Here is a 144,179-nt window from a genome sequence, read left to right on the forward strand (position 1 = left end):
TGAACCAAATCTGCTTTAAGTGCTTGGCAATGCCTGCTGTTGCTGTTATGAAGCTGATGATGATGTTGAACTTATATGCCACTTTCCTACAAAGCATATGAAGTGACTTACTGCTATAAATGCAATACAATCTCAGTGCAGAGGTACTGTACTGTACAGGGAGCTACTATATTGTTGCTAGGGAGAATTCTTTGGCTGAGCTAGGTTGCCTGGCTGAAAGAGAGTAGACTCAGTTTTCCAGGGGCCTTTGCCTCAGCTGTGCTGTAGTCCATCCATTGCCACCCGGGCCACCCTGGGACCTTTTGGTCCCTGAGGCCAGCTGTGCTACCAGTGCTCCTAACCAACAGATCCAGGCCCATGTCCTGGTCATGCCACCCAAAGCAGTTGCCTCAGGTTGCCTCATCGGTGTGTTAGACATGCTAAGGCAGCAAGCTAACTTAGGGTCTGCAGGGCAGAACACATGGCACTGCTTTCTAGCTGCTTTCCAGCCCTCAGAATTTGCTGCCTGAGGCAGCAGCCTCACGCTACCTCACAACAGGACCAGACCATGCTCTCTCCCTCCCTCCCTCCCTCCCTCCCTCTCCTACATACTCCATTAGCATCATTCCAGCTTCTACTGAATAAAGAAAGAATAACCCGGCAGCCCTCATTTGGAGCCTCTGAGCCAAGGGGATTCATCAGTCAGGCTGGTTTCTTCTGAACCCAAAATAGGCTTTATTAATAGTCCAGGCAGGGATTTTTTTTATCAGCTGGTGGCTGCCCTGAGCCAGGAGCAGAGTCAAGTTACTGCATCCGTCCGGGAATCTTGACTATTCCAAGAGTAGGAGTGAGCTGCTGACTCAGGAGGTTTTCTGGTATTTCATGGGAGGCCCACAGACCCTCCAGAGCAAAGCGAACTATGGAATTGACTCCCTTTCTTTCTGGCTCCATGCCTGACACTCAAAGTGGAGTGAGGCCATTTGAGCTGGTCTGATTCCTCGTCACCAAGCCACTTCCATATGTGCAGACAAAGAAAAAACTCTTTGAGAAGCACAACAGGGCAGACTTCCTTTTAAGGACTTCTCTGATCTATATCTTCCCTTAGTCTGTGACATGTCTCCTCATGGTTCCATTATTCAAGGAGCAGTTTTCAAACTGTGCAGGGCCAGCCTAAAACCATCTTCCTGCCTGAGATGGAAGACAAAATGGTGCCTTTCCTTCACCTAAGACCAGCCAAATGTTTATTGCAGCAATTTCCCTATCACTTGCTAGACCTGATGAATTTCAGCCTACTGCATCTGTAACAAGTCAGACTTCTCCCCCACGAGGGACATAAAAGGTAAAGGTAAAAGGACCCCTGACCATTAGGTCCAGTCGTGGCCAACTCTGGGGTTGCAGCGCTCATCTCGCTTTCTTGGCCGAGGGAGCCGGCGTACAGCTTCCAGATCATGTGGCCAGCATGACTAATCTGCTTCTGGTGAAGCAGAGCAGTGCACGGAAACGCCTTTTACCTTCCTGCCGGAGCGGTGCCTGTTTATCTACTTGCACTTTGATTAGCTTTCGAACTGCTAGGTTGGCAGGAGCAGGGACCAGGGACGTGGACTTATAAAAAATATTGGGGGGGCCTGGGAAAGCTCGTGAAATGTAAATAAGCTCATGAATATGCAAATAAGCTCATGAATATGCAAATAAAGTGGCGCCGCCCCCTCGTGAGCGAATAGGGGAGAGCGTGCTGCTGCCTATTTATCAGCTCCGGAACAGCTGATATGCGGGAAACCTGGGGCTAGAGGCAGGAGCCCCCGCCCCCGGGGATTCCCCTGTTCTCGCGGGGGACGGCCGGGGCTCTCCGATTAGGGCGCGCGGCTGGCTGGCTGGCGAGGGAGCAGGTGGGGAGGAGGCGGGGGACGGCGGCGGCGCCCGAGATTATTGGGGGGGCTGAGCCCCCCCAAAAATTTTTTTGAGGGGGCTCAAGCCCCCTCAAGCCCCATGGAGTCGGCGCCTATGGCAGGGACTGCGCAATGGGAGCTCACCCCGTTGCGGGGATTCGAACCGCCGACCTTCTGATCGGCAAGTCCTAGGCTCTGTGGTTTAACCCACAGCGCCACCCGTGTCCCTGAGAAGGCTGCAATTTCCATTCTGACCTGTCTTTATCACTGATTGTAAAGGTTTTTTTAAGTGGAAAATACTTTTAAAAATAAACAACCCTGCTCTAAACTTAAGCACGGCACACCATTCTTTAAAAGCGCATTAGACAAAATCATGGAGGAGAGGGCCACTGATGGCTACTAGCCATGCTGGCTATGCTCTGCCTCCATGTTGGGAGACAGCAATGTGCTGGAAACCACAGGAGGGGAGAGGGCTCTTGAGCTTGAATTCTTTAATGGTTTCCCACAGACATCTGGTTGGCCACCGTGATAGCAGGATGCTGGACTCAATGGACCACTGGCCTGATCCAGCAGGCTCCTCTTATGTTCTCTTGTGAGGATTTTCTTTCCAGCTCTCCTGTAGAGCTGCCTGGCTCTGGAGAGTGAGATTTCTGCCATGGATGTGCTCCTCCAGAAGAGAAGTAATGCAAAACACAAGTTCCTCAAACACGGGATTTAGTGGAGAAGAATGCAAATATTTTCTGTGCTGTCCATGTTTAGCAGGAGACATTTTCAGAAAGAAAATTCATAATATTTCCAGGAAATGACTTTTAAATAGAGCTGAGCTAAACCTAGCCAACAAATGCTCACATTCATTTTTTGCCATTGCTAAGAAGGGAACAATGGTTTTGAGATTTGTTCAGAGCTAGATTGGAAATGTTGCTCTGCATTTGGGATGATGTCGCTGACATTGTCATGTAATATACATAGGCAATTATTCTGCAGTATGCTCTCAGCATGGCTGATGCAGTTTGCCGTCCCAATTCATGAGATCTATGACCTAGTGTACTGATCCTTTGATGTGCTGATCCACCTACTCGATCATGTAATCTGACACCACACATTTCCCACATGCAAGGATGCTCCTTTCCAGTTACCAAAATGATCAGGGGGCCCTAGCATCTTTTACCACAACATTTGTGGTCATTTTATTTAGAAAGGAGAGAAAAGGGGGAAGGGGAGACATGAACAAGATCTATAAAAGGACACAGAGAAGTAAGCAGGAAGAGAGTGCCAGGGAGAGGGTCCAGTGATGAAGATGATTAAATTTATGACCCACCTTTCAGGTGACAATCTCAGCCTTGAAAAGCACATAGAGCTGAAGTGTGAAAGAGTAAAACTCTTCCTCTTTCAGCGTTATGTGTTTTTCAAGTGAAGGGAATTTTTGCCACGTGATAGCATAGTTGGCAGGGAGTGCAGAAGGGGCAGAAAGACTTTCTGGGCACCATGGGAAGTCCCGGAGGGCCTAATTGTGCCCACAGTCACCATTTTGGCAACCACAGCTCTGGAAGGATCAACACAGTGTCAGACCCTCCAAGTGTCCCTATCTTCCAGAGATGTCCCTGATTTAGAGAAGCTGTCCTGGTTTCTGATTTGATCCCGGAAAGTCCCACTTTTCCTTAGGATGTCCCTATTTTCATTGGAGAAATGTTGGAGGGGACGTCTCTAGTTTCATCAGAGAAATGTTGGAGGCTATGTGGCTGCATTCATAGAATATAGTAGACACTAGATTTTGCCACCTACAAGGTGTCAATGAAGTGGATCAGAAACACGGCCTTCGTTTAAGTGATCTAGAAAGTTAAAGTGTAGAGGGAAAGGGAATCACAACAAATGATATGTGTTGAAGGATGTCTTGCCGTGCTTGTTCCTATGTTCTTATCTCAGCACTGGAGCTACATGTTCAAAATAGTGTCTTGCCTCTGATAACAGAGGAAATATATGGCCATCATGACTGGCAGCTATTAATAGCCTAATCCCCTAATCCCCTTTTGTAATTGTCCAAGTTGGTGGCCCTCACTATGATACTAAGCTAGATGGGCACAATTTGACTTGGTCTAAGGGCCTCTCCACACCAGTGGCTGTATTCTGCAACATGCCATTGAAGCAATAACAGTGCATTGGTAGCGATCTCATATTGGGCCATCTACATGTCATTCTGCTTTATTCGTTCTGTGATGCTCCCCCACATCTTTGCTGTCTGATGGGGCACTCTTGAGCCATGGTGCAACGAAAGCACAACACTAGCCCCTTGCCAGAAACTTTGTGGTGGCAGGATTCCAGTAGGAAGTTATGGGACATGGACCAATTGGAAACAAAGCAGCATGTTTGCCTCAAATCCTTTGTATCATGAGCACAAATCATAATAAATACACCAAAAAAAGGATGCCTGCAGGAGCCCCTAGAGAGGCTCAGAAAACAGGAAGCATCCCTCCTTCCTGTTTTGAACTCTAAGACCCTCATGATCTCTTCCAACTCTACAGCTCTATGATGCTCATGAGGTGTCTGGTTTTGAATGACTTTCCTCCCCGTTGCTGGATATCTGGAGGTGCCCCAAAGCCACTCCCTAAACATCTTGCCCTTCTTTTAAGCACAAGACCCTCTAAGCTATATGCATGGTAAAATTATCAATAAAACAGCTAAAATCCACAAAACATTTTCTTTTAGAAATACATAAAATAATCCTCAATGGGATTCAGATAAATTCATGGTTTGGTTGGAAAACTGCATTGCAAAATTCGAGTAAGTGTGAATTTTGAACAATCATAGAATTGTATAGAGTTGGGAGGGACCACGAGGGTCATCTAGTCCAACCCCCTGCAGTGCAGGAATCTCTTGCCCAATGTGGGGCCTGAACCCACAATCCTGAGATTAAGAGACTCGTGTTCTACCAACTAACACATCCCTCTTCAGTTGCCAAACACAATGCCCCCCCCCCAGCACACTAGGAGACATTGCTTGCAAAAATGTGTACGTTTGTCGAAACTGCATTCAAAAATGTGTTTATTAGGAGACATTCACAATAAATCCACACTAAAATGTGGGTTAATTTTCATGTGTTTTAAAAATAAATGGCTGTGTTTTGGTGCTCATGTTGTTTCAGAAGATGTGGGTTTGAGAGAATCCCCTTTAACCGTGAACTGAATCAATTTCTTCCCTGTTCCTCCTCAGAGCCTGTGATAAGCAGCAGGCCTTCGGGGGAAGATGGGAAAAGTTCCCTACAGCTTAAAGGAGGGAATGAAAAGCCAGGCTGAAAGGGGCACAAGTATGCTCCTCTCAATGGAAAAAGGACACAGTAGGTTCAAGGATCTGAGCCATGGCTCCATTTCAACTTGTCTCCAGCCCTCCCAGTGAGAGGTTTGCTTCTCTACAGCACAGTGAAAACAATGCATCTTAATATTTAAGGACATGGCTCTCCATGATCCCTTTGGGGATTGTGGGCAGGTGAGAGTGGGTGGGTATCCCTGCTCGGTACCAGACAGTGATACATTAAGGTCAAAGACAGCTTTGCAGATTGCTGGCAGGATGGTGGTGGGGAGAGTCATGCTCCTTCTTTGGCTCACAAGCTGTTTGTCTGCCAGGACTTCCAGAGACTTAAGAAAACTTTCCAAGAGCAGAGTTCGTCTGAGGCGTGTGTATGCAGGGCTGGGAGAGAGAGGGATATACAGACAAACAGACACACTCCGAAATTTGGCCATTCAACTCTACTCCTGGCTCAAGGCTGCCAATGATATGTGTGAGAACAGAGCGCTCTCTGGTGGCTGCAAAGAGACACGCGAACCCAAACAAACATTGGCTACGGGATTGCAGAGTGTTGAATGGACATCCCATAGAAGGCATGGCCCTTCTAAGGCTATTGAATAAAAATGATTTTTGACCAATGCAGAGTTTACATTGGAAGTTTGGGTGCAACTCAGCTTGCAGAAAGCCATTCATATGGGGTTAAAAGAGACAGAATAAAGGACTTCCAGATTTGTATACTATGCCTGTACCTTGCACCTCTATGGTGACCTCTCTATCCTGTGAACCTTAGGTTGCATCCTGTGAATAGTGAGCTATCCAGGTGCTCAAGAATTGAAGGGGTGTTGGAAGATTGGGTGCAGCTCAATTTGCTTTTGTGTAACCTGTGTTGCATCCAAGTTTTCAACAGATTATGACCTCAATATTAAGCCTGTTCCCCCTCTCCCAGTGCTCACCTCCTGCCTCCCATATTGCTTCACATACAGCCAGATGAAAAGTTCTGGTGAGTTGGAAACTTTACTCACTATTCTGTGATGTTTTGGACACACTAAAAATGCTGAAAGTTGTCCAGATAAAAGTGGCACTCTAAACCTTTGCTATGTGTTTAAACCTGCCTCTTCCTCCACTTGGCTTATTTGGCATGCAGCGGATCAGAAAATAGCACACCGGCAGATGACATTATAGTCCTTCATCTGTTCTGAAAAAAGTGGTGGCGCTTTGTTCCTGCCTGTCCTGGCTTCTGCCCAACACACGCAGACAGAGGCTCTTACTTGTAAGTAAGGAAGAGATCCTTGTTCAGGAAAGTGAAGGTACAGGCTCAGCAGCTGACACAGGGCCGAGGAGTCACGGATCAAGAGTTCAGGGGCAGGGCAGACAGCTTAGAACTGGACAAAAGTTATGAGGCTGTCCCAACAAGTTTCACCACCCCTTCGACCAGCTTTGAAAGATGAGGTGTGGCCTTAAGGGAATGTCTAGATTGAAAGTGCATGCTCCATCTGCAAAGGCATTCCATTGTTCAGACTCCTGTTCAGGCTCCCCTGCTCATAGCTGATCAAAGCCCTCCTCAGCCTCCAATGAGGTTCTCTGTTCCAGAGGAAGGTCATGGGGGAGCCAGTATCCCTGCTTCCCCTTCCAAAGTGATAGAAGTCAGGTTGGAAAGCAGAGAGCCCCACTCCTCCAACCCAGGTTCCCACCACTTCCATTTCTTCCTCCTCTCGCATTGGAGCCTGCCAGCACAAGCTCAATCACATCAGGGCTCACAACACAGCCTGCCTCTGCTCCACTCCATCCCTGCTTCCCAGAGTTCTACAGGAAACTGTTCAGGATTAGGCTGGGGCAGGGGCAGGTGGAGACAGTAGAGCTGGGTGTCAGCGGCAGCTCCTTCAGGTCCTTTGAATTCTTTTGCAAGCCTTACTCATAAAGGGCTCAAGCTTCTGTGAGTGCTTAAGTCCATTCTCCATTTTACACATAAAGTTATTGCCCCAATGGAAACCACAGCCCAATAGTATGTCAGTCTCTTGGTAGCTGGGGGTTCTGGTTTCTGGGAGAGGGACAGCATTGCAGGGCAAATGGAATGACACTTGGCATGAAAATCTGCCAACAGGGAGGTCTCCTACCACCAGGAATAAGTGCACAGCAGCTGTTTTCTAGGTCATGCTCCCCGCAACTCAAAGAACAAATATGTAATGAAAAACTACCAGCAGAGATTTTTCCAAGGCACTAGTTCCAGGTACATGACTTTCAGAAAGCTTTTCCTTGTTCAGGATATTCCTTGACTTACAAAATCACGGAGAAGCTTTAGGACTGTAGCCAGAAGAGGAATGAGTCATCTGTAATAGAAGAACTCGTCTGATTTATACACTATCAGAGATATCCGTTATGGCTTTGACCTTTCCTGCTGTCTTGCGAAGAACATTAGCATCAATCGCATGGCCCAGATAATCTGCAGTGCTGGAAGCGGTCACATTTGTCCTTGCAAACTTTCCTTCTTTGGGCTCTTTGAGGCAGGAGTGGAGAAACTCTGGGCGGTGGGCCGAGTCAGGCCTCCCCATTCCTGCCTTGGACTCCTCTGAGCAAAGGGCAGGCTATAAATCAAAGAAATGAGGAAATATTTGGCTTGCTAGGACATCTGAGCAAAGCCACACAACTTGCCCTACACCTGGCGTCTGAATGGGGTGGGCACAGGTAAGTAAAGTTGGGACTGAACCAGGAAGGCATTTGCAGGATGCTTTGAATTCCTGTTGGTCGGCAGACTTGCAAGCACCAGCAATCAGCTGATTATCTGAAGAGAGTCTTGCCAAGCCTAAGGCTCAACTATTAGCTAGATCGACTGGAGGAAGTAGCTCTGGTTGTTCACCTATAATTCACCTAAACAAAATATGTGGCTTGTGACTTGGCTCCTGGTTAATAAGGAGTCTGCTCCTGCATAGATATCTGCAAAATTTGGGATGGGTGGGTTAAAACCTGCAATAATTCCCTGGAATACAAAAAGAGGGGCACATTTCATCTCCAGCAATTAGCAGAGACCACTGAAATGTGCTTTTATGCAATCAAAACAATGCATTGTGATACTAAAAACAGGCTGCTTTATTGATAGCTATCCTGTTCTTTTTTGATGTTCTTAGAAGATTCTTTCTGCAACATGATACCCAGGCCTCTTCCATATTTCTGTTATCCGAAGCTCTCCCCAATGTAGATGGCCTAATTTGAGATGCAATGCTCTCACTTCAGTAGGGACACTTTCCATATGATGGACACATACATGGAATTCTTTGCCATATTTCACAGGAACAAGAAGTCCAAGAACTGCTGTGACCAAACAGGCTTGTGGTGACCCCTGTAGCCTTGTACATCTGATGGTATGGGAAAGGATGGGGCAATAAACTATGCAATCAATGGAAGGTGGATAAACTGACTTTTGCTTTCCACATGCATACCCAATTGCAAACACATGTGCCAGCACGCGAGCAGAAAGCAGGCAAGACTTCTGGCGATTCCTACAAGCCAGGAATTGCCTTAAGCATGGGAAATGTTTGTTTCTTGTTCTTTCTGTGTAAATTTCCAATCTCGTCTTGGAATTTGCCTACTTTCTGGGCTTAAGTAGCAAACTCCATTGTCCTTCTCTGTGGATTTTCACAGCACAATTAGATGGAAGATACAGCACTCAATAGAACAAGCCAGGAAAGCTCTCTGGGTTCTGGGTGGGTGGGATGCGGGGCAACGAAGATGTAAAGGAAGGCAAAGTAAAACTTGTGGCTGCTGTTATAAAAACAGGAAGGTGTTGGCCTGTTTGTGAGCAGCCAGATATATGGAAGAAGGGAAAGGACGCAGGGTTGTTCTTGGCTCTGGGCTTCTCCAGACGCCTTCATAACTGTGCATTCCTGATGCTTTCCTGAGGGGGAACGTTCAAAGCAAATAGATTCTGAATTGTATCATTCTACAGTTGGAAGTCTGATGTATATTTCTCAATGGAGTAGGCCAGATATCAGTTATTCTGTTGGGATATTGAGTAGGCTTGCAAGTAATCTTACTGAAGTGGCTTGGAAAGGGTTAAAATATATTTTCGGATATCTACAAGGGACATGTGATTATTGTCTCAAGTTGTCCTCCTCAGGACCAGAAGAACTAAAGTGTTTTGTAGACAGCAATTGGGCAAATTTACCCGACAGAAAGTCAGGTGAATCAGGAGCTAAGTTGAACATATTTTGTGGGGCCAGGCGAAGACATTTTAATGCACCCAAGTATTTCAATATTGTTATCTATTTTTCACTCATTCCATGGATGGTTTTAAGCTGCTTGGTTTTTTAAAGGGATCCCTGGTGATAAATTTATGGGTGGAAATGTGTAGTTGCAGGAATTTTTGAGTGTGTTCAATTTTATTTATTGTTGTATATTTTTAATATTTATTTCTTTACTATGTAAGTTGTGTTTAGGCCTTTGGGTATAATACAACACATAAATAAAGTTATAATGACAACAACCAGCAAGGAAATTTAAGGATGGTAGAATAATGTGCTAAGGCCTACAAATAAAAACAGCTGGAAGCTTGTTTCCGTGGATTCACTCAGCAGGCAATTGTTGGTAACATCATGGGTGAGTTTCTCCTTAGAAAGGTAAGGTGACATGGAGAGACTAGACTTCCTTTAATTTTGGAACTTCGCTGACACCTAGTGGCCAAGTGGTTGGATAAGCAAAATCAAGGATGCTCATCTATAGCACCTATCTGTTGGTTTGAGAGGTTTTTCCTTTGCCCTGTCGCTTTACCCAGGAACAAACATCAACCAGGTTAACTGTGGAATGACATTTGCTCCAGTTCAGCAGTAAACCACGGGTTTTCCTGGGGAACGTGGCGGGACAAAAGAAAATCACGGCACAAACAGAATAAACTGTAGGGATGTATGGATGAGTCCTAGTCTGTTCATTTCTACCACCAGTGTTTTTTTTTTTCTTTCTAAAAATGTTTAGGGGGTACTCTCATTTCAACTCAGGAAAATCACCATTTTATAGTTCAAATTGGGGAAAATAAATACAGTAAATGGACAAAAGTACAAAGATTCACAAAATGTTTAGGGGTATGCAACAGTCTGAAGCTCAACATCAAAAAAACGAAGATCATGGACACTGGGCCCATCACCTCCCGGCAAATAGAAGGGGAAGAAATGGAGGCAGTGAGAGATTTTACTTTCTTGGGCTCCATGATCGCTGCAGATGGTGACAGCAGTCACGAAATTAAAAGACGCCTGCTCTTTGGGAGAAAGGTGATGGCAAACCTAGACAGCATCTTAAAAAGCAGAGACATCACCTTGCCAACAAAGGTCCGTATAGTTAAAGCCAAGGTTTTCCCAGTAGTGATGTATGGAAGTGAGAGCTGGACCATAAAGAAGGCTGATCACCAAAGAATTGATGCTTTTGAATTATGGTGCTGGAAGAGACTCTTGAGAGTCCCATGGACTACAAGAAGATCAAACGCATCCATTCTTAAGGAAATCAGCCCTGAGTGCTCACTGGAAGGGCAGATCCTGAGGCTGAGGCTCCAATACTTTGGCCACCTCATGAGAAGAGAAGACTCCCTGGAAAAGACCCTGATGTTGGGAAAGATGGAGGGCACAAGGAGAAGGGGACGACAGAGGACGAGATGGTTGGACAGTGTTCTCGAAGCTACCAGCATGAGTTTGACCAAACTGCAGGAGTCAGTGGAAGACAGAAGTGCCTGACATGCTCTGGTCCATGGGGTCACGAAGAGTCAGACACGACTAAACGACTAAACAACATACCTCTCCATACCCCCAGAAAAAAGCACTGTCTACATCTGTTGCATTTAGGGAGCTTCTTCTACTTCACATATTCGAAGCCCACATCAGTGGGACATGAGGGCATTAGCTTTCTCCCACTGTCATTCCCAGTTACTGCTTTTCAGAGGCCTGCTGCCTCTGATTCTGGCACACAGCCACCATGACCAGTAGCCATTGATAGCCCTGCCCTCCTTGAGTACATCTCGTCCCCTTCGAAAGCCATCTAAGTTAGGGTCAGGGGCATCACTGAGCCTTGAGGAGGCCGTCAATTTCATGCTCTGTGTGAAGACGTGCTTGCTTTATCTGCCCTAATCTCCCACTCTTCAGCTTCACTGGATGACCCCACGTTGAGGTATTATGAGGGGGGAAACTTTCTACCCACACCCTCCTTTCTCTCTAAACTAAATAGCTCCAATTGTTGCAAGCTTTCCTCATTGCTGTTTGTTTGGAAGAAATAAAGCACAAGTGCTAGTTTGCCCATCATGGCAAGTCAAGGCTCACAGTTTGTTGTTCCTGCCTCTATTATTATTATTATTATTATTATTATTATTATTATTATTTATTTATTATTATTATTTATTATAATTATTATAATTTATACCCTGCCCATCTGGCTGGGTTTCCCCAGCCACTCTGGGCGGCTTCCAGCAGAATATAAAAACATAGTCAAACGTCAAACATTAAAAACTTCCTGATACAGGGCTGCCTTCAGATGTCTTCTAAAAATTGTGTGGTTCTTCATCTCCTTGACATCTGATGGTATGGCATTCCACAGAGAGGGCGCTACCGAAAAAGAAGGCCCTGTAACTTCACTTCTCGTAGTGAGGGAACTGCCAGAAGATCTTCAGTAGACCTCAGTGTCCAGGCTGAATGATGGGGGTGGAGAAACTTCTTCAGGTATACAGGGCTGAGGCCATTTAGGGCTTTAAAAGTCAGTACCAACTCTTTGAATTGTGTTCAGAAACATACTGGGAACCAGTGAAGATTCTTAAGGACCAGTGTTATATGGTCCCGGCGGCCACTCCCAATCACCAGTCTAGCTGCTGCATTCTGGATTAATTGCAGTTTCCAGATCACCTTCAAAGGTAGCCCCACATAGAGCGCATTGCAGTAGCTCAAGCGGGAGATAACCAGAGCATGCACCACTCTGGCGAGACAGACTGCAGGCAGGTAGGGTCTCAGCCTGCGTACCAGATGGAGCTGGTAAACAGCAAGGGCAGAGCAAAATGGGAATCATTTGGCAGTACACTCTGTATTGCTGCTACTTCATGTTTGGTGAATGAAGCTGATGTGGAAACTTTATCAGTTTTACAAATTCTCTTTATTTTGAGGGCAAACCTTCATGGGAAAACAAAGCTCGTTTCAACATGACAGCTGCAGAATTTTTGGTTTCACTGCTTTGCTACAGGAAGTCTCTCCTTTTCAGCGGAATAGCACAGATGGGTCCCTGACACAAAGTACAATTTTATTAGTTTGGTTGTGTGGCGCTGATAGCTGTTTCCAGTACATGAGCTTATGTCTTGCACTTGTTTTACACAGAAATTTTATAGCCTCACTAAAGCAAGATCTCGCAACAAACTGAGGAATGAAGTTCTGTGGCATCAATATTCCATGATAAAGGACTAATCCACTCCAACTTTTAACATTTCCACGGACTTGCTTGGGATTTACTTCCAAGAAATTGTATGCAAGATTGCAGTGTGAAGAACTGAATCCTGACAATCAAGAGATCCAATCATTTCCATCCTGTTGTCAGAATCTTCTCTCATCTTCCCATTTGGGCCCATTGCTGATAATTCTTGACTGCTTGCAGCTGGCATTTTTTCTACTGCTACAAACTTTTAGATTCTGGATGCCACTAGTAAGGCAACTGTCATAAAATATTCCCAATTATTTTCCATTGCTTCATGAGACATGCCATATAAGCTCAAGAAGCTGCCATATACTGAGTTAAGGCACCGTCCATTTAGCCCCATAGCTGTCAACTTTTCCCTTTTCTTGCGAGGAATCCTATTTGGAATAAGGGAATTTCCCTTTAAAAATGGGAAACGTTGACAGCTATGTTTAGCCCCATACATTCTACAGCAGTCACTAGCAATCGATTGTCAAGGTCTCCAGTAGAGATCTTTCCCAGTCCTGCTCTCTGATAACCTTATTACGCCAGGGTTAAACTTGGGCCCATCTGCACACAACACCTGTGCTCTATCACTGAGCTGTGGTCTCCACTCTCTAGCTAAAGGACCCATTTTTTTCAAGCAACCTATCAGGCAGCTCTCCATTAAAAGGCATCCCCATTTCACAATAAGACATAACCTTAAACTGGGGACACACCTGGGTAGGGATGGGCAAATCTGTCAGTTTTTATTTCTCTCAGTTTCTAAGATTTCCAGTCTTAAGTTCGGTTATCCACATTTTCACATCAGTTTGTGACCTTTTTTTGAAGTTCTCATGAAAATTCAGTAACATTTTAGTGCAGATTTCTCCTAATATCTGCACTTTTGTATGCAATTCTGCCTAGCCCAATGCATTTTTATGTATAAAATTTTCACCAACATGTGAATTTTAATGCACATTTTACTTGAGTATATGCATTTTTGCATACATTATTTGGCGGGAGGACTGCATTGCAAAGTTTGAAGTTAGAATTTCGAAGGATGGCTGGGCTTCAATTTGCGTATTGTTTCAGAAACTGCAAATTAGGTAGGTTTGCCTTTACACACAAACTGAATCAAAATTCTCTCCCATCCCTAGACCAGGACATTACTGACAAGCTTAGCTACATCCTATATATATAGAGAAACATCTTTATAATTTATAAATAGATGTTAAAGCAAGGGGTTTTAACTTCCTCTGGCAGTCTTATTTTCTGTACAAATGGTCCTGACTTGACACATAGCAATGGCTGCCTCAACCAATCCCCCTCAGAGATGCATCCAGATACTTCCTTGGGCTGGATAATTTTCATAACGCTGATGGGGATACACATCTAGCTCTGCTTCTTCAGCAGCCATGTGTGTGGAAGGCTGCTTCCAAGCACAGATCTCTCTTGCCGAACTCATCAAAGTATCTGATCCCAATGCCTTCTAGTGAACCTGAGTGATAAGTTTGTGTCTCATTACTCCTCATGTGTTCATGGTGATTTCATCCCATCTTGCTGTGAGACCTGAGAATTTTGGAAGCTGGTTAACTTTGTTAATCATGGAGAAGAAACTGTTCTTTAGTATGTTTAGCGTTGTCGTACAGTGGTGCCTCGCAAGACAAAAAGAATCCGTTCTGTGATTCTCTTCGTCTAGTGGCTTTTTCGTCTTGCGAAGCAAGCCCATTGACGGATTAGCGGATTAGCGCTATTAGCGGCTTATCGGATCAGCTGATAAGCGGCTTAGCGGCTTAGAAAAAAGGGGGGAACCAGCAGGAACTCGCAAGACATTTTCGTCTTGCGAAGCAAGCCCATAGGAGATTCGTTTTGCGAAGCACCTCCAAAACGGAAAACTCTTTTGTCTAGCGAGTTTTCCGTCTTGCGAGGCATTCGTCTTGCGGGGCACCACTGTATTATGATTCCAATGTATTCTGAGGTAGTAAAATATCTCCCCCAAAAGCCATGTGCGCTTAAGGAAGTTTTTACACTGCACTGTGTTGTAGGGTTTGGAAATCAAACCAGACTGATTTGCCCTGTGCTAAATCTCCTTTGGAGATTTCCTGCTCAACGACTGTGGGGACTAGAGTAACTCCCTCAAGACTTAATTATCTGTTCTTCTTTGCAATTTTCAATCTGAGTCTTTGTTGCATCTTGGCAACAGTGTTATGCTCTTGGGCCCATTGGTAGTGCTGTCTGTGGGGAAGATGTTTGTTCCCCACAGGCATGACTCGGTAGGACTTAGCCATGTCGCTGGGTTGGATACTGGAATCCACTTCTAGTTCTGAGGTGGCCATGTTGTAATGGGAACGAACCGGGGCTTCCGAGCAACTTAGGTTGGGCTCAGAGTAGAATTTCACTTCCAGGCTGGAGGCTGGCATGCCCCTGGAGGCAGAATGTGGTTCGCTCTGGGAGAGAGGGTTGCTGGAAGAGGGCGCTTGGCCAGCAGAATGTTGGCTGCTGGTGGACACTCCTGTCGCCGCCGCCGGGTAATACCATGAGCTCAGAGGGGTGGCTGAGGAACGGGTGGGCGGAGGGCTATCAGGCTCCGGCTGCGCCACTGACTTCTGGCTCGGAGAGATCACCATCGAGCTGTGCGGCGTGGCCACTTCCACGGCACTCCTGAATGTCTGCAGCACATGTTCATTCTTGTGCTTCTCCTTCTTCTTCTGCGACTCCTCCAGCCTGAGCTGACGCCGCTGGTCACGCACCATCTGATTCCGCGTGTCCACCAGGCCTCTGTGAAGCAACAGGGAGGATAGGTAGGGGAGGATTAAAAAAAAAAGCAGGGATGAGGGAGCTGAAGAAGAAGAGTTTGGATTTGATAAACCGCTTTATCACTACCCAAAGGAGTCTCAAAGTGGCTGACATTCTCCTTTCCCTTCCTCCCCCACAACAAACACTCTGTGAGGTGAGTGGGGCTGAGAGACTTCAGAGAAGGGTGACTGGCCCAAGGTCACCCAGTGGCATTTTGGGATCAAAATCATTTACCTTTCTCTACCGGTACAGTGATTTCCATACACTGCAGGGATGGACAGAAGGTTGTACTGGCAGATAAGCCTCTGGGTCATATGCAGTGCATCGGCAAAGATTTCTGACTCCTCCCATTTTTTTTATCAATAGCAACAACAAAGTAACACACACACCAATTACACTGCTGAAAGGAAAAAAGCTGTAAAGCAGGGAAGAGGATTTTTTATTGACCCAAGGGCCAGCCTGAGTTGGATACACACCACAATCACAGCTCAAGGATCTATTCCACCCAGGCAAAAGTACCGGAGGGTGTGGGTCAGGGCCCCAGTAAGGGGTGTGGCAAGGGCCAGAGAGGGAAGCCCGGAGAGCTGCTTGAGGTTCCCCATTTCTGATGCAGAGGGTGGAATAACCGGAGGTATTTTGTGTGTGTGGAAAGAATGTACAATCAGTTCAGTTTTGGTAAAGGTAAAGAGTAAAGGGACCCCTGACCATTAGGTCCAGTCATGGCTGACTCTGGGGTTGCGGCGCTCATCTCGCTTTACTGGCTGAGGGAGCCAGTGTACAGCTTCCGGGTCATGTGGCCAGCATGATGAAGCTGCTTCTGGTGAACCAGAGCAGCACACGGAAACACCGCTTAACCTTCCTGCCAGAGTGGTACCTATTTATCTACTTGCACTTTGATGTGCTATTGAGCTGCTAGGTTGGCAGGAGCAAGGACCGAGCAACTGGAGCTCACCCCGTCGCGGGGATTCAAACAACTGACCTTCTGATCGGCAAGTCCTAGGCTCTGTGGTTTAACCCACAGCGCCACCCGCGTCCCTTCAGTTTTGGTACTTGGACCAAATTCCTGGGCTCAGAATTATTTTATTCTAATTGTCTGTCTTTCATAGTGGCTCCAGTTGGTGGACCTCAACCTTCCAGTAAAAAAGAAAGCAGGTCCTGCAAGTCTTCCCGTTTCTGTTATACAGAGGAGCCTTGTGTGAGTGAGCTGCAAGGCTGGGTGGATGCAGGGGCAAAGGGCGCTTCCAGGTGAGAAGTCCATCCACTGGTGCACTCAGCAAAGTAGCAGAACCACCACCTTGAAGGCCCTGCCTTAGTACGCAGCATGTAGCATTGCTTTGTCCTGTTGCATGGATTTCTTCTCTTTTATCCCTTCCTTGAGGGTGCTTTGATCATCACTGTGCTTCAAGTGCTTCTCTTCTGCAGTTACCAAACTTGTTTAGTATTTCTACTAGGATACTGTTTTGCAGTTGGAGGGTTAGCCTGGATGAGTTCACTCCCAGTCCTGTCTATAATTGCAAAGCTAAGGTTTGCTCAGGAGAGTGATGATAGAACCAGCAGGACTGCTGGAGATCATCCTGATGGCACTGGCAAAGTAGTCAACCATGCAACTGTTGTGAAGAAGATTTCTATCGATAGATGGGGCCTTCTGGAAGCAGAGAGTCATCTGGTAATCAGGTGTTCACATCCCACCTCCCTGGGAAAAGTGGTATCATTGGTGTGTAAGACTGCAATAGACTGGCAGTCCTGGAAATGAGTGTGAAACAGACACATCATTCGTCCAGGGGACATGTTTATTCAGCATTCTTCTTGATTTGCTCATGTAGCAGCTGGATGATGTGCACTCTTTACTGAACATTTGTTATGATTTGGTTATGGGGTGGTTACATAACAAGGAACATTCATTCTGATTTGCTTGTGGTGTGACTACACGCCCTCCCTAGAAATGGGAAGACCTGGGAAAAAACCCGAAAAAATGGGGGGGGTATTTCCCCCCATTTCCCCCCAAAGCTGTTTTTTCCCAGAAAAATTGAAAAAAAACACCAGTTTGATATAGTTTGAATATTCCACACACACACCCCATTTTCCTGGGGGGGAAATCAGCTTTGGAAAAACCTGGACTTTTCCAAATTTTCCCGGGTTTTTCCCAGGCCTTCCCATCTCTAGCCCTCCCATCAATCATTTGTTCATCTGACACTTTTCAATGCATTTCCCTGTCTCTTTCCAAACTGCAAAAAGTCTGTGTGTTGTTTTTAAAGTGGATTTGTTGCACTCAGGCAACAGGGTGTTTTGATGCACTTTAACTGTGCAAACCTAAAATACTAGTATGTACTGGTACTTGAATCTGGAGGGCACAAACAGAGACCTGACTTTCTGTCCTAGCTGGTGGACACCCCTGCTGCTGCTGCTGCGTAAGAACTCTAACTTGGTTGCCTAAGCTTGCATTCCCCTCTTCCCTCCCCATTTATTTTTCTTTAAGTGTGTCATCTCTTTCAGATTGTAAGCCTGAGGGCAGGGTAGGGACTGTCTCCCTACTGAGCTTCTAAGCAGCTCTGAGACCCCTTTTGGCCAAAGTGAAAGCTTTTAGAGAATGCTTTTACAAGTGCAAACAAACAGGATGCCAGGCACTGTACAGAACGGAGGAATAATCCAGTCTGCTGCACATAACATTTCGTATTAGGATTTTAAAAGAAGTTCGGTTTCCCAGGAGAGTTAGCCAATGCATCAATTTTATTCTGTTCCTGCCCTTCTTTCTCTCCATCTACAGAGACTGGATAAAGCCTTTAAAGAAAGAACAGCCCTTTGATTGGATCGTCATCCTTGAACCCGGGAAACCAAGAGCCAATTCAGATGTTTGAAATAAGTACAAAATACAGTCCTCCTGGGCTCGCTTTGTTCTCTGCGATTAAGAAGCCAACCTGCAAATGGAACAGCAACTTCTTTTATAACTGTGGAAACTTATCTAGTCCTGACAAAGCATTTATCCTCCTCTAGCTAAGTCAGAGTTTTAGCTATGTCAGCATGCTATTTTGGTGTGTATTTTCTTATATGCCCGAGCTTACGTTGCATTTGCTTCCCCCCAACCCGCTGAATAAAAATATTTTCAATGATTTAAGACTCTTCTTTTGCCTTAGCTTACTCAAAGACTGCGAACTATCAGTGTGCCACATTTCTTATTATAAAACTTGTATAATATAATATTATCATATTCCTGAAGAGGGGCAATGGTGAGATTCAAAGTACCCTGTATTAAGAAAGAAATGGTTGCACAAATTTCATAGAATCACAGAATCATATATCTGTTACAGATCTGCCTTTTTCTGGATTAACTACTGCTATGGAACTTGGTCATTCTGTCAAGAATTACCATATTTTCCCATGTATAACACGCCCCCGTGTACAAGACGACCCCCATTTTGGGGGGCTCCAAATTAAGAAAATGGGGGGATTGCCCAGAGTTGTTCAGTTTTGTGTGTGTGTGGGGGGTGTTTGCCAAAAACCGCTCACCCAATTGCCACAGCGGCAGCCAATCATCAACAGGCCTTGCCACAGCCACCAATCACCCACCCACTTGCCGCAGCAGCAGCCAATCATCAACAGGCCTTGCCACAGCCACCAATCACCCACTCACTTGCTGCAGCAGCAGCCAACCGACAGCAGCCCTTGCCTCAGCCACCAATCACCCACCAAATTGCCACTGACAATCTCCTGCTCGTGGCTGCAACCAATCGCCCGGCCCCTCTCTGCACTATGCGTGTATAAGACAACCCCCAATTTTTAACATTATTTTATAACAATAAAAATCATCTTATACACAGAAAATTATGGTAAATCTCATCTAAAGGCTAGATCTGCACAAGAAGCATCTTGGGCTCCTCTAAAACAGCCTCACTTGAACTCAGTTTACTCACCTTTAAACTTTTGACATGGTGACCCGGCCGCTCAACTGTTCTCTGTATCTCTAGCTAAGGGCTCATCCAGATGACCTGTTTATGCAGCATTTCATCCTGATTTGCTTACACAAAGGTGTAAGGTGGTTAGACTATGTTTGGTCTTTATTGCACATTTCCTCTGCTTTGTTTACAGGGTGGTTATATGACAATGAGCATTCATTCTGCATTCATCCTAATACTGTTGTGGAGTGTTTGCACATCTTGTAATGAGCCATTCATTCATTTCAGAGTTTTCCATGTATTTCTCTGTTTCTTTCAAAACTACAAGAAGTCGGTGGTGTGGTTTTTTTAAAAAAGAGGGGGATTTGTTGCACTTTAACAGAGCACTTTAATCCGCTTTATTTGTGCAAACATAATATTATGATAATTCCTCCTGCAAAATACTGAGAAGGGAGGCACTGCAGATCACACAGCCCAGTGTTGCTTCTTTGAAAAACAACAGTGCCTTGCAATTTGCAATACAGCTAATCTCCTTTGTCATGCAGTGAAGCAAGAAAAGGATCTCAGTTCTTGAATAAGAGCAAAATTCCTTAGGAAGCCTCAGCTGTTTTGAGAAATTTGTCCAGATCCTGCAGGCATGCCTCAAAGTGTGCTGACTGGAGTAATATGAAGCACAGAAAGAAAACCTCCAAATCCCTACTTCTGCCTGTCCTGTGTCTAGAAAGCATGGTTCTGAGTATGGGTTTTGCCTTTGCCTCACCACTTCCCACCAGAAACTCACTCTCTAGTGCTAAATCGGAACAAAGTATGGGTTTTTCCAGGGGAAAGTGGTGGGACAAACAGAAGTGTGGATGAGCCCTTAGTCATGTAGGAGAGGAAATTTATGCAGGTAAAGCAAGTATTGTACCTGCTAAAATTCACTCTTCTGAAAGAAACAGGAACTCAGTGTGCAAGGAAGGCAGACTGATTGGAACTTTTACGCTTACTCTTCATCCTTAAATCACAGCAATTTGAAGTATCTTAATGTTTTCACTTTTAGGATACAATTATGCATAGTATCTTAATGAATACAAATATTTAGGAGCATAAGTACATCAGTATCTGCCTTATGCCAAGTCAGACTATTTGTCTACCAAGCTCTGAGGCCTCAGCTATATTGTAAAGTGCAATGTACAAATGTGACACTAGATGGTGATGGTGAGCTATGGCAAATTCAATATATTTTTCAAAACTTTTTTTTTTTTTAAAAAAACCACCACAGCGGTTTTTTTATGTGTGTAGATTCCATTTGACTGTCAATATGGATATGCTTCCACATCAGAGCTGTATGGCAGAAAAGTGCATGGCTGCTGAAGGGTTGAAGCACAAACAAATCACACAATGGGAGAATTGTGGGTGTGTGTTAGTCATCACTTGCTGGACTAATTTTTAAAAGAGCTTGCTTCAGAAACAGCAAAAATGTGTCTCTGTTTCCAGCAGAGAGGGGGGAACCAGTGCACTCCCTATGGACTACAACTCCCACCATCTCTGACCATTGACAATGCTGGCTGGGGCTGATGGGAACTGGAGTCCGTCAACACCTGGAGGCTCTTCATCTCCTGATCTAGAAAGCACTAAAACTGCTTCTGCCACACTATAAGTATAAAGCATATTAGATGATGATGTATGAAACGAAAAGGATTTCGCAAAATTCTCCTAGGTGGGAGAATCATGTTGTTTGTCACTAGTAACATGACAGGAATGTCTGACTGGTGACCATGACACACACAGTTCCACATGGGAATGTAAAGATAATAATAATAATAATAATAATAATAATAATAATAATAATCATCATCATCATCATCCTATATACCTGAAGGAGCGTCTCCACCCCCATCGTTCAACCCGGGCACTGAGATCCAGCACCGAGGGCCTTCTGGCGGTTCCCTCACTGCGAGAAGTGAGGTTACAGGGAACCAGACAGAGGGCCTTCTCAGTAGTGGCACCCAACCTGTGGAACGCCCTCCCATCAGATGTCAAGGAAATAAACTATCTGACATTGAAGTCCTCCTCCGAGGGTCTTCTGCTGGTTCCCTCACTGCGAGAAGCCAAGTTACAGGGAACCAGACAGAGGGCCTTCTCAGTAGTGGCACCCACCCTGTGGAACACCCTCCCTTCAGATGTGAAGGAAATAAGCAGCTATCCTATCTTTAAAAGACATCTGAAGGCTGCCTTGTTTAGGGAAGTTTTTAATATTTAACGTTGTACTGTTTTTAACACTTGATTGGAAGCTGCCCAGAGTGGCTGGGGAAACTCAGCCAGATGGGTGGGGTATAAATAATAAATTATTATTATTATTATTATTATTATTATTATTATTATTATTATTATTATTATTATTGCACTGCTTGGGGGTTGTACTGTGTTTTCCCTAGAATATTTTAGATTCTGTATTTCTTTCTTTTGGAAATCAGTTGATATTTCAGTATATTTTACGATCTAAAGTCAAGACTTTTGATCATTTCCCCACTTCCAGTACGTCCCCCTCAGCCCACAGGACATGTTTCTTAGCTTCCTGACACAACTTATCCTTCCATCCTTCACTGGCTGACCTCACGCCTGGACCTGATTATCCTTCTTCCTCTTCCACCTCCTCGGGCTTCTTTTCTGGCTCCTCAACTTTATAATTACTAATTTGAAAGGCGAAGGAAAAAAACAGTGAGGATTTGTTTTTTTGAAAAAAGAAAGTTTGCTGAGAGTTCTATCCAGTGTTGCAGAAGCAGAAGTTTGCACAATGGATCTTTCCTTTCCCTTCCACTCTCTCCACCCCCACCCCATGCTGCTCTCTTTACCCGCTGAAAAGCATCTCAGGAGAGCTGGGGGCCTACCAAACATGGTGAGATATGTCATATAGGGCTGCAGTGGGAGGGAGAAATTGCCCCAAATTGGAGAACAGAGCCTTGTACAAGCTGCCCTTCACTCATGCAATATGGGATGCATACATAGGCGCCGACTCCATGGGGCCTGAGGGGGCCCGAGCCCCCTCAAAAATTCGTTTGGGGGGGCTCCGCCCCCCAATAATCTCGGGCGCCCCTCCAGCAGAGCGCCATCGCCGCCCCTCCCCCAGCCCAAAATGCACAGGGTCGGGCTGCATGCCTCCTGCATACAAGATTGCCCATCCCTTAAAGGTAAAGAGACCCCTGACCATAGGTCCAGTCATGACTGACTCTGGGGTTGTGGCACTCATCTCGCTTTATTGGCTGAGGGACCTGGCGTTTGTCCACAGACAGCTTCCGGGTCATGTGGCCAGCATGACTAAGCCGCTTCTGGCTAACCAGAGCAGCACACGGAAACACCATTTACCTTCTCACCTATTTATCTACTTGCACTTTGATGTGCTTTCGAACTGCTAGTTGGCAGGAGCAGGGACCGAGCAACAGGAGCTCACCCCATCGCGGGGATTCAAACCGCTGACCTTCTGATTGGCAAGTCCTAGGCTCTGTGGTTTAACCCACAGCGCCACCTGCATCCCACCCCTTAGAGACCATCAAAGTCCAAGCCTTAGCATCTTTAGGCCTCCCCAGTGGCTGCTCCCAGACTTTTGAATTCCCTCCCTAGAGAAGCTAGACTGGCTCCCTCCTTGTTGTCCTTCCTTGTTGTCCAGACAGAGCCTGCTGACTCCTTCTAACTCAAAAGAACGCCATGGAGGTCAGTGGTGTGCACCCTTTTCTGAGCAGATTTGTAAAAGGTGGACAATTTTGGAAGTCATGCCATAGGAAAATGAAGACCTGTGGCCTGTTTGAGAGATCTATTTGATCTCGTGAATGAAAACCGGAAATCGAGAACAGAATAGAGTAACAGGCCAAATCTGGCTACCGTTTACTCACCTGTAGTCCACGTACCCCGTCCTGCTTTGGTCTAGCTTGCGCACCAGTTCCACAACCTGTACCCGGTCCAAAGGGATCTTTTTTTGCTTGTGATACAAGAAGAATAACATTATTGAAATGGAGTACAGTTACATATTCCAGAGATGGGGAACCTGTGACCCTTCAGATGTGGATGGACTGCAACTGCCATCACACCTGGCCACTGGCTGTGCAGAGCTGGAGTCGAGTAACATCTGGAGGGACAGAAGTTCCGCCCTCCTGATATATTCCTTCCTCTGTTGGGTGGCTGTAAGGTAATAGTGCCCACCTCCCTCTCTCCCCTATCTTATCTGCTGAGAAAGGTACCATGCAACAGACAGAGCCTGCTGATTCCTCCTAACTCAACTTCTCTAAACACATCCTGTTTATAATAATACACCTCAATCTGCCGGAAACATAGGTGCCAACTCCCTGGGCCCCGGGTGCCTAAGCACCCACAAAATTCCCCATGAAGGGGCTGGGAACCGACAAATTTCGGTGCCATGGCCATGCACACTGCATGGCACCCACAGCCCCGGGGGCCAAGCTGGCACTCCTGGCCTGAAACACAAGGTGGAAAACCCTCATGACCCTCGCTCACCACTTCCAATATCTATGTCCAGGACCAATTCTGAATTTTAATTTCAGCACCCAGCCCTACCCATTGCCAATCTCACATCTAGACTTTGGCCAATAATGTTTCAGCGCATCTACACTGATTTGTTTGAGTTATGTGCTCAGATGGCTCAATCTCTGCAACTCGTCTCGTTCTCTAAACAGCCACGACCCCTGCCAACAAATGTCACTGCTTTTCCTGACTGTTTGATGAGCCAATTGTCTCTCTTCCCATCTGCTTCTCTGTACCAGCAATACTTACGGGGATGAAAATGAAATATTGTAACATAGGGTTTGTGGTAGGTGCTTGGAGTAGCTAGAGATGTACCAATGTGAGAAAATGAGTCTTGTTTTCATCTGTCTACACTAAACGTTTAAATTGCTTCCATACTTGCTTGACTGTTTCGGTTTCCAACCATGGAAAACACGGAAACTGGAGTTCTGGGAAAGGGCTGAAGTCCTCCCAGCCAATATTGCCGACACCCCAGTGAACTTGCAAGACCCAGGGGTCTTTGAGAGAATCCACAATAATTTAAACCAATCAAATCTCTTTGAAATTCTAGTATAGTCGGCCTCTGGGACATACCAGCATCATGGTTCTTCGAAACTCCGCCACGGGAATCTTCATGTTGCCATATTTGTCCATATTCCTAAAGAAGTCCCAGAGCCTCAACTTGTGTTCATCTAAATAGTTCTAGGAATAGAAAATAGAAGCTACTAGCATGAGTTTGATCAAACTGCGGGAGGCAGTGGAGGACAGAAGTGCCTGGCGTGCTCTGGTCCATGGGGTCACGAAGAGTCGGACACGACTAAACGACTAAACAACAACAACAACACGTGAGACCACAAGTCCGATCCCTCTCCCATGGATAGCATTTACTGTTTTTCTTATATAGTCAGATTATATCTACATCTTGGGCTTCTGGTGCAGAGGCTACGTTTTCTGTTGCTCAAAACCACTAGATAGAACCACTCTAGAAGCGATTCTGCTTATTCTTTTGCTTCCTTCCTGTTTATCTTTAAGCATTTACAATACAAATATGTTATTGGGTGCTCTTTATTAACTGAAAATATCATTCTTTTGCCAGGATACTTCTATTTCTCTTTCCAGATTGATATCCATTTATTTAAACCTGCCCATTGCAAGAATATTCAAGGCATTAAACATTATTTAGGATGGTACATATGGGCCCTAAGATTATTCTTAGTTGATTCTTAGCAGATGATTCTTAGTTGTGGCACTCACTTAAAGAAATACCCTCCCCAGAGACATTAATCAGGCCAGCTCTATTTTCTCTTTTAAGCAGTTAAGAACAGTGTTGATTTTTATAAATATGTCAGTGCTGAGGAAGAAAGTAAGATTATTTTTGTGCTGTTTTATTCTCTTGGATTATTTTATCACCATGGGATTTTTTATTGAAATGTTTGCTGTGGACTCAAAAGGCCTGGTAATAAATTGCAAAATCAAAAGATACTGGAAAAGGTCTCTTGCAATTTGATACACTGCAGCTTGCAATTTAGCCTGCAGTCCAATACACATTTACTTGGGAGCAAGCACTATCGAAGACAATGCAACTAAGTTGTGAGTAATCTAGTCAAATTTTAGGGTGCTTATATTTCAGAATTGTGGAAAGAAGATTTGGGCTAACTCCAGGGTCTTTGTGTTGCTAGGAGGGGATTCTTACATTGGCTCCTGTGAACCTCTGTCTCAGCACAGCAGTTTATGCCCTCAAAATGTAGGGCAGGGATAGCCAATGTGGTGCCCTCCCAAAGCTGCTGGACTCCCATCAGGCTCAGCCAGTGTGGTCAATGATCAGGGATGATGGGAGTTGTAGTCCCTAACACCTGGAGTATGCCACCCTTACGGATTAGGTCAGGTTGGAGAGTAATTGCTTTCTCTCCAGAAATATTGTAATGTTATTTTCCCATTCAATAGCACCATCTACCGAGACTTGTAGAGAATGCATGCTTTCGAAAACAGGAGTCGACTAGGAAGCTGGTTTATGTGTAGCATGGCCAGATTATTATTAAAGGACTCTTGTACCTTTAATAATAGTATTTTTATTATTTGCGCCCCACCCATCTGACTGGGTTGCTGCAGCCACTCTGGGCAGTGAAGGGTTATGTCGACAAAGGCATTTTGGTTTTAAACTCTTCAAGGCTAGTGTAAGTGTGCTGTTTTCTGACATTTTTCAATATTTTAGTGCTAATTCTCTCTCTCTCTTTTTTTTTAGACAATAAGCCGAATCCTTTTTTGATGCATCTCTGTTGTCTGTTCATTCTTGGGGTGCCCAGCTCTTGAGTACATCCAGGTTCCAACATCAAAAATTCCCTAAAACTGAGAGTCAGGTTGCATGTGAGAACTGCAGGCTTGCATGCAAACTACACACTTCATAACACTGCTCCAGAGGAGAGATGAGGGAAGCAAGCTCGGGGTGACAGCAGCTGCGGCTTGCACCCGTGCCAAAAACAAATGAAAAGCCCCATACGTTTCCTTTAAAATGTAAAAATTTCCCATGGATGGGCATGTCGGCCCTCCAAAAGAGAACATGTTCGGGATTTACCAGATGTATGCCAACCCTAAGTAACCTCATTTTGATGGGCAGCAAAAGCATGACTTTTAAGGGGTGTGCTCTCTCCGGTAATGCAGTGTTTCTGTAGCACAAGTGCAGCCTTGAGATAAGTCTGCGGTTTGTAAATAACTGTGGTGGGTGCACTGTTTGAAAAGCCTGACTGTGCAGAGGCCACTAAGAAAGGAATGGGAAACCTGTGGCCTGTCAGTTACTGAACTCCATCCGATGGGAGCCTAATCATTGCTGGAATGCCACGGGTTCTCCACTGCTACCCAAAGAGAAGCAAACTCTCTCTTTGACATGACAAAAATGCGAGAAGAGGACCTCACCTGAATCAGCTTCATTGCATCTGGCCGTGGTGGAATCTTATGGGCAACGTGGCCTCCAACCCCTCCATAGACGACATCTAGTTCAGGCCGTATGTCACAGACTACATCCAGCAACCTGATGAAGCCTTCATTCACCAGCACATTCTAAAGCAGAGCAGATTGGATTTAGAGCAGACAGGCTGGATCCCATTTCCATATACAGTGGAACCTCGGAAGCCAAATGTCTTGGAAGCCAAACGTTTTGGCTCCCAAACTCCAACAAACCAGATGTAAATGGTTCCATTTTTGAATGTGCCTCGGAAGCCGAATGGCTTCTCTTTTCTCTTTTTTCTCAATGGGGCTTGCCGACTGCCCCATTGAGCCTCAGTTTTCGAATGTTTCAGAAGCCAAACGGGCTTCTGGAACGCGTTACGTTTGACAACCGAGGTTCCACTGTAATCGGTTACAATTGGAAGACAACCCTGGAGCCTCTCTGGTTGGTTTCAATGTCCAGGGGTTGACTGAGTGTACCTTGTGCAATCCATCTCAATCAAAATTTGGGGCCCAGGCAAGCCAAAAATTGAATTATATGAATAGAACAAATGCTCTCATTTTGCATAATTGATTCTGCCCCCTTCTAACTTTTTGTTTACTTTGCTATTTACACACACACACACACACACACACACACACACACACACACACACTGCTATTTATCCAAAAAAGGCTTGCAGTGTGATTTGCCAATCACTAAAAACAGCCCCTGTCCTCAGGTTTATAATCTAAACAGATGCAGCACAAATCCTCACTGGCCTTGCAGACAACTTCAGTGTCCAGAAAGTGGGAGAAGCAACAAGAGGAACAGCCATTTTAGATCTGGTCCTAACCAATGTTGATGACCTGGTTAGTGGGGTAGAAGTGGAAGGATCATTAGGCGCGAGTGATCATGCTGTTCTGAAGTCTACTATACAGTGGAAAGGAGCAGCCAAGCATACTAGGACTCAATTTCTTGACTTTAAGAAAGCCGACTTCATAAAACTTAGGGAAGTGCTGGGTGAGATCCCATGGACAGTAATACTAAAAGGAAAGGGAGTTCATGATGGCTGGGAGTTTGTTAAGAGGGAGATAGTAAAAGCACAACTTCAGGCAATACCAATGAGACGGAAACATGGAAGGTGCCTAAAGAAGCCAGGGTGGCTATCTAAAGAACTTTTAACTGAGTTAAGATTAAAAAAGGATGTGTACAAAAAATGGAAAAGGGGGGAAACCACCAAAGAGGAATTCAAACAAATAGCCAGCACATGTAGACACAAAGTCAGAAAAGCTAAAGCACAGAATGAACTCGGGCTTGCTAGAGAGGTTAAAAGCGACAAAAAAGGCTTTTATGGGTATGTCCGTAGCAAAAGGAAGAACAAAGAAACAGTGGGGTCACTCAGAGGAGAAGATGGTGAAATGCAAACAGGGGACACAGAAAGGGCTGAACTCCTCAATGCCTTCTTTGCCTCAGTCTTCTCCGATAAAGAAAACAATGCCCAACCTGAAGAATTTGGAGCAAATGATTCAGCAGAGGAAACACAGCCCAGAATAACTAAGGAGATAGTACAATAATACTTGGCTAGTTTAGATGTATTCAAGTCTCCAGGGCCAGATGAACTGCATCCAAGAGTATGAAAAGAACTGGCAGATGTGATCTCAGAACCACTGGCAGTCATCTTTGAGAATTCCTGGAGAACAGGCGAAGTCCTGGCAGACTGGAGGAGGGCAAATGTTGTCCCTATTTTCAAAAAGGGGAAAAGAGAGGACCCAAATAATTACCGCCCAGTCAGTCTGACATCAATACCAGGGAAGATTCTGGAGCAGATCATTAAGCAAACAGTCTGTGAGCACCTAGAAAGGAATGCTGTGATCACCAATAGTCAGCATGGATTTCTGAAAAATAAGTCGTGTCAGACTAACCTGATCTCGTTTTTTGACAGAATTACAAGCCTGGTAGATGAAGGGAACGCAGTGGATGTATCCTACCTTGATTTCAGCAAGGCATTTGACAAGGTGCCCCATGATATTTTTGTAAAGAAGCTGGTAAAATGCGGTCTTGACTATGCTACCACTCAGTGGATTTGTAACTGGCTGACTGACCGAACCCAAAGGGTGCTCATCAATGGTTCCTCTTCATCCTGGAGAAGAGTGACTAGTGGGGTGCCACAGGGTTCTGTCTTGGGCCTGGTCTTATTCAACACCTTTATCAACGACTTGGATGATGGACTCAAGGGCATCCTGATCAAATTTGCAGATGACACCAAACTGGGAGGGGTGGCTAACACCCCAGAGGACAGGATCACACTTCAAAATGACCTTGACAGATTAGAGAACTGGGCCAAAACAAACAAGATGAACTTTAACAGGGAGAAATGTAAAGTATTGCACTTGGGCAAAAAAAATGAGAGGCACAAATACAAGATGGGTGACACCTGGCTTGAGAGCAGTACATGTGAAAAGGATCTAGGAGTCTTGGCTGACCACAAACTTGACATGAGCCAACAGTGTGACGCGGCAGCTAAAAAAGCCAATGCAATTCTGGGCTGTATCAATAGGAGTATAGCATCTAGATCAAGGGAAGTAATAGTGCCACTGTATTCTCAGATCTCACCTGGAGTACTGTGTCCAGGTGAGATCAGGGGTTGGACTCGATGGCCCTTGTGGTCTCTTCCAACTCTATGATTCTATGATTCTATGAAATGGAAAATGGATTGAACCCAGGACAACACCCTGTGGCGTCTCATTTGTCACTTTTTTCCAGGATGACAAGGAACCTTTGGGTTTGGTCAGCAAACCAGTTACAAATCCATCTAACAGTTATCTCATCCAACCAACATTTTACCAACTTTCCCACAAGAATATCATGGGGGACTTGGTTAAACGCCTTACTGAAATCAAGATACACTATGTCCACAGCATTCCCTTGATCCATCAAGTTGGTAATTCTATCAAAAAAGAAATGAGATTTGTCTATCATAACTTGTTTTTGAGAAAGCCATGCTGGGTGTTAGTAATCACTGCATCCTTTTTTTCTAAGTGCTCACAGACTGACTCACACCCCTCCCCACCTTCTCACTACCGTATTTTTCGCACCATTGGACGCACCGGACAATAGGACGCACTTTGTTTTAGAGGGGGGAGAACAAGGGGAAAAAAATCTCCCCCTCTCTGCCCAGCGCCCCTTCAGTGAAGCGGCAGGAGGCGCTGCACAGAGAGGGGGAGAACTTTCCCCCTCTTGTTTTCCCACTCTAAAACAAGGTGCCGTTAAAGGTGCGTTCAGGTGGCTACCTTGGAAGCCTGGAGAGCGAGAGGGGTCGGTGTGCACTGATCCCTCTCGCTCTCCAGGCTTCAGGTTCCTTTCGACCTGCTCTTTGGGGTTGGCGGGGGGAAGCCCACCACCAGCCCCAAAGAGCAGGTCAGGGAGCAGCGGAAAGGCGCAGCGGAGAGGCTCCTGCCATAGCCACGCGTCACCTCTCCAGCTGGGAGAGGGTCGCGGGAGGCTGCTTTAGCCCCGCGCGCGCTCTCCCGGCTGGGGAGGTGACACGCAGCTATGGCAGGAGCCTCTATAGCAGCGCGTCACCTCCCCAGCCGGGAGAGCGCGCGCGGGGCTAAAGCAGCCTCCCGCGACCCTCTCCCAGCTGGAGAGGTGACACGCAGCTATGGCAGGAGCCTCTATAGCAGCGCGCCACCTCCCCAGCCAGGAGAGGGTCACAGGTGCTTCTTTAGCCCCGCGTGCGCTCTCCCGGCTGGAGAGGTGACGTGGGGCTGTAGAGGCTCCTGCCATAGCCGCGCTTCACCTCTCCAGCCGAGAGAGGGTCGCGGGGCTACGGCGTCTTCGCTCCATAGGACGCACACACATTTCCCCTTCATTTTTGAAGGAGAAAAAGTGCGTCCTATAGAGCGAAAAATACGGTATATAGAAGGATCTGGCAACTTCTGTTTCTGTGTATCTGAAGAAGTATGCATGCACACGAAAGCTCATACCAAGAACTAACTTAGTTGGTCTTTAAGGTGCTACAGGAAGGAATTTTTTTATTTTGTTTAATTATCTGTTCCAGGACCTTTCCTGGTGTTGATGTCAAGCTCACTTGTTGGTAGTCACCTGGGTCTTCTTTCCCCTCCTTTTTGAAGATGGGGACAACATTTACCTGCCTCCAGTCTACAGTGACCTCACCTGTTCTCCAAGAATTCTCAAAGATTATAGACAGGGGCTCTGAGATTACATCCGCAAGCTCCTTTGGTACTTTTGGGTGAAGCTCACCAGGCCCTGGAGATCTGAATTCATTTAAAGTAGCTAGGTGTTCCCTTACTACCTCTTTTCCTATCTTGGGCTGCTGCTGCCTCCTTGCATTGTTTATTCTGTTATCACCAGACTGGGCACTTTCCTCTTGGGTGAAGATAGAGGCAAAGTACCGTAGGTGGTGAGTAGTTCCACCTACTCTCTGTCACCTCCTAGCATTTCTCCGTCTTCTCCATGCAGAGGACCTACTACTTGTTTACTCTTCCTCTTGCTTCAAACAGCTGAAGAAACATTTTAAAATTATTTTTAACCTCTCTTGCAAGCCTGAGTTCATTCTGAGCTTTGGCCCACCTGACCGTTTCCCTGCAACTGTTGGCTACTCGTGTATACTCCTCCTTCATGATTTCCCCTTTCTTCCATTTTTTAATAGATGCCCTTCTTAAACCCTAGCTCATCTGTAAGCTCCTTACGCAACCACACCAGTTTCTTCAGATGCCTCACGCTTTTCTCTCTTGCTGGAATTGTCTGCATTTGTGCCTAGGCAGGATTTCAGCATTATGAATTATGAGGGCTGCTGGACTCTCCCTTAGTATCCTCTTACCGAAATATTGATTTCTTCCATTTTGGTGCTTGTGTTCTTTCTGACACATGAGAGGAGAGCAATGGCGCCTTCTACTGTAATGGGATTGTGGGACATCTATAAGGAAAAGAAATCAGAGATGATCTGAAGATAGGAAAGATTTCACTTGCTAGAAAGGAATGCACCATTAGTAGTCCTAAGGTTAAAGAACTGAGTTGAAAGGTCTGGGATGGTTTCAGTTCTGACATGGATATTGTATGGCAATACATAAACGCTTTACCTCAGTTCTTGATCTGAGAAATGGGAATTATAGTGACAGGACTAAGGACAGTGGAACACACTGCTTATCTATTGCTATCTATGGTGTGCTGACTGGGATGTGGGAGCAGCAGGGACACACTGGGCTGCCTGAATATTTTAACAAATCAGTATGTACTGTATTCAAATTTATTGATTTTTTAAAAATGTTTTTATGGATGTTTTTGTTGATTTTATTCTTACATTTTGCACTTTGCTATATATTTTTATGAAAGTGCATTCATACATAAATAAATTGTCCCGATTATATCTACTACATCATAACAGTAAATATAAACAGAACTTTAAAGTGAACAATAATAATTTAGTCAGGGCAAATCCCAATCACTACCATTATAACGTGTGTGGCGGGGGGTGTACGGCTTGGTTCTTCAGCCACACTTTCTGTGGAGGAAGAGAGAATTCAAAAGCAACAGAAGACATTTGGAAGTTTATCAGATAAGTTGTGAACTCCCTTTGGCATCTTCATCATATGTTTGTCTCTACGTTTCTCACTTAATCAACAATCAGCCACTTAATGTAAGTTATAACATAAGTTTTATGTGGCATCTTGCCCTTCTTAATGGTGTGTGATTTATTAATCATGATATTTCTTCTTTACTTTTTCCACGGAGTTTCTTATTTTTTATTTCATGTCCGCCTGATCAGAGAACTGTAGATGTAGACATAGCCTTTCAGCTAACAAACAAAAAAAACCCTTTCGGTTTAACACGTTCCTCCACTTTGGAATGCCCTTCCTTCAGCTATACCTGAAACATCATCAATTATTTGCTCCCAACATCTTGTAAAGACGTATCTTTCTCTGCTGGCTTTCTCTGATCAATAGGCTGGACTTTGCACCATTTGACTTCTGCTTTTATGATATTGTTCTAGCTTCTTTAAGTTCACTTGTAGGGTTGTTGAACACTTAGACTTTTAAAAAAAAATTAAGTGGTTTAGAAATACTTTTGAATAAACAATTTACAAAAATGAAACATCCTTCATATACCATATGCTGCCAAGCTCCAAACCAGCTCAGAAAATAAAATCCTACCTTCAGGATTCTAAGGGTACCATTAACTTCTAACCCCTTGCACAACTTTAATGTCCCTTCGTTGTTGATATGGTTGTTGCTGATGTCCAGCTCATTTAGCACATTGTTGACCTTGAGGGCTTCCCCAAGGGCCAGAGCACCCTCATTCCCAAAACCGTTCCATGAAAGGTTCAGTACCTTCAATGCTCCATTGGCCTCCAGAAAGAGAAAGAGAGAGGAGAAATTAACATTTATTTGTGGTTTCATGTATATGTTCTTTTTAACCCTGTAAATCACCCTGGAACCAGTTCTGGAGACATAATAGAAATAATAAAAATAGAACTCTTCAAGAGGAGCACAGAGACAAGAAACGCCAAGGGAGCACAAAGAGACACATTCATCTGCCCAGCTGCAACAAACCATGTCTCTCCCATATCACTACCTACAGCCATAGCAGGCGCTGTAACTCCCAAAGGTTTGACTTTACACTCCCCCCCCCTTGCAAGGCACACTCCTCCATTGTCTCCCAAGACAGATGGGTACCAACTGAGGGGCTTACTTCCAAGAAGACATGCTGAGGATGGCACTGTAAAGCTCTCTGATGGTTAAAGTCCAGTTTATTACAATGTGAATGGCTCTTCCAAAATTCCTTCAGGATCAGCTGCAAGTCACAAAATCCTGTCTGCTCCTTCAGTGCCAGTTTTCACATAATGATATCTAACTTGTACCCTTAATAGCACCACCAAACAACAAACTCGATTTCCTCTTGGTGCCTGTCCAAACACCAGTGATTTTATTATTATTTTTAATTCTTTTAGCGGTGCCAGGCAATTGTGCCAGCTTATAACCCACCAGCCAAAATTTTCCTCACAGGGCTAGTTTATATTCCCAGCTCGTGGGTTGTGGTTTTAGTTATGCTTTTAAAAAAATCACTGCTGTAGATTGCTTTGAAATCTTCTTAAATATAAACTGGTGGGGTATAAAAGTGATTGAAAATAATAAATAATAGTGCCCAATTTGGACTTTGGAATGTGGGTTGACTTGGAGGGGCCTCACCTGGAGTGGGCAGCAAGGTAGGTATGGTATACCCATGGAGTGTCCCGGGGGGGGGAAGGGGGGGATCCTGTTTTTTCAAGTGAGACCACAGTGGCCCTTTTGGGTGCCACGATATCACACGCTACCTTGTCCCTCCCAAAAAAAGCTTTTTTGGGGCGAGATAGTGGCACAGGTCACGTAACTTGCCCAGGAGCGCGTCCTGAATGTCGCTCATCCCGGTTTTTTATCTGAAAAAGTTGGATGGTGTGGGTGTGGGTATGGTACGGCTTTACCAGGTGCTTCCCCCCCCCTTAAAAAAAATGTTTAAGGGTACTCTCATTTTGACTCAAGTGAATTGCTATTTTATAGTTCAAACCGGGGAAAATAAATACAGTAAATGGACAAAAGTACGAAGAACATGCATTGTCTCGTATTACACAGCTGACAGCTCACAGTAGTTTTCCGACTCGTATTGAAATACTGCCCCTCAATGAGGCCAAACTTTCATCAGTAAAACAACAGACATCCACATTCCACACTGCTTCACACATTAAACGCTCACTTCCGTCTGAGACTCAGGAAACACCGGGACAGGAAATGAGGCCGCCATCGGAGGTGGTAATAACAAAACAGACCAATCAACGTGCTATTCAACGGAACTGATGATTCACCGTGCTAGAGAATAAACTAAAAATTTTAAAATTTTGAGTTTCTTCTCCCATTAGATTCACAAAATGTTTAGGGGTATGCGCACCCCTGCGTCCCCCCAGGAAAAAAAGCACATGTGCCAACTCCCAATGCATGCCCATTTTGCTGCCACACTGCTATATGCTATAAGACAAGCCTGCTGGATGAAGACAATAGTGCATCTACTCCAGCACCCTATTTTCACAGCGGTTAAGCAGATGCCCATGCAAACCAGAAAGAGGGACCTGAGCACAACAGCACTCTCCCCGCCACCCCAGCCATCTATGAGATGGGGCAGTAAAAGGTACTTTGACCAGCAAGGGCACCCTCTTTGCTGCTCCCAATCACCACAGGCCTCTTTCCACCATTGCCTCTTCGTCCCCACACGCCGGTCCTGTTCAGGCATTATTCCTGAATTGGTCTCCAGCCTCGCCTTGCTCCCGGGATCCTCTCCCCAGGATCCACAAAGGCGAGACCCAACGAAGTCTTACCCTGAGGCCTGCACACAGGGCTACAGCCCCCTTCATGCGCAGGTGATTCCAACTCAGGTTCAGAACCTCCAGCGATTCATTGTTGGCTGAGGAGAAAGAAGAAAAGAAAAGAACTTGCTGAGGATGAAAAAGATTGGGGTGGGTGAAAATAAATGGCTCTTTGGAGGAGGGTCTGTGATGATCCCAGACTCGCATTGACATAATTAGGACGGCCCTGGGATTTTTGGACGTTTCAGGGGTGGGGGTTCATACTTGGGGGCAGGTCGGTTCTTGCCATTAAATATGAAGTGGCTGAGGCTTTTTCTTTGCTTTTTACAAGAAAGCCTTCCTGCCCCTTCAAACTTCTGCCTTCCCCACTCCCTGCAAATGCCTCAGCAGCAATGATACAGTCATGACATACAGTTATATATACTGTACACACACACACACACACACACACACACACACACGTACACTGAAACATCAGTCAAGAGTTTCTAAGGTGATTTCAATTCTGGGACCCAATTGTGCCTCCGCGGAGCTGTGGTGGAAAGAGATCTGAGAAAACAGTTGGATTCCTATACATTCCCAGAAGCTTTCCCTCTTGGTTCATGGAAGTCGCCAATTTGGTGTCTCTCAGATGTTGCTGGATTACAACTCCCACCGTAGTGGCTGGGGCTGCTGGGAATTCAGCAACATGTGGAGGGCACCACATCGCAGCTGCTGGGATGGCACATCCTTTTTTTAGAAGCAAGCCTTCGTTTCCAAGCCAGATTTTGACGGAGGCATAAGCATATCAAGCTATCTATCCACCACCCCCTTTGGCTATCATCATAATGATGGATTTATCTGCCTCTTGCAGGCATCCTCTGACCTTCATGCTGCATTAATAACATTAACAATGCTGAATTCGTTCTGTGAAAATGCTATTTCTGCTAAGGGGGTAAGCTCCAGACTAATTTCAAGGAAACTCTTATCTGGTTAGAAATCACATATCTGATATTCATTTTAACACCAAAAAAAATGTGCGTTGTTTGTGTGTAATGGAAATGCTCTAAAAGTTTGGGGTGTTATTCCCAGGAAGAGTATTAGAAGCTTATTTGTCCAATAAGTGAAAAATCAAAATGATGTTGTACAGTGGTATCTCGGGTTAAGAACATAATTCGTTCTGGAGGTCTGATCATAACCTGAAACTGTTCTTAACCTGAGGTACTACTTTAGCTAAGGGGCCTCCCGCTGCCGCTGCGTGATTTCTGTTCTCATCCTGAAGTAAAGTTCTTAACCCGGGGTACTATTTCTGGGTTAGCGGAGTCTGTAACCTGAAGCATCTGTAACCCGAGGTACCACTGTATATCTGATAGAAAGAAGACTAAAGCAAGTTGACAGGGCCACCCTTGGTAACTACTGCTTGAATTTTTCTTGGTAAAGCCAGCCTTCTTTTCCTTCCACAATAGGGAAGGGCAAAGCTACCCACTATTCCAGAAGTAAACTGAATGCCTCAGAGGCACTGACTTGGGCCCCAGGTTATGATGTCACGTTGGGTTGGCAGGTCAGCGGCTCTTCTGAGGCCTCAGAAATTACATCCGAGACCTTGCAAGACCTCCAAAAGCAACTTGCAAGACCTCCAAAAGCAACTTCCAGTTTCCACCAGAAGTCTCATCAGAGGTCTCAGGAGGCCTCAGGTAACTGGAAGTTGCGTCAGAGCCCTGCATTGTGGGTGCTAGACTTGGTGCCTATGGAATGCCTCCTGGCCACAACATGGTCTCAAATCCATGAAATGACGAGGCTGCTTATTTATTTTGCATTTCTGCCTCCAGAGCAGGAGTTAGCAGACTTCAGGTTTGTCAGACACACTCCATTTTTTAAAAAATTAGAACTCAAAGATTTATCAACCTGAGCCAGTTAACAAATGATGCAGAATTCCTCTGAGCACATTATGAGCCAAAAAAATTGTTTTCAGGACAAGAACTGAAGTGAGCTTGCAGTCTTTACACAAGAAACTCCTTCTGATTAGCTTTCTTTGTTTTGGCAGTCTGCCATACATCTAAAGCACTGAAAGCACCTGGCTTCCCCCAAGGAATCCTGGAAACTGTAATTTGTTATGGGTGTTGGGAACTACGGTAGTTTTGCAAGGGTGAAACTAGGATTACACAGTCAAGGGATATTCTAAATTGTCAGGAATCATACTGTATTTGGAAGGCAGAGTACCAACATTAAAATGCATGCATGGTATATTAGCTTTCCCAAAGTCTTCTTTAATTATTACATTTTAAACAAATGGTTATGATAAATTTACCAATGCACTGCTTCAGAAGGAGCCATTGCACAATAGGCTTCTTGCAGAATAAATGATGAATGGGTTAGTGCAGGGGTCTGCAACCTTTAAGACAAAAAGAGCCACTTGGACCCGTTTCCGAAGAAAAAAACAACTGGGAGCCGCAAAACCATTGCGACATTTAAAACAAATGTAACACTGCATATATTGTTTCTTACCTTAATGTCCGATTTGACAGCGGGCAGGAAGGTGACTAACGCACGCACTGCCCCCATGCGACGTCACAGCCAGTACAGCGCCTGCCACAGTGGGGAGTGTCAGGGCGCACAATGCGCCTCCTCCCCTCGCTAGTATCTGCCCCGGAGCCGCGGCAAAGGTGTAAAAGAGCCACATGCGGCTCCGGAGCCACAGGTTGCAGACCCCTGGGTTAGTGGATCTGCTGCCTGCTAGGAATGCTTAAGGTGCTAGTTTCCACCTGTGCTATATTTATACATTTGCAAATAAGCCAACTGTTACAAAAGCAGCAGAAGACTCCAGCGATCTCTCCATACCCTCTAACATTTCTCCAATGAAAATAGGGACATCCCATTATATAATGATAATTTTACTATTTATACCACAAACATCTTATTGGGTTGCCCCAGCACTCTGGGGCAGCTTCCAACATATGTAAAAACATAACAAAACATTAAAAAAAAACCTTCCCTATACAGAGTTGCCTTGGGGGTCGCAAAACCCCATACCCTCCAACATTTCTCCAATGAAAAAAGGGACATCCTCAGGAAAGGCGGAACATTCCGGGATCAAATCAGAAACTGGGACGGCTTCTATAAATCAGAGACGTCCCTGGAAAATAGGGACACTTGGAGGGTCTGTCTCTCCTCCAAAAGGAAACCAAACAGGTAGTGTTGCCCCTTGGAACTTCTTCCTGCTTGTTGAAGCAGGGAGCTCGTAACTCTTTGGTCCCACTGGTAGCCATGTAAAAATAATGAAGAAAGTTACCCAGCATCTGTCCCAGCTGCTCTCCTCCCTTGTCAGCAAACTCATTGTGGCTGAGGTCCAGCTCTATCACTCTGTAATTGACCTGTGGAGAGAAATGGTGCACAGACCTATGAGCTCAGTTGCAGCCTTCAGACCAAGCACTGGACTTAGACATCCCATTTGCCTAATTTGTAGCATCTAATGATCATTGTTGGGACGCGGGTGGCACTGTGGGTAAAACCTCAGCGCCTAGGACTTGCCGATCGCATGGTCGGCGGTTCGAATCCCCGTGGCGGGGTGAGCTCCCGTCGTTCGGTCCCAGCTCCTGCCCACCTAGCAGTTCGAAAGCACCCTTAAGTGCAAGTAGATAAATAGGTACCGCTTTATAGCGGGAAGGTAAATGGCGTTTCCGTGTGCTGCTCTGGTGCCGGTTCGCCAGAGCAGCTTTGTCACGCTGGCCACGTGACCCGGAAGTGTCTCCGGACAGCGCTGGCTCCCGGCCTCTAGAGTGAGATGAGCGCACAACCCTAGAGTCTGGCAAGACTGGCCTGTACGGGCAGGGGTACCTTTACCTTTACCTTAATGATCATTGCTTGCCGTGCACATAAACACCCATTTGTGGTGTGCATCAACCTGGTCCACCAAGATACTGACAGTGATGACAAAAGAACATAAATAAGAGCCTGATGGATCATGCCACCGTCCCATATAGTTCAGCACCCTGTTCTCAGATGCTTGTGGGAAACTCACAAGAAGGATTTGAGCGCAAGAACAATCTCCTCCTGCGGTTTCAAGCAACTGGTATTCTGAAGCATCACTGCAGGTATTTTTATAAGGTGGCATACTCTCAGTGTCTGGTTCAATGCACACCTTACCCCAAAGTTCTGCCTCTGATTAAGATTTCAACATTTCAAATTTCAATACAGTGACCCATAAAGAAACCCAACCCAAAAAACCCCAGAAAGTTCAGCAGCAATAATATTTCACCCAAGAGGCTGTCAACAGGCACAAAGGAATTCATTCCCTGTAGTGGAGCATTGGGGACGGGGAGGATGAAACAAATTGTGCTCAACACAGTGTGCTGCTATTTCTTCCTTTTTACTCACAGTACTGAGCACATTTACTTGAGAAGAACATTCTCAGTATAGCATGAAAGAAAATATTCCCCGTCCTCTTTTCTTCTGGTCTCTTATTCTCCGATTCCCTGGTACTCCCTCCCCAGTCCTCCAGTGCATGGAATATAATGGTACCTCTTACCACAGCACCTTCCTGGCAACCCACATTTCCTCTTAGGGCTAAATTAAACATGAAAAGCAGCTCCATTAGGCTCCCATATGACAATTTTGAAAAGAAAGTAAATCAGGTGACCACTAGGTGGGCGGAGTGAGGGGCTCTTCCCTTCCTGCCATTCACCTGTTCATACTTTCTACAGACAGTTTTTCTATCTGCAGGGGAAAGATGTAGGGACTAAATCATCCCCCCCCCCACTGCATGAATAAACAAAGTTTGGCGAGAACGATTTTGAGCAGACAAGGCATGAAGTAGCTTCTCTTCCTGCTGCCACAGGTCATTGCCAACCCTCACTTTGAAGGGTGCACCATAACCTTTCATTTACGGGCTTTTGCACAGACTCCCAGTTTCCCCAGCTCACAAGTTACTCACCATTAATGATTCCGAAAAATATGGTGCTGTCTCTTCCCTAAAGTTGTTTCCTGAAGAGGAAAAGAGGATGCTAACAGAGGGCTGTTTCACACAAGTCAATTACCTACATTGACTTCACTTCCATGTAGGAAAATCACATAGACAACACATGCAAAGTACATATATCTTTTGTGCATGACTGAAACAGCTGCATTTGGAGCTGGAGTCCTCCTGTTAAATGTACCATAGGCAGTGCTTTTTCTTTTCTTTTCTAAAAAATGTTTAGGGATGTTCTTACCCCTGTGTACCCCCAGAAATAAAGCACTGACCATAGCTTTATGTGAACTTGTTTCTCAGTACATCACATGCACAGTTTTCCTTTGTAGAGATTGACTTGTGTGATGTGTTCCCCAGACATGGATTGTGTATTACAAACGTCACAAGTCAAAACAATGCAGAACAAAGCAGAGGTTTAAGATTGTTTCTCTCATTTCCTTCCCTCCTTTCTCCATCCCTATTCATGGTTCCTTCCAAAGGGCTTACAGACTTCCTACTTTGGAATGACTCAGATGTCATGCATGGAGTTCACATTCATGCACACATAATAGAATCAGAACATTAGAAGGTGGAGACAAAAGGGAACTTCTACTGGTATTAACGGCAAAGACCAAAATTCCTCCTCATATACAAATTCAAATATGTACAGGTCGGGACTACAGTCTAATTGAAATGGGGTAAAAGTGGACTAACAGCTAAATACTGCTGAAATGTGGACAGGCCCCTAGAAAATGGTATGGTTGGCTGGCATCACGAATAGGAAGCACTCCACACTGCAACATTTTGTTGCAGGTCCCACTTGACCCTCACTCATTTACAGTGGTACCTCGGGTTAAGTACTTAATTCATTCCGGAGGTCCGTACTTAACCTGAAACGGTTCTTAACCTGAAGCACCACTTTAGCTAATGGGGCCTCCTGCTGCCGCCGCGCCGCAGGAGCACGATTTCTGTTGTCACCCTGAAACAAAGTTCTTAACCTGAAGCACTATTTCTGGGTTAGCTGAGTCTGTAACCTGAAGTGTATGTAACCTGAAGCATATGTAACCTGAGGTACCACTGTATAAATAAAACATGAAAATCTGCAGGTTCACTTCTTCTTCTAGCCCCAGTATAGCCTGATCTGACTGGAAGTAGCCAAGAATTCAGGCACAGGTCTTCCCAGCCTTGTTGTCTGATATCCCTCCCTAGCTTGGTACCCTCCAAGTGGTTTTGGACTTCAACATTCACCAGCCCCAGCCAGCATGGTCAGTGGTCAATGGTCAGGGAGGGATGAAAGGAGCTTCAGTCCAGAACATCTGAAAGACTCCAGGTTGAGGAAGGCTACTTTTATGTGTTCCTGTGTACAGTATTCAGGAATATCAGTGTTGCTGCATCATTCCACTTGTGTCTATAGAGGTAGAAATCGTACCTGAAAGCTGAACAGACCGGATATTTGAAATATTATTGTAGAACATCCTGCAGATAGCTTCAGCTCCGTCTGTGTTGAGATGATTATTGGAAATATTCTGAAATGCATGGGGGCGGGGGCGGGATAAGGCGAGGAAAGAGGACGAACATCTTAAAAGGATGAAGCTGTTCTGAATGAAGAGGTGTTTGAGGAATGTGGCCAGCCTACCCCCAACATGGTACTATCCAGATGCCATTGCACCACATCTCTGATAAGCCCTTACCACTGGCCACACTCGCTGATTGGCATTGGAGAGCACCAAGTTGAGGAAAGTGGAGTCGGACCTTTGCAAAGATACAAAATGAACTGGTACACACCGCTCAGATTCATGTGAGGATCACAGACGCCAACTCTATGGGGCTGAGGACAGCTTAGCCAGCCCCCGTATGTGGGGATAGAGCTGAGCCCGTCCCCCCAATCTTGCACACAGTGAAGATTCCCGCCCCGCCCCCCAATGTGGTGCAGAACTCGGCACCTCTGGTGAGGATCAAAACTTAGCTGATGTTTCTGTTCTCCAAATGCTGTGATGCACTTCTCCCCAATTTGAACATCTCAAAATATGCATTTAAATGTATTATTAAATAAAATACAAAGTATAAATATGTATGTCAACGTTAATTGCACCTAAAATGCATATTTAATGTGCATATTTTTCGTCTGAAGTAGGAGAGAGCAGCACTGAAATAGTAAGATGTGTGGAGGGAGATCTTAACCTTTACCCTGCTGCACTGGCCCAGGTGAAAATTCCTCCGCACCTGCTATTTGCACAAGGAGGGGGGTTTTCATTGTTTATGATGCAAGCTTCTCTCCTGGTGCAAGAAGCAGTGAGTATTTGTTGGGGGCAGCACTTTTGGTGAGACCTTGGCAGAAGGGAAAGATTTATTTAAGCAGAGGCTTGACAACCATATGTCAGGAGTGCTCTGATGGTGTTTCCTGCTTGGCAGGGGGTTGGACTCGATGGCCCTTGTGGTCTCTTCCAACTCTATGATTCTATGATTCTACTCTCCACACTCTGCAGTTCCCTACTATACTATACCCTCCTTCTAGATCCTATTTGCATTTGAAACAACCTGCATGTTGACTGAATTAATTTATTTAAAGTCAAGTGTATTTGGGCCCTGACTTGTTGTATTCACAAACAGGACGGCAAAAAAAATGTGAAATTTTCTCCTCCCCTTACAATTTCAGTGCACATCTATGGATAAGCTGCCTGTTTTTTAGGATTTGTGTGAATATGGGCCCAGAGTATGATGTTATTCTAGGGGCTAATGCAGAATTCAAAGGATGAACTTACGCATGGAACTCAAAAGACTGTGTGAAGATGCTACTTACGGGCAATACTGATATGGGCAATGATACGTATATTTTAGAAAGCTAAATTTAGCTTTCAAAATAATTTGATGTGGGGCTTAGCTCTGCTGCACATGGCATTTCTGCAGAGGGCCCTGGGATGGTCTCCAGGCTCTCACCACCAGATAAGAAGGTATATCAACAATCTCTTGCTCAGGGACTCCCAAAATCCTGAAGCTGATCATGTTGGGAAACTGTGTACGTGCAGCTACTCACACAGAGTCAATTAAGGTTTGGCAGACAGCCGGAAGGCAATATGAAGGAGTAAGTCTGCCTGGTGATAACAGAGACATGGAGATCGCTCCCTGATTGGTCAGGCTCTCTCAAGGGAGTGATAATTAATGGCCTACTAACTGGAATGTGTTAGTTCAATAGTTCAGAGGTTCAGAGTTCTGTGTGTCAGTGTAGGAGTTGTGAGTCGTGTATGAGAGAGCTAGCAAAAGATCCGTGTTCTGTTCCTGTAAATAGTCCACTGTATATAATAAACACCTAACTACAAGTTCCTGGTTCCTGCTTCGACTATCCTGTCTGCAGCCAAGTTGCCAATTGCTTCCTTGGATTCTGCGTTTACTCTGCTAGGTCTGGCTAAGGTCCTGCAACTAGTCAGAAAGTTGTGAAACACCAAATAGGTTTGGCCAATAGATCAATCAACTACTATGATTCTGATGGTTTTCTAGGGTTCCAGAGTCCTTCCTAGCCCTTGTATCCGAGAACATATAATTGAAGGGGTGTGGGCTGAACATGGGACTTTTCATACATGAAAACATGTAAGCGATTATTGTGAAATGAGAAGGCCCGTGAACAGTTTCCAGAGATAAACAAGAAAAAGGTTGTGAAACACTTTGCACATCAATAATAGCAATAATAATCAATACCAAAAAAAGAACGAACTCATCAAGTAAGTGAACTCCCTTCACCCTCCATACAGGGAAAGATTGGGTACCATCTCCTGGATGTAGCAGTTCTCCCGCAGCATCTGCACCAGGTATGTGGTTCCTTCGCCCAGAATCCAGTTATCTTCTAGCTCTAAGTGGGTGATGGTTGTGTTGGACTAAAGAATGCAAAGAGGAATAGAGAACTACAGGAAATCAGCAGAACTGACTGACAGAAAAGGCTTTTTTAAAAGTTCTCTGTTTGCCCAAAATATTAGTTTTTGCCGCTCGACATCACAAACCACAAAGAACTGTAAGCACGGACAGTTAGCATTAGAGTTAACGTTAATTGAATGAATGCAGCTAATGGGCTTTGTTTTTAAAGTTTAAACAGCAGCTAAGCAGAGGAGCAGATTAGGACACCATTGGGAAAAGCAGCTTCGGGAGAGGGAGAATTTACAAACAGGAGACAGATGAATTATATTAGGATAGGTGTGTGTGTGTGTGTGTGTGTGTGTGTGTGGGATAGTTTCCTGTTTAACCCCGGCTCCCTCGGCCAATAAAGCGAGATGAGTGCCACAACCCTAGAGTCAGTCACAACTCGACCTAATGGTCAGGGGTCCCTTTACCTTTTTTAATTCTCTGATCAAAATCACGCACCCACACCCTGAAGGCAGTATTTACCATGGGAGGAAGACAGGCTGTTTGTTTTGTTTGTTTGTTTACATCTTGGTTGTAAATATAACCTCTTAGGTTTACAAAATTAATAATACAGGTACCAACCTTTCCCCTAGCAGGGCTAGTAAGAGCTGGGAAATGTGATTCTGATGGGGAAAACAGTGTGGGACCAAGTTGCAGAGTGTAAACAAAGGACATCAATACAATTGCAATTCTGGTTAAAGCTCCAAATGTGAAGGGGAAATATGGGGACAGGGAAGTTGCCATCTACACAGTACAGTTAACCAGATCTAGTGATAAGACAGTGTCCTCTTTCTTCCTACATTTAAGAATAATCTTCTTTCTCCCCTATCAACTTGATGTGAAATAGTGTGGACTATTATTTTGAAGTACTTACAACCAGAGCAATGGCAATGGCTTTCGTTCCCTTGGGTCCAAGCCCATGATGGTTAAGGTTCATGATGGGCTCTTCCATGTTACGAATGAAGTACGAGACAGGAACCACTCCTACCAGCTTGCAAGCCTCTATGTAGAGTTCTGCACCCTTTATGGTTGCAAATGATCGGTCAACATCTGGAAAAGCAAACCAGTCTGATTGGCATAGCATTTCCCCCATGATCACTACAAAGAAAACAGACGTGTCCTGACCTAGACTTCAGTAGCACAGTCGCTAAGGAAAGGTTTAAATTGATGTCCCCTAAAATATTAGGCAACTGAACACCCCTGAAGTTCCCCCCTGTGCCTTGCAAATGTGCCAAACTCACACTGATTCCAGGAAAGAATCATAAGATCACAAATATCTCTATCCTTCCAGTTGGGCCAAGCCTGCACAACAACATGCACTGCATCTATAGTTAAATCAGTCCTATTTATGTTCAAGACAATAGCAACCAGGTAAACCAATACAACAAAGAAAATCCATTTGCTGGGTTGATGTAGATACACATTCTTGTACATGGCTGGTCCGCAATTTTATTTGATGGTTTCCTGATACAGATGTCTCTGTACATCCACTGGCAGGGCTACTAGTCACATACAAGTAAGTGCAAATAGAACTAGATTGTGGTTCCTGTATAACATTTCGAGACTAAGAACATAAGATGAGCCTACTGGAGCAGGTCAATGGCTCATTTAGTCCAGCATCCTGTTCTCACAGTGGCTAACCAGCTGTCTATGGGAAACCAGCAAGCAGGATCGGAGCAGAAAAACATTCCCCATTCCCCCTTAGGCTGGCAGCAAATGGAATTCGGAAGCATTACTGCTTTTGACTGTGGAGCAAGAACTTCGCCATTGTGGCTAGCCACTCGCGTTAGCCTTCAGTTAAATAAGATTGACAAGGCCTACTATTGTCAAATAACTTTGACACTGATATCTGTGGCTGATCCATGTTTTGTTTTACCTTGATGAACTAAAATGAAGGTTATAGAGGCATTCCTCAGTTTAGCAACAGAACCCATACTTTTAAACAGACAACTACTGACATGGGTGTAGCCAAGATTTATGCTGGGGGGGTGGCAGAACCTCAGTTAGTTAAATATTTTTATTGATTTGCTTGATTTGGGGAGGCAGCTCCCCTTCCCTGGCTATGCCCATGACTACTGAGTGTCCTTGACAAAGTCACTCTATCTTACAAGGTTATTATAAGGCTGTGGGGGAAGGTTTGGCTGGAAGACAAGATACTAAACAGTCCACCTTCTATCTCAAGGTCTGTGTCAGAATTTTCATCCCTTGACTTCTCTTCTTTGTCAGTGGTGTCAGTAACAGACAGGATCTCTGCAGACGTGCTGCCTTCCGACATCTCGCCATACTCATCTGGAATGAGATTAATTGCACACATTCTACAATAGGAATACAAGCCCCTTGCTATGCCTATTACACTACACAAGAAGCCCTCGTTGCCCATCAGTGAAGCCATTCATGAACCCAAGCACCTTAAAAAGCTTTCTCTCTCCTTCCCCATCCATGGATCTTCGTCCTTCTCTCCAGTGTGCATGACACTCACCCAAAAGCTGTCAGAGGTTGATGGTTGCTTTTTGCTGTGAGATCCAGAAAAGTCCACCACTAGCTGTCTTGTGGTGTTCGCCTTGCAATGGGTGTGCTGTTGCTCATTTCAAATGAGGTTCTCCTCCTTTCTTGGTGTTTGTCATTTCTCACACCTACAATCACTTACCGTGACTGGGCTCCCCACATTTTGTTGACCACCTAAAATGATGACAACTGCTTTCATCTCTTTCTTGTGTTGCTAACTTGGAAGACACGCCGGTTGTGTTTTGTATCAGGCAGAGAAGGCTTTGGAGGTTGGGGGTGGGGATTGTGCTGTTCTCTAATAAGATGAAATGGTTTGAATGCCACTGTGCACAGGTACTGGAAGCAAGATTTGTAACTAGATGCTATTAGATGTGATTCCACCTCTCTCACCTCCAATTCATAATTTATTTTACAATTAGGCAGAAACAGCTTTGGAAAACTGCCCCTTAAGACAACTCAAACTGTACAAGGGATTTGTTGCTATACCTCGTCCAGCCAAATGAAGGAAAGGAAAAAAATGTGTTACACTTTATTTAATCTCTTTTTTTGCACAGGGTGTTCAACCTCTTCCTTCCACTTATTGGGTTACTGAGCTGCACTTCTGCAACCTTCTTGAGTGTTATTCAATATTTAAGCTTGACACGAATGATCCCCAGTTCAGCCATTCAGGTATCGATATGGGTGGAAAAAAAGAGTGTTAGTTGAGGCCATTGACAGGTGTGTGTTGGGTTTATTGGTTTGTTTTTCTTTCTTTCTTGTTCTTGTATTATGTATTTTGTGTTTCTATCTTGCGTTTTTGAGTTGTGAACTGCCCTGAGGTCTACAGATGGAGGGCAGCATACAAATTTAATAAACAACAATAATAATAAATAACAAAATTGATAACCACAATTCAGAATGAACTGGGCTTCAAAACTATCTTGACTTACAATCAAAGATTCTGGTGGGTGCTGGGAATGGATGAAATAAAATAATATAGAATAAAGGATCCAAAAAAGCCATCTAAGGTCAACCCCTTATTTTGAAAAGCGAAATGGGCCACCCAAGCAGGGTTGGCCCAATAATTTTTGCAGCAAAGGATAAGGTAGTGAGCTCCTTCCCCGGTTCCATATTCAGAAGCCAGCTGGATGGGCAGCTGAATGCTGCTTCAACACTAGGGATGTCCCCTCACTGTACCAGATGGCAGCAGGCAAGTGAAGGGATGCAAGACAAGCCATGTGACAAAACCAAACAGGTAGGAGGCTTAGGTGGAATGACTGAGAAGCTACCACTGCCTCTACATAGCATCTGCTGCCCGAGGCAATTGCTTTACTATGCCAGCCAGATGTTCTTCCCTAATTCTGCCCCCTCCCCCCAGTCCTATCAGTCCAGACAGCCTTTCTGTTGTGGTAGTGTGTAACCCTGTTTGGTGATACTTGTGGTTGGTTCTTCTACCTCAGCCTCACTGTTGTTGCCTGTTTCATCAACCTAAGATTCTTTATAATTCCTGACACATGTGAGCATCACTTCCTAGTTTCTTTTTGTGAAAAAGATTGCTGTGGGGAAGGAGAGTTGGTTTCTGGACTCACTTAACTCTGAATACTTCAGAGTTTCATCAAGACACCAATGCCCTGCTTTTCATTTTTGGCTCTTATACATACACAGATAATTGTGATTTCTGCTAAAGCTCTAAGGGCATTCGTTTGGTGATTGCTGTTTTAAACAAAACACATACAACACTCTCACCTTCATCCTCCTCAAAGTCAAAGTTCAAAAAGTCCATGGTGTTGTTAAGGAACCAGGCGGTCTGCTTGTGGATTCTTCCCTTTCTTATAGTGTTATATGTAATTTATTGTGCTCTCTATTTCAGATTTTTTCGAAACAGAATCTTTACTGGAGTCACCCAACCATAACAATTTTTTACATCACAGAAACATTTCCATGACCTAAGGTGTCAGCTGGTGATGTGGAATCCCAGATGGGATTGTTTCTGATTAGGAAGACATTTCCTAGTCACTGGGACTGTCTCGAGTGTTGAGCATGCTGTTTGCCTCCTCTTGAGTTCAGGTCACTTTAATTTCATCTCAAGTATTCCATGACCTCATCTAGACATTGTGACTCAAGATATATAGTATCTACTATGGTCACATAGCTCAGACTTGCATCGGGTCTTCTTTGCTGAGCTGGATCAAAATGGATCAGAATTCAGGTGAGAGATTTTGTTTCAGAAAGTGATGCTGTTGATTGCTTAAGGTAAGGTTACCAGATTTTTTTCAATGGATCTGGGGACACTTTTCAACTTCAATGGATTTTGTATGGGGAATGATGTGTAAATCCGGGGACTGTCCCCGGGAAATGGGGACGTCTGGTAACCTTAGCTTAAGGAGCAGCTAAACCTGTCAAGGTTCTAAGAAATAATGTATGGTTCTGGGTACTAATGCTGCTACTTTTCATAACCCAAGTTCAGCTCCCTCTCTTTAAATTTGGTGATTTTTTTTACAACAGTCAACCTTGGGCGGCCGATTAAGATCAACATATGGATTTGGCACCCTAAAGCCTATTAAATTAGCCAGATCACAACAATTCATGACACAGGTCAGAATTGTGAGAATTCTTCCCAATCACAACATTTAGACATGTACCATCTGTATGATACTCCTATCTGACTCCTTCATAAATAGCAGACATCTAAAAGCGAGGTGTAAATTTTTAACCATAATTTTTATTAATATTAGCTTTAAAATATTGCGCAATACAGTGGTACCTCTGGTTACGTACTTAATTCGTTCCGGAGGTCCGTTCTTAACCTGAAACTGTTCTTAACCTGAAGCACCACTTTAGCTAATGGGGCCTCCTGCTGCTGCTGCCATGCGATTTCTGTTCTCATCCTGAAGCAAAGTTCTTAACCCGAGGTATTAATTCTGGGTTAGCGGAGTCCGTAACCTGAAGCGTATGTAACCTGAAGCGTCTGTAACCCGAGGTGCCACTGTATAGGCATGAACGCTGGTAAGGTAGTGCTGAGCAAGAGTCTTCATAATAATAGCGTTTCTTAATGGACAGCAAAAATGGTAAAATCTGTTGCCATCCAAAAGTCGCATACAATACAGAGGGAAAACAAGATGAATGTGGTAGTGACATCTTTCCCGCCACAAAGTTGTTGAAAAGATGGTTCATTGGGATAATTATTATTGATTTATTTGATTTCTTACCTGCCCTTCACCATAAGGTCCTTGGACAGGTTACAGCAATTAATAAATACAATTATTAGGGTGGCTCATAAAAATTATATATTGAATGTCAATGGACAAGGTAAAGAAAACTGATGTTTAGACATGCTTAAATTTGTATAGGATTGGGCCATTAACACCCACTCTTGCTTTCTATTTTGGGTGCCTGTCAAGTCTCTGTTTTCTTGCTGCAAGTTGTGAGCTGCTTACAATTCTAATTAGCAAGCAGAGACTGTTTTCTTGTGACAGCTGCACTAGTCATAACTGTTAGACAAGAAGAAAGGCTTCTAATTATCACCTAATGTGACCTCTGATTTATTCCATGAGCATGTAAATAAATCCAAGACTGAAGCTGGTGATAGAGTTATTTTGGGAGTGATCTTGCAGACAAGCAAGGGGTAAATTTAGTAAAACCAACCCACATGGTTCAAGTAAATGACCCAGGCCTTACATGACAGGAAAAGGCAAAAAAGATAATGAAAAAAATAGAGGAATTAATCAGAGCAGCTGGCAGTACTATTATTATTTTTAGGACCTTCTTAAATTAGGTAATTTAAAATAATGGAGTTAAAATCTGATAAACTGTTTTCATTTTCAAAGAAGCTCTAAGCCTTTGGATTGTGGGGGGGAAATGGAAGCTGACTTTTTAAGTATGAGACACCAGAAGGAAACTCCTTCCCTTCCAAATTATTTTACTTTCTTAAAAACACTAATAAACAAGTATCAGGTTTCTTTAATTTCGGGGAGATGTGATGGCCTCCTGAATGCTTCACAAACCACACAGTCCAGTTTTGGATTCATCAATAATAATTATTAACCTTGATTCTGTGCTGCTAATGCTATTATTAAAATCCTCATAAAGCACATAACCAATTGCACAGGAAAAGGTGAGAAGTCTACCACAAGGATATGCTGAAGTGAGGTTTGTGTGTGTGTGTGATATTCTAGGAGATACCTAAGGTGTGCACCTGACAGACTGCTATGCTGATCTGCACAACCACGAAGCAGTGAGATGTGCGCTGAGCGCAGGGCACCTGAATTGCCTCCCAACGCAATTCCGTTGCTTCATTGCAGTACCCACCTCTCCCCGCTTAGAAAATTTGGGAAGCCCCAACGATTTATTTTTTTACATCTGTATTGTGCCTTTCCTCTTAAGAAGCCACAGGTAGCCGACATTTGATCATAAGAGTACTAAGGAACGGATCCCAAGGGTCATCTAGTCCAACCCCCTGCAATGCAGACATCTCAGCTAAAGCATCCATGACAAATGGCCATCCAACCTCTGCTTAAAAACCTCCAAAGAAGGAGAGTCCACAACCTGCTGAGGGAGATGGTTCCACTGTTGAATAGACTCCCCTTCCCCTTTCATCATCACAATAACCCTCTGGGGCATGGGCACAGCCGGGGGGGGGCAGCTGGCCCCCATAAATCAATCAAAATTAATGCAAATCAGAGGTTCTGTCCCAACAAAAAATCCTGGCTTCGCCCATGCTCTGAGGTAAAGTTAGGCCTGCAAGAGAGAGCGACCCACTGAAAGTCACCTATTATTATTATTATTATTATTAATTGAATTTATATACCGCCCTATACCTGGGGAATCTCAGGGTGGTTCCCATAATAAAATTGAGATATAAAACCACAAAATACAGAAAAAAACAAAAAACAACCCAATACCCCCCTCCCCGAAGAAAAGCCTTTTAAAAGGGCATAGAATGTAAATCAGATCAACCAAAGGCCTGGTTATTGGCTGTCTTATTTAGACAAGCTGCCCAGATGTTTAGAAAGCGTGCACGATTTTAAATTTGGCTTCAGTCTATCCTACAGTAGTGTGTTCTTATCTATCCGCATGCTCTTAAATGACGGCTGCAAACTTTTCAGGGATAATTTTATTGTTTTGTCTTTATTTTAGATTTGAGTGTGCCCCCTCCCAGCTACTAAAACCAAGCGGGTGTATACATTTTATGAACTAAGATAAATAAATGAACATGGGCTGGGGGGGGGGGGGCTTCCAGAGTTCCCCACAGAAGCGCCTGCTTGGGATATTCCACATTTAGCCGCAGGCACCGGGGAGATCCAGCAGCGGGATCTGTACAGGTGCTCGGTCCCCCCTCACAGCCTCCGTCAAGCGGGCGGCGGAGACGGCGCCGCGTCCTCCCGAAGCCTCTCGCGCCAGTCCTTGAGCACCAGCCCCGCTTGCTCGGGGAAGCTCCTCCGGGCCCGCCAGCCTTCCCAACGCAAGGAGGGCCTTCGGGCCGCCGCGACGCCCAACGGCTCATCCTGCCCGCGCGCCGCTCCCAATCAGCCCGCTCGAGCCTCGCTGAGGCGGAGTCGGCCTCGCGCGTGGCCCACAGCTGGGAGGGGAGGCGCGGGCGGCATGATCGGGACCGTGCTCTGTTACGTGCTGCTGCCCGTGGCGCGGCTCCTGCGGGCTTTCCGAGGTAAACCCCCCCCTCCCCGCGCCGCCGCCCCTCCTTTTTTCCCGGCCTCCTCCTGTTTCCCTGCCTCAGAAAGAAGAGGCGGCTTCGGCGGCTCCTCACACGACGCGAGGGCTTCTGTCAGCCGAGGCCCAAGGCTGACAGGAATCCCCGCTGCCCCTCCGCGCTTCTCCACCAGGCCTGGCCGGACGACGCTCAGTTGGCGGCCTGGAAGCCTTCCCTTCTCCCCGCCTCAGGGACCCCTTTTTGCGAAGTCCGACCCCCCCCCCTCGAAGGACGTGGTGGTGGTGGTTGTTGTTAACAGTTCTGCCCTTACATTCACGAGGACAACATTATCTGTCGCCGGTGCTTTATTTCAGTATAATAAAATGCTTAACATCAGTGGGGGGGGGGCTGTGTTATTTTAAAACCAGATGGCCACTTTCCCATATGGGCAACCGAGGGGCGGCGGCGGAGGGGGGGGTGAGCAGGACAGACGTGCCAGTTGTGGGCGGGACCCGATGCAGAAGTGGGCGGGGCAATGAATGCAAATAGTGCTTTTGTACCGTCGGCTGGTTTCTTCTACCCATGCTGTTTCTCTATCCCGCCGTGAACGGAACGAAAACGCACGCACGCTCAAAGAGGGTGTGTTTTAAGGTGTGCGTGGCTGCATGCGCACGCGTCCGGGGGGGGGGAATAACCCAAAAGGCCAGACGAAGAAGACTGTGAATCCCCCACTCCCGCCCCGCGTATCCCTACCAAATGTTGCTGTACGTAAGATGCAGTAATTATGGTTTGGCTGGATGATGGCAGTGGGGAAAGAGATTAAGGAGGCAGGTGGTTTGGAGCGAAGTGTGAGCGGGAGCGTAGGAAGAGTAGGCAAACGCGTGTATTTGTGGTAATCATAATAAATGAAACATATAGGTCTTTTGAACTGTTCAAAACACTTCAGATTTGTGTTGTAATCCTTTTAAGTTAGGTCGCTGTTACACTTAGCGTGAGTGAGTGAGAATGTATAGTTTCAGTTTTCTAAGTAGCCTAGCACTACCTTGTCTCCTTGTATGACTCTTTCTAATAACCAGAGTGTTAGGAGCTAGATATGTGCCCAATTTTCATTTTCTATGTGGCTTTGGAAGTACCTTTTTGAGGTATGCTTTTAATACATTCTCTCCCCCTCCCCCTTTTGAAGAAGGGGGGTACAGATGTCCCATTTCAGAATTTTCTAACAATTCAATGCTTTGAACTGTAAATGTATCAATTTTCAGGGCTCCAGCACATTGGAAAGTACTCTTAAGGGTTTGTCTTTCTCTGTGACCCCTGGCCCTAGTTTCTTGCATAATAAAGTTATCATCCTGCATCACACTCTACCCATCATGATGACAAATATTTTGCTACCATGTAATATCAGGTGACTAAAAGACAAATGTGAGGGAACAAGGATTAGCATGCTAACCCAGAGAAGAGGAGTCATCTAATAGCCACACTAGATCCTATGCAGGAGATCTGTCTGGTTTGTTTGATTGGGATCATGACTTTGGGGGAGATTTTTAAACCTCTTCCCCTGCCCTGTTTTCTTGCTCCCTTCCAGTCTGAAACTACTGTTTCCTAAATACATATACCAGCCAGATAACATAGCTAAAACCTTTACGTTCTGTACTACTACACTCTGTTCCAGTTCATGAGGTAATTCAGTATCACTTGTTTAACTTTTCTATCTGTTTTAACAATGCCTCCTGATCTGGTAAGAATATTTTGGAAATGAATGTCTGTTAATGGTTACTTCTATTTGCACTCAAATCAATAATAGAAAATCATTGAGATTTTGAGATCAGCCAAAGTGATCAAGGAAGTCTTGATATTGCTAAACCCAAATGTTCAAAATCATGAACCTGCAACAATGTAGGACTGCTTTAGACAGTGGCATGGACTACTTTCCTGCCCACCTTCTCAGGATTGGTAAAAGCAGGTGTGCCCTACTGTGCCAACCTTTTGCTGATGTTTCTGAATTGTCCTCGTATCATAAACTGTTGAGTTCTAATAATTTTGTGGCACCTAATTTTGCTACCCTTTGGAAACGTGTTTAAATCAGCATCTGCTCTTGGCTTATTTTGGCAGATGCTTTCTTTACATGTCGAAAGAACATGCTTCTGGCGAAGAGCACGACCACCCATATAGACGGCCTATCTGCTCCCATCAGTGGGAAGCCTGTCTCAGAGGAGCAGCAAGCCCTGCTGCAGCAGTGGCTGGAGGAAGGTGCTGGTGAGGTCCATGCCAGTGAGAGTGCTTCAAAACCAGAGAAGGTGCCCACGATATCAGAGGCTGAGTGGCTGGAAGGCCCAGAGCTGCTGATGACAAGCTTAAGTGACCTGAAAGTATCACCACAATCTGGTGGCCAGGAGCAGCTGCCAAGTGAGGTCCAGATTGAGAGGTCTCCTGCACTACAGGAATTTGTAGAAGTGACAGGAAGTTTACCCGCAGAAGAAAGGGAGGCCTTAGGGGACAATGCTATATGGGCAGCAGTAAGGACACAGGCTGATCCTCAGATGGTTGAAGCTGCTCCTCTGTCTACAGAAGTGTGGATTGAAGACCCTGCAGTGTTAGCCTGGAGTCCTGCCCAGGAGACAGATGTGGGACCAACAGAGGGAGCAGTGTGGCCTTTTCAGAATGCTGGTCAGTTTCAGCCACTCCCATTAGAGATACCTTATCATGGTGAGTATAATGAATGTATTTTATCTTCTGATTTTGACTCTGCTTTCATAGAGCAAAACTTTCCAATATAATATGACTGTATGATCTTTGCCATGTGTGAGGCTGCAACAGAGCTGAAAAACACCAGTATTATCTTTCCACAGACTCCTTCAAAGTTTTGCCTTGGAAGCATAGTCCATTGCTAGACTCCTTTCATGTTTGGAGATGTTATTACTAGTTTAATGTAGTATGGCCAAAATTACAGCCCAAAAAGCATAGGCAGAAGGTTTTGTGAATAGTTGCCATCAGAATTGCCTGGCAAAGTAGTGAAAGGAGAGTTATTTGAAGTGTATTACTATCTGTGAAACAGGTGACGTTTCAGAGTACAGTTGCAAGGAAATGAATCTAGTGCTTGTTTGAAACTTGTGAGCATTGCAGAATCTTTCTTCCTCAATACATTTAAGTCTGGAAGACTAGCTATCTTAGTCTGCTGCTGTAAAAATTCATCTTGTGAAGTAGGCCTATAAAATACCACACTCTATTAATCTTGAAGATGCCACCATGCTAACTTTGTTGCTTTTAAATACATTTATCCATTGGTCGCCTATCCATCTCTGCCAGTGGAGTACTTTTACAATCTGAATAATCTTTCTGAACGATTATATCATAGTTCAAATTCTTCAAGCAATTGGTGAATGATTAATCCTTCATTTCCCACATAGCAGAGGTAACTTAGGGCCAAACTGTAAAGATAGTAAATGTGTCTTTGCATTTAACAAGTACCTTTTAAAGTAAGTAGTAGCTTCTAAAAGATTGTAATTATGAGGATCACAACTAGAGAGGATTTAACTCTTTCATCCCCTGCTTTGGTCCTGGTGAAAATCACTTCTAATTGCATTGTGGGGGAGGCAGATTGGTGCTATTTGCAGTTTTTAAAACCATGCATGTGAAACGTAAGGGTGCATTTAACATCACATCTAATTTGGTCCATAGGGTCAAACTATATGTGATGCTGGAGATCTGTGATCAGGATCTCCCACTGTATTTTTAAATTAAAAGCACCTGTTTGAACTTTTGGAATAGATTGGGGTTCTGGAAGGGGGTTTAAGCCTTTTCCCTCATGCAGTTTCCTCTGCCTATTCCCTCATCCCCCACTCCCATATTTCTAACATTTGTCTTCCTTTCTTTGTCATTATGCAGAAATTCTGTGGAGAGACTGGGAAGATCTTTCTGCTCAGGCTTGCATCCCAGAGTTGAGCTCAGAGGCTGGGTCTTTATTTGAATTCAGAGTCATGTCGTATAACATTCTGGCCCAGGACCTCATAGAACAGAGCCCTCATCTTTATATGCATTGCCATCCAGACATTATGAACTGGAGCTATCGCTTTACAAATCTCTTACAGGAGATCCAGCACTGGGATCCTGAAGTGAGTGTAACATTTGCATTAGGCACTATATTAGTTAGAGAGGAGAGGGAAATCCTAAGTATATTGCTCTTAGCTAGTGTCTGATAATATGGCCCCCAGAGTCCTCACTTGCAGCAACTGGAATTTGGGTGCTTCTCGCACATAGCTCACGTGACTGTAAACCTGTCTTTTAGTTTGGATTGTCTGTAGATTCCTATCAAGGGTCACTGAGAACTTTCTGGCTTTAGGTAGCACTATTCAGTGGCTGTGAATCTGTAAGCACTTTCACTTTCAGTCTCCCACTCCTTGAACTCTTTGCGCCTCCTCTCCTTATTTTAAGTAATTTTTTGAATATGTAATTGCTTGTAGTCCCAAAGGATGCTGTATTTTCCCACTCTGTCGTAGGGGAAATAGGTATAGGGAAGATATTCAGTCAGAACTAGTTATAGTGAGGGAACTTAATCTGTTGCGCTGCCTTGGGAGAGCTGCTGCTAAGTATGTTCTCTGTTGCTTTCCAGATTCTTTGTCTCCAAGAAGTTCAGGAGAATCACTATTGGGAACAGCTGGAACCAACACTTACGATGATGGGTATAAGTAGTTTTTGCAATGGAGACTAGCTCAAGAATACTCCTATGGATTCCCCCAAGCACTGCTTTTTCTACACAGTTTTTGTGGCCACAATTTTTCTGGGATGATTTGCTTTACCCCCTGAATTTGATAGAAGGAATGGTTGTGGGGAAGTTGGAGCTTCTCTGCTATCTTTAATGTCACACAAGGATATCATCATTTAGTAAGAGGCTTGGTCTGTCTCTCCCATGATTTTTGGAGTGGAGTTTTAGCCTAATGCTGGGGATTAAAGTCAACATTCCTTTTAAAATAAAAAATGAGAAGCAGCCATGGGAGGCTGCAGTTAGGAACAGGATGCAGGAGGAGCTGCTTCACTTCTCTCCCTCCTGCTGTCTTCTCACTCAAAATCCTGCTCCTACCTGCAAGCTGTTTTTCCTGTGAGTCAGGATATGGATCCCAGCAACCCTTCTCCCCACTAGTGGAAAAGCAAGTTGGGGAAACTGATTTTGTGCAGGGAAACATCCAGGCTCAAAAAGGATTAAGCAGTCTTTGACATTCCTTTGCTCAAACTTGGGAGCTCCTGTAGCATCTTTTCAGTTTAACAAGGGAAAAATTGTATCAGGAGACAGTTGTATGCATTTCTTCTATAACCTCTAGTTGAGCTTTGTGAATAAAATCATGCCAGGTTTAGAACCGTCTGACTTTTAGGTTGGCCCTTTTTTGTACCAGAGTAGGGAACCTTCACCCCAAACATGGTTCCCTGCCTTCCTGAATCTGCTCCAACTCCTGCAACAGTTGGATGTGTTTGGCTTGGCATGGTTTCACAATAGGAACAGGAGGAACATTTGCTGGCTGGACACTGTAAAAACAGAAGTGTAAGATCTCGATATAATTTAATCTTGCCTACAGAGACTTGCAGCCTAATCCTATGCAGATTTACTTCTAGTTCAGTGAGGCTTATTCCCATGTATGTGTTAGAGTTGCAGCCTTAAGTTCTTGGTTGTTTAAATTGATCTGATGAAGCCTTTTGTTGTTTGGCTAGGCTTCGCCTGCATCTACAAGCGGAGGACAGGCAGGAAGACAGATGGTTGTGCAATCTGCTACAAGCAAAGCAAGTTTCAGTTGATAAGTGCTAGTCCTGTTGAATACTTTCGGCCTGGCTTGGACATCCTTAACAGGGACAATGTGGGTCTGGTATTACTGTTACAACCTTTACTCCCAGAGAGCTTGGGAGACAAATCAGTCAGCCCTTTGTGTGTGGCAAACACTCACGTCTTGTATAATCCCCGTCGGGGCGATATCAAACTGGCTCAGATGGCTCTGCTCCTAGCCGAGGTAGACAAGACTGCAAAAATGGCTGATGGCAATTACTGCCCTATTATCTTATGCGGGGACCTGAACTCTGTGCCTGACTCACCGCTGTACAACTTCATTCGGAATGGCCAGTTGTACTACCATGGAATGCCAGCCTGGAAGGTAAGCAGAGAAAGGGGATAGATGGCAACATCTCTTGACCCAGCTTAAAATGTATCGTGCCGTTCCTCTGTAGACTTAGCAGCTTCTGAGATTTTCTACCATGGTACCACCTTTTCTGTGGCTTTGGTCAGTTCACTAAGAGAAATTGAATGAGTTAATTTCTCTTGTGATAAAAAGGCCATTATTGTATTTGGGTCATAGATGCTACAGGAAGAAGTCCGTGCTAGAATCTATGTAAACTTGGGCTATCTGCATGACAACTTCCTGCATTGCTGCTTTAGTATATTAGCACAAAACATGAAGCTGGGGCGGTGGACAGATATTATGATACCTTCAATTTAGAACAGAGAGAAACTACTCCCCCTCAGTCTAGCTGCCCCCAATGTATTTTATTCATTTGAAAATAATAAACTTTGTGAAAAGCAGAAAGTCAAATGGGTGTATTATTCTATACTGAAAATGTGAAATCTGTTATGCAAATGGAACAAACTATGCTGGTTTTGCCGAATGGTCAGATGGGAGCAGAATAAACTGAAGCTACCAGCATGTGTGGGCTGCTAGATAAAGGTGTGCATTGGATGCACATTGAAAACTGTCATGCATATACCAGTTTTAAAATTACTGGATTCTAAACCTTTTTCTCTCCTTGAGACAACCACACATTTGCTGTTGTACCCTCATCTGCTATAGGCTAGCTTTCTAACATTCTTGATTATCCGGGAATAGTCTAGACTGAGTGCTTCCAGACAGAGGCATAGTATTATAAAAGCGTCCTTAGCAACAGGCTTCATTAACTTGCTGTATTATTTTTGGAAAGCGTAACTTCAGATTAAATCGGGGTGGTGGGAGATACATGCTGGCATTCTGATGACAGCAGCACTGTACGGGTGCTTCAAAAACTTGCATGCAACAGCACCTTTGATCCCATAATACACACCCTTCATTGGATTTTCTTTCTTTTGACTAAGTGACTAATTCCTTTGCTTGTAAATTCCTAGCCTAGTCACAAAACTGTAGATGTAGGTGCCAGTTTTTAAGCTTGTGTGTATGACTGCGCCTACTATAAATTTTGCTGTATTTGAGAAGATGGTGTGTTTCAAAACACTTTTGCGTGTGCTTGTGTTCTGCCCCTGTAGGTGTCTGGACAGGAAGACTTCTGTCAGAACCCACACCAGCGGAAACTGCTGACTCCCCTGTGGCCTAGCTCTCTGGGGATTACAGACAGCTGCCAGTATGTCAGTCTATGCCAAAGCAAGAAGTCAGGTGAGCTTCATGGTGGAAACGAGGACAAGTGTTGCAGAGACTTGTTCTCTGCCATTAATGTGCTGTCTGAAATTTGCTAGTTTTTTACACTCTAAAACCATCAGACTGGCTAAGAGCCTAACCACAGATAATGTTACTATCCTATAAGTAATGTTTATTCATAAAAGTGTGTATTCCCGTCATCCATAATTGTAGGTTAGCCCCCCCTCGCTTTAACCAGCATTTGAGTTTTGCAATTGCATTTTGATGGTTGTATGGGTGCAGTGTGGACTTGTACCTCCACTTCATGCAAATAACAGCACTAGGTTGTGTGAAAATAATCAAAATCAACTTAAATGCTTCATTTTATTTCCCTCCTTTGATCTGCCTTTCTCCCTGTAGACAGGCGCAAATACAGCCGTGACTTCCTGCTTCAGTTCCGTTATTGTGATGTTGCATGTGAGCGACCTGCAGATCTGATCCTGTTGGAAGGTGTGACGGATGCCACGCCAGGTATCCAAAATTTCCCACCGCTTCATTCTGCAACTATGATACACCTGGTTGGAACAGATCTTTTAATACTGAATGGTTTGGACTCACTAGCAGGGTTTGAGTAAACACTTAGAATTAAGAAAACCAGTATAAAGGTCAAGATGCAATAATGGGGAAATAACAAAGGGTAAGATTTACTGTGAAAATATGGTACAAAAATTATAAGATTATAACAATATTTAATTAGAAGATTATAAAATTATAAAATTAAAGTAGGAAAAAACAGGCAGGAGAAGTAAATAATTAATGAACCAGAAGAGGAAGTTGGGGAGGTAGAGATTTATACATTCTTTTTGTGATAATACTGATTGTGTTGAATATAAAATTGTAAAACTTATTACAAATTATTTTTTAATAATAATAATAATACTGAATGGTTTGAGGCACTGCTGAACATGGGCGTAGCCAGGATTTTTGTCAGGGGGCAGGCCTTTTATAAGGGGTCAGAACCTCAGTTTGCTATGTATTTTTATTGAATTTTATATTGAATTTTATTGATTGGGCGGGGGCAGCTGCCCCCCTTGGCTATGCCCATGCTGCTGAAGGTGTTCGTTGGTGGGCTGAAGCATCGCTGCATGCTTCTCTTGGTTCCCTGTGGCTCTTTTGAGGACTTTGTAGCAAACCTTGCATTCCGAAAAGAGTGTCAAATTTGATTACGTTTTCCCCAATCTTTGAAATCTGCCTCATGCAATCTTCTGATTAAAAGATATTTGTGGATTATTCTCATCCTCTCCAGAGGACACCCTCTTGCGGTTTGGTAATGGTAGTCCATTATGTGCCAACAGCAAGTTAAGTCCAAGGATCACAAAACATAAGCATTGAGGCTTGCATTTTTCAAATAGCAATCAGCCTTCCATGCCATGTGGCAAATTTATTTTGATCCTGTTGGAAATTTATTTATTTTGAAATTTAGGACTGTTACAAAGGCAGCTTGTGTATGTCATGCAGGTTTGCTGTTTTACGAAAAAGTCTACAATTACTCTTGGGCATTCCTAAAGTGGTTCTTTCAATCCTGGGCAAAATCTGTTACTTGAAAGAGCAGCACCTTTACTCATCACCTGAGCCCTGTCTTGGTTTTATCTTGTTCCTGTTTGCGTATGAACTGCTTAATCCAGTTCTGGAGGTGAGAAAGCAGGAGGGGCCCATTTCTAACTGTGGTAGATGTTCTCACCTCCCAATCTCTTTATGCACCAATATATTTCATTGAATGCTGAAACCTTTACCTGTTCCCCACTCTCTCCCATTTTGCCACTTGGTCTTGACAATGTAGATTGTTGAAGCAGCAGTTTGGATGGGGTTACTAATTGTGAGTTTAACCCCAAAATTGTACGTTCAGTGGTGTATCTGATCTGGATTTTCTTTGGTGCATTGCAGACCGTCCTGCACATTGGCCTAAGGAGCTCACTGTAGTGAACAACTCTGATCCAGATCTGTGTTACTCAAGGTAACTTGAAGGGGAAGGGTGTTGGGTCCCATGAATGAGACAGTTCCATAGCCAGGATTGTTATCTTGAGAGCATAGTGGAGTCACCTTTGGTTGAAGGGGATTGTATGCTCCTTGTCACAAAGCCTATGTTAGAGTCAAGGTTTTCTCCAAGGAAAGGGGGCTGTGTTTGCAAGAGCAAGTTAATCTTCATACTGCAGTTGCTCTCTGGGTCACAGGAGGGAGTTTTTCTTTTCATTTGTTACAATGAAATAAATTGAAACCAACCATGGGTGGGCCAAGTGAGAATCTCTCTTGAAACTCAAATTGAGGTACAGTGGTACCTCGGGTTAAGAACTTAATTCGTTCTAGAGGTCTGTTCTTAACCTGAACCTGTTCTTAACGTGAAGCACCACTTTAGCTAATGAGGCCTCCTGCTGCCACTGCGCTGCTGCTGCACAATTTCTGTTCTCATCCTGAAGCAAAGTTCTTAACCCAAGGGGATATTTCTGGGTTAGCAGAGTCTGTAACCTGAAGCATATGTAACCCGAGGTACCACTGTATAAGATTAGATATATGCCAGGATAGTGCAACAGTTATAAAGGCTACACTAGCTTGGTCCCACCTTAGCAAGATTTAGGGCTCTGAGCAGACTCCCCTTGAAAATAGTCATTTATCAAATTGAGTGTTGTAATCAAATTTAAGGGAGTTTCCCTAGGATCAGACAGTAATAGCAAAGCAAATGTCTGTGGAAGGCAGAGTTGAGGAGTTGAATAGTAGTACTTTTAAAGTGCTTTTCTTGCATTAATTGAGTTTCTTCTCCTCTTCCCCATGTTTTGGGGATGGGGAGCTGTTTCTCCTGTACAGGTATCCAGGCAGTATCCAGCATGGCCTCAACCTGACTTCTGCCTACAGCCACTTCCTGCCTGAGAGAGGTTGCCCTGAGATTACAACCATGCCAATGGGTGTCGGGGCCACAGTTGATTACATCTTCTATTCAGCAAAGCCTGTCCAGAGTGATAATGAAGAATGTGAGTGTTACAGAACTTAAATCTCCTGTATGGCTATACTTTGTGTATTTCATCAGAGCTTTTGTGATGGATGGACTGCCTGTCTGTCTCAGCCTCAGCCCTTCAGTGAGCCACTGAGGATGGCAGTTTATGTAGTCATAAAATGCATAGCTCCCCCTGTTTTTCATCTGGCTATTACTCTGCAGTGAGTTGCAGTGGTGATCATGTAAGTGCTTTGCTTCTTACGGCTGTTCCTTTAATTGTTATTGGAACAGACTATGGAAAGCTCCTGCCAGTGAGTGTAGACATTACTGAGGCAGACAATTGGTATAAGGCAGCTTCAAAATTGCCATTTTCCTGTTTTCCTGGTTCATATTTTATTGAATGTTGAAAGATTTGGGAATATGAGCTGAATACACATCTAGGATATTGCAGTCAGGGAGGGATGGTGGTAGAATTAGAAAACAAATTGGTTATGATTTTGAGAGGCTGTATAAGTGTGTCTGTGTTAGTGCATTATTTAGTTACTGAAAACAGTGTTTTGTGTGTGTGCCCATGACAGTTGCTAATATCAGTATTTTTACTTTTTGACACTTTCATTGCAGTCTGTCTGTGGTTGAGCTTATGCTTCCGCCACTCCACATGGGGAATGAGTGTGCATGCTCTGTGCTCCTCTTATTGCAACTGTGATTCATTTTCAGGTCGCAGGATGTACCAAGATGGAGCCCTAAAGCTGCTTGGCCACCTCTCCCTCCTCTCTGAAGACATCCTTTGGTCAGCAAATGGCTTGCCAAACCCTTTCTGTTCATCTGATCATCTTTGTCTGCTGGCCAGCTTTGGCCTACAGATCTCTGACTTCTGATCATGTGCCAGATCTCTAGGACTCTCGCAAGAGTTGGTCTGAATGGGAAAATCATGCCGTTGAAGTTTACATTAGCTATCTTAAAAAAAAAAAAAGCAAAAGCTATTTATCTTCCCCACCCTCACCCCTCCCCTTTTTGAGATGTCCTTGTTCGTTTCTCCCACACTTCTTTTTTCATGAGGAAATAACCTGAGTTCACCCAGAATACTACAGTGCTTCACTGCCAGTTTATGGCTGCTGCACCAGCTTTTTTTTCTCTTTTAACAAAGTGTATCCCGCCAACAAATTAGCAGATTTCTGTCAGCCTGGCAAGTATGCTTAGCCACCATTGCTTAGAAGTCAGCAGAGCATGTCTTTGTACAACACAAAGACCTTAGCAGGACTAGAGATGATTTGAGCCGGAGTCTAATCTGGGCTTCATTCTTTTTTCCTTTCATTACAAGCAGCAGTTGGCCCATACATTACTGCTTCTGTTGCACCTAGGCCAGAATGCTGCTGATGATTTTTGCAAGTGTGCAAAACAAAGGGCTTTTTTGAAGTGCTGGTACTGCTCATAACCTCCAAAGGTGGGTGCTTGTTGACTGAAATGTTGTTTCTCTTATCTGCTTGGAAGTAGCATCAAATCAACCCGTGTCAACTAACCGTACCCTGTGGAGGTCACCTTGCCAAAATTCAGCTCTCCTGCATGAACATTTGGAAGCCGCCTGCTCATACTGTAACAGACTTTTATCTCTGCTCTAAGAGCCCGCTTGGATTTTATGCTCAGGTTCTTGAGAAGGCTGTTTTCTCTCTCCCATCAACTTGTGATATTTTTGTTGCCTCTGGTGGCACTTCAGGGAAGAAAAAGACTGACTAAATGTGGCAAAAACCCAAATGAGCGCTGCTTTGTTCTTTGTTACAGCTTGTAAGCCACAGTACTGGGTACCTCAACTGGTCCTGGCAGTTGCTGCTCATTTTTTCCTTTACCACCAATGAATTGTGACAGGAGCATGCGGCTGCAGAGTTAAGGCCAGCCTCGAAATAACCCACATCTTTTCCTTGATACATGGAATCCACAGGATCAACTTCAGCTTTGTGTGGGCCATGGCACAAATTTTGTGGGGGGAGGGAACGCATTGGGAGTTGTCAGTATTTTTAATGTTTTCTTAAAATTTGAAAAAAATAAAATAAAATTTTATAATTTCAGAAAAGTTGTAAATTCAGTTGGTTGGAATGGCGTGGGTGAAACTGAGCAGGGTGCTTTGTGAGAGCACTTTGTGTGTAGCCCTCTGGCGAACACCGTGGGAACTGCTGCTGAAGATGCACCCTGCTGTGTGGTGCCTGCAAATCCTGAAATCCACTTTAATATTATGCACACTGACCCTCTCTGGAGTGATTACCTGAGTTTAACAGCTCTTAGAAGCTTTCTGTAGAATTTGGCCAATAGGGCTTTTCATTTTATAGAAATGCAACTTTCTAGCTCTTACAGATATGAAAGTAGGCTTGGAAGTATGTGAGCACTGGGCCATGCCTTGTTGAATGCTCAGTAATAATAATAGTAGTAGTAGTAATAATAATAATTTATTTATACCCCACCCATCTGGGCAACTTCCAACAAAATATTAAAAATACAATAAAACATTAAAAACTTCCCTAAACAGGGTTGCCTTCAGATGTCTTCTAAAAGTCAGATAGTTGTTTATTTCCTTGACATCTGATGGGCGGGTATTCCACAGGGTGGGCGCCACTACTGAGAAGGCTTGTGCCGCAGGTGTCAGAATGGAGTGTGGAAGGCCTAGTAAGACTTAAAGGGTGTCACTCCCCTGTTGCTCTCCTCCCTTTCACAATTTTCCAGAAGCAAAATTAAGCAAGTGCAAACAAAGTTGCTTAATGTATACAAGTTGCAGAGTTGGGGTTACATTTGGTTAAGGTTTTATTTGGGTGCAGGTTAAGTATACACATACAGCCCTAAATATGAGTATACTCACCTTAAAGGCAGAAGAGACTTGGTCTGCAATCCTGTGTCCGCTTACATGGAAGTAACTTCTAGTGAACTTTCTGGGATTTCTGTGAGAAGGGGCACAGGTTGCCTCCTTTTTTTACCCCAGCTGGAGAAAAGTTCTGCCTTCATTTATTTAATCGTCCTGCAAGGAAGTGGTGGTGGTCGTTTTTAGGAATGCATGGTGGAAAGGCTTCCTGAAGGGGAGGGTGGGTAAAGAATGTGGAAACTTCTTGGACATAGAAGTGACTATTTAATTGCAGTGCAAGGAGCCAGAAACTCACAGAGTGATGCTTATTAAGTTCCAAATGTGGGAATGTTAAGATGGCAAGTCTCCATGTTACGTGAGGCATATTGAGTGGCTGTCAAATGTATTATTTTGTTTCCTTTCCCTAATCCATAAAGACTCCATGTACCTCTTTGATTAGAATACGTGTCATTGCCAAAGCTTATTTGGCTGTTGGTATGCATGGGAGGGCAAGCAGCCACATCATCACACCAGAAAATTAGCAGCAGCAAAGAAAAGCCAAGTCTTAACTTTACTGGAAAGAACCCTACTTCATGGCAACTTTGGGAATTTACCAGGGCCTCTGGCATTACCTTGTACAGCTCCTCATAGCTTTACTCTTCTAGATTCTGGAATAATGAGTATTAACTGCACCCAGCAATGATGATTACAGACATAAAGAAAATTCATTTGACCAGGGAGTCCTCCTGGTTGCCAGCCTTCTGATTTAATACACCACCTGGCTATAGTATCCCTATCATGCTAATTATCCCAGAAGTACAAATTTTTTGGCAGTTGGGTAGAATGGGCAAATTGCCCACAGAAAGCAGAGCCTAGTTTACCTTTCATGATAAACACCTTGCAGCACCATTGAACAATGAACATAGGAAGAACCTACTGGATAAGGCCAATGGCCCATCTACTCCACCATCCTGTTCTCACAGTGGCCTGTGGGAAACTTGCAGACAGCTTTTGTGCACAAGAGTACACTCCTCTCCTGCAATTCCTAGGATACTGCCTCTGTTGGCATAGCCATCATGGATAGCCTTATCCTCCCATGATTTTGTCCATTCCTCTCTTAACATCATCCTGATAGGTGGCCATCACTACCTGCAAGGCCACACCCACAGCTTATATTTAAAGCACATAGCTTCCGCCACAGAGTCCTGGAATTTGTAAAGGGGACTGGGCGGTGTAGCTCCATAAGGCTTAAGCGAAAATTGCCAGGATTCTGCAGGGAAGCTATGTGCTTTAAATATGAGATGGGAGAGATTTATGCTGTTTTTATTCCCTTACACGGTGCAAACTGTGGAGAAAATAACTTTGGGAAGAAATACCAGAACGGAGAGGCAAGACCTAAGGAGGTTCTGTGTTATCTACTTAAGATCCAACAAATGGTGTTAGTTTTCCATACCGAGCGCACACAATAGTCACAGAAGAAAGCAAACCATCTGCTTCAGTTATGCGCTGTTATGACAACAGCTCTGAAAGCAAAACCTAGCTGCTAAAACCGGGTAAGTCATACTGATTGTGTCAAAGCAAACCCCCAAGGTGCCATGAACATCATCTTATTTCTGACACACCAGGCTCTGCTCATCTTACAGGGAGTCACAGTTGTCTGAAGCAGGTGGCCAACACACCATGTCAAGTTGGAAGAGTGGTTTGGTGAGATGCAGGACATCTGCTACTGACATCATGCTTCGTTTTAGGATTCCCCAAGGAGCCCAGCATAGATGACTTTCTGGCCTGTTAAAAGGGCAGGAACAGCAGTCAATTAACAAGGCACTAAATCACAAGTGCATTTCATACACCTTAGAGCAGGAAAGTTTATTATTTAGTATTAATTAATTACCTATACCGCCCTTCATCCAAGGATCACAGAGTAGTTTATAATATAAAAACTCAAAATTACCATTGTAACAAACAAACAATACCCCCTCCATAGTTTAAAAGGCCATTGATTAGAATTATCCAAAGGCCTGCGGAATATTAACTTTTTTTTGCCTGGTGCCTAAAGATATGTAATAAGGGCCTTCCTGGGGAGAGCATTCCACAAGCAGAAGACAAGTGTAGACACATAGGTTTGGGTCACAAGAGATATGCAGTGATTTGTTTACTGGCCATCCTTCAAAGGCAGTTGATTTTGATGGAGTGATGCCAGGAGTCCAAAGGTTAGGCAAAGGTTCCCCAGTGTAGAAATCAGAAATAGCAAACAAGCTTTCCTTCCACTATGCATCATATTCTGCAATAGGCAGCTTGGTGGTGCTTATTTGGGGGCACAGGCTCTGTTCATCAAGGGGAACAGCAGCTTCTCAGTCGTACAAACTGGTTCCAGACCTGCTCCAGGGTGCCTGCAACATGCAGAGGTTCTCCAACAGGTGCCTTGTGTTTCCTCCAGGTAGAGAGTTTGATGAGAACTGCTTTAAGTAAACCTGCTGTTCCCCTGAACTGAACAAAGTAGCCCCACAATTAATTGGTAGTTGTAACCCTGAGCTCATATCACTTGCTCTGATATAGGCTAATTGGCTTGCTTTGATGCTACCCTTATCTGTGAGCTTGGGGTGGTGGGCTCTCAGCCCAGAAAGGGGAACTATCTGTAAGACTTGGGCATTTGCCAACTATGACCTCATCTGGGCAGGTGGAGTGAAGGGAAGTCCTGGCCAGAGTGACGTATGCTGCTCTGTGTAGAATGGAGGCATGAATGTTTGCTTGGGTGTATGGGCAAGCCATCTCCTTGCTGTGATGTCCACCCAACATCTGTAAAGGCAGGGTGATCTGGCAGGCTCAACCGCTGTAAGTCAATACCATTCTTTTAATAAAGCACTAGAACTGGTCATTCTGGCATTTTTTGACATCCTTCTTTGGGACCAGTGGTTCAAAACACTCACACCCATGAGTTTGGTGACGACTGATGAGTTCTTTCCTAACCTTCTGTCACAGCCCACTTTGCTGTAATTATAAAGCTCAGCAGAGACAGCAAACAGCTTTTTCCTCTCAAGATCACTAAAACTGTTTCCCCCTTGTGCCTTTTTGTTGCAAATATACCCAGTTCTCACCTCTCCCACAGCTGAATTGCTGGTTGCAGCTTTCTTCAGAGTCTGTTCCAGCTTGCCAACTAAAGCATTCTCTCTGTTTACAGCCAGTCTTTTATTTTTAAGAAAACAAAAACAGGCAGAGACTGCTACATGGCTTTGCAAAAGAACACTTGTTCCAATTGTGTGTAATGTTTACTTTCTCATTAGTTGCAAGTTTCACGAACAATGCAACCCACCAAACTTAGACTGCTTCTTTATATGGGTCTACCTGCAGAGATCACTATCAGTTCACCTCAAGGACCACATGATGGATGCCAACCTCCTTTACATCTAATCTTGAAACTTGGCTCAACATCTCTCAGCCACCAAAGGTTCATTGGCCCCAGTAATGAATGTGATCCCTCCCCCCCCCCTTTTCATTATGCATTTCTTTTGCAGATAAACTTGGCAGCTAACAAGCTAGGAAAGAAAAAAACAAGGGATAGTTGGAGGACTTTGATGAGCGGACCCACTATTCTAAAGAGGAAGATGTTTCAGACATTTCAACACAGGCAATTGCTAATGGATTAATACAGGCTTTGTTTTCAGTAGAATTTCACTATTTATTACCTAAAATTAGGCTCGATGTGAACTACAAAAAGAACATCCATCTTTAAATATAAATATGATCCAGTCATATTTAAAATCTTTTTCTTCTTAATTGTAGAGACACAAAAGGAGACAGGCAACAAGCATGTTGGATGGTTCCTTAAACAATGCTCCAAAAGTGTTGTTATTTTTTAAATCTGTGAACATTTTCTAACATGATATGTTTGCATTTGGCTCATAAGTGTCTGTACACATTCTGTATTGTAGTAAGACATGTTAAATATTCCACATGTGAACTCCCACGCCCCCCCACACCCCAATTATGTTAACATACTGTAGATCTCACCTCCTCTTTGGGCCCTACAGCCCCACACCTTATTGCCTCTTCCTCCGTCCACAACTCACAAATAAAATACTGATCACAGACAACACTCCCTGGCCCTATAGCTAGAGACACCCACAGCACACCATCTTCTGAAATGTTTAATTACTTTGCAGCAGCTCACTAGTCAAGAGGAAGACCAGCTCAATCCTGCTACAGAAAGGCAGTTAAGTAAAAAGAGGTTTTTTTCTTTAAGTAAAAACCTGGAAAATATTGTCTGTTGGGGGGGTGGAAGAGTGGAAAAGATGATGGAAAATCCACAGCCAGAACAGTTCCTATGGAACAAGAGAACTAGGAAACATGATACTGTGGAGCAAGTGCTTTGCACTCTTGAAGCAGGGATGGGGAATTTGCAACCCTCCAGATGTTATTGGGCTGTAACTCCCATTATCCCTGGCCATTGACCATGCTGGCTAGGAATATAGGGAGTCAGAAGACCATCTGGAGGGCATCAGGTTTCCCTTCACTGCTTTAAGCTGCGTCCCTTACATAATACATGAGCCCTTTTGTGCACTGTCCCCTCTCTCAGCTACTGCCGAGTTCACACTGCTCTGAAAGCCAATTGAACCCAAGGAGGCCATCAGCTAATCAACAGGGATGAGTGACGAGCGAGTATCATTTGTCGCAGCAGCATCTCAGATTCACTTGCTGCCTGGGAGGGACACCTCAGCCCTGTTTGCAGAGCAGGCTCCTTTTAAGGTTGTGGCCATACTAGTCCTCCCCACATTTCAGTTTATCATCCTTTATCATCCCAGGGTATGTCTTCTGCATACACACTATCTGAAATGACCATTCCAGATGCAGAGATTCCCCCCTTTAAATTAAGTGCTGAAATTGTCCCGACTGCACCCACAGCCACCAGCCCACCTATCCATCCATGTTTTTTGAGAAAGGGACATGGATGGAGCACTGAGACGTGCTACCACAAGGTGGCTTAATTTTTTAAAAAGGATTTACAGGTGCACTGGCACAAATTTTCCGCTAAAAACATATGGCAGACAGAAGGGCAACACAGGGCTTCAGTCAAGGAGAGACATAGAAAACCCCACACTTTTCATTATCTAGAATATGATTGGCAGAGGTGGTGGGCACACGGACAGACCAGAAAAGAGGGCACAAACAGTGATAGATCCACAGGATGTGATGTGGCTGGTACCCCAGTTATATGTTACTATCTGGATTTTTAAAAAGGCTATGGGTATACCTTAAGAATAATCGGTGTGTGATCTTTAAATGACAACAACAAATCAACACCTTGATAAAGAGAACGAGCAAGGGTTGTGTTGCTAAAAGAGAGGGAGCGCAAAACATCCTTTTTTCTTTAAAAGGGAGAAATACTCATGGAGTCAAGTCATATGGATCTGCTCTTTGCATCCACATCACACTCCCACTTTGAAAGGCTATGATGCTCTGCCAATGCACTCGAGACACCAGAATAGCACCAGAAAGTAAAGAGATGGGAAACTGGTCTCCAACCAATCTCTTGAATGCATCACAGTGGCCGAGGGCCACGATTAGGCCAGTTAAGATGCTACCATCCTTCATTTGGCTTCTGCATGCAAGAAATGTCTCCTGAGCTGCCCGCTATGAAGGCTCACTTCCTGGGACACCAAACCGGCCAGCTTCACCTTGCTGCAGGAACTGCAGGAGAGCGCTGTTCTCATCATACAAGGCACTCCATCATTTGAAACAGAAGTACAAGATGGTGGTTTCAGGGCATATGCAAAGACGGTGCTTGCTTTCTCCTCACTCCAACTCGATAAAAATATTAAAATTCTCAGAAGGTACAGATTCAAAAATTCTTCCACAGGATTCAGCTTTTTGTTTCCAGACCCTACTTCTCCTTCTCCGAGGCCTCATACCAGCTTGATTATTTCAGAAATAAGGGTGGAAAATATGCCCCTCTAAAGGGATTAAAAGAAGTTCAGTTCCCGTTGGGCTGGCGGACACAAGTGTCTCACCATCAACTCAGCAAAAAAGACGACTTTTCTTACCAATACTGTACAACACTGCAACACTGGCTGGCAGAGTCCACTGCTTGTGCAGTTTGTTTAGCTGCTGGATTACAAAATATATATATAAAGGGGGAGGAAATCACCCCTTTAAAAGTCAGAGAAGCAAACTCCCAGAATGCCCTGTACCCCACAGAATAGTGCTCTGGGGGGTTCAGCATTGCAGGAAATACCTCGGAGGAAACCAGCACTTCATGCCCCCGTGCTCCTTTCCCCACACATTGTGCCCCTTGTGGGCAGACTCGGTCCAAACAAGTGTCCAGAAAGCAATCCTTGAATGGTGAGAAGACTTCTTTATACTCTGATTTGGTAACCGTTGAGATCCGGCATAGCTTTGGGCTCTGTAGGCTTCTTCTCTCCAGATGGTCTAAAGGGTAGGGGAGAGAAAGGGGGAAAGTGAAATGGAGTATCGTTGTGCAGAACCTTTTCCAACTGTTAAAGAGAGGGTTGAATATGCACCTCTCAATGCCCCACCCAGCTACTACAGTGATGGGAGGGATTTTCAGCCAACTGGACATACTGAATGTTCAAAGAGTAAGTTCAGGCAGAGGTCCAAGTCTTGGCTTGGCCAGCCACATTTTCACTCCCCAACTATCCATCCGCTTTACCCTTGGGGGACCTCGGGAGAGATGGTGGCAGCTTTGGGGAAGGCTGGAAGTAGTGCCAGCTTCTTGCTAAGCTTCCCCAAGGTGATCTGGCCAAGCCAGAGGGGAGTGGGTGAGGTTGCAGATGGCATGGATTTATTTTCTGCTATGCATATCAGGGAGAGAAGACCTCCTTGACTTAGAAGCAGGTGCAGATGTCTGTTCCAACCCTGTGGGACACTGAAGATGCCACCCTAACACATGCTTGCTAGGGAAGAAGTGGGGATCCTTTGACATTGCAGATGTTGCTGGACTACAACTCCCATCAGCAAGCATGGCCAATAGCCAGGGATGGTGGGAACTGTAGTTCAGCAACATCTGGAGGACCAAAGATTCCCCACACCTCTGCTGAACATAGTTGGGCTTCTGCCTAAATAAACATCTGCACAATTGCTCTGTAGGACTGAGGGCTCCACTCAGGAGCTGCGCTTAAAAGTTCAAAGATGGCAAAGAAATAAACGTAACAAAGTTGCTGGTGGGTGCTATGATCAACTTCACAACATCCAAACAGATGGAAAGTGAGGTGTTGCTGAAGTAGCAATCAGAGGCTGTATGCACCCAAAAGATGCAAGTAAATTTTTGTGACATGTGCATCAGATGACAACCAGCTATAAAGTTTCAAAAAGTGTGTACTGCAGATTTGCTTGCATGCTTAAACTACAATAAGTTGTTGCAGCTATTGGATTTTAATTAATAGTATGTATATGCTATTGCTGTTTCATATAAATCATTTTTCTATATGCAATTGCTTTAACTGCTTTTATATAGGCAACTGTTTCAAATACATTTTTATTACATTGCAAATTGCTGTGGAATGTCTCAGGGGAAGTGATTCGTAAGTGAAATGAATAAGAATAAATGAGGAGAGAGATGGGGACAAAAATCCCACATCAGGATTGGTCATCTACATAGAATCAACATCCTTTGTGCTCACCGCCGTTCTGTCCGGCTATTGCGACGATGTGGACTGGATTGGCTTCGCTGTGGGGATGACACATCCTTCTTCCTATCCTTGGTGGGCGATGGTGGCCCTGTTCCTTTGCTGATCTAGGAGGAGGAAAGTGACAATGAGCAGTAGAAGCCATTAGGTTCTTCCCACAGTAGCCATGTAAATTCACATCCAACAAGTGCAGTAAACATTAAGAGCAAGGAGAAGGAGGTTACAGCGGAGAATGCTAACACTAAGCATCTATGTATAGCTCCTTCTGAAATGTTCAAAGCACATAACCAATATGTCCAATAATCAACCTTCTTCAACTTGCAAATCTCCAGATGTTTGGGACTATAACTCTCATCATCTAGGACTACTGATCACACTGGCTGGGGCTGATTGGAGCTATAGGCCAAAAGAGGAATGCACCAGGATGCAGAGAGCCTTGGTTTTAATTTCATACCTTGGTTTTCAAACAGCTTAGGTCTCAAATGTTTCGGCTCCCGAATGCCGCAAACCCAGAAGTGACTGTTCTGGTTTGCGAACTATTTTTGGAAGCCAAACATCCGATGGGACTTCCGCAGCTTCCGATTGGCTGTGGAGTGAGATTTTAATCAGGGATGGCCCAGCTCATATTCTTGGCCATTTTACTGTGCCAACTCTTGGTGTTTCTGCATGCATTTTACTACAGTGTGAGCTGTGTGAGCATCATCTCACATCAACACCTTATCAATTTAAAGCATTTTTTCCTTGCTGTTCCACTAGAAAGTCTCCCTGAGTGGCTTAGGTATGATCAGTAAAACTGGTCTCTGCCCAGAGGCTTACAATCTAAAAAGACACCACACAAAAAGGAGATAGGAAGGAAGCGGGGGGGAAAGCAAATTACACACCAATTCTTACAGAAATATAGTAGTTATTGTGTAATGACCAACTGGAATATAAAACAGTTCAGGGAGAGGAGGAACCAAAGCCAGCTGCTTTCTCAGCAGAGCTGAGAGAGTAGCCCTGGTTCCGTCTGCTGCAGCCTGATGGAATCCTAGGTACATCTACAGAATAAACGAGATACTGTGGCTATCAGTTTGTTAATAAAAACACAATATAAAAATGGAGTAAACAGACAGATCTGAGACCTGGATCAATGGAAAAGCAAACAATTCTCCTCTCCTTTCCATTCCTTAGCCCACTTCTGCCTAGCACTCAAGAGACTCTTAAAGACTTTGCCCTAAAGCATGGCATATAAAATTCATTAACAGGCATCCAAGTAAGAGGATTTAAGGACAGCAAACACGGCGTCCTCCACAAATCCCATCAGACCTTGTCAGCATAGCCAATGGTCAGGCATGATTGGAGCTGTTGTAGGAGGGGAGGGGAGGTTATTGGTTTGGTTTGTTCTTTTTCTTATTATGCATTTTGTGTTTTTACTTTGTATTTTTATGCTGTGAACCGCCCCTGAGATCTACGGATGAAGAGCAGTATACAAATTTAATGAATAATGATTATAATGGTCATGATAGTAATTGCCCAACAACCTCTGGAGGGAACCACGTTGGCTACCCCTGAACTAGACAAACTCAACCAAGGGCTTTTGGCTTTAAGACTTCACCCCAGCAAACAGAACTCAGCGTTAATAAACCACTCGCAAGGTAACAGCATCTCCCACCCTCTCACCTTCAGCCTCATGTCACGGGAATGCCTCTCGAGCTCCTTGCGGAAGTCCTCACGGCCCAGCTTCTCCACATCCAAGATGGAGTGCTTCCACTCAATCTGCTCCACACTATGTGGGTCATGGGACACACACTGGCCAAGCTTCACCTTTTTCAGGGTGTGCCAACAGCGCCGGTAGGCCTCCTCATAATCAAAGATCAGTTCGCTCAGCGTGCGGAAGGTGGGCGCTTTGTACATGAGATCCTCACGCCGACTAATGCCCAGGGCACCGTAGCGGCCCCCAAAGTTCACTCCCAGCACAATATGGCGGAAGTAGTTCCCTGAGAAGTAGGTTTTGAAGCTGATGGGGAAACGCTCCAGGGTTGGCATGTTGTTGGTGAGGTAACTGTGAATGGTGAAGCATTCAGGAAACAGGTGGGACAACAGAAAGAAGAATATAGTAAGGGCCCTTCCCCACATCTCCAGCAATATCTTAGCCACCTTGGTTGATTATGTCCAACTCTTAGGACTATGCAGATAGGTAGATCTAGATAGCAAACCCCATTGATCTCACCTGAAGAGACAAGCTGAACAGACCTGTCTGCTTTGGAGGGACCTTCTCCTCTAAGTGATATCCACATGTAGTCATGCACTTGGGCATAGTCCTGAAGCATCAGTGGACCAAAAAGACTATTTGGTACAAAGCTCATTTGGTTCTTCTTGGTTGAGACACAAGAGAACTCCCTGCCTGAGGAAACTCACCATGCCCTTCCTTGATGTCGGCCTTTTGTCACCTCCTAAATATTTTTTTTTATTATGGCAAGAATTTGTTCCCCCAAATGGAATGCTTGGTAATACCAGATGTATTTTGCTAGCTGGTTTGACAGGACATGACATGGTGGGCTTCAAATGCTACAGTATTAAAGCCATCCTGTTGAAATTACTGTGCTTGAACTAAATAAAAAAATTCCTTCCAGTAGCACCTTAAAGACCAACTAAGTTAGTTCTAAGCAAGACATGCAATTCGTGCTTGAACTGATATGCACACACACTCCTGAGAGAAAAGGATACATTCCCAGGATCACAGCTTCCAGACACTTGATTGGCAGAGCCTCTTTTGTCATTTCTTTGGCCAGATCCATCAGCCTATGGAACAAGACAACAGGAGGAACAAGAGAATTAAGGGGGGGGGAGAGTTAGTCTCAAGCAGAACATAGGTAGAGAGAATGGTCTGGGAGAGGACAGAATGGTCTGGTCGCACAAGGACAGAAGGAAAACCCTTTGCTTGATTCAGATTCAGTTCCTCACCACAACCCTCTCCCTCGCTGATGACACACAGTTTCCCTTCAATAATTCAGTGACAATTCATCTTCCAAGCCAGACTGCATCCTGCACATATATTTGGATTAATTTCTATTTTGATCAAACCCATGGTGTTCCTCTTTTGTTATTCGATGTCCCAAGGTAGGAGGAACAAGTGCAAGGTGGAACAGAGGTCTGCAAAAAGCCACGCGTAATCAGGAATGCGCAGCTCCAGTGTTCATTAAATGAGTTGAATGTCTTTATATAAGCAAGACATCAATTAATGACAGAGGTTCCGAGATACTATGCTGCATGGAGTTCAGGGATACTGAAGCAGGAAGTATATGGACTGTATAAGGCTTATAAATCCGGAAAATAAAGACAGAACCTTGCTCTTTTACAGACTATTATGCATACTTTCCAGGACCTCAGCATCTGGAAGAGTACTGTGCTCTTGTACTGTAGTTTGGGCAAGAAGTCAAAACTCCAAGCAGCTGCATCCAACTGGAGTTCAGGTTTTGTGCTGTGCCTCCCCTGGGAGGCAAGTCATTGAGACATCAGCCAACAAAGAGCTCAGCCTGGGCCTTTTGGCCAGCCTCAGTAGAGTCTTCAGAGAAGGTAAGATCCAACAGGGATGAATTCAGAGTGATAGTACTTACCCAGTCAAAGGCCTGCTTTTCTTGATTTCAAAGAACTGTGTCCCAGTGTGATTGTACCTGGGAACAAGGAATTAAGGGCCACACAGCTTGGAAGAGGTGGCTGAAGGGGAGAAAGTTGCTACAATCACAAAACTCCTAGCTAGCAAAGCATCAACAGCACAAAAACAACAAAAAGAGAAATTGGGTGCTCTGGGACAAACTAGATGTGATGCTAAATGCATAATTAGAAACTATGCCAAGGCTGTTGCTTTTATGATTTAATAGCAAGTCCATAGCTCCCAATTTCCATCAGGGCTGCAGTTGTGCATGGAGAAGCTTAACCCTTCTCCCTCTGGCCACAATACTAATGAAATTCCATCCCCTCTCTGGCCATGCAGCCACAGAAAAGCTCCCACTGGTGCCAGTTGCAGTTAGGGGCACCTACATGGTTGGCTTTTAGCATAGCCAAGAGCCTTCAGCAACATGTTAAATCCCTCTTCCTTACCAAAGCTAGGCAGAGGAGAGCAGCACATTATCTCCTGTCCCTGACCTTCCTCAAAGAATTAAATGCAGAGTTCCTCCTTTTGGATTGCACAATGAGCATCAAGTAAAATGCATTTCTCATACCAGAAGCCTGCAATGGATTAACTTCATCTTGCTTACGCAGAGGATGCTGAGATGCCAAGGGAACAGACAAAAGGAAGCTAGTTTTAGATGGCAAAACCACAAACAGCAGTTTCCTTTGGGAGGGGACTGGGCTTCTTTCCCCAGTTGGTCTAAAGTGCCAAGCAGGCAGAAATTCTCTTTTGTGGTCAAAGCAGGGAACTTGCCCGGCTTCCCTTTTCATTCCTTGGCAATGTGGCAGAGGTTAAAAGGATACTGAAGCTCCCTGATATAACGCTGTACAGCTTCCAGGCGCTCAGGGATAAGAGTGGACGGCTGGGGTGCAGGCACACTTGGTATGGGAATCTGTGCATAAGAGGGGGAGGGTGGAGGCAAGGTATGAGATCACCAAACAGACATCAACTTACAGACACAGCCCACACCCAGACACAGCACCGAAGGCACATTGAATCATCGTTCCACAGAACCACACAGAATAGCTCGTTTTTATTACCGGTCACCTGAGGTTAGTAATGCAGAGCAAGAAAGCAAGAGAGAATTATTCCATTTTCAGATAAGCTAAAAGAGAAGTCTGATTATTTCAAGAAATTCTCAAAAAAGGAAAGAGCTGTGATATGCAGGATGAGCTGGGAGGATACCACGAAGTGATTTGGAAAGCAGTTGCAGCAGAAATAAAAAATGTGCATCACAGACTTAAGGAGTGTTATGCCAGCATTAACAATGGTAAGTAGTAGCAGCAAGTAGATGCAGGTGAAACGGACAGGTTATTCCTGTGAATGAGGAACACATTTCACATCTCTTAGGGAACAACAGCGCAGGAGTCCCAGCTAGCAGTATCACGCAGTCACTCTTAGCAGAAGGTGGTTAAAATGAGGGGTTGGAATTAGAGCACCTACAGCCACTCCTAGTGCTGTAGAGCTCGTTACTATTCAAGATGATGAGCTGTGGTCTGAAAGCTAAGCATGCTAAATGCACAGAGACCAGCCCTTAGGCAGAGCCATTAAAGGTCTATGACTTCAGGTGGGTGCAACATTTAGCAGTTATTAGTTTCTCCAGAAAGGGTGTGCACCGGAGAAAGAGAAAACGCAGAGCTGAAATGTACTTGCCAAGCAAAGTGATAATGCTAGATGGGCTTCCAGAAATGCAGTGTAGGCACTTGGGCATTTTTAAGGTGTAAGAGCTGTACAGGAGAGAACTGCCTGGGAGAGTCCAGATTTTTTTCTTTTTTTAAATCAACAACACACTCCTTAAGCCAAGGAGCTAAGCTACAGATAACAAGTGAATGGTGGAGGCACAAAAACCTAAAAACAAGCAAACCTCCACACACAACCTTCCAAATACTAGAAGAGTTGCTAGTCAACCTAATCCATACAGAAGTTGTGCCTTATCTAAATTGCAGCTATGTTAAAAAACAGTACTCTTAGTTGCTTCCTCCTCTGCTGGAAGAAGCAGAAGTTGCTGTTGCTGCTTCTCCCCATCTGCTTTACTTCGAGCGCGTATGAAATATTCCCAGTGTAACTGAAACCACTTAAAAGTGCAGAAGAATCTCCTAATACCTATAACTAGTCCTTCACTTAAGCAATTAAACTGATGAGGAATCCAGTATACTCTACACAAACCTGGGCCTGGAGCCCAGACCAGGTTAAGGTTTCCTCTTTATCCCGGATCCTAGTCTTCACTTAGTGAAAGGGAGGGAGGACAGAATGAGAGACAGTAATCTGTCCCTTTTATCTCAGAGCTAACTGATAAGCTGTGTTAATGCTTTGTTGGGACACTGCCCTGCTGCTTTCCACTCAAAATATGTCCAAGCAAAAGCTTTAATTGATCCAAGCAACTGCTAAAAGGAAACATAAATCTGTGGCTTTCTGAAGAGCTTTGAAAAGCAGAGTGTCGTGCTTATGGCTACTGGTGTAGTGGTTAAGAGCGGTAGTCTCGTAATCTGGGGAACCGGGTTCGCGTCTCCGCTCCTCCACATGCAGCTGCTGGGTGACCTTGGGCTAGTCACACTTCTCTGAAGTCTCTCAGCCCCACTCACCTCACAGAGTGTTTGTTGTGGGGGAGGAAGGGAAAGGAGAATGTTAGCCGCTTTGAGACTCCTTAAAGGGAGTGAAAGGCGGGATATCAAATCCAAACTCTTCTTCTTCTTCTTCTACTCAGTGAAGTCAGCAACACAGCCAAGAAGAGACAGTGTGCTTGTCCACATCACAGAAAAATGTGGATTTGCACCTGCCTTTCTCCCCTTTAATGTAGGGGTGTCCACATGATGTCCTCCCCTCGCCCCTTTAATTACATGGCTGTTTGGTCTAAGACATTTTGGCCTTTTTTCAAGGATTGAAAGCCTGTTCTTCTCAAGTTTGATTCCTGAGCCAGTTAACATGTTTAGGAATTGTTTCATCACATTCAGGGGAATATCTGAAAGGAAGCAGAAAAGTTTGCATGTAATAAGATGGTCTCCATGTGGACTGGCAGTGTGCAATCACTATAGGATACCAACAGAGATAACCGGGCACCTAAGGTAAAGGTAAAGGGACCCCTGACCATTAGGTCGAGTCGTGACCGACTCTGGGGTTGCGGCGCTCATCTCACTTTATTGGCCGAGGGAGCCGGCGTACAGATTACTAAGCTGCTAAGCCGCTTCTGGCAAACCAGAGCAGTGCACGGAAACGCCGTTTACCTTCCCGCCGGAGTGGTACCTATTTATCTACTTGCACTTTGACGTGCTTTTGAACTGCTAGGTTGGCAGGAGCAGGGACCAAGCAACGGGAGCTCACTCCATCACGGGGATTCGAACTGCTGACCTTCTAATTGGCAAGACCTAGGCTCTGTGGTTTAACCCATAGCGCCACCCGCGTCCCTAACTGGGCACCTAATACAACATTAAAGTGGTCAAAGTTTAGAGGGGGCCCAACAAAGACAATGCTTTACTGGAGATTCTACATTGTAGAAGATTTGCAAAGCATATATATTTCCTCAGAGGCAGGACAGTGAACACCATTGTTAGTTTGCAACTGCTCCCACACAAAATACTCTCGTTGCATTTTGCAATACAGACAAAACCATAAATCTAAGTGTGAATTCCTGGCATTGAACTACTAGACTTGCCAGCCACCCATGTTTGACTCTGAGAACTTGGGGCTGGATCTCATCCAGATATGAAGTCTACAGGAAAAAGTATTACAGAGATGCTTTGGAACTGTGGAGATCTGGCAGGTCTAGTGTGTTCTAGCCTTAAATCACAAAGCATCGAGGGAAAACATTTGGCAATAATATACAATGATAAAGTATTATGTACCTTTAATGTGGTCTTAGGTGGTACATAATATAGCCCAGTACTAACTCTGAGATGCACTTTTCTTCACTTCTTTCATAATGAACAAGTCCTTCTGGATCTTCTATAACCATTGTTCCCAAATCTCCCCTTACGGACCTCTATATAAAGGTAAAGGTAAAGGTACCCCTGCCCGAGCGGGCCAGTCTCGACAGATTCTGGGGTTTGTGCGCCCATCTCACATCTATAGGCCGGGGGCCAGCGCTGTCCGGAGACACTTCCGGGTCACGTGGCCAGCGTGACAAAGCTGCATCTGGCGAGCCAGCGCAGCACACGGAACGCCATTTACCTTCCCACTGGTAAGCGGTACCTATTTATCTACTTGCACCCGGGGGTGCTTTCGAACTGCTAGGTTGGCAGGCGCTGGGACCGAGCAGCGGGAGCGCACCCCACTGCGGGGATTCGAACCGCCGACCTTTCGATCGGCAAGCCCTAGGTGCTGAGGCTTTTACCCACAGCGCCACCCGCGTCCCATGGACCTCTCTATACCTTAATATAATCGATGGAGGCCCCTTTTTAAAGTGTTCCTTCAAACTCAAGCACAGAGAGTTACTCCATGGATGCAGCCATGACCCTACTTCATCCCAACTGAGGAACACCTCCAGGGCACCTACTTAATTGGCCTTTCTGCACATCACAACTTTTTGTTCTCCCACAACTTTTTAACACCCTCCCATTTTAAATTAACATTTTAATATTAATTACATGGAACAATTTATACCTTTTTTTGGCCTTTTACAGCTGGGCTGCTTTTAACTTTCTGAGATGGTTTTTAGCTTTCTGAGATCAAGACCCACTTGATACAAGTGGCTGTGGCTGCTATTAGATTTTGCTCTCGGTGCTATTATGGATGATATGGTGGCATTTGGATGGTCTATTTTGTTCTTCTTCTTCTTTAAAAACTTGTCCAAAAACTTTCTACACATCACCCAGAGAACTGTGTATTGGATTTTTTATAATAAATAAATTATGGAAAGCTACACAACCTTACTAAAGAGCATAAGGAAGGGAAAGACAGCATAGGGGGCATTTGGTGCACTGCAATGCTAGCTGGCTGAGTTGGGTGAGCCAAGGGAGACAGCAGTCTGGGGAGAGCAAGGACAGATGGAAAGCCAGCACTCCTGAAATGGAGAAGTAGAGTGGACTCCACTTAATACTGCTTGCACTTGCTATTAACAGCTGTTTTGTCTGAGGCAAACATGCTAACCATCTGCCATACACGGTAACAGCAGCCAAGGTCCCACTCATGCATGTAGTCCTCAGCATGGAAGCTACTTGAAAATGCAGCCATGTGGCAAACCTTCTGGTTTTGGCACCTTTAACTGCTTGCTACCATTGCAAACCCCTGGATCCCCACTGTGGGTGCACAACAGGGAGCCCGTCACATGCTACTGAGGAATCTCCCTAGATCAAGGGTGTGGAGAACGTAGCTGAAGATGTATGGGTAGCTCTCCAGGCGACTGGCAGTTAGGGATGTACAAAGGCATTGCTTCCCATCCTGCCCCATATCAGTTGCACGCAGCACTGTTTCCATTCCACTGCAGTTTGCCTTCTGCCAAAAACTGCTACATAATTTACACAGTAAATTATTCAAGTTATGTTGTCACTGTGTTATTGCGCCTCATTCATTTCAGTGCAAAGGAAACACAATACATATTGTATGTGGACTAAAAGAAACCACAGTCGTGAATATTGATTGTATTCACTGGATTGATTTCTACTTTGGACATGGGATGAATAAGTGAACATTGGCTGTTTCTGTTCCTGTTTCCATTTCAGTTGCAATTCATCAGCATCCCAATTTCCAGTAGACCAGCAAGAGCTTCTGACTGCCAGTTGTCTAACACTATGAACATCCTGAAAGCTCTCTTACCTCCAATTTTGTTCTGGTGGGGCGGGGGATGCTTGAGATGGGGTGAATGTTTTTGTGAAAGAACTTGTGCGCCAGATTCTGGTACTGGCCACAAATTCCTGGGCTGAGCATGTGCTTAGAGGTGTCCGGTCCACCCTGAACCCATTCTTTGCACCTCAGGATTTGGACTGCAGAATTCTATTAAAAACCCCAACCGCCCAAGCCCACTGGACTAAGGGCTGAGACTGTTAAGGTTTGTGGCATTCACCTTTTGTCTGCCTCCATTAAATGTTACACTACTTGATTTGATACAAGTTGGCACCTACAACTCTTTTGCAACTCTTTTTCCTTAATCTTCCCTATACATTTAGTGTCTAGATCACTTCAGGCACCTTGACCAAGCTCAGACCACGGTAAATGTTGATGGCTACTAGTCATTTTTTGCCACAACATAATAAGATGGCTGATCTGTTCTGGAATTTGGTTTCCTATGTTGGTTCATCTCAGAGACACCTTCAGCACACAGCAAGTAAGAGCAGTCCTTAGTCTGTGGGTGTGTACACACATACAGCTGTAATGTGCATTTGCTGCCTTCCCTTCTGCAGATGCATTTTCTGGTCTGTTGCCTTCATACAGTTGCCTTCATACAGTTTGTTGTCTTCATACAGTTGGCATACTGCTCTCTTGGTGTTCTGAAAGCACCTTTTGGTTAGAACGGTTATAAGTAGTCATATGTTTTACAATGCATTCTGAAGCATTTCTTGTGTGGAAGCTGAGAGCACCTTCTCTGGGAACCTGCTATTGGGGAGGGTTTTATGATGTTTTGGGGCTTAACTCGTGTAGCCACTCCTCCACACTTTCATGGAGATTCATCTGAGAAATACCCAACCCATTCGGGACTACCTCAAAGATCATGCCTGAGCCCCACTCCCCCCAATATATATCAGTATACTGATACTTTAATCTTTGGAGACTCACATAGGTTTCACTAATATTTTATTCATTAAAAGGAAAGGCAGAAATAACCTCCAATAAGCGATTGTGCTCTTTAAAAACACAGGTGGAAACAGCAACCAATAACTCTTTCTCCTCTGTACAGCTGGAAAGGAACTGGCTTCCTCCACAGCACTTAAAAATAATAATAATCCCCACAGTTTATCAAAATCCCAAAGCTTTGATCAGCTTAATGTTGCAATGGCTATAAACTTTTCCCACTAAAAGCCGTATTATCTGACGTCTTATGGCTGCAGGTCAACAGATTTGAAGCTTTTCTATTTTGTGCATTGCCCTTTAACAAAATGTAGTATCTATATGTTGCCCTTTAAAAACCACAATGTCTCCAGTGGAATCAAATGGTGTAACAGGGAGCCTGAAGTGCCTTTTTTGCACTACTCTTTCAATAAATGAAACTGTTGTAATGTTGCGTGCCTGGTGGCAGGACAAAGGGAGACTTTGAGACCTTTTCATATCATACTGTAGGCATTAAGAGTAGTATACTAGCCTCATCCATCCAGTATAAAAATTATGGCAAAACTTTTCCTAATACCGTCTCTTCCTCAAAATGGTTCCTTTTCTAGCCCAAACTAGTTGCAGTATGCCTATTCTGTAGCCCTTTTGCAAGTCAGTTCTCAGCACATAGTTATACAGTCTTGGATGATGATGTGCATGTTATTCAGTTACTTTACCCCAGCACAGGTCCCAACCTCATATGCTTTCAGCATTAATATTTTAACAAATTTGTTCAAGAGCCGGATAGTGCTATCAGAGGCTACTTGAGTTACCTCAATCACTCATGCACACAAAGGGCACTTCTGGAGCCAATCTGAGCACACTCCTCATCAAAACAGGGAGCATTCCCAAAGATTGTTCCAAGAATTCTGCATTCTCTTGTGCTGCAACGGAAGATCCTAACTCCATTTACAAACAAGAAGTCGCTAATGTAGACGACACAAAAACATCAAAGACCTGTTGATACCATCTCAGGTATGCAAAGGCAGAACCCCAGCAGTTTGCAGTCTGCAGTTCACCTCCTTCCTCACTATGAATTAGAATCTTGACATTGCCGGGTTTCAATCCCACATTTCCCCTCCCCCCTCCATCTTCCTATTTCATTCATTCGCTAGCCTGTAACTCCGAGATTCAGCTCACACCTGCACAAAAGAACTCCCTCTCACCTTGGGCAGGTCACTGGCTCCCCGGATCCTCAGGGCCACCCTTTCTCCCTCGGGGTGGATCTTGGCCACGTGCTTCCACATCCTCTCCCAGGTGGCCTCGTTGACCGGCAGCCCGCCTCGGTTGACGAAGAAAGGGACTCCTCCATCTCGGAGATCTTCCTCCGCATCTTCTTCCTGCTCCTCGTCTCTCTGCGCCACCCCTTCGCTGGCCTCGGACCTCCGATGCGCGGCCGCGCCGCTCCCGCCGCCGTCCACTCTGCCGCCCGACATGCCGGCGGCCGCATCCACCGGCTCGGCGTCCCGCTCGCTTAGGTCGCCGCCGCGCTGCCGGGCCTCTGGCGCTTGCTGGGGCCCGAGCTGGCCGCTGCTGGAGACATGGCAGTTAGCGAGCCGAGGCCCTTGAAGACAGACGAGACAAAGAGGGTGTGGCTCATTCACGCCCGGAGCCCGCAGCGCCCAGAGAAGCCCAGGGCCAAACTCGCCCGCCCGCCCGCCAACCAGAAGAGCGGAGGAGCCCCGAAGCGATTGCACGAAATCGCTCTCCGTTCACATGCAGGGGCGCAGCAACAATGCGGATTTAGGGGTTGGGGGGGGGAGAGAGAAATGCATACTTTTTTTAAAAAAGTCCCTAATTCTTATTCAGTCTGAAATGCCTCACTCACCTAGCAGGGCATCGCCAGCCGGTAGAGCAGCAAGTCCACGAAACCATCCCAAGGGAGCCAACGGAGAGACTCGCCGCCCGCCCGCCCGGCGGCTGAGAGAAGCCAAACAAAAGGCGGCGGCGGGAGTCAGGCGCAGGCGAGCGGAGGAGCCGCTCTTCTGCCGGCTGCAGAAGGGGAGAGAGGGAGGCGGAGTGGTGCTTCTCCTCCTCCTCCTCCTCCTCTTCCTCCCCCTCGCGGGGTCCTTCTGAGGCGCAGCCCAAAGCCGGCCGGCTGCGAGGCAGGTGAGCTCAGCTCCTGACACAATGCCAAGAGCGCGGCTGCGGGGCGAGGCGGGCGCGCGCGGGAGAGAAGCCGGGGAAGGGGCGCGCGCGCGCTCGCTCGCTTCCTCTCGGCCAGACCCGCTAGCCGTGTGTGCGACTGAGCCGGAGGGACAAAGGCCCGCCCGCCCGCTCTGAGGCAGCGGCTGTCTTTGCCCGCTGGACGACAAGGAGGAGGAGGAGGAGCCGGCGGGGCAGATGCTGCTGCTGCTGCTGCGGCTGCTCTTCCTGCGCGCAAAGGAACCTGCTCGCGCAAAAAATAAAATAAAAGCCGGCCTGGTGGCGGCGGCGGCGCTCAAGAAACGACACCCGGGGGGGGGGGGCGGCCGCCGCTGGGTCTCCCTCCCTCCATCCCACCCACCCCTGAAGCCAAACTCGCTCTGCGCATGCGTTGCTTCCTGGCGGCCGCGGCTAGTTAAAGGGACCGTGACACCCCCCGCCCCAAATCAGGAGGCTGCTGCAAGTTTCGTTGTAGCCAGAGCGGCAGAGGGGAGAAGGAGGGGTGTCTCTCAGCCCAAAGCCTCCTTCTTGCCTTCCCTTTCTAAAACTGCATGCAAGACGCGCGCTCTGCTGCGTATTCTTAGGCCCGGATTTTGGGAACGGATTGTTGTTACGGTGGCACTCTGTACATGCTCAGAGGCAATTGTCTCCAGGTTTTACTTCGCTTGCTCCAGGGCGGAGCTCTCTGGCATTGAGGAAAGGCTTCTGGATGGGGGCGGGTATTGTTTTTGTTCGTTATTGTTCTGTATAGAATTGTGTTTTTATATTGTAAACTGTCCTGTGATCTTCCAATGAATGAATGAAAGAATGAATGAATGAATTATTCTTTTCTGTATCCGCTTAAAACATTTTAGTTCAGGCACGCCTATCCAGACTTGTAGAAATTACATGTGTTTTACCTCCTTTTTAGCTAATGTTGGTTTTAACCATCACTGAAATGTTATAGATACCAGTTTTTATTTGTTTTTATAATCAACAATTGTGATGTTTTATATTTTTGTTAACTGCTTAGAGGGTTTTCTGACAAACAATCGGTATATAAATTTTGTTAACTGAAATAAAAGATAAGAGCTACACTATTGTGCAAATGCATATTAATGCTTGCATTTCAGTTCAGATTCCCAACCAATAACTGAATGGGGTTTTCCCCACCCAGCTGGAAAATGATACACAACTGCATGTGACTAGTGACCATGCTGCAAGGGTGTGTGTGTAGGGAATTCCCTGGTCCACACAAATAAAGCAATCTGAAGTCGGCTTATCACCCCCAGGCATGGAGTTCAGGACTGGCCTTACCAACAGGGGGCAGCTCGGCCTTGTGCAAGGTTCTTCTGGATGGGGAAGGGCTGTAGCTCAGGGACAGACCATCTGCTTTGCACACATGAAGTCCCAGGTTCAACCCCCAACATCTCCAGGAGGTAGGGCTGGGCGAGGCCTCTGCCTGAAACCCTGCAGAACTGCCACTGATGGCCAATGCAAAAATGACTGAGCTAGATGGACCCAATGCTCCAGTGGTGTAGCATGGGTTGCTAGTGCCCGGGGCTGGGTGAGTGAAAGGGAGGGAATCTGATGCAGTACGTAAGTGCATTCAACTGCCTAATGGTGTTGTGTCATCGCAGCCACAGAGATAAGAGGAGTTGTTCCCTTGTCTGGAGAGGTTACTTCCTGGTTCACATGGTGAAGCCATTTTCAGTGGAGCCTAGCATCAGAAGCACACAGCTGCCTTGAGGCAGCATCGGGTGTTGAAATTTTGCACCCCTAACAATTTTGCACCCAAGGCAACCACCCCTCTGCCCCCCCCACTATGCCACTGCAACTCAGTGTAAGGCATCTTCCTATGCTCCTAGAAGCTGTTTTCAAATGGTGGTGTCACTGGCGGAGGAAGAGAAGTGCGGGGGGAGCGCACCGCCCCCGGCAGCGCGATCACAGTGAGGTGCCATCATGGCTGCCCCCTCACCCGCATTCGGTGCCACGCCCCTGCGGGCGGCGCACCATGACCCCGGGATGTGCGCCAGCCCCACCTCTGCTTGCTCTCCTACCCCCAGTGCTGGAGCATGAAGCACCGCTACTGGGTGGTGTGTTCATATGAGAAGACACTCTCAGATCTCACCCACAACCCAGATCTATGATTGGTCATTGGCCTTAGGGTGTGATTTGTAGACTTAGCAAACCTCCTGGGCAGTAGACAGCAAGCCGCTTGAGGGCCCTGCTTTTGCCACTTACCATCTGGCTTGGGGCGGGGCCTGAAACCTCATAAGGACTGCGTGCTGCTTGCTGCCTGCTGCCCAGGAGGACTCCCCTGAGTGAGTGCTTGAGGGCCCTGCTCCTTCCTGCCACTTACCATCTGGCTTGGGGCGGGGCCTGAAACCTCATAAGGACTGCGTGCTGCTTGCTGCCTGCTGCCCAGGAGGACTCCCCTGAGTGAGTGCTTGAGGGCCCTGCTTTTGCCACTTACCATCTGGCTTGGGGCGGGGCCTGAAACCTCATAAGGACTGCGTGCTGCTTGCTGCCTGCTGCCCAGGAGGACTCCCCTGAGTGAGTGCTTGAGGGCCCTGCTCCTTCCTGCCACTTACCATCTGGCTTGGGGCGGGGCCTGAAACCTCATAAGGACTGCGTGCTGCTTGCTGCCTGCTGCCCAGGAGGACTCCCCTGAGTGAGTGCTTGAGGGCCCTGCCTTTGCCACTTACCATCTGGCCTGGGGCGGGGCCTGAAACCTCATAAGGACTGCGTGCTGCTTGCTGCCTGCTGCCCAGGAGGACTCCCCTGAGTGAGTGCTTGAGGGCCCTGCCTTTGCCACTTACCATCTGGCCTGGGGCGGGGCCTGAAGCCTCATAAGGACTGCGTGCTGCTTGCTGCCTGCTGCCCAGGAGGACTCCCCTGAGTGAGTGCTTGAGGGCCCTGCCTTTGCCACTTACCATCTGGCCTGGGGCGGGGCCTGAAACCTCATAAGGACTGCGTGCTGCTTGCTGCCTGCTGCCCAGGAGGACTCCCTGAGTGAGTGCTTGAGGGCCCTGCTCCTTCCTGCCACTTACCATCTGGCTTGGGGCGGGGCCTGAAACCTCATAAGGACTGCGTGCTGCTTGCTGCCTGCTGCCCAGGAGGACTCCCCTGAGTGAGTGCTTGAGGGCCCTGCCTTTGCCACTTACCATCTGGCCTGGGGCGGGGCCTGAAACCTCATAAGGACTGCGTGCTGCTTGCTGCCTGCTGCCCAGGAGGACTCCCCTGAGTGAGTGCTTGAGGGCCCTGCTCCTTCCTGCCACTTACCATCTGGCTTGGGGCGGGGCCTGAAACCTCATAAGGACTGCGTGCTGCTTGCTGCCTGCTGCCCAGGAGGACTCCCCTGAGTGAGTGCTTGAGGGCCCTGCCTTTGCCACTTACCATCTGGCCTGGGGCGGGGCCTGAAACCTCATAAGGACTGCGTGCTGCTTGCTGCCTGCTGCCCAGGAGGACTCCCCTGAGTGAGTGCTTGAGGGCCCTGCTCCTCCCTGCCACTTACCACCTGGCCCAGGGCGGGGCCTGACAGGCCTCACTAGGACAGTTGTTACTGCCGGAGAGGCACAGAGTGTTTTTCATAGAATCATAGAATCATAGAGTTGGAAGAGACCACAAGGGCCATCGAGTCCAACCCCCTGCCAAGCAGGAAACACCATCAGAGCACTCCTGACATATGGTTGTCAAGCCTCTGCTTAAAGACCTCCAAAGTAGGAGACTCCACCACACTCCTTGGCAGCAAATTCCACTGTCGAACAGCTCTCACTGTCAGGAAGTTCTTCCTAATGTTTAGGTGGAATCTTCTTTCTTGTAGTTTGGATCCATTGCTCCGTGTCCGCTTCTCCGGAGCAGCAGAAAACAACCTTTCTCCCTCCTCCATGTGACATCCTTTTATATATTTGAACATGGCTATCATATCACCCCTCAACCTCCTCTTCTCCAGGCTAAACATCCCCAGCTCCCTTAGCCGTTCCTCATAAGGCATCATTTCCAGGCCTTTGACCATTTTGGTTGCCCTCCTCTGGACACGTTCCAGTTTGTCAGTGTCCTTCTTGAATTGTGGTGCCCAGAACTGGACACAGTACTCCAGGTGTGGTCTGACCAGAGCAGAATACAGTGGCACTATTACTTCCCTTGATCTAGATGCTATACTCCTATTGATGCAGCCCAGAATTGCATTGGCTTTTTTAGCTGCCGCGTCACACTGTTGGCTCATGTCAAGTTTGTGGTCATCCAAGACTCCTAGATCCTTTTCACATGTACTGCTCTCAAACCAGGTGTCACCCATCTTGTATTTGTGCCTCTCATTTTTTTTGCCCAAGTGAAATACTTTACATTTCTCCCTGTTAAAATTCATCTTGTTTATTTTTGCCCAGTTCTCTAATCTGTCAAGGTCGTTTTGAAGTGTGATCCTGTCCTCTGGGGTGTTAGCCACCCCTCCCAGTTTGGTGTCATCTGCAAATTTGATCAGGATGCCCTTGAGTCCATCATCCAAGTCGTTGATAAAGATGTTGAATAAGACCGGGCCCAAGACAGAACCCTGTGGCACCCCCCATTTTTAAATTTGATCAGGATGCCCTTGAGTCCATCATCCAAGTCGTTGATAAAGATGTTGAATAAGACCGGGCCCAAGACAGAACCCTGTGGCACCCCCCATTTTTAAAATGTTTTTAAAAATTTTCTTTGGATTTTTTGTATGTGGGGGGTGGGGGTGGGATGGATGTTTGGTTGGGCTTGGGATGGATGTTTTTGTAATTTTTACATTTTTTTGTTTGTATTGTTTTATTGGTTTTGTTTGTTTGTTTAAGGTGTTATTTTGTTTTTAGGGGGAGGGGTCAGGGCTGCCGGGGAGTGGGCCCCAGCCCACAAAATGGCTGGGGCATGTTCCACAGGGGGGGATGCACTGGGACAACCGATCTCAGTGATCACGGGTAGGAGGAGGAGTTACGCTAAGACCAGACCATGTCATTACAGAGGAGGCAGGTTTAGTCGTTGTCTGAGGACTATCCCTGCCTCCGGGTCTGGTCCTGACCGGATGGATACTAGAATCAGCAAGGGATACCCACATGACCTGAAGGTGCTGCTGTGCAATGCCAGGTCAATGATTCATGACGTGATCATGGATGGAGGATTTGACCTGGCTTGTGTAACAGAGACTTGGTTGGATGAAGCAGATGGGCCTGTTCTTGCCGCTGCTTGTCCACCAGGTTTCTCTTACGCACAGCAACCCAGGTCACGTGGGCGGGGAGGGGGGGGGTTGCAGTGATTTTTAGGAAGTCATTAGTTTGCACCGGGCGTCCTATTGGGAAGACCCAGTTTTCTGAGTGCATGTTCTGGAAGTTGGGCAATAGGGGCAGTACAGGATTCCTTTTGGTGTACCGACCTCCCCGCTGCGCCAAGGATTCCCTGCCCGAGCTGCTTCAGGTCGTGGCGGATGTTCTCCTGGAGACACCTAGCTTGGTCGTCCTAGGGGATTTTAACATCCATGCCGACACGACCTTACAAGGGGCCGCTCGGGACTTCGTGGAAAGCATGGCCTCCATGGGGCTGTCCCTGAATAAGTCTGGCCCAACCCATAGCCGTGGACATGCCTTGGACCTGGTGTTTACCTCTATGGACGTTGGTGATCTGACACTAAGTAAAAGCGAAACGAAAGAAGTGCCATGGTCAGATCACTTCCTGGTGCAACTGGACTTCTCTGCGACCCATCCCCTCTGCAGGGAGGTGGGACCAATTCGGATGGTCCGCCCCCGCCACTTAATGGATCCAAATGGTTTCCAGAGAGTGGTAGGGGATGCTTTATCCCATGTTGATGGCCTTTCAGCTGATTCCCTGGTGGCCCGCTGGAATGTGGAGTTAACCAGGGCTATTGACTGTTTGGCTCCGAAGCGCCCTCTCCGATTGCATGGAGCCCGGACAGCCCCGTGGTTTTCCACGGATCTGAGGGCAATGAAACAATCGTTGAGGTGGCTAGAGCGCCGGTGGCGGATAACTCATTCCGAATCTGACCGGACACAGGTTAGAGCTCAACGTCGAGCCTACCAAGTGGCGATAGCGACGGCGAAGAAGAATTTCTTCATCGCCTCTATTGCATCTGCAGAAAACAGCAGCAGGAGACTTTTTCAGGTGGTTCACAATTTAGCGGAACCACCTGCAACATCGGGGCCCAGTACGGGCCACATGTTCTCCTGCAATGATTTTGCAAAGTTTTTTGCAGATAAAATCGCCCAGATTCGGGAAGAAGTAGACTCCACCGTGGGAGCAGGGCCAGGGCGGGAGAGTGCTAGAGTTCTGTCTAGTCAAGTTGAGTGGGATCAATTCCAATCTGTTACCTCCGAGGATGTGGACAGGCTGCTTGGACGAGTGAAACCAACCACCTGTCTCCTGGATCCTTGCCCATCCTGGCTTATAAAAGCTAGCCGGGAAGGACTGGGTGATGGGCTTCGTGGGGTGGTGAATGCTTCCCTCCGTGAGGGAGCCTTCCCAGATCCGCTGAAAGAGGCGGTTATTAAACCGCTTCTTAAAAAACCATCTTTAGATGCGGCCACGATGGCCAACTATCGCCCAGTCTCAAATCTTCCATTCCTGGGCAAGGTGATTGAGCGAGCGGTTGCCGAACAACTCCAGGCACGCCTGGAAGAAGCGGACCATTTGGATCCCTTCCAGTCGGGATTCAGGCCTCATCATGGGACTGAAACTGCCTTGGTCGCACTGGTTGATGATCTCCGGCGGGCTAGGGACAAAGGTGAGAGCTGTTTCCTAGTTCTGCTGGATCTCTCAGCGGCGTTTGATACCATCGACCATAGCATCCTTCTGGACCGTCTTGAGGGGCTGGGAGCTGGGGGCACTGTTATACAGTGGTTCCGCTCCTTCCTCCTGGGCCGTGTTCAGAAAGTGGTGGTGGGGGATGAGTGTTCAGACCCCTGGGCTCTCACTTGTGGGGTGCCTCAGGGTTCTGTCCTCTCCCCCATGCTTTTCAACATCTACATGCGGCCGCTGGGAGAGATCATCAGGAGGTTTGGGCTGGGTGTTCATCAGTATGCGGATGACACCCAGCTCTACCTCTCTTTTAAATCAGAACCAGTGAAGGCGGTGAAGGTCCTGTGTGAGTGTCTGGAGGCGGTTGGAGGATGGATGGCGGCTAACAGATTGAGGTTGAATCCTGACAAGACAGAAGTACTGTTTTTGGGGGACAGGAGGCGGGCAGGTGTGGAGGATTCCCTGGTCCTGAATAGGGTAACTGTGCCCCTGAAGGACCAGGTGCGCAGCCTGGGAGTCATTTTGGACTCACAGCTGTCCATGGAGGCACAGGTCAAATCTGTGTCCAGGGCAGCTGTTTACCAGCTCCATCTGGTACGCAGGCTAAGACCCTACCTGCCCGCGAACTGTCTCGCCAGAGTGGTGCATGCTCTGGTTATCTCCCACTTGGACTACTGCAATGCACTCTACGTGGGGCTACCTTTGAAGGTGACTCGGAAACTACAACTAATCCAGAATGCGGCAGCTAGACTGGTGACTGGGAGCGGCCGCCGAGACCATATAACACCGGTCTTGAAAGACCTGCATTGGCTCCCAGTACGTTTCCGAGCACAATTCAAAGTGTTGGTGCTGACCTTTAAAGCCCTAAACGGCCTCGGTCCAGTATACCTGAAGGAGCGTCTCCACCCCCATCAGTCTGCCCGGACACTGAGGTCCAGCGCCGAGGGCCTTCTGGCGGTTCCCTCATTGCGAGAAGCAAAGCTACAGGGAACCAGGCAGAGGGCCTTCTCGGTAGTGGCGCCCGCCCTGTGGAACGCCCTTCCAGCAGATGTCAAAGCGATAAACAACTACCTGACATTCAGGAGACATCTTAAGGCAGCCCTGTTCAGGGAAGTTTTTAACGTGTGATATTTTACTGTATTTTTGGTTTTTATGGAAGCCGCCCAGAGTGGCTGGGGAGGCCCAGCCAGATGGGCGGGGTATAAATAATAAATTATTATTATTATTATTATTATTATTATTATTATTATTATTAGCATGTTACACACCGATGGACAGAGAAATGGGATTGATTTATGTTTCTGGGGAAGCCTGTCTCAATACAACAGGTCGTTTAATTCAACTCATGATTTCTTATGTCTGTGTATTCCCTTTCCCCGTGTTATATGTAAAGTGAAATGTCTGTGGTAGCCTGAACAGGGTTATGAACACGGATGATTAATATGCATTTCTATATGTTCATATTGTTGATGTAAATGGAAAAGTCAGGATCTGGAAAAGCTGTAGAAAAAAGTAACCAGAGTCAGGGGGCTGAAGGATTTCCCCTGTGAGGAAAGGTTACAATGTTTGAGAGTTTTTTGGTTTAGAAAATAATATATTTGGGAGAAGACAGAGGTTATTACGTATGTTACGCATTCCTGAGCAAATATGCAATTGTAACAAAATCAGTCACAGATTTGCTTGGGCAGAACAGCTGCTTGTCTCCTCCTCACAAAATGGAGCTACAAGCATCCCAGAGAAGAGACCCTGCTTTGTTATTTAATGGGCAGCAGCGGTTTTTTTAGGCCTGTGAAATAATCTGAGAGTTTATGCTTGTGAGACACTTAAGAAGCAGGGCATGGACTCTTTGCTAATAAAAGTGATGGCACAGTTGTCTAAGAAAAAAACCTTTGGATCCCTGGACTCTGACATGATTCTCTATCTGCTGGTCTACAGGGCCAGCCCTACCATTAGGTACCCAACAGCTTCTTTAGGCAGAGGCAGCTGAATGTGGGTGTCACAAAAGGGCAGCAAATTGTTAAGTTAAATTTATCATTGCATCTTCACAGCCAGGGAGGGAAAGAGGTGCTTGGGGAATTTATTTATTTTGCCTCAGGTGGCAGAAAAAATTTGACCAGCCTTGACCCTCAAGAACTACACCTTCATTTGGTGGCCTTTTAAACTTTGCGGGGGGATGACAACGACGATGACTATTGTTCTGTTTGTTATTATGTTACAAATATTTATGTTTTTATACTGTAAACTGCCCCATGATGATTGGATGAAGGGTGGTATATAAATTTAATAAATAAATATGTAGATTGAGAGAAGGAGCCATTTTCTTGTCCTCAGGCACCATAATGTCTTGGTCAGCTCTGCTGGCCCATTTCCAGCTCTAGGTGCAATTCAAAGAAGAAGAGAAGAAGAGTTTGGATTTGATATCCCGCCTTTCACTCCCCTTCAGGAGTCTCAAAGCGGCTAACATTCTCCTTTCCCTTCCTCCCCCACAACAAACACTCTGTGAGGTGAGTGGGGCTGAGAGACTTCACAGAAGTGTGACTGGCCCAAGGTCACCCAGCAGCTGCATGTGGAGGAGCGGAGACGCGAACCCGGTTACCCAGATTACGTGACTACCACTCTTAACCACTACACCACACTGGGTCATTCCCTTTAAAATCCTGAGCAGCTTAGGATCAAGTTTTCTAAAGTTGTGGTTCCTTGCCTTTTTGGTTTGGCGACCCACAAGGCCAAATTTACTTGCTTTGGTGACCCACTGATTTATTGTCACATTAGTTTTGGAGTATAAGTATTCATTGGCAATCAGCTGCATGTATTCAATTGCAAAGTTCGCCTATTTTATAATCATTACTTGAGGCATTCAAGCAAAAATTTACTTAACACTGCTGTTAATGTAAAATTGGTTGAAATATTTACAGTATTTACAAATTTATCCACATTTTTCTTTAATGGGAATGCAAGAACACCAATTACCTGATTACAGGATATTGCTTCATAATCTATACAAATCAATTATAAAAGCATACAGATACACAAGCAGTGCTGTATATAATGAGCTAGGGATATTTCAAATAGTTTTATTCACATTAATGTACCTTTAGGCAAGTATCAGTTGGATGGTTGAGCTTGCATTCTGCCAACAAGCAGGTCAATGTGGGGTTTGATGGTTGTCAGATATGGCCTCAGATCAGTATAGCCTGCTACTGTATTTCATTTTCATAGCAGTCATTGCTGGAAAAAGTTCCACATTGTGAGATGCCATCCCAATCTCCAAATGGGGCTTAGTTTGTGTTTCCTTCGGGAATGAGGCACAGTGGAGACAGTGGTGTCTTTAGGATATATGGTTTATTTACACACATGTACAACCTGAGTCTACCGAGTCTCCAGCAGTTACCGTATTTTTCGCTCTATAACACGCACTAGACCATAACACGCACGTAGTTTTTAGAGGAGGAAAATACGTAGGCATGCAAGCCGTAGGCATTCCCTCCATAACATGCACAGACATTTCCCCTTACTTTTTAGGAGGAAAAAAGTGAGTGTTATGGTGCAAAAAATACAGTACATCTCAAGAGGGGCTTGCTTTCTATAGAAGCACAACATTGGTTTCAAAGGCAGCTAAACATCTTCTGTGGGTCTCTTTGAAAAATGGTTTGTCCCAGCTAGCCTGCCAAGACTTCTGCTGGCTCCGCCTTCTCCCCTGCTTTTCAAACCTTCTGCAAAATACCACAATTTTCTTTCAGCCTATGTCATCCAAGCTGAAACCCTAAACCTTTTCTTTCCCTGTCCACTACTGCACACTGCTGGAAAAGGAGCCTGACCTCTCCCTGTCTTGCACAGACTTTGCCCGACTGATGGCTTCCCCAATGAGTTGAATAATAGAGTAATAGAGTTGGAAGGGACCCTGAGGATCCTCTAGTCCAATCCCCTGCAACGCAGGGATATGCAGCTGTCCTTTATGGGGATTGAACCTTTGGCATTATCAGCACCATGCTCTAACCAGCTACGTTATCCACATACGACATCGCAGGTTGATGACTGGTCATCATTAGCCTTTGTTTGGAAAAACAAGGTTAGCCTGCGTCTTTGCTGAATCCAACATCTGTCGGCTCATCTTAATTCTCAAAGCACCAATAAAACCCCAGGGTCCAGGAATCCAGAGTGTTTCAGGGCACCCACAAACCCGTAACAATATGTATTGCCAAATGACATCAGCCACAGCTACTGCTTCATCAGCAAGTTCAAGCTAGTAAGTAATAACTGAATAATTTTGGTGATGTGAAGCTAAAATCAGATAAACGTCACTTCCAAAAATGCATCTTTAAGGGTCCTTTCACATGACATGACAGTTCAATGAGTTGTCGTTCTTTTTTCACAGGCAACTGCTGCAATTGAGTTTTGCATCTGCAGAAACTTCTCTGCTTCTTCCGCAGAAAAGCGGTGGACAAGTCTTGACTAAGCAAACTTCAAATCACCCTTGGCTAAACTCTTAACTCACCCTGGTGGGAGATCCGGTGACAGTTCACCACAAGATACTTACCCAGGAAGTTCTTTGGAGTGACTATTACAGCTCTCCTCTGATGTGCAAGCAAGCTGTAAGAGTCACTTAAAACAACTCCCTATATGATAACAATAATAATAATTTATTATTTATACTCTGCCCATCTGGCTGGGTTTCCCCAGCCACTCTGGGTGGCTCCCAAAAGAACACTAAAAACACAATAAAAGATCAAACATTAAAACCTTCCCTAAACAGGGCTGCCTTCAGATGTCTTTTAAAGATAAGATAGCTGCTTGTTTCCTTGACACCTGGTGGGAGGGCATTCCACATAGTGGGCGCCACTACCAAGAAGGCCTTCTGCCTGGTTCCCTGTAACCTCACTTCTTGCAGTGAGGGAACCGCCAGAAGGCCCTCGGTGCTGGACCTCAGCGTCCGGGCAGAACGATGGGGGTGGAGACGCTCCTTCAGGTATACTGGGCCAAGGCTGTTTAGGGCTTTAAAGGTCAGCACCAACACCTTGAATTGTGTTGGGAAATGTACTGGGAGCCAATGTAGGTCTTTCAGGACCTGTGTTATATGGTTATATGAGCACTTTGTGGCCAGCTATCATTCCCAAGTGTTAAAATGTTAGATTTTGCCTTTTTTGATTTTTGGTTACACTTGCACAGGCTTCACAGTACATAGCTTGGGAAGCACTGACCATCTCCTCCACTTCTCTGCATGAAACTAGGGGGATTCATGCAACCTGAGATGTGATGAAGGCAGTGATGCTGCCCTGGTGCTCCTACTAGCTGCGCCTCCCACCAACCGCCCTTTGGAAGTTGTTGCCTAATTCCTGCACTCTGTGATGTGTGTGAGAGAGTTTGCATGCGATTTTTGATTGAGGAGGTCACAGTGCAGGGAATGTTATTGCCAGCTCCAAAACCGACCCTTTGCATGGCAATTAGGTTTGAAATCCACTCCTCGTTGGAGTCAATGGAAGGCACTTTGGTGTTGGTGAGGTTGCAACAGACGTGAAAGGGAGGGTTAAATATAAGGTTGCCAACTAACCAAAAAATGCCCTCTCCTCTTTTTTTCCTTTTTTAAAAAAATTCTTTTTATTGATTTTAATTTGACAAACCAAAAATAAAAACAAACATAAATAAACAACATAAACTAATATAAATTTCCATTACTATCTTTCTTTGTTTACATCATCTTATTAATATCACCCCTATATACACATGTTGACCTCCCTCTTTCCCGATTTCGGGGTTCTTGCTAAATCTTCCTTTTTGCAGTTTCATTGTTAATAATTTACACGTCACAAGTTTTATGTTACACCTACTGTGATTTTTAAATTTCTGAAATTTCCTTCAATGTATGTTATAATTTTTTTCCAGTAGTCAATAAACTTTGTACCTTTTTTGTATCTAATTTTTTGCGTCATTTTCGCTAGTTCCACATATTCAAAGAATTTTATTTGCCATTCTTTAACAGTTGGGATATCTGGGGTCTTCCAATTTTGTGCTATTAATACCCTGACAGCTACTGTCGCGTATTGAAATAATGTCTGATCTTCTTTTTTAATCTCATCTCCAATTATTCCTAATAGGAAGGCTTCCGGTTTTTTGGGGAAGGTATATCTAAATATTTTTTTAAAATTCATTGTATATAAGTTCCCAAAACTTTTTTATTTCCTCACAGGCCCACCACATATGGTAGAAATTCCCTTCTTTAATCTTACACTTCCAGCAGGCTTTATTTCCACTTCTATACATTTTTTCCAATTTCACCGGCATCATGTACCGTCGGTACATCATTTTCTCCAAATTTTCTCTAAGTGTAGCACAGGCCGTGCCCTCTCCTCTTAATAGGTTTTTATTAGCAGCTTCACTAGCATAAAATGGCAATGGAAGCTTTTTATGCCATGGACACAGGCATTATTACCTGCTAATAAGTTGTAAGGTGAGCTATTCTTGGCAGAGGAGGAGAGGCTAGTAAAAAATTGGCAACTTTTGGCATCAGTAGCTAGCTAGCTAGATTGATAGAGGCCACAATAACTAAGCAATAAGCAGTGCTTCTTTAAAACACACACACGTTTAGGGGTACTCTCATTTTCCTATTCATATTTGAAATGCTGCCCCTCAATGCGGCCAAGCTTAGATTCACAAAATGTTTAGGGGTACCCCTACCCCTGCGTGTCCCCCCCCAGAAAAAAAACACTGGCAATAAGCAAAAAGAAACAGTTGGCAACCCAGTACAACTAGTGATGAAATGAATTATCATAAGAATTCAAAATCTGACAAACTGCATGCATCAAGATGACCACACACCTGGCAGGATCCTGTATCTTTAACTGCATAAGAGGCAAATACTCAGTGGAAGACTTCAGCACTCCAGGATGTTGACAACTCATCATGAATCACTGCAGCTGGGAGGGGACCACCTCTAACTGTAGACTGCCAATCCTATACATATCTAATCAGATGTAAATTCCATTGATTTCAAAGGGACTTCCAGTTCTTAAGGTGGTCTAGCACTGCAGCCTTAAATTGTGAATCATCACACAATTTTTTTTAACGTTCATACTGTAAACTGTGAAGTCGCAAATTCAAAATCTAAGCTAGAAAATTGTTTCTCTGTTCAGTTATCGTGGTGTTTTTTCCAGCTGTTTAGATGGGACTTCTGTCTGGTGTCATGTCACTTGTGATGTGACAGAGATTTCCCATTGAAGAGATTGGGCACAGAGAGCAAAACAGGAATACTGTACATGCTTCTAAGGCAAGCGATAGTGTCTGAGTCATTTGTTCACAAGCTTCCCAGAAGGATAGCTTCATTGCCCGTAATTCTCGAACTGCTTATTGGAAGAACTGCCTTCTGGTTTCTGGATTTTAAGCACATTTAGAAAGCAGTTGCCAAAAATGATTGCCATTTAAAAAAATTAATAAACACCAGAGATGTCCAGATATTCATTCATGGTTTGCCTCTGGGGCCATCTTGTGGCTACTGGAGAGATTTTTAAGTAGGAATCAAGACAAGGTTTGAATGCTGCGTTTTCTGGGAGTGGGGGCACATTTCAGTCATGCAACGACTTGATATGAAGACGCATTATTCTAGCCTGTATTGGATCAGTATAGATATTGAATCAGGCCTTGCACCAGACTTCAGGAGACCCCTGGCATGATGTTGCTGATGCCCCCTGCAACACATGCACCCCATTGTGGCTACATATTTTTTCTTCTGGTGCCACTGCTCATGTCTTTCTTGCTGGGCCTCCGAGTGGCATTAAAGCAATGTCTGGTTGGCAATGCTGCTCCCACCCCCGGTGGATACCCACCATCTTATTTTACACACAATACAGTCTACAATACAGTCCCAGCCTACAGATCTACGAAATCACCCTTGGCAACAAATCACTTGTACTTGGCCAAATATTACACTTAATAGAGTCAGCTCTCTTTGTTAGGTTTTGCCATTCAAGTGGTCCTACCATCATGAAGTGCCTAACCTTACTGGGAGGGATCCCAAGAGGACATCCAGCTGAACCCCAATCCCATAATGTTATAAAGGACTAGAAAAATATCAGGCTTCATTTTCAAAACCAGACATTTCTTTTAACCTGTTTTTCCCTTTTCACTGTTATAGAGGGCATGACTCAGCTGAAAAGTTCAGAATAATACCATGAAAGTCCACGGTGAGCACTGTGTTAATTATGTACTGTATAGATGACCATGCATAATAGCTGCAGTACATAGTCTCATGAGATGCTTGTTTCACCTTAACTTAATATAGGCGAGCTCCCATCATCCCTTGCAGTCCTGACTGGGGCTCGTGGGAATTAGCTGGAGACACAGAGGTTTTTCTTGCTCTGTGCTGGGCCCTAAGCTATGTATTGGGAATCTGCCTGGGAACCTAATGGAGAAACAAAGTTAGTGGGGGTGTTAATTCTGCGAACCTTTCCATCCTGAGCTCAGGTTGTATATATGTGTCAATAAACCATATATCTGAAAGTCACCACAGTCTCCACTGACCTTCATACTTAGGAAACACAATACACAATAGGCACACAATACACAACAGACCCCCTTTTATTCCCGCAGGAATGCTTGCTTGAGCAGAACTCTAACAGAGCTAACTGGAAATAATCCCCATGATAAACCGTATCTGTTCTTATGAAAACAGTCCCACAGAGACTCATTATGGTTATTGCAGCCAAAAAACTTGTGAGTGTGAGTGTAAGATTTGCAGGATTTATATGGCAGTGGATGATACTTATCTATTTATTTATGTCACACCCACCAGTTCTTCGATAGAAGTCAAGGTGGCATAAACAGGGTTCCCTGGAGATCTCTCACCCAAGCAGTGAGGATAGGAAGCTGCCTTATACCAGGACATCTAGCTCAGAGAGGTAGTGACTGGGCTGCCATTTGTCAATTCAGCCCAGACTGGCAGCAGCCCAGACTCTAGGAATCTGTCCAACCAAGAGCACCCCAGGGGAGGCGCAAAGGAAGAGGATTTTGACCCTGGGAATGAGTGGTGGGAAACCGGCCACACCTCAGAGGAGGAGACGAGCTGGGAAGTGCTAGAAGCAGGGCGCTTGAGGGATAGCAAAGTCACAAGACAGGGTGAAGAGGTTTGCAGTCTGGATGCAGCCGTCAACAGTGATGACAGAGGGGAGGTAGACCATGGGCATATAGCCAGGGGTGGGTTGGGGCAGCTGCCCCCCCCCCCAAATCAAGTAAATAAATAAAAATACTTAACTAACTGACCAATTAAATCACAGATAACTTGGTTCTGCCCCCCTAACAAAAAGCCTGCCCAACCCCAACTAAAAGTTTCAAGGCAAAAAGCCATTGTCGCACAGATGTTGTCAGTCTTGCCTGACTCAGACTTTGGCTTTCAACCATGCGTGATGAGATCACCTGGTGCTGCTTGCCAATGAATTTCACGAAGAGTTTCTCCCAGTTAGATTCGGCATGTTCCCAAGTTTGGCTGATACATCTTTTCTTTTAGTGTTTTGTTGGAAGCCGCCCCAAGTGGCTGGGGAAACCCAGCCAGATGGGCGGGGTATAAATTATTATTTATTATTATTATTATTATTATTATTATTATTATTATTATTATTATATAACATGCCTTCCAGGGTTCACATCCACACCATACATTTAAAGCACTCTTAAACCGCTTGAACAGTAATGGCTTCCCACAAAGGATCCTGGGAACCGTAGTTTGTTAAGGGTGCTGGGAATTGTAGTTCTATGGTGGGTCTCCTCACAACCCTCAGCACCCTTAACAAACTGCAGTTCCCAGGATTATTTGGGCAAAGCCTTCATTTCCAATGTGGTATAAGAATGTTTTAAATTTATGGTGTGGATTTGACTGACAATCTCTTCCCACATCTGTCATGAGCCTCTGCTTCTTGGGGTTTTTATGTCACCAGCCTTCATAGGAATGACAATATTAGAGCTCTCTCCATCCTCCCTACCCTATCCAATTATCCCATGGACCAGAGATCTGGCTGGCCTTTCTAATCTTGTTACTTCAAGGCTTCTCTGTTGCAGCAGACAGACTAGTCCTCAAGAACAAACTAAAGCTGGACACTTGGAAATTAAGTCTTTTAGGCATAATATGCACAGTTCTTTCCAGACCTGATATTTAGCACTGAGAACGAATCCATTTTTAATAGAATGCAATTGACTAATAGTTAAATGAATGAATGAATGAATCCCTTATGTTGATCTACCCTTTAACTGTCTGTCCTCCCTCCAGTCTGTCCTTGTGCTACATAACTTGTTAATAAAATAAAATAAAATTGCATTTGTGGTTTTAAGAGAAAAGTCTGTGAAAGGCTTTGGGGGCAGCTCAGTCATCTAGAACACCATTTAACTTTTGAAAGGGAAGAAAGCGACTTGTTCATTCCCCCCTTCAAATATATCTTTAAATAATGTGCTTGCTTAGGCTGTAGCAAAGTGCTTCCATTTAATTAGGTGGAGTTCCAATTTACAAAACAGTTTATTGTTCTTGCTTTGCTGGGTCTGCCTAGCTGGTGGCAGTGGCACAGAGCCTCAGCCCTGCGAGTGCGTTTTGTCATTGATTAGAACAGATTGAATAATATTCGCCAAACAGTCACTGTAATGAATGGGAGTGGATTTGATTCCTACAAATTATTTAATACATCTTATGCCACATTCTCTTGGGCTGTTCTAGGAGCTGCCTGAACTGGCATTAATCAACATTTCCTTTGCCTCCAGTTGTGATTATGTTAACAGCAGGAGATGCCAGCCACCGTGATACCACATCCTGATGAAATTCGAACATTTTAAATAATGTCTTGGCACATATTTGTCAAAGTCGCTGAAGAAATAAAATGGTGGAGGCGTTCTGAAATGTCCATGTTTTGGCAGAATTGCTTCTTGAAATACAGTGGTGGATCTTTCTGAGACAGACAAGAGAGACACAAAGTGGTCCTGCGATAAGACCATCGAAACCTGTAGAAGATACAAGTTGAGAATCATTCAAGGAGGATTGGAAACCTTTTCTAGTCTATTTGAAAAGTAACTTTTCATATGCAAAGTCCACAGTGGGGTTTGAAGTCTAAGGGGGAAAAAACAGCAGAGCACCGTAAGAAATTTGTTAAAGATGAAACTGGATAGGATGGGATTTTTAAAAATGCAATTGTATGTAATCATAATTATAAACATCGAGGTTGGGTGGGCGGGAAATCATTAGTATTGTAGAACAGGATTATAACTGTTGAGTGACAATGTGTCACTTTGAATCTTGAAATAAATTACAGTAAAATATTAAGAGCCAAGACGAAAAAGGAAACCTGTAGAAGATAGTATTGTATTTTGTTTATATGATGGTTGGAAGTGGTGACGACTTTGGAGGTGATATGAATGGGAAACAATTAGTACCAAATGAGTGAAGGGCAAAAAAGTGAAATAGTTTTGTCACAGATTTGACAGTGGTGGCCACTAACCTGGGCTAACCTCCAGATGCTGTTGAATGACGGCTCCCACCAGTCCCAGTCAGTATCTGCAATAGCTAGGGATAATGGGAGTTAGGGTTTAGCTAGGCTTGCCATATTTCAAAAAGTGAAAATCTGGACACAAAAGTTGTTGATCTATACTTCCGACATGGGTTGGCATACACCTGGATTTTCCTGGACATTTCAGCGATTTCCTCCTGTGTTTTTGACAGCTAAATCCCAGCTATGTCCAAGAAATTCCAGACATATGGCAGCCCTAGTTTAGCAGCCTTTGGAGCTCCTCAGGTTTGCCACCCCATTTAAAGTATAATGAGCATTGCATGGCATTTAAAAGAACAAGGCTGTGCACAGATGCTTGCATTCTAAAAAAGGAAACAAGTTTAAAAACATCTAAGGGTTAGGCTAGATGACCCTCGGGGATCCCTTCCAGCTCTGCAATTCTATGATTCTTATTTTCTTATTTGTTTTTTCTTTCTTTCAAGGAGCTGGACTCTAGACTAGACACACTTTCACCTGTACCTGATTTATGCTGTAGTAAGGGACGCCGGTGGCGCTGTGGGTTAAACCACATAGCCTAGGACTTGCTGATCAGAAGGTCGGCGGTTCGAATCCCCGTGATGGGGTGAGCTCCCATTGCTCGGCCCCTGCTCCTGCCAACCTAGCAGTTCAAAAGCACATCAAAGTGCAAGTAGATAAATAGGTACCGCTCCGGTGGGAAGGTAAACGGCGTTTCTGTGCGCTGCTCTGGTTCGCCAGAAGCAGCTTAGTCATGCTGGCCACATGATCCGGAAGCTGTCTGCAGACAAACACCAGCTCCCTCGGCCAATAAAGTGAGATGAGCGCCGCAACTCCAGAGTCGGTCAAGACTGGACCCAATGGTCAGGAGTCCCTTTACCTTTACCTTTAACAAGATTTTACTTTGGCACCTAGTGGAAAGCCATAGAATTTTCCCTAGCCTAGCTATTTTGCTAGGATTTCGTTTTAAAGAACATCTCCCCTGATCTGTTGCTGTGAATGTGTGAAAGATAGAAATGTATTTAACAACAACAACAACACTTGCATTGGCTTTTATACAGTGGTACCTCTGGATGCGAACGGGATCCGTTCCGGAGCCCCATTCACATCCTGAAGCGAATGCAACCCGCATCTGTGGGTCACGATTCACCGCTTCCGCGCATGTGCGTGACGTCATTTTGAGTGTCTGCACATGCGCAAGTGGCAAAACCCAGAAGTAACGTGCACCATTACTTTGGGGTCACCGTAGAGCGCAACCCGAAAATATTCATCCCGAAGCATATTTAACCCGAGGTATGACTGTATTGATTTGTGATTTTGAACTTCTCTCACAGAGGGTCCAGGAAATATCTACAGTGCCAGGCATCTCGATAGTGCTATACAAATAAGCAATTGTATGACTAGCAGTAAAAGTGATAATAAATATCTGAAGAAATTTGATCCCCTTTCTTCTTTATTACAGTAGCATAGGAACCCCCAATTTTCTTCTTAAAGAACACCCCCCCCAGTTTTTCAAATTTTATTTATACTTTTCAAGTTTATACATTTCACTAATTTTACAATCATTTCAACATTTCAGAATTTGACTTCCTTCCCCCTCTTTCTGCGGTTCCTTAAATTTATTTTTAATATCCTCTGCATATCCAAATTAACTTAATTTGCTCATGTATTCATCTACTTTAAATATATACTCTTATAAAACTGCAGGTTATTACAATAATCCTGCCAATGATCTTATCCGTTTACAATTTATCTGTAAATATTCAATAAACCATTTCCATTAAAAAAAAGTTGGTTATCTAGATTTCTTATTCTTCCAGTAAGTTTCTCTATTTCTGCGTATTCCATAAGTTTTTGGGTCTATTCTTCCTTTGCTGGGACTTCTGCTTCTTTCCATTTTTGGGCGAGTGAAATTCTAGCCGCTCTAGTAGCATACACGAATAAGTTTTTATACAGTGGTGCCCCGCAAGACGAATGCCTCACAAGACGAAAAACTTGCTAGACGAAAGGGTTTTGCGGTTTTTGAGCTGCTTCGCAAGACGAATTTCCCTATGGGCTTGCTTCACAAGACGAAAACGTCTTGCGTTTTTTGCAAGTTTGTTTCCTTTTTCTTAACACCGTTAATACAGTTGCGACTTGACTTCGAGGAGCAACTCATAGAACGCGGTGTGGTAGCCTTTTTTGAGGTTTTTGGCAATTTTTGAAGCTTTTCCAAAACTTTTCCGACACCGTGCTTCTCAAGATGAAAAATTCGCTAGACGAAAAAACTCGCGGAACGAATTCATTTCGTCTTGCAAGGCACCATTGTACATTTTAGGTACTGTAGTTCTGTCCCTATAGTTCTCAAAAGAAAACAACAGCTTTTCTTAATGAACAGATTCAAGCAGGGTTTGCTTTGACTATTTAGTATTGTTTTCTGCTTTTCACAGAAAATAATTGGCTTCTGAGCGCTCCCCTACATTAGTGTGGGCAGAAGTCAGATAGATCAAGATCTACGGTCAGATATATGGCTGGTTTGCAGTAAATAGCCAAGGCTTTTTGACTTCCCCCAATTAAATTAGTGACAGGAGTGAGCCAGCAGTAAATCACACCATGCACCCAGCAGCTAGGCGAGGAGGGTGGAGGAAAAACCCACCCATTAGCCGGGTGGGCACCATCACCTACTTGTAGCACTCGCAGCATAGCTCATTCTTTTGGGATACTGATGAGGACACATCAGTGGCCAGCTAAGGCTGTTGTCTTAGAAATAAACTTATCTCACCAGTTCAGCAAACTCCTCTGTTAGGTTCTAACCATGCCTAAGTACAGGACCCCAAGAACTGGAAGCAATTCAGGGCATCACCAGAGTGACCTTGTTAAGTATACTTATTTGATTGACACTGAAATGGAGAATGCCTGAATGTGTATTGTTAAATAGCGGATTTTCCCAGCCAGCATACTAAGAGCTCTCTAAGCTCTAACTAGTTGATAAGTAACTGTGGTGTTCTCTGCTCTTAAACTGAGTGTTTAACTTTAGATCATGTGGTGAAAGTATTCAGTTGCAAATTTGTCATTCTGGAAGGGTGGTGGCTGCCTTTCTTTGTTCCCAGGCTCCGTGAGAGAAGGATGTGCAAATGACTCGTTCCAAGGAGCTGAACATCCTTGGGCTAAAATGCAGACTAATGGAGCCCATGTATGAGAGAGGTCTGTTTATCAGCTCTGGTTATAAGTTACTTTATTTCAAAGATTAACCTATGCCCTGGACAGGCATATGTCATGGAATAATTTGAGTGCCTCTTTGATTACTTTTGCACCTTTTCTCCAAGAAGGTCTGGTTAGTAAGCGTGAACATTGTTTTATTCTAAAAGTTTTTATGCTTCAAACTGCACAATATTAATATCTGCAATAGACTCCCTCCTACCAACAACAATATGCATTTAGAAACATAGGGCTGGAAATGTAGTGAATACACAATAAATGGGTGTGTGGACACAGCTTGTATCTCTTTTGCATCTGGCTCTGATTGGCTCAATCAACCAGAGCCAAGAGCAAGAGAAATACTGTCTGGTAAAAGCAAATAAGTAGACCTGGCAAGCTTGAAGTCTGCCCACTCTTGCCCTAGACTAGCCAAACTGTCTTTGGAGCTTTCCTTCTGAGAAGAAAAACATGTTTTTTGAAGGAAATTTCATTCCAAGGATGTGTGTGTAAAGGCATCCCATAGAGCAGAAGGGCTGGAAGGTAAGTATTCCATGTGACAAGTGAGGATTAAGGCCTCCAGCATTTCAAAATGGATTCTCTCCGGCAACTCTGTTTTCTAGACTCCAGGCAGACAGAGTTGTGAGAGAGAACTTCATGGGGAGATACATCCGACACCCTGACCTGGGAGTGACAGGAGACATTTGGCTCAAGTAGGAGTGTCCCTCCAAGTCCCACAGTACCTGCTTCTGAGTTAATGACACCTAACCTTGGTCAGTCCCTGGAAGGACACTTTTTGTTCAAAAAAAGAGAAAAGGTACACAGTGATAAGACCATTTCCTTTCTCACAGCGTCTCCTTTAATGTCAGGCCTGAAATATGAAGTCATTAGGGGATATTAAAACAGTGCTGACAAACTAATTAACAAAAGACATTACGCCGGATGGGCTCAATTTATCCTTTTTAATGGTTCTTATAAATGGGCGCCGCCAATTAAAATTAATAAAGATTTACCAGCGATTGCCTGGCATACACTGCTAAGGAGTTCCACTGAAGGTCGAACTTAAAGTCAGTCTCCTCATAGCTGCAAGTTCAGATTCCCACCCTGCGCCCAGCAGGGCTGCTCTTGGCTCATTTTTCCCCACGTTCTTATCTGTTTCTAGGTGTTTACCTGGTTCTTGTCTTGGTTGCTTTAGAAATCCATCTGTCTCTGTGTTGAAGCAGCCTTCTCACTCCCCAGTTCCTAATGCACGTTTGGATCGGGCACAACTTTCTGTTGGCAGAATGACTGGAATAAAGCAGATGGAGTCCAGGGGGGGGGGGAAACCTGATAATACTTTCCTGAGGTAAACGGAACAAGAACAGGATATAACTTGAGGAGAAAGGAACAAAGAGCTTTGTCTTTCCCAGGCTTCCTCCCGCTTAATCTGCATCCAGTGCACTCCCATTGCTGGTTTAAGTTACAGATAGGTAGCCGTGTTGGTCTGCCATAGTCAAAATAAAAAAATTCCTTCCAGTAGCACCTTAAAGACCAACTAAGTTAGTTCTTGGTATGAGCTTTCGTGTGCATGCACACGAAAGCTCATACCAAGAACTAACTTAGTTGGTCTTTAAGGTTCTACTGGAAGGAATTTTTATTTTGATTGCTGGTTTAGGAAGCGATAAACTCATGATGTTAGCCGCAATCCATATCTAACTTGGCTTTTCTTATGAAATACTGTGTTTCAATGTGTTTCTCCTCCCAAACCACCTTTGATCCGAATTTTGAAAAAAGAACAACCTAGCAGCCTTTTAAGATGATAATGTGGACAAGGCCTTAGTTGGGAAAAGTCTATGTAAAAGAAAGAAAAAAACCCTTCAGAATCACACAGCTAATCAGAACTTGAGTCACTTCAGAACGATTGGCCCATTTTGAGTGGTTGCTAGGCAACACTTTCACCCTTTCTTTTGCTGCCTGTCCAAACGGAAGCAGAATTAACCCTTAGGTGACCAACTGGATGATCCCTGCTGTTGCACTTCTGACACCTTCACAGCAAAATTTCAGCCCTTGCAGTTCTGCTGAGAATTTGGTACTCTCTTGATGCTTATCCACCCTGACCCTCGTTTTCCTGCTTTTCCCTAGGGGAATCCACTCTTTACTGCTCAATTGGAGCAAACAGCAATTTGGACTTTCTTCAGATTGACGTTTGCTCTGATTTAGAGCTAAAGTATGGGTTTCCCCTGGGAAAATAGTGAGGCAAGGGGGAAACCACTCAGTCCTGTGCCTAGAAAGCCACTTGGACTCATGCTTTCTAAGCACAGGACATTTACAAGCAGAATTGTGGATGAGCCCAAACTTTGATGTATTTGGAATGCATCAACAGATATTGAAAAGTATCTGCTTTCTGAAAATGCTTTGGAGCATTTCATTTACACTAGGGCAAAGAGGGCTGAATTGCTTGGTTGAATGGGGCACTCTGGGTGCAGGGGCACATTGGTGGAAGATGACAGTTCTGTTTGAAATATCACAGTGATGCCCATGGGAGACTACAGTGTATATTGCAGGGTTTTTGCCAATTCTGCCAGATGTCATGTTTTACCTTTCGAGATTTTTCCTTTTGAGGTTTTGTGTGTGCTTTTTAAATGGGTTTAAGATTTTGAACAAAGCAAACCTCAGATGAAAATATCCATGTGCTCCTCTCATGCATGTTCTGCCAGAGCCTTGACTCTGTTGACTAGTTCAGCAGCTGCTTATCGCTTTTCTATTACAATATTTCACTACAAATATGAAAATCAGACTCTGGTTTGTGTAATGAAGGGCATTTTAGGTCAAGCTCAGAAGAGGGAAATACAAAAGCCCCGGAATTTAGTATTACCGAAGCACTATTCCTATGTGTGTGCAGTGAATGTGCACAAGGGGAAGTGGAACTGCCATCATATTCATTTGCCCATCTGCAATGTGCCTATATGTGTACCAAAAGTTCTTTGAACAGGCTGATATGCTGAGTCAAGGACTTTTCAAATAGCATCGCCTTCGACTGCGCTTACGAGCCTACATGTGAACAGTCTGGAGGCATGAATATACAGCCATAATGTAGATCTGCCAGTGAGTGTGTATGCTTAGGGAACAAGGTTTATTGTCACAACGCCTCTTCTCCATACGCACATTCACATTACCTGTGGGGTAGGAATATCTGAATGGGGCTTGTGTGGGATTTTGCATTTCTCCCTTTTCACTAGCATGCCTGTTGTGAACAAATTGCTTTGCAACCGTCTCACAAGCACCATGTCTTGTTTATTTTGTGCCTGTGGCAGTATAGATGCTGCAACACAAATCAGTCCTATTGCATCCTCCCTTCCCGCCCCGTCCACAAGCTATTTTGGTTCCCTGCTGTTTTGACAACTCTTTCCCTCCTTTTCTTCCCCCCAGCTCCACCACCCCACTAGGAGGCAGATCCCCTTTTGCACTGCTGAGGGGGCAGAGTACACAATTCCTCAGGTACCTTAACAATTGCAATCACATCACCTATGCCACATTTTTTATTTACATAGTAAGCTGAATTAACCGATGCTGGTACCCCTCTAGGTGTTTGCAATGCTCAATATTTATGGTTCAGCATAATTTGGTATCTGTATGAAATAATTACAAATGTATTAATTATACACCCTCCAACCTCTGGAGGGAATCAAAATCGGGGCACTCGTTTTTTTGGTCAGCCACTCTGGCACGAGCCAACTGACTCCCGTCAGAGCACATGACCAAAAACCAAATATCAGTGTGTCAGAACAAAAGGCAGGATATTCAAAGATCCAAACAGAAGCCAGGATGGCTTCTGTAATTCCTGGGTGTCCTGCTTAAAATGGGGCTGTAATTACCAGTCTTGCTCTCTCTCTATAACTGAGATTTCAGAAGCATTTGGGTCTGCCTGATGTAGTTCCATAGTTCCCTCCCTTTCTTTTTGGCTCCCTGCTGGAATGAGAAGAAGTGGCTCAATCCATTGAACTTTGGAAGTCTCCGGGGAATGGCTTTATTTGAGGCAGGCCTCCTGCTTAGCCTGGGCTGGAACACATTTCCAATGCTAGCACTTTGCAGAAGAGGACTTTGTGGGAGAGGATCAGAGATATGAGAAATAAACAAATTATAATGAAGCTCTTTAAGCCAGGGATAGGGAAACTGAGAGCTGGCAGTCAAATGTGCCCCTCATCCTAGCGATCTGGCCTCCCCAGGCCTGATAAGAAAAGCCTGCTAGATCAGACCAATGGTTTATCTAGCCCACCATCCTGTTCTCACAGTGGTCAGCCTATGGAAAAGGCCTGCTAGCAGGAGCTGACTGCAAGAGCACTCTCCCCATTTGAGATTCCCCAGCAACTAGTACATTGCTTCCAGCAGTAGAAGCAGGAAGCCTCTGTAATAACATAATAAGCTGTTGCAATGTAAGCCACACTGAGAGAGAGCAGATGAATATTTTAAAGTAAAAATGAAATATGTAGAATTAGCAGGTGGTGGGAGGTTCAAACCCTGTCCTGCATGAATGTCCTTCCCTGCAAATGCCCCCTCCCAGTGTTTGCATTTGGGACACGGGTGGCGCTGTGGTCTAAACCACTGAGCCTAGGGCTTGCCGATCGGAAGGTCGGAGGTTTGAATCCCCACGAAAGGGTGAGCTCCCATTGTTCAGTCCCAGCTCCTGCTAACCTAGCAGTTCGAAAGCACATAAAAGTGCAAGTAGATAAATAGGTACCACTCTGGCAGGAAGGTAAACGGCATTTCACCAGAAGCGGCTTAGTCATGCTGGCCACATGTCCTGGAAAAACTGTCTGTGAACAAACGTCAGCTCCCTTGGCTAGTAAAGAGATGAGCCCCAGAGTCATTTGCGACTGGACTTAACTGTCAGGGGTCCTTTACCTTTTTAGTGTTTGCATTAGTGTTCCAATGGAAACAAACATGGGCTTCTAGTTTGGGCCTCAAGTGCATGCAAATGCCCCTTCTTTCAAAATATGGCTTTCTACAAAAGCATTCGCTCAAGGCATTCAACTACCAAATTTCTCTCTTTCCTCCTGTAGCTGTGCTCTGTCGGCTCATGTACATTACATTAATCGAGCCCTCCCTAATTTCTGCATCATGATAAATCTCCTACTGTCCTATTATTTGGCTAATTGCTGTGGATTATATGGCAGTCAGGTGCTCCTTGGCAGGAAGAGATAAATGGAGGACATTTCCCTTGTTTTGATTTCATTTACTAATTGCTGTGTGGAGAAGTGGTTATGTTAATTCGTCCCCTCTCCCTGTTAGATAACAAGCACTTGTTTTTCACAAGCTGGGGAGGGAGTGGAAGAACAAGAGCCCCGGAAGGAGGACATTCATTTTGTGCTCAGAAATTCCCCCGAAGGCAGTGTGTCTTTCCTTTCTCAGCCTGCTGTGGACAGAAGCCTCCCCTCACCTCAGAATGCCAATATAGGCTCAGGGCAAGGCTCAGGTGCCATTACATGGCACAAAGAGTGGATTGCGATATACAATAGGAGGGATATGGAAGAAAACTTCATTTAGCCAATGACCGAGGTACAGATTTCCAGGACCAGCACAACCTTCTCAGTTGCCTTGTATCCACACATTAACATGTTCCATCTTAGCTTATTGAAAGCAGGACTGAGCCTGGAAAACCTTAGCAGCCACATTTCCTGTTCTGACATTCCAGCATGGAAAAACACACCATGTAGGAATTAGCTTGCAATGTGCATGCTAGGTAGACTTTAATGGGGATTGTGACATACTGTTATGGGTTTGTGGGGATCAGTCTGGGTGATGCCTATGGATCCCTTTCAAACCTGCAAGCCTGTGCATATGGGGTTAGAATGCATAAGTGGATGCCAGCCAAACCAATTCCTTTATTAAGGTAATGGCCCTAGCCAGTTAAGTACCACTGATTACAGGTACTTGTACCTGTTGCCATAGAGGTTGCCATAGAGACAAATGGGTGAGCGTTTTCCCACTTGACTGGGCTGGATGCCATGGCATCCTAGGAAGAACAATGGGCATGTATGGGCAAATTTGGGGGCGGAGGTATGCCTGCTGTGTGCTGGACCCAAAACTGTGACTTTGGGCTCTCCTGGCAACCTAATGGGGGAGTAAGATCTTTGGGGATTGTAATGCTGTGAGCTCCTCCATCCTATTCTCAGGTTGTATATCTGTGCCAATAAAACCATATATTCTTCTTCACTGACCCTCATTCTAAGGAAACTGAATCCTGGGTAAGTGCCAGTGCCCCTGAGGTCTCTCACCACTGAGAAATTAGCGTCACATGCAACAATCTGTTATTGTTGTTTTGTGTTTTGGAGTGTGAGCCATGTTGAGTTTCTTTGAAAATTAGATAAGGATGCGCACTATAAAAATTTAAAGAAAGTAAAACACTAAAATAAATTAATCTCATATGTGACAGACCAGATGAGTGGGGCATGACCTGCTCTGGATGGGGTTACACTCCCTCTAAAGAAGCAGGTGCAGAGCTTGGGGGTACCATTACTGTCATTTGAAGCTCCATCAGCTTTGTTGGTGCAAAACATCAGCTTCACCCCTCTCTAACAGTGGCAGCCTAACTTCTGCTGCCTGGTGACCTCTAGGTTAGATTACCACCGTGGGTTATATGTGGGGCAGCTTCTGAAGGTAGTTTGGAAGCTGCAACTGGTGCAGAGTTCAACGGCCAGATTGATGACTAGGGCAAGATGGTCAGTGCATATAAAACCAATTCTGGCATGACCACACAGGCTGCCAGTTAGTTTCTAGGCTCAATTCAAAATGCTGCTGTGGTCTAAACCACTGAGCCTCTTGGGCTTGCTGATCAGAAGGTCGGCGGTTCGAATCCCTGTGACGGGGTAAGCTCCCATTGCTCAGTCCCAACTCCTGCCGACCTAGCAGTTTGAAAGCACGCCCAAAAGTGCAACTAGATAAATAGGCACTGCTCCGGTGGGAAGGTAAACGGCATTTCCATGCGCTGCTCTGTTTTTGGTGTTCCATTGCACCAGAAGCGGCTTGGTCATGCTGGCCACATGACCAGGAAAAACTGTCTGTGGACAAACGCCGGCTCCCTTGGCCTGTAAAGTGAAATGAATGCCGCAACCCCAGAGTCGTCTACGACTGGACTTAACTGTCAGGGGTCCTTTACCTTTTACCTTTTTTACTTTAGCCAAGGAACCTCCTTAACAGCAATGGATTGATACAAACTGGGAGACTGTGATGAGTTACAAACTCAGGAACATTCATTCCAATGGCTAAACTCTGAGTATGAGTAATATTGGTTACAACCCATTGCTTTATGACTACAATCCCATAACTTTCTCTCTAGTTAGGTAGCACCTCCTTGGCTGATTTTGCTTGGATTGCCCCAGAAGCTTACCTATGATAATACCAAGGACTGTGACCAGTTAGCTTCTGTTTCCCTTTCACTAGTGATCTTCTTGTTTGTTACAGATAGGTAGCCGTGTTGGTCTGCCATAGTCAAAATAAAAAAATTCCTTCCAGTAGCACCTTAAAGACCAACTAAGTTAGTTCTTGGTATGAGCTTTCGTGTGCATGCACACTTCTTCAGATACAATCAACAGGCTCATATCAGCTATCTGCCAATCTCCCATTCCCACCACCCTTCTGAGTAATACCCCTCCCCACCTTCTCACTATATAGAAGGATCTGGCAACTTCTGTTTCAGTGTATCTGAAGAAGTGTGCATGCACACGAAAGCTCATACCAAGAACTAACTTAGTTGGTCTTTAAGGTGCTACTGGAAGGAATTTCTTCTTGTTTGTGTTTGGGTTTGGGTGTCCTTCCTTCTGATTTCCAATAACCCTTTTCCAAAATAAAAATCCATGTGCTTTGCTTTGTATTCTGTTTTCTTGTTTGACGTTTGTAAAATTTAAAAAATTCAAAAATTAGCTGTCCCATCTGGAAAAAAAATCCATGTTCATTAGGGCAATGCCACCCTTATTACAAAACACATAGGCAATACCTTTGCATTTCAGATGGAGCTGTGAGGTTCCCCATGTCTCTGGACAAGGGCTGGGCTATTTAACTCTTCGCCAAGCAAAGAGCAACCTGTTTCTCAGGGTGACTTTCCAGATCTCCTGATCTTTTAATTAGTAGGAACTGATAACAGGAAGGTGACTGCCACAGATAGTATAAAAGCAATGACACTGAGCCTTGCATAGAGATTGCAAAAGTTTAGACAGCTGAAGTGGTGGTGATGTATATAGGGACAGATCCAGAGTTCCTGTGTATGGGACACTCCTGCTGGAGCACAGGTGGGCGGGAAGCTGATCTTTGCCAGTTCCTCCTCCCCCTTGAAGACCCCTGCCCTACTCCTGAATCTGCACTTAGGGGGATGAGGCACTTTCTGGTACAACCTGGGAGATGGCGCAAGAGGGCTGTAGTAGGAAGGAAGAATTGTTGAAAATCCTCTCTCCCTTCTTCTGATATGTCTCTGTCCACATTCACACCATACATTTAAAGCACACTGACACAGTTCCCAGAGTGGTTTAACCATCAATCCCTCGTCTCAGGGAACTCTGGGAATTGTATCTCTGGGAGGGGAACAACTCTCAGCAAACGTTAACAAACTACAGCTCCCATAATTCCTTGGGAGAAACCATGGCTGTTTAAAGTGGTGTCATAGTGCTTTAACTGTATAGTGCGAACATGGCGTCTACTGGATCTCAGTCCTTTCCATAAATGGAAGAGGCCCTTCTATTCCCAAAAGGGCATGCTGTGCACCAGATTCTCATATCAGTACAAAACCATTCTGAGCACCATAGGAGCCAACTCCTAGTGGCTGAGGTCCCTTTGCCCCCACCCCATTGATGGGCATTGGCATTTGAATGGTGTGCGCACGCAGCATAATAATAATAATAATAATAATAATAATAATAATAATAATAATTTACTATTTATACCCCGCCCATCTGGCTGGGTTTCCCCAGCCACTCTGGGCAGCTTCCAACTGAATATTAAAAACAGTACAGCATCAGACATTAAAAACTTCCCTAAAGAGGGCTGCCTTCAGTTGTCTTTTAAAAGTAAAATAGTTGTTTATTGCCTTGACATCTGATGGGAGGGCGTTCCACAGGGCAGGTGCCACTACCGAGAAGGCCCTCTGCCTGGTTCCCTGTAACCTTACTTCTTGCAATGAGGGAACTGCCAGAAGGCCCTCGGCGCTGGATCTCAGTGTCCAGGCTGAACGATGGGGGTGGAGACGCTCCTTCAGGTATACAGGACCAAGGCTATTTAGGGCTTTAAAGGTCAGCACCAACACTTTGAATTGTGCTTGGAAACGTACTGGGAACCAATGCAGATCTCTCAGAACCGGTGTTATGTGGTCCCAGCGGCCACTCCCAGTCACCAGTCTAGCTGCCACATTCTGGATTAATTGCAGTTTCCCGGTCACCTTCAAAGGTAGCCCCACGTAGAGCGTGTTGCAGTAGTCCAAGCGGGAGATAACTAGAGCATGCACCACTCTGGCAAGACAGTCTGCGGGCAGGTAGGGTCTTAGCCTGCATACCAGGTGGAGCTGGTAGACAGCTGCCCTGGACACAGAGTTAACCTGCGCCTCCATGGACAGCTGTGAGTCCAAAATGACTCCCAGGCTGCGCACCTGGTCCTTCAGGGGCACAGTTACCCCATTCAGGACCAGGGAATCCCCCACACCTGCCTGCCCCCTGTCCCCAGTACTTCTGTCTTGTCAGGATTCAACCTCAATCTGTTAGCCGCCATCCATCCTCCAACTGCCTCCAGGCACTCACACAGGACCTTCACCATCTTCACTGGTTCTGATTTAAAGGAGAGGTAGAGCTGGGTATCATCTGCATACTGATGAACACCCAGCCCAAACCCCCTGATGATCTCTCCCAGCGGCTTCATATAGATATTAAAAAGCATGGGGGAGAGGATGGAACCCTGAGGCACCCCACAAGTGAGAGCCCAGGGGTCTGAACACTCATCCCCCCCCCCCCACTTTCTGGACACGGCCCAGGAGGAAGGAGCGGAACCACCGTATGACAGTGCCCACAGCTCCCAGCCCCTCAAGATGGTCCAGAAGGATGTTATGGTCGATGGTGTCAAAGGCCGCTGAGAGATCCATCATGTGATTGATTGTGCAGGGTGGGGCTTACCTGCCACCCCCTCCAATATTTCATTCAAATTGGCACCCCTGATGAGCACAATGACTCTGGTAAAGCAGTGGTTCTCAAACTGGTCTTCAGGTGAGGTGATAGAATGCGCATGAGTGGCCACAGGAAAAGGACATTTTGTACAGGGCAATGGAATAAATTAGGGCTTTGTATCTGGCACCTTCCTTATATGGTTTTGTTGAATGCCGACAACACACCTCTTCATCCTGAGATCTATATGGTTAGGACCCACTCCAGTTGTGACTGTAATTTGTTTTAAATGGCTTTTAATGTTGTAAAGGTAAAGGTAAAGGGACCCCTGACCATTAGGTCCAGTCATGACTGACTTTGGGGTTGCGGCGCTCATCTCGCTTTATTGGCCAAGGGAGCCGGTGTACAGCTTCCGGGTCATGTGGCCAGCATGACTAAGCCGCTTCTGGCGAACCAGAGCAGCGCACGGAAACACCATTTACCTTCCCGCCAGAGTGCTACCTATTTATCTACCTGCACTTTGAGATGCTTTCGAACTGCTAGGTTGGCAGGAGCAGGGACCGAGCAACGGGAGTTCACCCTGTTGCGGGGATTCGAACCACCAACCTTCCGATCGGCAAGTCCTAGGCTCTGTGATTTAACCCACAGCGCCACCTGCTGTTGTATATGGCTGTAATCTGCCCTAGGGCCTTCTGGTGAAGGGGGGACAGAAGAAGGAGAAATAGAAGGAGGAAAAGTTGTTGCTAGTCTCATCTTTAGTGATTTACATCAGTAGCTTTAGATGAGAAAAAGGCTTGGGAAAGGTAGGAGTTCGCTGGAGCAGAGCTGTGGGCACCGCAACCAACAAATGCCCACGTGACCACAACATTGGCCTACAGCCACTGCTCCTCACTGGCACCAAGGAAGAGGCCATGAGTGTGCTGTGGAGTGCTCCCGTTCCATTCATGAAAAATGGCGAGGGGTGGGAGCACAATGCATGGAGCTTTTAAAATTGTTTTTATTTATTTTTTAAAAAATCTTGGGTTACTTTAAACAAAAAAACCAAACAACACCCCCCCCCGACATTTGCCAAATTAAAAAACCAATCCGGACAGAAATTTTAATCCTGAGAAGAGAGGACGTGTCCTGGAAAAAGAGGACATATGGCAACCGCAGTAAGTACAGTCAAATTTATCAAACAGTTCCTTAAAATCAAATGCAAATATAGCTTCCCTTTGGGGTCATCCCTTCAGCAGTTACCCACCAGTTCTGGTGGCGAGCCAAATGAAGAAGAGCATCCCCCAGAAGCCAATTGTAGATTTTACTTCTCAAGGTAACAGGGCTTTGTCTTACTCTATTACTGATCTCACAAAGCTGCAGCCACTCACAGCAGCAAAGGTCTGAGCCCATAAGAACGTCAACCAGTTCTCCCTCTGGTCCTGTTGCGTCTCGAGGCTCCAAGACCCACCCCCAAAATAAATACACAGGGACACTTATATTAGTTTAAGTTTTTGGGCAAATCTTGGCTACAAATTTATTGAAATACAATCACGTGAGCAGTATTGGTTTAGGCATTGACTCCCCACTATAACTGGCTCCACCTCTCAATGTGATCATCAAATGGGGTAAACCAAACGAGGGAGCAAGGTCGATGAGGACCAACCTAAGCTCACCCCAGGGTTCCTGTGGTCCTGGCATGGCCCTAGCCCCTCAAGCGGACTTCGGACGAGATCTAGGACCCCCAGATTCCTTTAACGGAATACCCAGTTCCTGGAGGGGCAGGTGATGGCCGCACCTCCCCTCCCCACAATCCAACTGAGCCAATGCCTAACCGCCACCTTACAAGTTGTGACGATTTGCCAAGGGGTAGGCGAAAACCAAATGGCTAAAGCCAATCTGCCAAATGGAAAAATTCCTACCCAGCCCCTGCTCCAAAACAGGTGACCCAAACCAAAGCAAGGCCAAGCGACTGTACCTAAACTAGGGAGGGTGGGCAGGTGTTCAACAGTGCAAAGCAAGTGCCCCTCCTTGCGTCACACTGCCATTTTTAAAGCCCCTGGGATCACGCCACCCACTGGCTATTGGCTAAAATCGCCTGGTGTGATCCCAGGGGAATGGCCAGGACTTCTTGGCCCCCCCCCATTTTAACCCTATCAGGTGAGCTCTTGGGTCCCATGCACAACCAGGACCCTCTGTTATGAGGATCCCATATACTGTCCCTTTAGTGCTGCAGCTCTCCCTGGGTCTGGGTGTCAAGGTTCAGATCTAGTCAAACATTTACTTATTTTCATATCTATATATTTAAGTATTTATTTCAGGGTTGAAGCAGAATGTAATAACTATATGAAACATAAAGTAAGAGGGATGCAATGGGGAATACAACCTCCAGCCACGGAAGAATCTTTGTTGATAAATATTGAGTCTGAATGTGATAAATGATGAAGAATATGGTCGCTCAACGCCAACTGCTCTCGGGAGAAGCTGACAAAAGCAAACATTTAGCCCATAAGACTGCTCACCAGAAAATCATTTTAAAAATGGACTTCACTATGAAATGAAAAAATTTAAATGTAGCATGTAAATAAGTAAATATCCTCAAAGGCCATGAAGGTTGTGGTCATTGATTTTTCGCTCTCGGTGGGACACTGTCTTCCGGGAATACTAAACGGCGTGTCCCAGGCCACATTCAAGAACAAGGAGTTTGCAAATGCACTTAATCAATCTGAAGATATTGATTGCGTTTCGCAGGGACAAATAAAGGAAAGCTGGTGATGTGGTGTTGCTACATGTTCCTTCCTTGCTCCCTAAAAGATAGACCCATGGGAGATTCAGAGCTGGACCATAAAGAAGGCTGATCGCCAAAGAATTGGTGCTTTTGAATTATGGTGCTGGAGGAGATTCTTGAGAGTCCCATGGACTGCAAGAAGATCAAACCTCTCAATTCTTAAGGAAATCAGCCCTGAGTGCTCACTGGAAGGACAGATCGTGAAGCTGAGGCTCCAATACTTTGGCCACCTCATGAGAAGAGAAGACTCCCTGGAAAAGACCCTGATGTTGGGAAAGATGGAGGGCACAAGGAGAAGGGGACAACAGAGGACTAGATGGTTGGATAGTGTTCTCGAAGCTACCAGCATGAGTTTGACCAAACTGCAGGAGGCAGTGGAAGACAGGATGGCCTGGCGTGCTCTGGTCCATGGGGTCGCGAAGAGTCGGACATGACTAAACGACTAAACAACAACAACAACAACATAAAGTTATGCAACCCACAAGCCAAGGAAATAAGTAGCTATGTAACTTTTAGAAGACATCTGAAGAAAGTTTTTTAATGCTGATTGTTTCATTATTATTTTTATATATATGTTAGAAGCCACCCAGAGTGGCTGGGGAAACCCAGTCAGATGGGTGGGGTATAAATAAGAAAATTATTATTATTATGGAATAGGGTGTCCCTATTTTCGTTGGAGAAATGTTGGACGATATGCACTGGACTGATGGGACTTGAAAGCCAACAAAATCTGACATTTAGAGGCATGTTCCCTCCAACAGCACAGGGAGAACATAGATATTGTGGCTTGTATCCTTCATTAGACGGATGATTAAGAGGGGGGAATTGAATGGTTGCACAGTACTAAAAAAAGTAATATTGCAGTCTGATGCATGCTTACTTGGGAATAACTTCTCTTGAACTCCGCCAGTGTCTTACTTCTGAGTACATGTGCCGGTGTCAGTCAGGATGGCAGGGGGAAGGGCTGCATATTGCAAGTACACTAAATATCTGCACCTCCTCCATAAAAAGGTAAAGGTACCCCTACCCGTACGGGCCAGTCTTGACAGACTCTGGGGTTTGTGCGCCCATCTCACTCAAGAGGCCGGGGGCCAGCGCTGTCTGGAGACACTTCCGGGTCACGTGGCCAGCGTGACAAGCTGCATCTGGCGAGCCAGCGCAGCACATGGAAACGCCGTTTACCTTCCCGCCAGTAAGCGGCCCCTATTTATCTACTTGCACCCGGGGGTGCTTTTGAACTGCTAGGTTGGCAGGCGCTGGGACCGAGCAACGGGAGCGCACCCCGCCGCGGGGATTCGAACTGCTGACCTTTCGATCGGCAAGCCCTAGGCGCTGAGGCTTTTACCCACAGCGCCACCCACGTCCCTTACTGAACCCAGTGGCAAATACCTCCTCCATAGCACCTACTTATTCATTTGAATTCATTTATGAATTGGTTTCCATAAAACATATGGAAGTGGTTTTATAATAAAAACAAAACATTTGTAAAAAAAAACAATTCCATATGTAAAAGCAATTTCAAATCCAATTCAGCTTCAGTTTTCTGCTTAAAAGCCTTGTTGAAAAAGGAAGACCATAAAGAGGCACTGAAAATAGAGATGACACCTTTCTGACATGTAATCAAAGTGGGAAGGAGAGGAAAAGTTCCAGAGAGTAGGGGCCATCACACAAAAGGCCAGTTTTCTAGAGAGATGATTTTTTAAAAAATAAATAAAATGCAAAAGGTCTCTCTCTATCTCTCTCTCTGTTATTTTCTTGATGAGAACTGGCTCTTGGTCCTTGCTGAACACTGCGGACTGATACATGCCTGATGTATATACCTATCAGCAGATATTTCTCTAAATCAGGTGGCATTGGTAGGTGGGAATGAGAAAGTTCTAATGCACATACAGTGGCTAAACTAAAGGCAAAATCATTTGGCACTGGACCTACAGATCCGTCTTAAATGAGTTCATCTAACTCCCCTAAGACATGTATTATTCAAAGGGAACCATTCCTTAACATCAGCTTGAAGCTTGAATCTTGCTTAACCCCTACAGTCAGTGGCATAGCGTGGGATGCCAGCGCCTGGGGCTGCACAGAGGTGGTGGGTGGGAGGGAGGGAAATGAACAGAGAACGTGTGCGCTTTCAACTTCCTAATGGCATCCACATCACCCAGGAGATCGCAGCCACAGAGATAATAAAAGAAGAGTCATTCCAGTGTCTGGAGAGGTCACTTCCTGGTTTGCATGGAGAAGCCGTTTTCAATGGAGACCATCAACAGGAGCATGCAGCTGTATTGAAGCAGGATTGGGTGTTGAAATTTTGTGCCTTGGGGCAATCACCCCTGTGGCTCCCCATGCTGCACCACTGACTGTAGGGATAAGGGATGAGGAAGCTGTGGTCCTCCAGATGCTGTTGACCTACAAGTCCTGCCATCCCTGACTATTGGTCATGCCGGCTGGGACTGAGGGGTGTCAGAATCCAACAGCATCTGAAAGGCCACAGGTTCCCTTACCCTGATTTACCTGAACATCTTATACTTCGCCTAAGTGAGATGGTTTGCAAGATCCAATCCCTTATCTTGGGTGGGGGGGGGAGTGGATAAAATACCATATTTTTCGCTCTATAAGACTCACTTTTTCCCTCCTAAAAAGTAAGGGGAAATGTGTGTGCGTCTTATGGAGCGAATGCAGTCTGCGCAGCTATCCCAGAAGCCAGAACAGCAAGAGGGATTGCTGCTTTCACTGCGCAGTGATCCCTCTTGCTGTTCTGGCTTCTGAGATTCAGAATATTTCTTTTCTTGTTTTCCTCCTCCCAAAACTAGGTGCGTCTTGTGGTCTGGTGCCTCTTATAGAGCGAAAAATACGGTACATTCTGATTGCTGCTGTTTTTTTCTTATGTGATTTATGATGCCAAGTGATCAGTAATCAAAGTGGGAGGGTGGGGGATTTGTACTACCTGAGAGGCTGGGATCTCTGCTCTTTGAATTGCATAGAGGATTAATCTAGCTGCCGGAGAGATCAGAAGCTAGAACCCAGTGGCAAATATATCATTTTAAATGGATTTGTAATGTAGTCCATGTTGGCCGCTAAGTGCTCAGAAGCATGGGGCCTCAAGCTAGGATCACAAGGGAAGCTGATCTGGGCTCATAGTTTTAGGATGTCTTAGGAAGAGAAGGGTGTCCACAACACTTTGCCTTTCAAAATATTGATTGCACAGCCTTGCTTTTCTCATTTATCAAAGTGGTAATATTCTCTGTAAAAGGCCACACATTTCTTGATGGCTCAGAGCAGATCAGTGCCACTCAAAACACAAAAGTGACACTCATGCTTTTGTTGTAGACTGTGTACATCTCAATGGTGATGGGACTCAAAGCTACAAAGCTTCACCTGTCCATTGTTGCCATCTGTCTGTCTTGAGAGACGATGGAGTGCTCCTCCAGGGGTGAAGTCCCTGGGGCACAAGCCTAGGCAGTGTGTATGGAGGTCCTGGGCTGCCCACCCCACTCTCAGCCCCACTGATGTGGTCCAAAGGTAAGCAGAGCAATATGTTTGGCACCAGCATGGCTGCAGGAGATGCTGTACATATGGAGTGGCAAATTATGACCACACCTGTGTGGGATTCTGCTTCTCTTTGGGCTCCTCCAGAAGACCTATGTCTTGCACATCCATCCTGACTTGCTTGCGCAAAGCTTGCATGGAGGTTAGATTATATCCAGTCTTTACTGAGCATTCGTTCTGATTAGTTTACAGGGAGATCATATCGTAACGAACATTCATCTTGATTTGCTTGTTATGTCTTCTCATTAGTCATTCATTCATCCCACACTTTCCAAAGCATTTCCCTCAGAAATGTCTGAGCAAGACGGTTTGAGCATATTACACCGATCTTGGCCTGACTGCACTGGATACCAATTAGTTTCTGAGCCCAATTCGAAGTTTTGGCTTTGACTATAAAACCTTAGACAGCTCAGAACCGCAATACCTCAAGGACCAGCTCTTTCCATAATAACCTATCTGGACCCTGAGATCATCTTCCAAGGCACTTCTCTGTGTGGCTCCTCTATCAGAGGTTTGGAGGGTGGCAACACAAGAATGGGCCTTTTCTGCAGCAGCTCCCTGTCTGTGGAACGCCCTCCCCAGGGAGATTCAGTTGGCACCTTCATTATACAACTTTCAGTGCCAGGCAAAAACGTTCCTCTTTAACCAGGCCTTTGTCTGATTGACATCCAATGCCCTTTTAAAATGTGGCTGGGGGCGGGCGGGGCGACAGCATTGTCTTGTTTGTATTTTTATTTTGATTACGGTATGTATTTTGTGTTTTTATACAGTGGTACCTCGGGTTACACACGCTTCAGGTTACATACGCTTCAGGTTACAGACTCTGTTAACCCAGAAATAGTGCTTCAGGTTAAGCACTTTGCTTCAGGATGAGAACAGAAATCGTGCTCTGGCGGCTCAGCAGCAGCAGGAGGCCCCATTAGCTAAAGTGGTACCTCAGGTTAAGAACAGTTTCAGATTAAGGCAGACCTCCAGAACGAATTAAGTACTTAACCTGAGGGACCACTGTATTGTGATTTTATCTTGTGACCCGCCCTGAGACCTGTTGGTATGGGACAGTATACAAATTTTAACAACAACACCACCCTGAGTATTTCATCAGCCCTGTTACTGAGGTCACTTCCAGAGGAACTGATTATTAAACATTAGCAGCTTCATAGCCAGCATTGCTCAGGAATTCTAAGAAACAGAAATAAAAAACAGTGCAGTTTTTATATCAGTGGTTTTGAAAGGTTCGGTCCACCATCTTGATTCAATATGGCATCCAGTTGTACCCCAAAACAGACAAAAACCTGTTCCTTGAACTCAGGAACCATCATGCAAAATTTGTATAATTAATAATAATAATAATAATTAAGACACCTTAAGGAGTGTCCGAATGAATAACGAGCAGAAAACTTTTCAAAATATAAAGTAGATTTTCCCTGATTTGTTTGTACATACGGTACTTTGTGGGGAGGTTAGACAATAGTTGCTACTTATTGAATAATAATAATAATAATAATAATAATAATAATAATAATAATAATAATATATTTTATTATTTATACACTGCCTATCTGGCTGGGTTTCCCCAGCCACTATAGGTGGCCTAGAGCACATATAAAAAATTGTAAAACACCAGACATAAAAAATTTCCCAAGGGTTTATTCTGACATGTTTGTGATGATGGAAGATGATGTTGGGTCAAGTTTTCCCACACTTTCCTGTGCTTTTTCATGTCACTTATTTGGAAAAAGCTGAGATCTGTTTTGACGGGGGGAGTTCCAAATCAACTTGAATTTGTGATTGAGTCCCACCCCAAAATAGCAACAACCTAGAAGTGCCCTGAATCCATATTTTAATGCTTTATCCCTATTCTGGCCTGTAAGCTTTACTCTATAGCTCTTAGCTATCCTGATTCTTCATATAGGTCTTCATCATGAAATGACTTAGAACTGGATCTTCTCTGAACTCAGGTTTTAAAACTGCTTTGCTATCTAACTCCTGAAAGGCAGCCTGGGTTATGACCTGAAGGCTAAAACTCAACCTCTGCTGGCTGTCTTTTATGCCTGGTTCTTCCACAGCTCTGTGACCAGAAAAAAACAAAATGAGCCACTCTGTAACCCATTGGCCACGTGGGGGCACCAAATGCCTACTTTTTCAGCCTGAGCCAAGTTTCTATAAATCTTCACTTTGGTTAGTCAACAACAGTACTTAATCCTGAATTACTGCCATTCCTTTGTTCCATGCTCACAGTCCTTATTATCACAGGTTAGACTCCCCACTTCACCATTCAGCGTGCATGAAAAAGGAGGAAGCACTTGATCTTCATTCATAATAATAATAATAGTGGATTTATTCTGCTTTATTAGTTGTTCTGCAACACGGCCACATTACTGCTGTCCAGGAGGGCTATAGCACAACGAAAGTGGGACAAAAACAAGCCAGAAGAATTGTTGGTGGTACAAAAAGTTTGGGGATTTCAGAAGTAAGTTACAGGACATGCACTGACTGGAAATTAAGCTGTATGCTTGCTTGCCTCAAAATGTTTGCAACTGCCAACAGTACTGGAAGCATCATGGGCATGAAACATGAATGTGTAATAACAGACCCTCCAAGTGTCCCTGTTTTCCAGGGACGTCCTTGATTTAGAGCAGCAGTCCCAATTTCTGATTTGATCCCAGAATGTCCCACTTTTCCTTAGGATGTCCCTATTTTCATTGGAGAAACTTTGGAGGGTATGGAATTATCTGACCCCTGAGCCGTCTGAAGGCAATCCTGTATAGGGAAGGTTTTTTTTTTTTAAAAAAAAAAAAAAGTTTAATGTTTTTCTATATGTTGGAAGCTGCCCAGAGTGTCTGGGGCAATCCAGTAAGATGTGTGGGGTATAAATAGTAAAATTACCATTATGGAATTTGGGACGTCCCTATTTTCATTGGGGAAATGTTGGAGGGCATGTAATAAAATGGAAGTCTGGAGGAACCTGTTTACAGGGAGTATGATGCTATATTTTCTGCTGTCTGTTCTGTATTGGAGAAGATACTCACACCAGACTTCTAATTAATGGACATGTTAGCTATGGAAGCTAGACAATTACAGAGGTAGCTTCAGTACAGAAATTCATTATTTGAGTAACCACTTTATCCCTTATACACAAAGTAGATTGCCACAGTCTGTGTGAGAGTTTCTCCTGCCAGTTCCAAAGATCTCAGAATCCAATCCTTATTAATGGTTTTAGTGTGGCTGCCCCAGTTCTATGGAACTAAATTCCTGTCAAGATATGACAGGGAACTCACTACTGGCACTTTCTGGAAACAACTGAATATATTTTTGTTCTGACAGGCTTTCCCAGCTGGATAGGTCTTTACCATGAATATCCGCTTGTTAATGTTTTAGTCTTGTTTTAATTGTATTTGGGTTTTTTGTATTTTTAACTGTTCTTAATTATCTTACATGTAAACTGTCTTCAGGCAGTGGTTTAGAAGGTACTTAATAAATAGTAATAATAAGAATGAGAGAAGCAGGTGGCACTGTGGTCTAAACCACAGAGCCTAGGGCTTGCCAATCAGGAGGTCGGCGGTTTGAATCCCTGCGAAGGGATGAACTCCGATTGCTCGCTCCCTGCTCCTGCCAATCTAGCAGTTCAAAAGCATGCCAAAGTGCAAGTAGATAAATAGGTACCGCTCTGGCAGGAAGGTAAATGGTGTTTCCGTGCTCTGCTCTGGGTCGTCAGAAGCAGCTTAGTCATGCTTGCCACATGACCTGGAAGCTGTATGCCGGCTCCCTCGGCCAATAAAGCGAGATGAGCGCCGCAACTTCAGAATCCATTAGTTCCATTTTATATTCAGTTTTTGCAGAAGTTATAACTTCTGCCATATAATGCAACAGTGAGGATGGGCATTGAGGGGAAAACACCATCTAAAGAAGAAGAAGAAGAAGAGTTTGGATTTGATATCCCGCCTTTCACTCCCCTTCAGGAGTCTCAAAGCGGCTAACAATCTCCTTTCCCTTCCTCGCCCCCCAACACCCACTCTGTGAGATGAGTGGGGCTGAGAGACTTCAAAGAAGTGTGACTGGCCCAAGGTCACCCAGCAGCTGCATGTGGAGGAGCGGAGACACGAACCCGGTTCACCAGATTACGTGACTACCGCTCTTAACCACTGCACCACACTGGCTCTCAAGACAATTGAATGCCACTGTTTTTATATCACTTCAGTATGTACAAAAAATCTATATAACATTGTATAATAACAACGAGGGCTGCTTTAAAAAGATGCTTTTTATCTGGTCATAAATGCGGTAGCATGGCCCCTAATGCACCAGCACGTTATGTGAGTTTGTGGAACTCTTAACAGCCAAAAGACTTTACACTGGTGATCAGTAAGCACTATCTTTGGAACTCTCTGATGCACATTGAGGAACCTGGGAAGAGAAACAGGATAATTAGACTGAACACTGGTGTGTGTGTGTGTTACCTTGGTTGTAATTCTGGAGATTGATCTCATTTTTTAAAATGTTCAGTATTCTTGTCTTCTACAAAAATAATAAAAATTATTTATAATGCCTCTCCAAAAATAAATAAGCCAACAGCAAAAGGTTAATACCCTTCTTCTTCTTCTTTGGCGATCACTTATAGCTTAGTAAGATTGTCTTCCATGAACATGGTCTTAACAGTGAATCCGTAGGTGACTGTGAAGGCCAATTTTGGATCCAGACGTCCTTCCACAGTGGAGACATAGGTTTCCAAGCAGGAGTTGATCATGGTGATGGTTTGCCAAATGTGCCTTCCTCTTAGCACATTTCTGCCTTTCGTCCTGGGACAGAGCAATGGGAGCTCACCCTGTCACGGGGATTCGAACCGCCGACCTCTTGATCGACAAGCCCTAGGCTCAGTGGTTTAGACCACAGCACCACCCGCGTTGAGCCACCTCTTTCCTCTCATTGGAGAACCAAAAAGTAGCCTCAGCCAATACCTCATCAGGGATTCCAGAGCTTCCTCATTGCTGCTTCTTCCTACCTTACATCAGTGCCGAAGGGAGGATGTACAGGTGAGCATCCTCAGCACTGAGAGAAGGGGTACAATTTGTGCTGTGTGTTCATGCATGTGTGTGTGGTGGCATAGGTGGCGTATTTGGCCCAGGGCATTTCAACTATACAGGGCACAGTTGTCCCCCATTAGGCTATCAGCAATGCCTTCTTAGCTGCAGCCTTCCATTCCTATAACAAAGGTTGACCAGCCATTGGCTGGGGTCACTGACCTTGTGACTCCTCTCATGCCCTTTGCCCTTCCCCCTTTTAATAATACTAGTCCCAATTTAATGGCTTGTGTGTGTTTTAAAAAGCTTGCTTTGATCTGTTCCTCAGGCTTCTAAATCTTTAGGACTGGAGGCTGTCAGAACAGCACATAGGTGGAATGGGCAGGCAAAGTGGTTCAAAATGTGCTGTGGGTGCCATGGCCACATCTGATCTGGAAGTACAGCTCCATCATGATTTATTCCCCTTAACTCTGTAGAGGGACTGCCTTGAGCTGCATCCTGCTTAGTATGTTAGCTGAACACCCAAGTGTCTCTACCTTTCATCCTCAGTGAATCCTCTTGGCTAATCTGGCAGACGCGTCCTTAATGTCTGGCAAATCTAATGCTAGCTTTGCTACTTTATAGCTAATGTACTGGTCAGAGGGGGCAAGCCTGTCAATTTTGTGCTGAGGTTTACAGCCTTTTTGAATTATTTCCCCCTCCACACAAATATTTGATGGGCGGATAAGGCCACATTCACACCATACCTGTCAACTGTCCTTATTTCCTGGGACATTAATGGAATTACAGGAGCCTTCCAGTGCTGCCACCGAAGAGGATGAACCGGCGCTTGCAGCCAGCACTTGTACTTAGCAATGGAACCCTCCTGAAGTGGAACCCTTGTGTGCAGGGAAGGTTGTTCCCTGCCAGAGCGGAGGTGGCAGATGTGTGCAACACTTTTGCCAGCCCCTTTCTGCCACCGTCAAAGCCACTGCTGCTGCCTTGACGGCGTGAGGTGCAGTGCAGGCGAAGGAGGCGAGAGAGGAAGTGAGAGCCAGCAGCTGCCAGGTAGGGGCAGCAGCAGGGGAGATGGCCAGCTGACTTGCCCATCTTTGGGTGCCATGCTTCATTGTGAGTCGGCTGACTCACGTAGCAGCACAGTTCCAGAAGACACACATCCCAATTTTCAGATTAAGGGCACTAATAATAAAGCTGAAATGTGACAAATCAACGCTATACAGTGGTACCTCGGTTTACAAATTTAATCCGTTCCGGAAGCCCATTCTTAAACCAAAACCGTTCTTAAACTGAGGCGTGCTTTCCCTAATGAGGCCTCCCACTGCTGGTGCCCCTCCATCATTCAGATTCCATTCTTAGACCGAGGTAGAGTTCTCAAACCAAGACACTGTTTCCAATTTTGCGGAGTTTGTAAACCAAATTGTTCTTAAACCGGACTGTTCTTAAACCAAGATACCACTGTATGTGGTTTTGGTGGTAAGTTTGGAGAGAGGAACCATTCTTGCTTCATCCTTGAATGTGTGGAGAAAAGAACCTGGTAATCATGATTCATTATTAGTCAAATAGTTCAGATTTATTATTGCTGTTTCTCCCCCACCAGTGCATGTCTCTTTGCCTGGTCAAAAGGTATGTTTTCAGCTCCTGGACTGAATTTTTATACAGCAGATAATAACACACCCTGAAGGTTCTGCTTTTGATATGGCTTGCATAAATATTTTTCACATATTCTGCTCGTAATGAAGACATTTTAATGATGCTCCCATGAGTACAGTGAAGCAGACTGTAAGAATGCGGTGAACTCCTCTTATGTGGAGCTTACTGGAGAAGATCTGTTTTATAATCAGACTCAAGAGATGGACAGTCCAAGCAACTGTGGTTATTTCCACTGTCAGCGGAACGTTTCCAAATTTCTGTCCAGTACAAGTCACTTAATATGTGTTTAACTGAGGTTTTAATGACCCACATCAGTCCCACTCCTGAACTTATTTGGGACTAGATCTGGAGCAAGACAGGTTGGTGGTTCCCCAGGAGGGTCAACCCAATTCCCCCATGGATTGGGGCCATACGGCAGATCGGCTGGGGGCTGTGTACAGTCCTACTAGACAGGAATAAGTTGGTCACAGAGATTCATGCACAGAGAATGTCAGGTGTGGACTCTCATTGGGTGCTTTATTTCGGCCTTCACATGCAGCTGGTTCAGAGGCTGAAGCTGGTGCAGAATGCTGGTGTCAGAGACGGGGCCAGCAGAGAGGACTCCATGCAGAGCGGGAGGAAGAGGCAGAGGAAAATAGAAACTTGATTCTTTCACACAACGGAAGTGAGGTAAGCCCTTCTTGCTCTGGAATGCTGCCTGTAAGTTTTCGCAGCAGCACAGGGATGAAGGAGCAGGAGGCAGGTGGTAGGAGGGAGTTGGATTCAACTCCCGAAGAGAAGGAATTGGCTGCACCTGAGTCTCCAAGAAGTAGGAGGCGGAGCAAACAAAGGAGGACCAGCAGGAAGTGGGGGCAGTCCTGGGTATATCTGGCCTTGGGAAGGGCAGGAATCCAGTCGAGTCAACTGCCTCCAATGGTGAGGAATGAGTTGTGGGAAGCTTGGGTTGCTGGAAGCCTGTTGTTGCTAATAAACCTCAACTAGTTAAATTGCCAGTGTGTCGTGTCTCGTATGAGAGAAATGCTAAAGCTGACAGCTGGGGACTGAGTGGAGAGTGATGCTCCTTACTAGCCACATATCACACCAGCTCCGAAGGATCTACACTGGCTGCCAACTAGCCACTGTGTCACTTTTCAGGTTCTGCTACTAAATAACTCTGAACCAGGTTACCTGAAAAAAACACCTTCCCCTCTGCTGCCTGGTAAGGGCAATATGGTCAGCTAATGGAACCCAGCTGGTTTTGGCATGGACGGAAAATTATTGGCTTGTGGTAACACATAGGTGGGCTTTTTTAATTATTATTTTTACTGGTGGCACCAGTTTTGTAGAATTCCCTCCCTGCTTAAATACCCCCCCATATAAATAATAAAATAAATGATACCCTGTGGAGTTGATGCTGTAGCAGAGTGTCACCCTCCTTCACAAAGGGGGAGGACATTGCACAGGCAATGAACATGTTTGCCTGTGAAAGTTGGAGGACCTGCAGGTACGTTCTGCCCTGCTAGACAGGAGATGGATTGGCAAAAGAACTTACCTGAGACACCACAACCTCTTGCCTCACCTGTGCTTAAAACTGGTGAATGTCACAACCCCACCCGCTTACATGGACATTCAGACAATAATGTGCTACTTTACCCCCCCCCAAAGCACACTCTTTCTTTGTCTCCCAAGGTAGATGAATGCCAACCATGCAAGGAGGTGTGGTTTCAAAATCAGATCTAGTTATGAGGGCGTGTCTCTTTTGGATTAGTTTTTTGTTTGTTTGTTTGTTTACTGATTGGGGGGAAAATGACTCTTTACTCTCTTTCTTCAGTTCTCCACCTTTCTGCTTCACTTCATAATTTCTTTTTTAAGTCTTCATGAAATTTCATAAGCATTTCAGTGCAAATTTCTCCTAATATACACAATTCTGCAAGCAATTTGCCTCAATATGATGCACACTTATAAGTTATTTTCGCTAATAAATGCATTGTATTTTAATAAATTTTTGTACACATTATTTGGTTGGAGACCTGCACTTCAAAATTTGGAGAAGTGTGAATTTTGATGATTATTGTGGTTTGGTTTGCATATTCTTTTGAAAAGTGTGAATTAGGATGGTTCTCATTAAAGTTTGAATCAAACTGAATTTCCCCTCCATTCTTAGTGAAGTACTCCTGGTGATTTTTTTGTCCCCAAACTGTATACTTCAATTATACCTATAATAGAGCTATCCCCTGAAACAAATTAATGTAGCTTTTGTTAATTGTTAAACTGATGGCCTTTTGGTGACCTGTGCCAGAAATGTCAAATCTGTTTCCCACTTTCTCCTTTAATCAGTGGCCCATAACAAATGAAAGAACCAAATTTCTTGACTGTAGCTCAAAAGGACATTTGAATGATTGAAATCCAATAAGAATGTCTAACCTTTGGTTGACCTCTGATGAAAAGTGCGAGGGTCAGCTTTGGAATATTACCCCTGCCCTCTTATAATGAATGAGGGTATCACATTTTAAGATTGTTGGTCAGTAAGAATTAAATTCCATTATGCTGCTTGTGCTATTGAGTTCATTTATGAAATTCAGACAAGAAAAGATGAGAGACTTGCCCAAGTCCACAGAAACATTCAGTGTCAGAGCCAAAGTATAGAACTTTAATTTATAGTCCATTGCTTAGCTAGAAAGGCTTCAAAATGTATTTATCACATTTGTGTCTGATCCTTCCTTTAGTATACATGGAACTATTCTGTTTTAGCTTCACAATAACTCAGTGAGTTAGGTTAGCCTATGGGACTTGGCACACTCTCTGAGTGTCGTGGTTGAGCAAAGATTTGGACACAGGTTCCAATGGCACAATCCTTTATACCACACTGGCTCACTGGACAGTGTGTGTGTGTGTGTGTGTGTGTGTGTGTGTGTGTGAGAGAGAGAGAGAGAGAGAGAGAGAGAGAGAGAGAGAGTGTTTAATCTGAGCCTCTGGAAATTTATATATTTCTTAGACATACCCAACAGTTGCTATGCTATACTTTATTATAAGAACACCGTATTCAGTATGACCAAAATTAAAAGGTGTTGGAATGTGGATCTATGGCCAGTGAAATCAAATTTTGACATGTATCTTAAAAGCCATCATCTTGACTGGGCCATTTGGAGACATCCTTTTCTAATTTGCTATGATTTATTTAGCAGTATCACAGAAGTATCATTATTCATTAATATTTTGTGCCTTAAGACCTGTTACATGCAGAATTGTGAGCACCAGCCCTTTTCTCAATAAAGGTTTGACATCACTTCTGGAGCACACCAGAGTCTGAGTTTTAATGACTCATTGGGCGAAATTAAAGTTCTGAAAATGTGGGAGTCAAAAGTGAGAGATTTTTTAAAGTTGGTTTTGCAGAGGTGCAGATATATATAATGTAGGCGGGACTTCCTGTCATGTGATGGCGCATAGTTGTATGAATGGGCAAAGCCCTTTGGTGGCCCAGTAGTGATAAGGATGGTAAATTCACAACTGCAAAGGGTCTGTGCAAGAACGCAACCAAAAGAGAAAGAGAGGAAAAATCCTGAAAGTGACATCCTGCAGTAAGAATATGAGAGGAGCATGCAGAATCAGGTCAAAGGCTCAGTTACCGTATTTTTCACTCTATAAGACACACTTTTCCCCTCCTAAAAAGTAAGGGGAAATGTGTGTGCATCTTATGGAGCAAATGCAGATGGGAGGCTCTGCTCAGCACTCCCTTTAAAGAGCTCGCGGAGCACACACACTCCACACACTCTTTAAAGGGAGCGCAGCTCTTGGGGGAGCCTTCATCTGCTGTCCTGGCTTTGCCGCACAAAGCCTGTTGAGGGCAGGGGGAGCCTTCATCCTGCTACCCTGAAGAGGCTTCGCCCGGCTACCCCAGAAGCCAGATCCCTCTTGCTGTTCTGGCTTCTGGGATTCAGAATATTTTTTTCTCTCATTTTCCTCCTCCAAAAACTAGGTACGTCTTATGGTCTGGTGCGTCTTATAGAGTGAAAAATATGGCAATTCAGCATCCTGTTCCCATGGTGGCCAACCAGATGCCCTTGGGTGTATGAAGAAGGTGGAGAGGAATGAGACAATGAGCAACAGCATTTTATGGATATTATTCAGTATCCTTCACAAAACAGCCTTTCTCAACCTGGCGTCTTCCAGAGGTCTTGGGCTACAACTCCCATAAGTCTCAGCTAGAATGGCAAATGGTCAGGGAGAATGGGATTAGCCTAATCCAAAATAGCTGGAGGGCACCAGATGGGGAGATACTGGTCTAAAGGCACACGGGGCCACCATTTAACATAGTGGCTAGTAACCTGAGCTAAATAGTTCCCAGTTCAAATTTCATCTTGGTTATGCTGAAGTGACCACTCTAGTTAGAAGCTCTGACCTGCAAGCGCTCCAGTTGGAGAATAGCCTTTACCAAAGGTGTAATGGGCTTTGGAGACGCTTGAACTCAGGACAAAAGGGAGAAAGTGCTAAGAGGAAGGCACACTTGGTGAACCCTCACCATGATCAACTCCTGCACAGAAACATATGTCCCCACTGTGGAAGGATGTGTGGATCCAGAATTGGCCTCCACTGTTTAAACCATGTTTATGGAAGACAATGTTACTTGGCTATGAATGATCGCAGAAGAAGAAGAAGAAGAAGAAGAAGAAGAAGAAGAAGAAGAAGAAGAAGAAGAAGATAGAAGCTGAATAAACAATCCAAAATAGCAACAACCACCAAAATGGTAAACATTATTATGACACGACTCTGTGGAGTGCTATACTATTATGGGTTCTTATACAACAGTAATAGCCTGACGAAATTATTCTGGGTGTGTTGGGTGTTTCTTTCTCACGGATAAGGTTGGTTTCCATTGCGCTGATTGTCACATATCATTTGAAAAACTACCACCAACTGCAGCTATTTGTTATCAGCCTCTTTGCCTTTACCACTTCCATTTGTAATTTAAACACCCTAATTTAATAGGTTTGTCTCATTATTTTGATTAATCATATTAACTCATACTAATTAAGAGATGGATTTAGGTAATGACAGAGGTTAATGGGATCAATTTTCACTTTCCCCTGATTTTTCGGGCATGGGGTGCAGGAGCAGAAAGAACTGTGGAAGGGAGGACTGGAATGAAAGAATGGGGGAAATGAAAAGGAGTTGGTGAAAATCACAGTAAGCAATCAGAAATTCTCTGCTAATTGAATGTCTGATTTTATTAATGATGAAATTTATAAAGGTCTTTAAGAAAAGAAAAGAATTTAGCCAGTTCAGCAGTTAAGTGTGAAAATTAACTTACTCAGAGATAAAAGTTAAAATATCCATTTCCTTTTATTTTTCTTCCTTTAAAAGAAAAAACCCTCTTGGTTGACATTTCACCTCATTAAGGTTTTAGTTCTCTTTGCTTTCTGCTCCCAAATGAACAGAAACAGCATCAAAGAATAACATTCTCTGGATTTGTTCTGGAATCTCAGCGCTCAGAAAGGAAGGGAAAACATTAAGTTCATAGAGATGTCTTGTTTTGTTTCTTTGTCATTTTTATCTTCTTGGGATTTTAACTGAATCATTGCTGGAGTTTTGCGGAAAATTATTGGGCCAACCTGTCAAGTTGTGCAGTAGAGCAGTGATGGGGGACCCATGGCTCTCCAGATGCTGTTGGACTCCAATAAATCATCATCACCATCACATTTTTAATCCAGAAGCAAAATGAGTATTTCTTGTACAAATGCAGAACAAACAAATGAAAAGGTTCTTCAGTGGTCCATTGAGACCCCAACAATTTCAAGCAGTTCATGACAACAGCTGTTTGACAACAGCTCTGAGCTGATGGACCTCCAGTCTGATCCAGTAGGAAGACTCCTATGTTCCCATGCTAAACGTGTGTGTGTGTGTGTGTGTGTGTGTGTGTGTGTTTATGTATTTCCTGGCAGCAGTGCACATCATCCACTTCCCAAACTGGTGTGCATTCATTTTCATAACTTTTTCTTCCATTACAATATTAATGGGACTATCAGTGGCAAAGGACAAGGGAAGCATTTTTAATGTTTATCTGACAGTTGCAAATTTCACTTGAGGTTGTTTACTGGGATCTGATTGTTGGCAAAGAAGAGTAGGAGAGGCAGCAAGATGAATGGGATCACGGCTATATGAGATGTATTTATGGGCCTTCTGAATACCATCTAGGAGTAATAAAAAAAGCCCTCCTCTTACTCCTCCTCTAGACAGTCTTCAGAAGTTTTAAGCTCGGTGAGAAATGAGGGATTGTTTTAATTAACTTCCATCTATTCCAGGTGCCCTGTTCAAAGTGAATCATGTTGCATTTATGTCTCAGTCCATTAAAAATTACACCCGGGCTTCTGAATGCAACGTGTACAGCCCATCCTTTCCACTTCTCCCTCATGCATATTTTGCCTAAGAAAGGATTTTGGAGAGGAAAAAGGGATACAGCCTGCTGCATTAATAACATAAGAACGTGAAGTGAGCCTGTTGGATCAGGCCAGTGGCCCACTCAGTCTAGCACCTTGTTCTCACAGCAGCCAACCAGACGCCTCTGGGAAGCATGCGAGCTGAACATCAGCACAACAGCCCTCTGCCCACCAGAGATTCCCAGCAAGTGTTATTCAGAGGAAAAACAACTGACAGTGGAGGTAGAATGCAGCCTATAATAACATTGGGATCTGTACTTTCACAAATAATAACTCTTTTGGCCCTCAATCATGTTCAGATTCCCATTCTGCCTGGGAGTCCTATAATAGCCAAATACAGGAAGTCCAAAAACAACCCAAGTGCTTTCCCACAGTGGCTCGGGTTCAGGCTCCTCGCTGAGGAAGTTCTGCATGGAGATAGTGTTCCCAGCCTCCATAGTCTAGGCCAGGGGTCAGCAAACATTTCCAGCAGGGGGCCAGTCCACTGTCCCTCAGACCTTGTGGCGGGCTGGACTATGTTTTGGAAAAAAATAATGAACGAATTCCTATGGCCCGCAAAGAACCCAGAGATGCATTTTAAATAAAAGCACACATTCTACTCATGTAAAAACACCAGGAAGGCCCCACAAATAACCCAGAGATGCATTTTAAATAAAAGCACACATTCTACTCATGTAAAAACATGCTGATTCCTGAACTGTCCGCGGGCAGGATTTAGAAGGCGATTGGGCCGGATCCGGCCCCTGGGCCTTAGTTTGCCTACCCATAGTCTAGGCCATTTGGAAGTATCCTTCAGTTTGGGACATATGATGGAAGGACCTCATCTCTTTGCCACCATCACAGCCTCCCCCAACCTGGTGCCCTCCGCATGTTCTGGACTACAACTCCCACCAGGGCCATTAGGAAGGGATTGTGAAAGTTGTAGGCACTGTACTACTTCAACATGGTAAGGCTAGTCTAATTTCCCCTCTTCAGTACACATCTTCCCTGGTTTTTCATTTCTTCCACACTTCGGTAAACCTGGATGAATATCACAGTATCACTTATTTACAAAGGCTAAAATCATGTTGTTGGAGGCATCTATATTTTTGATCATCCAGAGAAGCCCTAAGGCATCCTGATGCTGATACACAGGAGCCTTTTTTTTTGGCCAGCATATCTGTAGAAGATGCTTCTTTCCATGATCTCTTTCTTCCTTAAACTAAGCAAATGTTTGAGCCAGCATGCTGCTTGCTTGAGAGGAAAAGAGACCAGATGTTTTGGACTACAACTCCCATCAGCCCTAACCCCCGCCGGGGGCTGATGGGAGTCTGAAATATCTCGAGGGCACTAGGCTGGCAAAGGATGCATTCAGTACTAATAACTGGTGACCAGAGAGAACTTATTCCATGTACATGTCCCTCCATTTATGTTCACTTTAGGATAGTCCCTGGCCCTATGCAGAGAAGCAAATAAGCGCACATGTTTATGGGGTTTTTTTTGTTTTAAACTCCACATTTATGTTTTTTCAACATCACAAAATCTAAGTGAAAAGAAAATGCCATGAGCATTCAAAGCAGCCCAGAGAGAATGTGGATTCCATGCATCACCACCTAGTAACGCCACCTCCGTTAGTCAATTACCAGGGCTAATTAGGCTAATTACAGTCAGGTTCCTTCCAGTAGTTAGGTTAATTACACCTAGATGTTCCCTGTGGCCACCCATTCCCCAGCAATGAGAGATGGTCCATTGCTGCGTGTCAGTAGCAAAAGCCAGGGTGGGATGGAAGCAAGGCAGGTGGCCAGACATCTCTTTTGCTATGGTAATGCACAAAAAGGTGCAGTCGGACACCTTTCAGTATACTTCTGAACACTAGATTCTGGGGACAAATAAAAGGAGAAGGGTCATCACTACCTCCATGATCTGCTTCTGAGCTTCTAGAGGCATATGGTTGACAGCTATGGGAGAAAGAATGTTGGGCTCAGAGGGCAGATGCAACCCAGCAGTTCTTCTTTATTAATACATTTATATCCTACCAAGTGAGAAGTGAGAGCTGGACCACAAAGAAGGCTGATCGCCGAATAATTGATGCTTTTGAATCATGGTGCTGGAGGAGACTCTTGAGAGTTCCATGGACTGCAAGGAGATCAAACCTCTCCATTCTTAAGGAAATCAGCCCTGAGTGCTCACTGGAAGGACAGATCCTGAAGCTGAGGCTCCAATACTTTGGCCACCTCATGAGAAGAGAAGACTCCCTGGAAAAGATCCTGATGTTGGGAAAGATGGAGGGCACAAGGAGAAGGGGATGACAGAGGACAAGATGGCTGGACAGTGTTCTCGAAGCTACCAGCATGAGTTTGACTAAACTGTGGGAGGCAATGGAAGACAGGAATGCCTGGCGTGCTCTGGTCCATGGGGTCATGAAGAGTAGGACACGACTAAACGACTAAACAACAACAACATCCTGCCAAAGGAGCTCAAAGGAGCAGTAATGATTCCTGCCCACATTTTCTCTGTCAAACCCTGTGATGTTAAGCTGAAAGATCATTACTGGCCCACGGCCACACAGTGAGCTTTGTGAATAAGGGGCAATACCAGTCTGGGTTTCCCTAGTCCTAATCCCACACTCGAACTCGTACTTCACACTGGGGTGCAGCATAGGAAGTGTTGCTCCACCATAGCACTGAACTGTGCAACCAGTTACACATTCCCCTGAGCTGGCTGGTGCCATTGCCAGCAGCAAAAGTAGAAAAACACACTTAAAAAAAAAAAAGATTTGATTTTTACTGTGTATGGTCCCCGCTCCCCTTCACACTGCTTTGGAAACATTCATTGGGAAGTGGTTTACGGATCCTTAAATAAACAGACGTTTAAGGGTACAGGTATCACGTTCACGCAGCAGTAGTCCCCAGCCCTAAGAAGCAAATGTGAACGAAAGAAAAATGAAAGAGAAGCGGAAACAGCTTAAAAACAAATAATCCCCTGAATGGAACTTTCCTGTTCCCAGTTGCTGTCGAACCACTTTGATTTGTTTGTCTTCCAGTTGCACTGATGGGACTGGAGTGGGAAGAAATTTTGGAGCGTGTTGAAGTTTTGGCATAAATCATAGGCTTTCTTCTGCTGCCTCTTTGGTTGGAGAGTAAATGCGCCCCTGTTTCCTGGTGATCATCCAGGTGATAGCCTCTTTGGAATTCCACAGAAGGACCTTCTGTCCATGTGTAACAAATGATGGCTATAAAGGAAAGTGATCGCAGAGCTGATACAGGAGGAGGCATTTGTTTATATTCTTATAGTATGTATCTGATGGAATAGAAATTATCACTTAAAATTGACAAATGGAGAGGTACACTGTGGAGATGCCAGAATTCAGCGAGGGCTAAGCTGGCTGTGAACCTTTTCCTCCCCAGGAGATGTCCAGAAGGAATCAAACTGCCAAGACAGCTTCAGCTTAATGTTAGAGCAGGGCTACCAGGCACCTCGGAGAATAATAATCCTTTCAAGGCCCTGAAAAATTGCAGGCTGGATGATTTGGGAGCTTTTCACCTCAAACGCATTTGGTGCTTAGAAATATGCAAGGAATCATGAGATCCAGAAACTTGCACATGGCATCTGACGAATGCACACATTTGTGGAATGGATCGTTGTGGGAATGCTGCAATTAAAGCAAAACGAAAGCAGAGGTCAAGTATGAATGTGGCAAAGGAAGTTTGCTGAATTTGTCCTTCAAAAGGTGCAGGCTGCGTTTTATATAATTGTGTACATCTTGTCTGATAAGCCACCACAGTACATGCTGAGCCAATCCTGTGTTGGCATAGAAACGTCTGTTCCCCAGGGCCTCTTTCTGAAAGGGCTGTGTCAGTCAGTCAACAGCAACCTTCACGTAAGAAACTTTGCTTTGCCCATAAAATTACGGGTTTATAACTCCCCCAGGCCTGCGAGAGGGAGAGAATCTAAACGGCTGTGTAAAAACAGTAATGTACTTATTCGGCAGTCTTTATTGATAGCATATTTTGAGAACCAGGGGGATTTTCAAGGTATGTTTTGAATGGAAACACCCGTGGCTTGTTTAAGTTCAGTTTATGATTGGCTAGGAACTCGGCAACTGTTTCATGTAGTGTCTCGATCTCATGGATGTGATCTTGTTTCTTTCTTTGGGAAGTGGCAGAAAGGATTAGTATGGTCTGGGGGCGGGGAATGGACTTTTGAAGCTTCATTTAGTGGCAACCCCTAGTGGGTGATATCACCTAGTGGATGATATCCAACATTAGTCAAAATCTGAGTAGACTCACTGAAATCAATGGACTCGTGAGCTGTTTGACAATGGGCCAGACTCCCATGAGAGTGGTGAGCTCTTCTTCCTTGGAAGTTTTTAAGCAGAGGTTGGATGGCTATCTGTCATGGATGATCTAGTTGAGATTCCTGCATTGCAGGGGATTGGACTAGATGATACTCAGGGTCCCTTCAAAATCTACAGTTCTACGATTCTGTGTCCCACTGGTTTCAGTGAGTCTGCTCCGACTGATGTTGACTATCACTCACTAAAGGTACAAAGATTGGTTTGAGCCCTTTTTATAGCCGATACTTCGTTATCAGAATGTTTTTAGCAAACATGCTGTAAGTGAATCTTTCAAGTCAGGACAAACAGTGGCTAATTAGAAAATGTGATTTAGCACATACGGGGGGCGGGAATTGATCAAAAGTTTTACTTTAAAATTTTGTATTAGAAATGGCATGCTCAGAACTGTCCTTTCTCTGCTGTGTCACACACTGACTACTATGTACAAAACACAGAATCATAGGATTGCAGGGGGCCTGAAAGTGAGATGAGTGCTGCAACCCCATAGTCCCCTTTGAATGGACTTAACCGTCCAGGGGTCCTTTACCCTTTACCTTTTACCTCTAGAGTAGGAAGAGACCCTGAGGACCATCAAGTCCAACCCCCTGGAATGCAGGAATATGCAGCTGTCCCATACAGGGATTGAACCCGCAACCTTGGCATTGTCAGCATCATGCTCTAACCAACTGAGCTAACCTACTGTGATGCAAGCACAGAAAAGCACAATAACCTCCTAAGTGTGGAAAGGCAATTGAGATTCTGTTTGTACCTTAGCGTGGAAGATCACGAGGAGTTACCACTCTGGAAGCACCAGTATATAGTAAAGGCAATAGCGAAAGGCTGAACTTACGAGTCTGCTCATCGCTCAGTGACAACATCAAAGTTATTGATGTTCTTCATAGCAACATTGATCAATTTCCTGTGGATTGTTTTTATGTTTGCCACTTAGCAATGCAAATAATTAAGCAGTATATAAATGTCTTAAAGAAATAAGTAACTAATTTAACTTCTGTGGTTTCCCAAATTCTTGGAAATTGTCATTTGGGTGATAGGAATATGCCGCGTGGGACCCTTATCATTCTCTCACCCACAAACTATTGTACCTGGGAGACAATAGTTGATGACTGTTGGAAAGTCGTTGCAGGATAAAACTGCACCAGCAAAGCTTTCATTTTACCTCTGGTGCTATATTTTGCCTTAGGATTTTAAAATAAATATAAAACGATAGACAATAAAAAGTAGAATAACCAAAACAATGAAAGACAATTACTAAAGAAATAAAGACTCTCACCGGCTACCATCAGTATATCCTTAGTTGGGGAATTGTGGTCAGTAAAAGCACTATCATGACAGCCACCATAATCACCACTACCCCTGGAGAGTCCAAAAATACGGCCAGCTGTGTGGATCCATCATATATACAGAAATACAGAAATATCCTGTCCCTCCAAACCGCATCAGTACATAGCATAATTCTGAAGTGATTAGAATCTGCATGACTGCAACCTAGATATAGTTCCTCAGGTGAGCTACGTTGAATTTATGACTGCGCAAGTTCAACTTTTAGGGCACATGGCACTTGAAAGATCTACAGCCTTCAGCAGATGTGAACAGTCCTGCAAAGAAATGCTTCCATCTAAACTGTCAGCATGAAGTAGGAACCCCATCCAAGGAACAGAAAGATGTATCTGGCCTCTGCTTGATGGTTTTCCTCATTCTCTGAATTCCTCTATGGTAATCGGTCACAAGCAAAAGCCTCAGTAGCTCCGCATTCACTTGCCAGAGGGAGGAAGTTCCATTAATTAACTTTGTGCTCCAGCAGATGACATCAACGTTCCTGCTCTGAAAAAGAAAAGTTCCAGAGCTGCACTCCATTACAGTCCCACCTCCGCTGCACCATTGATTCTTAGTATATCAATAATCCATCTTTTCAACAGAGGCAGTTGTGATTCATTGAATGCTAATACATCATCGGGTAACTTACAAGCGCATGCGACTCAGCCCTGAGAAACCACAATGCATATGATCACACGCAAACCATAGTATACACAACCAGTAATCTGCATATGAAGAAACCCCTTATTTACTTTGCAGAATCAACCTGAAAGAGGGAGGTAGAGAGCCTCTCAATAGTTGAGGGCTCACTTTTGCTCCACCTTAGGAATAAGTGACAGGATAAACAGTAGAATTGCGATTATGCCAAGTGTCCAGAGGTGGACAAACCTGTGACAAAGACACAAATCTTTACGTGATTGACTAATTGCTTTTAATATAGTGAGCCATGTATTCTGCAGGGACAGGAGCCTAGGAGCACTTCAGGACTATACGTGCAATAGAGAAGTAACGAACAGAGCACATTGGTAGGTCTCCTGTCACCTTTCAGCATTTTGGAAAGAAATACAAAGGGAAACTTGAGCTGCAGTTCTGCGTAAAGTGCTGCCACCAGCTTTATTATAACCTCTTCCTGTCGCATTTTGGCTTTCCTTGAGGCATAGATGTAACAGGAAAGATTTCCTCAATGAACTCAGCACCTGAAACTTTCAACGTCAATGACTGAGAAAACCATTGAAAGTGATACCAATCTACTTAATGCTCTCGTGCTGGAGCAGGGCTGCTGAATGAGCAGCACACGGCCAGGAAAGCTGCCAAAAGCACAGGAAGAACGGAACTATAAACATATAGCTTGTATACTGTTTGTTTATTAGGCAAATTGCCATTTTGTTGGCCTCAGTGCAGTGCATATATATATACCTCTTTCAAAAGGCCCATTAATAAAAACTTATTGAGTCGGATGGTAAAAGCATTAGTTGTTCAGCTTCATCTCAATAGACAAAAGCGTGGGACACTGGACTCTCTCTCTCTCTCTCTCTCTCTCTCTATATATATATATATATATATATTCCTTGACATATTTTCAAATACTCCACCTAGATCTATTCAAAATTAGGGCAATCTAAAAGGGGGAGCACTTTCCACGAACATTCTCAGCAGTGTGAATAAGTCTCCCTCCCCTTTAAGAGTTATTTTTCATTTTTTAAGGATTGTGCTGAAAGACTTAACTCAATCAAAGTGAGGGCAATCTGTGACCTGACTGGCTGGGATAACTCTTGTGATTATGCAGGAAGTGTTACCTTCACTCCTAAATTGCTTCTTTGTCCTCAGTGATATTGTCACATAGCCAAATTTGATTGGCTACATCCTGCTGTAATGTCATCTTGTTCATGACATCATCCCTGATTAGCTGGAATCGGTCTAGGGAGGAGAAAGGAGCTCTGACCAGGACATAAAGTAGTGCAAAAGTTATCTGTATTGAGGGGGAGCAATGACAATGAACAAGGGGTTGCCATTCTCCCTGCAAGGGTTATTTTCAACCCGGAACGTGAAAGTGGAGGCAAAGATTTGACACAGGGCTATTCTAAACAGAGGGTCTTTGGAACATTAAACTAACTGCAGGCAATATGGAATACAGTGAAAGAAAACCTATTCCCTTTGTCAAATGGTTGCCACTGGGAAGATTACTTCCTCTATGCTACCGCTTTGTCTAGCTTTAGTGGGTGTGTTGTTTCCTCTTCGAAGAGGAAAAGAAGCTTTGAGTTCACTTCTTCAGTCAGGTCCATGGCATCACCAGAGGGCAGTTTTTGAAGGCTCTTGCTTTGTCACTTTGGGGCATAGTCATAACAGATGG

The 144,179-nt window shown here is 44.9% G+C and overlaps 3 protein-coding genes across 8 annotated transcripts; 1 reads left to right on the forward strand and 2 right to left on the reverse strand.

The window, feature by feature from the left end:
• Positions 1-18,032: 18,032 nt before the first annotated feature.
• LRRC74A (leucine rich repeat containing 74A) lies at positions 18,033-48,318 on the reverse strand. Of its 3 annotated transcripts, XR_014222144.1 has the most exons (16): positions 48,029-48,317; positions 45,968-46,087; positions 44,673-44,848; positions 43,669-43,776; positions 41,337-41,433; positions 39,893-39,942; positions 38,252-38,333; positions 34,996-35,081; positions 32,804-32,998; positions 31,474-31,569; positions 26,618-26,761; positions 24,302-24,409; positions 23,083-23,168; positions 21,808-21,885; positions 19,232-19,306; positions 18,033-18,238 (listed from the first exon to the last, which is right to left on the reverse strand). XR_014222144.1 is itself a non-coding variant. In XM_082233604.1 (15 exons), exons 1-14 carry the CDS (start codon positions 48,063-48,065, stop codon positions 21,825-21,827), a joined length of 1,446 nt encoding a protein of 481 aa, XP_082089730.1. In that variant the 5' UTR covers positions 48,066-48,318; the 3' UTR covers positions 18,033-18,238; positions 21,808-21,824. The 3 variants fall into 3 exon arrangements, 2 of the variants coding, with proteins under 2 accessions (XP_082089730.1, XP_082089729.1); XM_082233604.1 differs by lacking the exon at positions 19,232-19,306 and having other exon boundaries at positions 48,029-48,318; XM_082233603.1 differs by lacking the exons at positions 18,033-18,238; positions 19,232-19,306 and having other exon boundaries at positions 21,666-21,885.
• Positions 48,319-48,372: 54 nt separating this feature from the next.
• Positions 48,373-64,338, forward strand: ANGEL1 (angel homolog 1). 3 transcript variants are annotated; one of them, XM_082233030.1, is made up of 10 exons: positions 48,373-48,491; positions 54,039-54,632; positions 55,812-56,038; positions 56,536-56,605; positions 57,627-58,060; positions 59,197-59,323; positions 59,705-59,815; positions 61,229-61,298; positions 62,144-62,307; positions 62,988-64,338. In XM_082233030.1, exons 1-10 carry the CDS (start codon positions 48,476-48,478, stop codon positions 63,146-63,148), a joined length of 1,974 nt encoding a protein of 657 aa, XP_082089156.1. In that variant the 5' UTR covers positions 48,373-48,475; the 3' UTR covers positions 63,149-64,338. The 3 variants fall into 3 exon arrangements, with proteins under 3 accessions (XP_082089156.1, XP_082089158.1, XP_082089157.1); XM_082233032.1 differs by lacking the exon at positions 48,373-48,491 and adding an exon at positions 51,504-51,947; XM_082233031.1 differs by lacking the exon at positions 48,373-48,491 and adding an exon at positions 52,425-52,693.
• Positions 64,339-71,423: 7,085 nt separating this feature from the next.
• On the reverse strand, positions 71,424-85,104 carry VASH1 (vasohibin 1). 2 transcript variants are annotated; one of them, XM_082233958.1, is made up of 8 exons: positions 84,950-85,104; positions 84,288-84,651; positions 77,190-77,278; positions 76,331-76,387; positions 75,441-75,515; positions 74,394-74,775; positions 72,729-72,841; positions 71,424-71,517 (listed from the first exon to the last, which is right to left on the reverse strand). In XM_082233958.1, exons 1-8 carry the CDS (start codon positions 84,994-84,996, stop codon positions 71,445-71,447), a joined length of 1,200 nt encoding a protein of 399 aa, XP_082090084.1. In that variant the 5' UTR covers positions 84,997-85,104; the 3' UTR covers positions 71,424-71,444. The 2 variants fall into 2 exon arrangements, with proteins under 2 accessions (XP_082090084.1, XP_082090083.1); XM_082233957.1 differs by having other exon boundaries at positions 84,288-84,654.
• Positions 85,105-144,179: the final 59,075 nt, after the last annotated feature.

Source organism: Podarcis vaucheri (genome assembly GCF_965113315.1).
Source record: "Podarcis vaucheri genome assembly, chromosome: 1".
Lineage (NCBI taxonomy): Eukaryota > Metazoa > Chordata > Lepidosauria > Squamata > Lacertidae > Podarcis > Podarcis vaucheri.

Coding starts and splice junctions, on each gene's coding strand:
- LRRC74A (XM_082233604.1), bottom strand. CDS start 48,065: ATGGACTTTTTGAACTTTGACTTTGAGGAGGATGAAG. Junction 24,410..26,617: donor ATGCAATGAAGCTGATTCAG/GTGAGGTCCTCT, acceptor TTCTATTCCTAG/AACTATTTAGATGAACACAA. Junction 23,169..24,301: donor TTCGAAGAACCATGATGCTG/GTATGTCCCAGA, acceptor TTGTATCACAAG/CAAAAAAAGATCCCTTTGGA.
- ANGEL1 (XM_082233032.1), top strand. CDS start 51,884: ATGATCGGGACCGTGCTCTGTTACGTGCTGCTGCCCGTGGCGCGGCTC. Junction 56,606..57,626: donor ACCAACACTTACGATGATGG/GTATAAGTAGTT, acceptor TTGTTTGGCTAG/GCTTCGCCTGCATCTACAAG. Junction 59,324..59,704: donor ATGCCAAAGCAAGAAGTCAG/GTGAGCTTCATG, acceptor TTCTCCCTGTAG/ACAGGCGCAAATACAGCCGT.
- VASH1 (XM_082233957.1), bottom strand. CDS start 84,996: ATGGTTTCGTGGACTTGCTGCTCTACCGGCTGGCGATGCCCTGCTAG. Junction 76,388..77,189: donor CGTTATATCAGGGAGCTTCA/GTATCCTTTTAA, acceptor CCTTGTTCCCAG/GTACAATCACACTGGGACAC. Junction 72,842..74,393: donor CCCGTGACATGAGGCTGAAG/GTGAGAGGGTGG, acceptor TCCTCCTCCTAG/ATCAGCAAAGGAACAGGGCC.